This window comes from Pteronotus mesoamericanus, unplaced genomic scaffold, assembly GCF_021234165.1.
Source record: "Pteronotus mesoamericanus isolate MK-2021 breed Mesoamerican mustached bat unplaced genomic scaffold, CSHL_Meso_final contig_182, whole genome shotgun sequence".
Taxonomy (NCBI): domain Eukaryota; kingdom Metazoa; phylum Chordata; class Mammalia; order Chiroptera; family Mormoopidae; genus Pteronotus; species Pteronotus mesoamericanus.
The window spans coordinates 32121663-32259313 of record NW_026555078.1 but is presented as its reverse complement, the minus strand read 5'-3'; the positions used below and the strand labels follow the sequence as shown (position 1 = coordinate 32259313).

The window sequence follows — 137651 nt, the reverse complement described above, 5'->3', positions numbered from 1 at the left end:
TGTCTCTGATGCAGCTTATACAAAATAATTGTTGTCCTGTTAACTGAATACCACTCTGTAATTGCATAAAAAAAAAAAAAAAAGTTGCAGCTGTTTTGTTGACATTCTGAATGCTTCTAAGTAAATACAATTTTTTAAATTAGTATTGTTGTCCTTTTCATAGGTCTGAAATTTTTCTTCTTGAGAGGAGGCTAATCTTGCTTTTGCCCATTTTGGATCATGGTTTATTACAGTGTTTATCTTTTCATATAGTTAGCTGATAAAAAGCTTTTGTCTGCACACCCTGCATACTTGTGATGAGGGTAATAGTTGAACTGAGACAGTTTTCATCCACAACTGAAACTCTAAAATTGTGATCAGTTGGTATCAAATTTCCCATAGCCCAGTTACATTTACAAAGTTAAAAGTAACCACTCTACTCACAGCATGGGATTAGAATCAAACATTTTGAAAGTCTGTCCTTGAAGGACTTATAGAAAAGTATGTCCTAATCTTTACATGAGGGCTCTACATTTTTTTTAACTCCCATTACCATGTAATGGCAGTTATATTTGCAGTTCCCACATTAAAGAAGACCTGAGAATGTATCCCCAAAAGCGTGAGCTTAAAATACAAGACTGCCATGTGAAGTTTTCTTGTTGACATTAGTCCTGGCAAAGCCTCTGGAAAAAAAAAAAAATGCTGGCGCTAAATGTCTTCTATTTAAATATGGATCACTTAGGAAATGAGACTCCATTAAAGGTATTTTTAATTAATTGGGCCAACTTTAAATTGTATGCCACGTTTAAAATCAGGTATATTTCCCAAATTGTACTTTGCCCCTTTGTAAGTCAAACAGATAAGAGGGAAGAGGACACTTAAACTTCGTATCACAGTATGAATTGTCCAACCTATTTGAACTTGGTTTTTCTTTATAATATAAACTCAAAACTCATTAGGGTCATATGTTTATCCACTTAGCCGTTTAGGAAACAATTTGGCGATTTTTGTGGTTTTTGACATCATTCTCTTACAGTGCCAGTGTTTTAAAATAACGTTCTTGTAATTTTACACACTTTTGTGATGGAGTGCTGTTTTGTTATATAATTTTACTTGGACCTTTCATTTGCATTTGTTTATGTAATTTCAGGAAGAATACTGAGCATCTGAGTCCTGGATGATACTAATAAACTAATAATTGCAGAGGTTTTAAAAAAAGTAAAATAAAAAATAAATAAATAAATATAAAACCAGTTTCAAATATTTAATGTAAAAATGCCAAGTATAGCCCTGGCCAGATGGCTCAATTGGTTGGAGTGGCATCCTGTACAACAAAGGTTGCAGGTTCGGTTCCTGGTCAGGGCTCGTATGGGAGGCAACTGATCAATGTTTCTCTCTCATATCAATGCGCGTCAGTATTTCTCTCTCTCTCTCTCTCTGTCTCTTTCTCTCTCTCAAATCAATGAAAAGATATCCTCAGGTGAGGATTAGGGAAAAAAACACTAAGTATAATGCTAATACTAAATAACTTTAAGAATCATTGTCATAGAACAGATCATGAACAGTATTAACCTGGTCAATGTAAGAATAGTAATACAACTATGCAAAACCAAGAATTGGGGAGAGGGAAATGGGCACAATCTTCATCTTTCCTAAAAAGGAGTCAATAATATTTAAACAGAAACATGGTAGTAAAAAAATCAAACCACAACTCAAACCTCTTCATGGTCTTTATAATTGCTTTTTTAACTTTAGTGAGATTGTTAAAAAAAAAAAAAAATACTGGTGGTAAAAAAAAAACACAACAAATTCTTACTGTAATGGTTAATTTTTTGTGTCATTGTGATTGGTCTGAGGAATGACCAGATGGCTGGCAAAACGTTTTTTCTTGGTGTGTCTCTGAGAGTGTTTCTGTAAGAGATTGGCGTTTGAAGTGGTGATCTGAGTAAAGAATAATGCCCTCCCTCCCCAGTCAAGGTGGCCATCACCCAATCCACTGAAGGCCTGAATGGAACAAAAACGTGGAGGAAAGGCACATTCCCTCCTGCTTGAGCTGAGGCATCCATCTTCTCTTGCCCTCTGACATTGGATACCCAGCTCCCGGTTCTCCGGCTTTGTGACTCACATCGGTACTGCCACCGGCAGCCCCGCCCCCCTCCGCACTCCCTTCTCAGGCCTCTGCACTCGGGCTGAATTACACCATGACTTTCTTGGTCTCTAGCTTGGAGGTAGCAGATAGTGGACTTCTCAGCCTCCACATAACCATGTGAGCCAATTTCTGTAATAAATCTACCTTTATGTATCTGTATAGAGTCAGCTCCCTCTATCCACCGGTTCCTCATCTGAGGATTCAACCAACCGCATGTTGAAAATATTCGGGAAAAAAAAAAAGTGTTCATGTTGCTTAAGTGTACTCTGTAGTGAGGCCAAGATGGTTGCATCTATACCAAATGTGTACTGACATTTTTATCTTGTTGTTATTCCCTAAATAATTCAGTATTACAACTAACTGTATAGCATTTAACTTGTTTTAGGTATTATATGTAATCTTGAGCTGATTTAAAGGATATAGGAGGATGTGTATAAGTTATATGCAAATACTTTGCCATTTTATATAAGGCACTTGAGCATCTGTGGATTTTGGTATTTTTGGGGTCCTGGAACCAGCCACCTGAGGATACCAAGGGATGACTGTATATCCTATTGGTTATGTTTCTCTGGAGAACCCCAACTAGTACAGATTTTTCAAAATTGATTCTTCAGATTTGCTTCCAATCCATTTTCTTCAACTAAATTTAAATAAAATGAATGTGTTTCTATTAAAAATAGCATTTCTGGCTATGATGCCATTTGGCAGAGGGTTTCAACCAACCTTTAGCAAAGAACTGGGATTTCATATTAGAAAGCCATTGCATGGTATTCATAGTTACCAATCCAATAAACTGTGTGTGGGTCTCATTCTATAAGGCAGGCTCCATTATAAACCTGATTAAATCTCCAAGTACAGAATAAGCCACTTGGAACCCCAAGTGAAGATTGAATACTGATGACCAGAGTCCACAACTGGGTAAATGCCCCTTGAGGAAGGCTGTGTTAGCAACCCCGGATTGTGGAAGTACAGAATTATACCTCAGATGATCCATTTTGCTGAATAACATTTCCTATTAAATGCCCATGTTTTGTTTTGTTTTTAATTATGGAATCATTTGTTTTCAAAGAATAACCCCAGATACTTAATTCATTATAGCAATTGTCTACCATCAGCAGTCAGGTTTTTTAAATGATCACTAAGTGTTCGGCCAAAGATTATCAATGCTGTGTGAACTGTAAACTTGTTTTGAAGATTTGTGTCCATTTTATAATGATACAATTATGATACAATTTGTTCTGAAGAGTTTTTAAAAGGATAACCTACAGCCGTGACCAGTGTGGCTCAGTTGGCTGGGCCACAAAACAAAGTTGTACCATAAAGCAAAATGTTGCCAGTTTGATTCCTGGTCAGAGTACACGCCTAGGTTCCAGGTTTAGTCCCCAGTCGGGGCATGTACAAGAGGTAACCATTGATGTTTCTCTCACATATCGATGTTTCTTTCTATCTTTATCATGTTTGAGGAATAGGCTTTGCATTCCATCTGCACATTCCCACTACTCATGCCTGCTCCCTGATCCCTGCCACAATTGGTGTGGCAGCTGTTCTGGAGGAAGCCTAGTTTATACAGAGTCCTGTGGAGGATTTGTTTTCTAGCCAGCACATGCTTTCAAGTGATAATTTAACTGTCAATGAAAAATAAATAAAAGGTGTTGGAAATTCTGTAAGATCTTGGCAATTGGTGGAAGCACCATTGTTACTGAATGTATCTCCCTCTCAGTTGCCTGGGGAACTGCATTTTAATGTCACACATGGAGCAGTTCTTTCCTGAATGTAATTGTAGTTTTTCTGATGCTATGGTTAAAGCTGTTTAAATGTTTGGCCTTCTGGCAATATTTCCTAACATCATTCATGACAGTGATGGATCTGAAACCATTTTAATACATTTAAAAATCTCACTAGCTTGTTAAATAACTGGAGAAAGAATCCTATAAAGATGGGAAATATCTTTATTACCAGAAAAGGCATCTAAAATGATACCTGTGAATCTGTGATGATCTGATGTTGCAAGACCATCGTTGGTCCTTTGTGGGATAGCGTCTTAGAGGCCAGCCATGACCTCTCATCAGAGGTGCCATATAGCGAGATGAAGCCCTGTCCTGGAGGGATCATTGATCTCTGGCAGTTGCTGCTACATGCCTACCCAGTATTCTTTCTCCCCATCTTTTTTTTTTTTTAATTGAAAGATCTCCAACTTCAGAGAGGCAACGTTCCTGGACTTGGCCAAAAACACATGTTTCAAGCTCCCTGCAGCTATAACAGTCATGAGACACAGTTCTGTCCAATGAGTGATCAGTTCCTGGGTGGCACTCCTGGGAAAGGTCTATGAAGGAGTGCAGATAGGTGCGCCGCTGATAGGTGCCTTGCGTCCTTCGCTTTCTTTCTTTTGCCAGGAGTGCAGAGACCATGCCAGAAGTGGATTAGCCTTCTTGTGCCCAGGAGGTTACAAGCACAGGCTCAGGATGACTGAACAGAGAGATGAGATCCTGAATCCTTGATGAAAGGCCTCCATTCCAGCCCTGGGCCATCTCCCACCAGGCTTCCCATTACTTGAGAAAAAATGCAGTAACTTATTGAGCCACTAACATTTGAGTCCCTGTCGTTAGCAGCTAAGCTCAATTTCTAACTGATACACAATTTTGTCCCTGAAAAGGAATGCTGCAAGGAAAATGGGAAACTAAGTGTTTAAACAGAGGGCTTTAAATGTCCACCAGTTGGAGCCTGGAAAACTAGCAGCCCCTGTTTTAGAAAGGCAGGGAGGGCATTTGGTCAAAATGTTCTTGGCTGCACCTTGCTTGCTGTACCTCAGTCATCTCTATGATGGCAGAGCAGGACGAGAAATGGAATCTGGGTTGTTGATATTATTGCCGAGTCGTTCTAGAACAGCTTTGCCACCCCAAGAATATTTACTGCGTAAAAGGAATGATCCTTTATATTTTCTTTGACTTTTACATTATAAAATATATTCTATTTTAGGTGCATAAATGAGAGGAATAATTCCAAATATCTTTCATGGCGACTAACATATAGACACTAATAAGAATTTGTTGAATAACTAAAGGTAAAATCTTATCCTATCCTTGTCTCCCTTCAGAATGTACATAAATAAACATCCTGTTTTGTTGAATTTATATTACTTGTCTACCAATTTATTAGGCCTTGTTCCAAGAAAGTAAACACTTTACAGATTGATTAAATAATTATGTTGGACTTTCTTTTTTAATTAAATCATTTTTATTGTTATTCTATTACAGCTGTCCAAATTTTTCCCCCTTTGCCCTCCTCTGACCATCTCACCCCCAGCTCCCACAGTCAGTTCCCGCTCTGTTGTCCATGTCCATGGGTCATTCATGCATGTTCTTTGTCTAGTCCCCTCCCTTCTTTCCACTATTATCCTACTTCCCCCTCTGGTCACTTTCAGTCTGTTCCACATTTCCATGCCTGTGGTTCTATTTTTTCATTAGTTTATTTTGTTCATTAGATTCCTCTTATAGGTGAGATCATATGGTGTCAGTCTTCCACCAACTGGCTTATTTCACTTGGCATAATAGTCTCCAGCTATCCACACTATCGCAAAAGGTAGGAGTTCTTTCTTTCTGCTGCATAGTATTCCATTGTGTAAATGTACCACAGTTTTTTGAGCCACTCATTTACTGATGGGCACTTAGGCTGTTTCCAGCACTTGGCTGTTGTGAATAGCACTGCTATGAACATAGAGGTGCATAAGTTCTTTTGAATTGGTGATTCAGGATTCTTAGGGTACAATCCCAGCAGTGGAATTGCTGGATCAAAAGGCAGTACCATTCTTAGTTTTTTAAGGAAACTCCATACTGTTTTCCACAGTGGCTGCACCAGTCTGCATTCCTACCAACAGTGCACTAGGGTTCCCTTTTCCTTGCATCCTTGCCAGCACTTGTTGTTTGTTGATTTATTAATGATGGCCATTCTGACCAGAGTGAGGTGATATCTCATTGTGGTTTTAATTTGCATATCTCTGATGGCTAATGATGTTGAGCATCTTTTCATATGTCTATGGGCCATCTGTATGTCCTCCTTGGAGAAGTGTCTATTCAGATCCGTTTGTCCATTTTTTATTGGATTGTTTGTCTTCCTGGCGTTGAGTCATCTGAGTTCTTTATATATTTGGGAGATCAAACCATTGTCCAATGAATCCTTGGTAAATATGTTTTCCCATACAGTCGGCTCCCTTTTCATTTTGATGATGTTTTCTTTAGCTGTGCAGAAGCTTTTTAGTTTGATGTAGTCCTATTGGTTTATTTTTCCCTTTATTTCTCTTGCCCTAGGAGATATATTGGCAAAAATATTGCTACGTGGGATATCTGAACTTTTCCTGCCTATGTTTTCCTCTAGGACTTTTATGGTGTCATGACTTATATTTAAGTCTTTTAACCATTTTGAGTTTATTCTGGTGTATGGTGTGGGTTGGTGGCCTAGTTTTATTTTTTTGCACATGCCAATCCAGTTCTCCCAACACCATTTATTGAAGAGGCTATCTTTACTCCATTGTATGACCATGCCCTCTTTGTCAAATATTAATTGACTGTAAAGACTTCAGTTTATTTCTGGGTTCTCTATTCTGTTCCATTTATTTATGTGTCTGTTCTTATGCCAGTACCAGACTGTTTTGACTACAGTGGCCTTTTAGTATAGATTGATATTGGGTATTGTAATCCCTCCTACTTTGTTCTTTCTCATAGTTGCTGAGTCTATTCAGGGTCTTTTTTGGTTCCATATAAACTTTTGAAATATTTGTTCTAGATCTGTGAAATATGCCATTGGTATTTTTAATTAGAATTGCATTGAATCTATAGATTGCTTTGGGTAGTAAAGACATTTTAATGATGTTAATTCTTCCAATCAGTGAACATGGTATATGCTTCCATTTACTTGTATCTTCCTTAATTTCTTTCTTCAGTGTTCTACAATTTTCTAAGTACAGGTCTTTTACCTCCTTGGTTAAATTTATTCCTGGGTCCTTTATTTTTCCTGCTGCTATAGTAAATAGGATTTTTCCCCTAGTTTCTCTTTCTGATATTTCACTGTTGTTGTAAAAAAAAATGTACATTTTTATTATTAGGTTGAGTAGGTTTTTTGTTGGAGCCTATAGGGTTTTCTATGTACACTATCATGTCCTCTGAGAATAATGACTGTTTTACTTCCTCCTTTCCAATTTGGATGCCTTTTCTTTCTTTTTCTTGTCTGATCACTGTGGCTAGAAGTTCCAGTACTATATTGAATGAGGTAGTAAGAGCAGGCACCCTTGTCTTGTTCCTGATCTTAAAAGGAAAGCTTTTATTTTTTGCCTGTTGAGTGTTATGTTGTCTGTAGGTTTCTCATATATGGGTCTTATTATGTAGGTTGGACTTTCTGAAAGCTAGCTCTAGACAAAACTGTAAGACAACCATGATACCTAACACTTTTTTTCCCAAGACTTACCAAATTCTTCACTTTTTTTCCTAACACTTCTTGAATGCTCTTAATGTACCAAGCACAGTTCTAAGAACTTTATTGACTGATTTAATCCTCACCAGAGCCCTATACCATAGGACTATTATTGTAATAGTTCTGTAGGTGGGAAACTATTATAATAGTTTTGTAGGTATAGAGAGCACAGATATGCTAGGTAACTTATCCAAGATCACACAATTAGAATTAGTGAGTGGCAGAGCCAGGATTATTCCAAGTATTCTAGCTCTTAACTACCACACTTTAATGTTGCTTTAGTACATTTTCTTCATTCTTCATCATCATCCTCACTCTGAACTGTGGGTTCTGTGGGTTCTGTGATAGTAGCTGTTGCCCAATGAGTTTGGATTTTTAAGTCTTTGCTTTGTCATGCTGTATAGTTCTTCTTCTGACCTGTGAGAAGGTGATTCCTGGATTCAGGCTTCATATCCTATGGAGGCAGGCTCTCTATAGGAATGACAATGATGCTTGATGCTTTTTAAAAACAAAATTATAAGTTTTTTATTATAACAATGAGGCATGACATTTGCTATTACTATATTGACTAGTGTGGCAGAGAATTCTAGATGTTCCTGTATCCCTTTGTCCTATAGTGGGAGACAAAGATTGTTATTCCCATCTTACAGAGGAAGAAACTGGTTTTTACTTACAGAATGTCAGGAATTTGTTCAGCTGGTGAGTAGCCTGAAGCCCTAGCCAGACCAACCCACTATTTAGCCCCCATGGGAAGAAAGGAAAGTCAAGCTATTAGCAATTTCTTTTTTCAAATGTAGCACTTGCTCAGTGGCAATAAGATGGACTGAATTATAAAGACTTTTCTCTGTTTTCCATACCCCGCCCCTCAAGCAGCCCCTCAATCTCCATTCTGCTATAGTCCTCCACCTTGACAAATATGTGCTGAATCAGGTTAAACTTGATTTATAAAAATAATGTGACTCTTGCCTCCAGGACTGTGGGATAAAATTCAAACCCCTTTAACACCTCTGTAACGTGGGTACCATGATCCCCTTATATAGATGAGCTCAGATAGCCTAAGGTCCTCCCCCAAGGTCATATAGCTAGCAAGTGACTCCCAGCTGGCTCCAAACTTGGAAGCCTTGTTATCCCCATTTGCTCCCATTTTGCAATAGGTGTCATGGACACAACAGAGATGTATGTGGTGGTGCCCTCTATATACTTGAAATTTAATGGGACCCAAAATATTTGCCCCTAGTGTGTATTAGGAAAACATCAGAAAAAATGTTTCCCTGGCAAACATACACCCAATTCTAGTCTCACAAACAGAATCTAAAGCTATGTCCAACACCCCACGAAGATGTTTCTAATTGCTTATTTTCATTTTTTTTTTCTGACCACAAAGAAATGATCATTTGGCAGCTATGGTGAAAAAAGTTCCAGCTGAATTTAGACAGGTCTGGGTTCCACATCCTAATTCTACCCTTTACTGTGTGACATTGATGAAATACTTAACCTCTCTGGGATGTCATTTCCTCACTTTCAAAAAGAGAAAAATTCATTTGGAGAATTAAACATAATGTCTGCAAAAGACATTGTAAATGTACCTTAATAAATATTATGATCATAAAAAATAATCATTTCTATTCTTTATTTTCCTCAAAATCTTCCATCAGTTTTAATACAAAATAAGAGCAAACCTTTCATCTTTCTAAGGGGAAAAAAAGCTTAAATGGTGTTTGTGTGGCTGCACCTGTCTATTCATTTAGTGTCACCATTTCCCAGGAATCAATATGATTATTTGCCCTTGGGCATAGTTTCCTGGCAACACATATCTTGAACCAATTCAGGTGAATTTCCTCTGTCATTTATGGTCACCTGGCTCCTGCATCAAGCAGCTCCTTGTAACCTTCCATAAATATTAGGATTATGCTTGTTTAAGGGAAATGACCAAATGTTATGTTTATATACTGTTTTTCTCTCAGGATATTACAATGCTGAGCAAAGAGCCATCTGCTGAGGCCACCACAGTCCCTTCGAAAGCAGCTGGGTGGGTATTTTTATGCTGTGAAAACAGAGCAGAAAAGGTTTATTCACAGGGTTTTCTGCCATGAAAAAAAAGCAGTAATCCCTCAGTGAATCCGTAACAACTATTGTTGGTGATCTGGAAAAGCCCAGGAAAAATCTGATTGATCCTGCACAAGAGTCTACCCTGACATTTTCTTTTCTTTCCACTGGGAGTAGGCTGGCAAGGACCTTTAAGGCAAAACAACAGTCAGGGGTTATTGCCAAACCATTTAGCAAATAGTATATGAATTTTCCATGTTTTAAGTGTAAATATTCTTCACTTTAAATTCCTTTTACCCTTCAAAGTCTGATTTCTCTTAAAAATTTCTTATTTCAATCCCCGCAGGCAAGACATTTACTTCTCAAAAAAAAAAAAAAAAAAAAAGAAGAAGAAGAAGAAGAAGGAGGAGGAGGAGGAGGAGAAATAAATTTACTTTAAGATTCATTACTTAGGTTTTTATGATTACTAATCCAACATATTTTTAATGAAGATATGGTTTTTAGTTGGAAAATGACAATTTTTTATAGAATTAAAATTTCCCATCATCTCACCACCGTGTTATCTGTTTGCTGCATTTTTTTAAAACAGTTTGCCTACGTAGTATTGATGCAAGAGCATCCAAACCCACAGAGAATTTTTATGAGTTTATCTGAGCCCAAACTGGTGATCGCTGCTGGGAAGCAAGATCTCAAATACTTCAGGGAATGACAGTTTTGCAGTTTCTTTTATTTTTTAAAAATTTATTTATTTTTGTTTTGCAGTTTCTTCTATATGTTTGGAATTAAGGCAGGAAAGTAAAGAAGATTACAGGAAAGTGGGAGAGAGCCAGATATGGGATAGTTGGGCTCCCTTGTCGGGTCTGGAAGAAAGAGTTACTTCTGGTGTTTCAATGGTGTGTTTCCATAGATGCACAAGAACGACAGACAGGGCTGGCTTAAAAATGTTTTGCTGAAGAAGGTATCAGCCTATGAAGTGACTACCCACCATGACCTGCCCAATTAGGAATTTATGATTTAATACAGCACCCCTTTTTCATCTACATAATTTACTGCAATAAACAGGAAACCACAGGCCCAAAATGGTATCACTCTTGCTGAAAGCCCATGGCACCAAATGTAATACCTGATTCAGTTGCAGTTTCAACCTTTTCCAGAAACATAATCAATCAGGCTGGGATTAACACGAGTGAGGTAATCTGCCTGGTAAGACCCTCTACCTTCCCCTATGGGAAGGCGCCCTTGCCCGAAATAATCCACTGTTTTAATTTCTTAGTCCCACCCTCTTTCTACCTATAAAAACCTTCCATTTTGCACAACTCATCGGAGCTCCTTTCTAGTTGCTAGATGGGATGCTGCCCAACTCATGAATTCCCTAACTAAAGCCAATTAAATCTTCAAATTGACTATGTTGAATTTTATTTAACTACTGTAAGCTATTTTTCAAAGGTTATAAAATGCCTTGTATGGAAAAAAGGAAGAAAAACTAGTAGACTTTCCTTTTTGTTAAATGTTCAATGATCTCTGAACTTTTTTTTTTTCCATTTATATAAAAGTTTATTATTGAAACAAAGACCTTTATATAACAGCACTCCCTTTTCTCTGAACTTTTTTATTGGTCTCCTGCCCCCAAGGGGCGTCACACTTCTGCTGCCTGAAGCCTCAGAACTTTGGTGTCGTTAACCTCAGGCGTCACTTTGCTGTCCAAAGTCCTGTGGGTGGTGGTCTTTTGGCTGGATTGCGTGGGGCTGCTGTTGCCCAGGGCACCATCATGATCAAAGTCCTTCCCTTGTTTTATCAGGCAGCAGTGATCTCAGCCTCCAGATTGACCTTGACGTTCAGCAGGGCCCTGTATTCCTGGGCCTGGCGCTGCCCCTCTGCCCATGGCTGGGCCAGCTCTGACTCCAGGTGCAGCAGGATCCCGTCAAACTGTTCCGTCTGCGCGTCATGCCTGTCTCCACCTCCCTCAGGCTGTTCTCCAAGCCGGCCTTTAGATTTCTCACTGAGTCCAGGTCAGTCTCCAAGGTCTGGACCATGCATCTCAGCTCTGTGATCGTCATCTCAGCAGCTCCTGTCTCAGCAGTCTGCAAGGTGACCACTGTGGTGCTCTCCTCAGTTTGTGTAGCTCCTCTCCAACTTTCCAAACCAGTTCATCATACTGGGCCCAGATGTCTGCCATGATCTTGTTGAGGTCCTGGGACTTGGGGGCATCCAACTCCACGGTCAACCCAGAGCTGACAATCCAGTTTTGTAGGCCATTTACTTCCTTCCCTTGGTTCTTCATGAAGAGCAGCTCACCTTGAGAAACTCAATCTCTGTCTCTGGCTGCAGCTGAGTGATATTGGTGTCATCATTGACCTTTTGGAGCCTATTGATGTCGCTCTCCACAGACTGGCACACGGCCAGCTCTGTCTCATACTTGACCTGAAGTTATCAGAAGCAAGCCGAGAATTGTCAGTCTGCAAAACGATGTGGGCATTGTCTGCAGAACTTAGAAAGATCTGAACCCTCAGGTCCTCAGTGATCTTGAAATAATGCCCCCAGCCTCTGAGCTGGGGTCCCTTCTTCTCCAGGTGTTTCTGGATTTTGCACTCCAGTATCAAATTATCAGCCTCCAGGCTTCTCACCCTTTCCAGGTAGGAGGCCAGGCGGTCATTCAGGCATTGCAGTCTCCTTCTCGCTCTAGGTACCCCCTATGCCCGCCAGACCTCAGCCATCCCCACAGTCAGGCCCCTGGATCCCCAGCCGCCCTGCGCACTGGTGGAGTGGGATGTGGAGATCTGGGACCCTGAGCCCCCAGCACCTGCATGGATGCTGGCCTTGCTGCTGGCCAGCCGGGCCCGGTGCCTGAGCAGCTGCCCGGATCCCAGGGCCCAATAGTGTGTGGAGAAGCTGGAGTGGGTGCTGAAACTCATGTTGTTCAGGGAGGAAAGTGAGAGGCCAAGACTCAGCTTCAAGCCAAAGTGAGGAAAAAAGCAAATTACTAGATTTTCCAGTGTTGTTGTTTTTTTTTTAAATTTAGATTTAAAGAAAATCTGCAAAAATAGCACAAAGAATTCCCATATACCCTTCTATGGATCCTATAAATGTTAACATTTTCCCACGTTTGCTTTGTCATTCTCTCTCTCACCATTTTAAGTCACTCTATACTGTGTATGGTGAGTTCAACATGTTTTCTTTACAACCACTTCCTTCATGTGAACTTGGATGTTCTCTATGCTACTTATTTCTTATAATTTACAGCTCAGCATATGCTTTAAACACATACATGCATATACATTCATAATTAATCGAAGTGATCCACACAAATGGTCAAAAAATCAAACAGAAAAGATGATCTTATTACAATGGAAAGCCACAGTCCCGCCCTCAGCTCTGCTCCTCAGGGGCAACATCTTTTAAACAATCTTTTTTGCTTTGAGTTCTTCTCAAACCTACACATCTCTAAATAATCTGTTTCTACTGCTGTTTCTTACCAATCAAGTTTGGACATTTAGTTTTCATTTTCTACTGTGAAAGGCGAGAATTTAGCCCATTGACCCCTTCCCTGCCATAGGGGCACCACTATTCTTGGTTCTCCCACTGGTCCCCTCTGTATCTTCAATCAACGTACTCAAGTCTCAGCTTTTGTTCCAGCAACCGTAGAAAGGGAAGTGAGCTCCTGCTTTGTAAGCAGAGGATAGCAGCACTCTAATTCCTTACCGTCTTCCCCTCATCCAGAGGCTGTTCCTGTCACAGTGTCAATTTACAACATTTTCATTCTGTTCTATAATCACCATTCTAATGTCCATAACTTGTCTGTGAGTTCATTCTACAAGATGGGAAACTAATAGGAATTGAATTTCCATGACGGTGTGACGATGGCTCACGGCAGAGCAAGCAGCGTGCTAGATGTCCTCCACCGGGCCAGGACAACTTGTCACTTAGTGGAGAATGTTCCCCCTGCCAAATAGAAATGGGGGTTCTACCTTCTATCTCCACCTAATCCCTTAGTCAAATCTGTATGTTCTCCCGACTTCTCGCTGCTACCTGATCGTTGTCCTGGTGCCCGCATTTTGTCTCTGGCTTACCCCTTCCTCTCGGGCCTTGTCAGCGTGCAGGACCCCCTGAAGTGCCACAATGTGCCGCTCTGGTTCTCCCTCGAAAGTTTGCTCACTTTCTTTAGAGCAGCCTTCCATTTTCATTAGTTGCCAAGAATGAAACAAATTCAGGAGAGTTCACATAAATTCTACATTTTTGTCTTCTAATTGAAAAACTGAGATGCAGTAACTCTGGACTGGAGTTGTGCAGCAATGAGTGGGCTATGGTGCGACAGTACTAGCTCTCTTCCTTTTACCTGTGTATGAATCTTCAACACTTGAAATCATCTTGCACTTAATCTCTTAGGCTCCAGCTCCACGTCTCACCTCCGCCCTAAAGCCTCTGTCAGGTTCCACAGGGCAGACGGGGCCTCTCCTGGGCCGTAGCCCTTCCTCACGTATTCTCCCTTCTACTCACTCAATGTGTGGCCCAGACCAGAACAGCTTCAGTGGCATCACCTGGGAGCTTGTTAGAGCGATGCAGAACCTCATGCCTACACTGGACCTACTGAATCATATTATGCAGTTTAATGAGATTTCTTGGTGATTCGAAGGCCAATTAAGAAAAGAACTGGTCTAGACTATAGTTTCCCTGCCTTGCTTCATTGACATATTTTTTTTCTGGTCTTTCTAAATTTATTGCATTCTCTTGTGCATGGATGTCCCTCACCTCTTTCACTTCACTGTCGATTTTGTGAATTTATTTACTTTTTATTTTCATTTCTTTTCCATTATTTAATGCAACGTCTAGAGGCAAAGGCAAAACAATTTTGTGTGGTCAGTAATTCAGCAAGCAATTTAACAGCTTTCAGACACAAGTCTTAGAGCACTGGGGCAATACAAATTTTTGCCACGCCCTGGTTTTGTTAGTTTGTTTTACAGCTATCCTCTCAATAATAGCACAGATTTGGAGACTCTAACAGATGTGTATGATCTTGATGAAAGAATTCCTCATGTGGGAGTGTCCTGATGCCCTTGGGTGATTACACCTGAAAAACTCAGACACTGCTACCTGTAAGACGGACAGCCACCATTCCGCCAGAAACAACAGCATTAAACAAGCAAATTGGAAATTACAATTCTGAGGGAGGGAGAAACTTTCCTCTACCCTAAAGGTTCTTTTGGTTGGTTTAAAAATCAAGTAAACATGAAACAGATTAGCGAGAGAAAATAACCAAATTTAATACATGATTATATATGCGAACCCGCACCCGTGAGAAAGTCAGAGACCCCGCATACAGGAGCGGTTCAAAGGCAGAAAGGGAAAACGAGGTGTATGTGACATTGAGCGACAGATGAGGGAAGACACCTTAAGGTTTCAGAAGGGCACTGCAGGGAAAACAAGTGTTCAGAATTTGGAGCTTGCACTGCGCTATAGATAGATTATCTCTGATAACACCCTAGTGTGAGCAAGGCCTGTAATTCACATTCCTCTAGACAGTTAAGTTTCTTTGAAGCCTGCACGGTCTCAGTGGCCTGTAGCTCGAACTAATCTGCGTGTTACTGAGGCACATCCTGGGGTGGCGCTTTCTGAACCCCCACACGATCAAGACAAAGGGAATGCAACATCTTAACAGAGATGCACAAAACCATGTTTCTTTGCTCTTCTGGGTATATTTTTACTTTTAGCGTCACAACTGTTACTGTACATTTGTCCCAGTCAGTCATCCAAGTATTGGTGGAAATTAACTGCAATGTTATGAATGTTTCACAGATGGAAGAACCAAAGCTGATGAGAAAACAAACTGGTTCTGATCTTTTCACCATTTTGGAGATGAGTTTTATCTGGCTGAAAATAAGTATTTTCAATAAGAGACTACTACATACAAAAGTTGGGTTGGTTTGTTGTTGTTTTTTCTGGCCAGAAACTGAATACCTAATTAAAAGTGGTTTGAACTGGTGGTTCTCAAAATTGCCTGTCCATTGGAATCACCTGGGAAACTTGGCTTCTACCTGGTGAGATCTGATTTCATTGGTCTGGGTGTGGCCTAGGCTTTGAGGGTGATTCTCAGATTAAACCGAGGTTGAGAACCACTGGTTTACACAGTGCAGGTACTTCCTGTTCCACTTAACCGGAAGTCTGGTGCTGGTATTGCCGGCAAGGTTTGAGACTCAGTAATGTCATCAAGGACCCAGGCTCTTCAACTTTCTCCTTAGTTATTCTTAGCACGTTGTCAGCATCTCCACTCTCAGACACAGATGGCTGTTGTATCTCCACACATTAAGTGTTAAACACAGCAGGAAAAGTGAAGTCAAAACCACCTCCTCTTCTCACTTCTGTCAGTGAAAAAACTTTCTAGGAATCTCCACACCCCTGCCTGCCCTCACCCCAGAAATTTCTCCTGTATTTCACCTGTATTCCTAGCATACAGCCACCCATAGATCAGTTGCTTGCAAAGAAGAATGGCTTACATCAATGACCATGTGACTGTTACAAAACAATAAACTAAATAAAAAGAGGGGAATGGCTCTTAGGTGGGCAACCAACAGCATCTCTCTCTGTAACCCTGCTATCCAATACAAATTAACAATAACTCATCAGCTTGTGGGAAATCATCAAGCTCCACTGGATCTGATACTAATTTATTTTCTTTTCGGAGCTGTTCTAACTATTTGTAAGGAATATGATTTCATGAGTATAGGTTTCCCAAAGAACATGGAGAAAATTTAATTTAAAAATAGGATAAAATTCATTCTGCCTTGTTAATTAATATATGGGTCCACTGACACTTTTGTAAATCTAAGGTACATTATGGGAGCTTACTGTTCTTATTTTTTCTACTTCATGCTTTGCCATTTCATCATTTAAGGAATTATTTTATCATATTCTTCAATTTTCTCAGCTACATTTAAAAAAGGAATTAAATAATGAAAAAATAAAAATAACAGAATCAGCCCTGGCTGATGTGGCTCAGTGGATTGAGTGTCAGCCTGTGAACAGAAAGGTCCCAGGTTTGATTCCTGGTCAGGGCACATGCTTGGGTTGCAAGCCAGGTCCCTAGTTAGGGGCGTGCAAGAAACAACTGATAGATGTTCTCTTAATGTTTCTCTACCTCTCTTTCTCCCTTCTGCCCTGCTCTCTAAAAATAAATAAATAAAATCTTTTAAAAAAATAATGGAATCACCTAAAAGGATGATGCAATGGTAAAAATATACATATATATTTTTGTCCTTCAGTTTTCTTATTGCACTGTCCAAATTATTGCCTTTTTCAAGAAGGAAGACTTCAGGAACTACTTTTATAGTTTGCCTTGATATTTCATAGAACAAGAATTCAGAATTTTTCATTTTTCATCCATAGTGGCAAAGGAAAGGGAATTGATGAAGGATGATGTTTCAGAACTATCAAAACAATCAGAAGATAAATGCAAAGACGCAGACACCAACACTGTAAACTCTAATAATGATGATGGGATTGAGCATGCAAATGAAACCTGATTATGGGTTTTCAGATGATATTGTAGATGAATTTTCTCAAACTCAAGAATCAGTAAGTGACCTATATATTTCTAAGGACAAAAAAAATGTGGTATTTTTTATCCTGTTAGTCATTCAACAGGAGGCACAACATCATCCCAATATTTATATATATATATATATATATATATATATATATATCTATATATATAGATATATATATAGATATATCTTCACTCAAGGATATATTTATTGATTTGAGAGAGAAAGAGAGAGCGGGTAGTGAAGGAAACATTGATGTAAGAGCGAAGCATCGATTGGTTGCCTCCTGCACACTCTTTGACCAGGGATCAAACCTGCAACCCAGGTGTGTGACCTGACTGGTGATTGAACCCTCAGACTTTTGGTGCAAGGGATGACCCTACAACCAACTGAGCCACCTGGCCAGGGCATCACCCAATATTTTTTGACAAGAACCTGGACCATCTTGTTTTTCTAAAAGGATGTACGATGGCATTCTTAAACCATTCATTGTTTGTGCACCAATATTTATTTGAAGGTTTGTGATATTTAAATTCCTGTTAGCATTTCTAATAAATTTTTTTCTTACTATCCATTTGTTCTTTTGGAAATTCATCATAAAATGACTTCAAAATGGTGATAAGTATTTTTCTTGGTATATTGACAAAGGCCACTCAGATTACCCAGTTGTGGGCTCAGAATCCTTTATGAAAGTGTCAACAAGAGAAACATTGATTAGCTTGTTTAGGAGAGGCACTGTGCCGTGCTCTGAAGATACAAACAAAACAAAACAAATCAAAACAAAAAAAAAAAAAACAGGTCTGCCTTGAAGAGCTTACAGCCTTGTTGGGAGTCAGAAATCTAACTTCTCTCCCATTAGTTACAAATGCCGCCTTAAGAGTTTTTCACTGCCAGTTGTAGGATACCCTCTTTAACTCCCAGCTTTTCCCAGTGTTAACATCTTACACAACTATACTAGAATATCATAACCAAGATATTGACATTCATACGATCCATACAACTTATTCCGATTTTACCAGCACAGACAGATGTGTGTGTGTGTGTGTGTGTGCGCGTGGGGGGGAGGTAACGCTATATAATGTCATCACTTGTAAAGCCTTATGAAACCACCACCCTAATGAAGATACTGAACTGAACCAGCATCACAAGACTTGCTCTTCTCACCTTTCTAGTCATATCAGCTCCCTCTCCATCTTTAACTCTGGCAACCATTAATCTGGTCCCCTTCTCTATATTACTTCATGAATGTTATATAAATGGAATAATGCAGTGGAATAGAATCAAAACATCATTTTGAGATTGGCTTTTTCCACTCAGCGTAACTTCCTTTAGGTTAACCCAAATTGTTGCATGTATCCAGTATTGATGAGTAGTACACCATGGTGTCAATGTGTCATAGTCTTTTTGGGTAGTTTTCAGTCTAGGGCTGTTAAGAATAAAGTTGCCATGAACGGTCATGAACAATTTCCTATGTGAAGTTTTCATTTATCTGGGATAAGTCCATCTGAGTTTTGAAAAAAACTGTCAAACTATTTTCTAGAGGGAGTGTACAATTTTACATTCCCAGCCATGTGAGAGTGATGTGGTTGCTCCGCACCCTCACCTGTATTTGGTGTTATCACTATTTTTCATTTTAGCTGTTATGATAGGTATGTAGCGGTATCTCATTGTAGCTTAATTTGCATTGCTTTAAGGGCTAATGATACTGAACATCTTTTCATGTGTTAATTTGCCATCTGTATAATCCTCTTAGTAAAATGCCTGTTTTTTGCTCATTTTCCAATTGGATTATGTTTTATTTTTTTTAATGCTGAGTTTGAGTTCTTTATATATTCTAAATATACCCAGCTACTATTTTTTAAAAATTATAGTTGACATACTCAGCTATTTTTAATCAGCTGCTATAACATTCAATTTGAGAGTCAAATGATGTCGTGAAGAGCCTCTATCTCTTCGAACCACATTAACACCCCTCCTGCTCTAGCGAAGGCCTCTCTATCGCCTCCAGTCCATCTGCCTTCAGAGAGGAACGCTCTGTGGGGGCCAGGTTCCAGCCGTGGGCCAAACTTTTTTTTTTTTTCCAGAACATTTTATTTGCCATTAATCTGCTCCATACTATTCTTTAAGAATTAGAGTGCCAGCTCTTCATCCTTCTTTCTCTAGGGTTCTTGTTATCAGAGCCATGGAAGCAGCTGAGCTGTTGACAAGACAGTTTTTCTGTTTTTACTCCGCCCCACCCCCCGCCCCGCCCGCACCGCCACTAGATGGGTTTCCTCTTCTCATTCCCCACTACAGCCGCCGCCCTCACCTCTACATGCCTGTGCATGCGGTTCCTCAGATTAACTGATTCTGCATCTGTTGTCCAATTCCACATTCCTGGGAGAGAGGTGGAACCCCTGAATATCGGGGTCAGTTGTGCACTTCTAGTGCAGCTGTGGCCTGGGGAAGCGATGGCAAGGCACATGTGGCTCTCCTTCTAGGGATGTGGCCCATGAGGTTCTCTGAGAAGAAGGTATGAACAACTAATTACTGTCATCTTTATCACAGGAACCATAGGGAACAGAAAGTCAAGGGAGGTGGAGTGGTTCCCAGAGCCACAGCTCCCTGGTAGAGGCAGGATATAAACCCTAAGCCTAGCAAGCTCCAAAGCTTGTATGGCAATCACCCCGCCAGCATGGTTCCTGCCCTCAAAAACCTAGGTTTCTTGGTGAGATCAAGTAGCCATGATTACAAAAGAGACACATAAATTTTCAACAGAAAACCATACCAAGAGAGAACTGAAGACATAGCTCTATTAAATAAAATACAAATTACAATGAAAAGAACAATAGTGCTACTCCTTTGTAACAAGTTTTACATTAGTTTAAATTTATGCTTATATTATCCTCTTCATAAAAATACTTCAGCGTTTATCGGCCCTTGGGTGATATGTTTCAGTGACATACAAAGTTAATTCCATAAAGAGACATGAAAAAAACAGAATAGCACAAATCCCTTTGAACAAGATACCTGCTTTTATGCAAGAGCACTCTAATCTTGTCCTTTAATCAGCATTAACTGACCTTCTAGTGTTAAAGCAACATCATATTCTTAGGATTGAGTCAACGGAGTAACTAAATAGCATCTTTTTTTACACAGTGTTGGATCTGGCCTGCTAAAATTTTTACTTAAGAGTTTTCATCTATGTCCATCAGTGAGACTGGTTAATATTTTTCCTTTTTGAACTAACCTTGTCAGGTTTTGATATCAAGATTATGACAACTGCTGTCCTCAATAATGTGTATAAAATTGGGAGTTTTACTTGACTCCAAATATCTGAGCCCTTTTGATGAGTGGTAAACTATAAAATAACCTCTGCTTTAAGCAAATTTTGATATTAGAGAATAAAATTAAGCACGACAACTTTCTACAGTATGTGGTAAATTCAGAATAGGCAATATTATTGATATCATGATGGTGGTTAATAATTTCCATTTTCATTTTCCTACCATTAAGCCACAATTCTCTAAAACATGTTTTTAAAAAGAGGTTTAACCTTATATAGCAAAGGAATAAGGACAATGTTTCCTGGTTTCCATATTCTAATTTGTAAGTGAAACCCAATCAGTACAAAAACCTCCCTTCAGCCAAATAAGAGGGGATTAATAAAAACCTTTTGCAAATCTTTTGTATTATCAGGTTCCTATGGATCTGAAATAGAATGCTCAAGGATTATATCCTCAAGTATTATACACTATATACAATAAGCAAGTTGAGGGAATAAAAGCAAGATATGTGTCCACAAACATGCTTCCCAAAGCATTATAAACCTTTACTTCAAGAACCTGAAACCAAATTCGTACTCACAAACTGAATGGCAAAGCAAGGTGTAATAGCCAATAGTATTATAATAATAGCTGACATTTTTATTAAACATCACTATGTGCTAGGAACTAAGTTCTGTCTCATTTAATTCTCACAACTGTATGAAGTAGACACTATTATTTATACCCATCTTACAGATAAGTTGACAAATGCAGAAATTACCCAAGGTTATTCAGCTGGTAGGTACTGTAGTAGGTTTTCAAACCTAGGCAGTCTGGTGTCGAGATGTGTACTCTTAACCACTGTGCTATAATGTTTCTCAATACTAGATATTAATTAAAAAATCAGAAATGTATTTTCATGATCTCATTGTGAGATATGGAATATCCTTTAGCTCCTCCTATACATCTAAATTTTCAACCTATTTTTTTCCTTCTAACCTATAAAACTATCCTCAACTTTGAGCCCCCTGGTTTTATTTTACCTCTATCTACCCACCACCACCCCTGTACCTTGCCCTCATTAAGTGGCTGCATTTGTATTAAGCTGTTTAAAATAATAATCAAAAAAGTATGAAATTAGACTTCCAGCCAAGATGGAGGCGTAGGTAGGTACACTGCCTCCTCACACAACCAAAAGGACAAAAAATTCAAAACAAAACAAAATACCAGAAGTGCCAGAAAATCAAACTGTATGGAAGCCCAACACCCAAGGAGCTAGAGAAGAAACATTCATCCAGACCAGTAGGAGGGGTGAAGGACAGCTGAGGAAAGGATGTGCAGCAAGGCAGCGGCTGGAGGACTGGACAGGGGAGGTGGCGGCTGGCGGACTGTATAGTCCCACATTTGCATGTGGGTAAACCGTGAGTAACAGCTGGGGAGACTGACCGCACAACTCAGGGTCCCAGAGGGGGGAAAACCTCAAAACCTCTGGCTGTAAAAACCTGAGGGGGTGTGGGGGTAGGAGAAACTCCCAGCCTCACAGGAGAGTTAACTGAAGAGACCCACAGGGTCCTAGAACACACACAAACCCACCCACCTGGGAATCAGCACTACAAGGGCCCAATTTGCTTGTGGGTAGCAGGGGAAGTGACTGAGAGCCAGCCAGCCGAGAGCCAAGCAACCAGCATTGTTTCCTCTCGGACCCCTTCCCCACATAGTCACAACCCAGCCACCTGGGTTGCCCTGCCCTAGCAAATACCTAAGGCTCCACCTCTCCCAACGTAACAGACACGCTGAGATAAAGAAATATGGGGCAAATGAAAGAACAGAGCAAAGCTCCAAAAACAGAACTAAGTGATGAAGAGATAGCCAAACTATCAGATGCACAGTTCAAAACACTGGTAATCAGGATGCTCACAGAATTGGTTGAGTATGGTAAGGAAAAAGTGAAGGCTATGCAAAGTGAAATAAAGAAAAATTTACAGGGAACCAATGGTACAGAGTAGGAAACTGGGACTCAAATCAGTGATTTGGAGCAGAAGGAAGAGATAAACATTCAACCAGAACAGAATGAAGAAATAAGAATTTAAAATAAATGAGGAGAGTCTTAGGAACCTCTAGGACAACTTTAAATGTTCTAACATCTGAATCATAGGGGTGCCAGAAGAGGAAGAGCAAGAAATTGAAAACTTATTGGAAAAAATAATGGAGAACTTCCCCAATCTGGCAAAGGAAAGAGGCTTCCAGATCCAGGAGGCTCAGAGTCCCAAATAAGTTGGACCCAAGGAAGCACACACGAAGGCACATCGTAATTACATTACCCAAGATTAAAGATAAGGAGAGAATCTTAAAAGCAGCAAGAGAAAAGGAGACAGTTACCTACAAAGGAGTGCCCATAAGACTATGAGCTGATTTCTCCAAAGAAACCTTGCAGGCAAGAAGGGGATGGAAAGTATTCAAAGTTATGAAAGAAAAGGACCTACATCCAAGATGACTCTATCCAGCAAATCTATCATTTAGAATGGAAGGGCAGCTAAAGTGCTTCCCAGATAAGGTAAAGTTGAAGGAGTTTATCATCACCAAGCCTGTATTGTATGATATGTTAAAGGGACTTATCTAAGAAAAAGATGAAGATCAAAAACTATGAACAGTAAAATGATAACAAACTCACAACTATCAACAACTGAACCTAAAATAAAAAATAAACTAAGAAAACAACCAGAACAGAATCACAAAAATGGAGATCAGAGGGGAGGGACAGGAGTGAGAATGAGGGAAAAGGTACAGGGAATAAGAAGCATAAACAGTAGGTACAAAATAGGCAGGGGGGAGGTTAAGTATAGTATAGGAAAACGAGAAGCCAAAGAACTTAAATATATGACCCATGGACATGAACTAAGGGCAGGGGGAATGCTGGTGGGACAGGGGGTACAGGGCAGAGGGGAATAAAGGGGTAGAAAAAAATGGGACAACTGTAATAGCAAAATCAATAAAATATATATTTTAAAAAAGTATGAAATAATTAAATCTTGTTTCTCAAAAAATTTTTTTCCCTAATTCTTTACTTTTTTATCAAGCCTTCAAAGCCTTGCTCAGAGAAGCACTACTAATACTGACAACCAGAGTACCTTACCAGGAGCACATTGTGCCCTGGGCTGCATACTATCAAAATACTATGTTCGATTCTTCTTTTCTGTGTGTATAATGTAGAGCAGGGTGGGGGTGGTGGAGGAAATTATGATAATTAATAAAAAATACATTTTTTAGAAACATTTCCATCCCATGGAAATACAATGTTAAGGCCATATCAAGCTATATATGAAAATGTGAATTTTTTTTAGGTTTTATTTATTTATTTTGAGAGAGGGTAAGGGAGGGAAACTTTGATATACGAGAGAAACATCAATTGGTTGCCTCTTGCAGGCCCTCAATGGCGACCCGGCCCGCAACCCAGGCATGTGCCCTGACCAGAAATCACACCAGAGACCTTTCTTTTCACAGGCCAGCACTCAGTTCCCTGAGCCACACCAGCCAGGGCTGAAAGTTTTATTTATTTTTTAAAAACTAGGCTATGCAGACAATTTAAAGCCATATACGAAGACATTTCCAAAACAAACAAAAGAAAAAGTCTCATCTACAAAATTATTTACATGTTTAGAACCCACATTAAAAAAACACAGCCAATAGGTCCAGTATGGACAGAGAGGACTCTATGGTAACACACTTGGGAAGAGGGCTACTTCCCCGCACATGACGTAAACGAAGAGAGGAAATCCCCACAAGGTATTTAAATGCTCAGAGGTTTTAAGACCTTGTCTTTTAATGGTTTTGAAGGTAAAAAATAAAATCAAACTGGCTTCCACTGGGACATACTAATGGCCTCAAATCAGTGACCACAATCACAAAGCTTCCAAATGGCCCTCCATTTGGGGGACAGAGCAATCTGCAGAAATGATCATTTTTAACGCACTCCCTGCTATCTACACCCGTATAATTACTACAGTATCTTACAAACAACTGTCTTTAAACTCTTTTAAAAATATACAGTTTCCTAAAGATTTCTTTAAAAGTCCAGATTCATCAAAGACTGTAAAAAAAGCCATTATTTCCTAAGGCTACTTCCTTACTCTATTCCTGCTTAAATGCAAAAGCTGACAGTTTCTGATTTGTAGAAAGATCTAAAGGTTTTTGCTTTTTAGGCAAATTCTGATTCTCCGCTGCCTTTTCTTTCTGGTGTTCAGTTTCTTGATTTTCATCAACCACACGTTTTCGCTTCTTTGCTTCAGCTCCATCACTTGCAGTTCCGCCTTTTGCCTTGGTAGCCCATGCCTTTGTCAAAATAGTGGAGAGAAAAAATTTTACTCAATAACAAAGAAATAGTAAGAAAATGATTTAAAAATTTTTTTAGGTAACATTCCTGTATATAAAGTAGCATAATTAGCACTTGAATTGTTAAGCTAATCATTAAGGATTCTCATTGTTAAGAATTTTCTTACTACTTAATTGCAGAGCACATTTAAAAAATGTACATTTTACCTCTATATTTCAATCTAAAATCTGCTTATATTTAACCATATTAAGTTCAAAATACTTTTAAATGTGAAATTTTTTTCATTTTGAGATTGTAGGTTGTAGAAACTAATACAGAAAGATTCCATGTACCCTTTACTCAGTTCCCCCTAATGGTAGAATCTTGCAAAACTGTAGTGCTGTATCACAACAAGGATACTAACATCAAAAATCCCTTTCTAATTCTACTCATTTGAGTGTATGTTTAATTCTATTGTAGGTTCATGTATTTACCATCACACTAAAAAATACAGAACAGTTCCGTCACCACAAGGATGCATAATGTTATGTTGCCCCTACTCCTCATCAAGGTCCCAACTCCTGGCAGTAAGTACTCTGTTATTCATCCCTATGACTTAGTCATTTCAGAGATGTTATATACAATATACATTCTTTTGGGATTGGCCTCTATTCACTAACCAAGTACCTAACAAGCTTCACTCATTTCATCTGTCTCTTAAATATCTTTTAATTTATAATAGTTCCTACTCCTCCTCCTACTTCATATTCTTCCCCATTTATTTATTGTAGAAAAGGAAGATGGAGCTGTAGAATTTCTCACATGAACTGATTGGATGTAAGTAAATGTTTAAGATTTATCTTAAAAATATTGATTACAATTCTAAGTATTCAAAAACAATCACAACTTTTGCCAACTTGCTTCCTTTTACTACACAAGGTCTGATTTATTCAGATGCCATTTTACCTAATTCTTTAGAATTTTTATGCTTTTATAAATACCTATTAAAAATGAGAACCACACAGTTGCTGATGAGATTCTAAATGAAACCAGAGGTGGTTAGACCAGTTTCTTGCTTCCTCATTTTACAATACCTTTACTCATAACACATAGTTTATCATGGCAAGAATCTGTCACCAGGTGCCCATGCTGCACACTGCCATCCCTGGGAAGGTGAAGTCCCAGGGTTTAACTGATACACTACACACATTCCTTCCCAGGGCAACAGAAAGCTGCTCCTCGTCTTCCTTCACCTGGCAGAAATTTACAGGAGGAGCAACAGGTACAAGCCACCTGTTCTCATTTCCATGTAAAAGGCTGGAAACTAACCCCAGCTTTTCTCCCCCAAAGCAGTATTCAGTGTAAATAAATAGCATTTTTAAAAATTCTGCTTACAAGACCCTAAAGTACCAGTCCAAAAAATGTGAATTAACTTCATTTTTATTTATTAAATTTGTTTGTTTTTAATTTGTAAGTAATGGACTTTTTCTTAGGGTAGTCCCCTAACTTAAAATATACAGGAACTTATACAGATGTAAACAATATACCTGCCGCCAAATTAACCATTTGCACTAAGTAATAAATATTATATATTATGTTCCATGCTGACATTTTAGTTATTTAATTTCCTCTCCAAAGTTTATCGGAATGTATTCAATTTTCAAAAACAGAAAAGACATTTTCTGTAAGAATTTTAAAAACCTGTGAATTCAATGAGATCTCAATCTCAGCACAATTATCCTTACCTTCCTTTCTTCAGTGGACAATACTCTAAATCGAAGCATTCCTTCTTTTATTATGTCTGCTTCATCTGAAAAGTCAGGATTGTCAGATAAAATATTACTTCTATTTTCTTCCAGCCACATCTGGAACCCAGTCTTTGGCCTAAAATAGCACAATCATGTGAAAAAAAAGTTATATTTGAAATATAGTTTAAAGTGCTTTATGACTTTTCAGGTTAGTAATTAACCATTACTCTTTGCATAGCTGTGTAAAGTAAGAGGGAAACAATTAATTACACTTGTGAATAACCATATTACATATTACTTAAAACTGCCTGGAAACTGCAGGAATAATGAACTGAAAAATTCTTTGTAAGGTGAGTTCAAAGGGATTACTCACACTTTTGTTTTCCAAGTGCAGCAAACATGAATTTTGCACTGTCAACTCTTTTTCAATGTTGACAGGCTCAAGGTCTCCAATCTCACTTAGCCCCTTTGGCCTAGTAAAATTTTCCATATAGCCTTGGTAGGTTCTTTCTCCATTTCCCAAACCAAGTATTTGAAATCTTCGGGATTTCTGTCAAGCTCTTTAGCCATCCCTTACCCTGACTCTCAAAGGTGACCTGGGAGTGTGGATCCTTTCTTGTGTCATTGTTAGGTAATACATGGACACAGCACACTAGTCAATTTTACTAGATCTCACGTCTGACACAATTGTCTTCAAGTCACAAGAGAGGGCTTAATGCAAACATTGAATATTTACTGAGTATGTTTTGTCTGTATATTCAGTTGATAGTATAAAACACTGAATCTTCTTAAAATTTTCACTAATATCTAAATTGAATTCAGAACAAAACAGAAAAAAACATAGCTATCCCTTCAAATTAAACTGGTTAACAATAATAAGAATAAAATGATGACTTCTTCAATTTAACTGATGCACTTTAAATATATGTAGCATAACAGATCAAGAAATTTGGTAACATATTGCAATGGTGGACAAATAGGATGTGGACAAACAGGGTGTATAAAATGATAACATCAATGCAGAACAATCTGGCAATATCTATCAAACTCAAGTTCACGCTAACTTGAACCATATAGGAATCCATAGGCATATGTCTATGTGAGAAATGACATTCATATAAAGTTACTCTTTACAGCACTATTTGTACTAGCAAAGACCTTTTTCTATCAGTAGAGAACTAAGTAAATTATAGTATATCCATTCAATGTGTATAAAAAGATGAAAGAAACTCTTTGAGCAGTAATCTGAAATGACCTGCAAAAGCTGCTAAGGGGGAAAAAAGCAAGGTACTGAACAATGTGTATGTACATGCATAGATTAACTGTGGAAGGCTATATAAGAAACCTGTTGCAGTGACTACCTGTGAAGAGAGGAACTGGGTAAATAGGAAAGAGATTACCCTTCATCACATCTCTTTTGACTATGTTTCTGCCATGTAACTATATTATCTATTAAAAAAAGAACTAATTATAAAATATAGTGTCCTAATAAAATGTATCTACAATTTAAAACATCCAATTTATCAAAGCATACTTTAACAAGTAATGTAAATAGACATAAATAAGTATTTGTGACTTCTTTAAAATAAGTATTCAGAATGCCCACTGCCAGTGTCAATGAGTGATTTACAATAATAAATAACAGCTGCGTAAGTTTTTTTCTTTTGCTGCTTCTGTATGCCTTTTACTGGGAGACTGTGTCTTGAGAATACTAAATATCTCTGTGTACTGACCTTTGGTTTTCAGTGTTTTGAGGACACATGGCTGGGGTTTCAGATAACGAATTTTCAGGGTTGCCTTCTTTCACTTCGTCGGTCTTATCAGCTTGGGAAGTCCTTTTCTGGAAATAGGAAGCTGCAGATGCCTGTAAAAACAAACATAATGATACTGCAACAAAATCATGTTTTCATATTTTACAAACAAGTTTTGAAAAATGTGGAAGAATATTTATAATTATTTAGAATTCTTATACTAAATGTTAAGCTCTTAAGCTCTCAGAAAATAAGCATGCACACACTCAAAACCCCCCAAAATCATACGTCAAATTCCATGTTTTCTAAATAAATAGAATTAGAAGAAATGGAAAAAGATAAACAATAGATCTATTTCACTCATGACAAATATGGGATGAAATCTGGGAAGTAAAACCAGAACACAGAACAAGGAAGGATTAGAGCTAGGCACTGCAGCAGCTGTCATTACAGAGACACATGCATCAGGACCATCTGGAAAATTTAAAAACAAAAAAAGACCAAAAAACCCCCAGATTGATGCCCAAGTCCCCAGGGTCTAGGTATACATATTTTTAAAAAGTGATTCTGAAGCAAATTCATAATTGAGAACCTCTACCCTCGCTAGATAATCAATTGTAACAACTGGAGCCTCCTGTCTCACACCTGAAACAGGGAACAGAACTAGAGTTAAGACAAAGGGATCGTCTGATGCTTATTGCAGATGTGGGTAGTTGAAACAGTACCTGCTTAGACTTTGGCTTTGGAACTAGAGGCTTTATTACTGGAGACTTTTCATTATTTGTAGCTCGATTAAGTACAGTAGATTTCTTGTATGATTTGTTCATATTGTCTAAAATGTTAGCAGAACGTCCTGAATTCACGGAAATGGCTGGCTCTTTGGGGCTGGCTGATACCTAAAAAACAAACTTGTGTTAACATTTTATGTTTGAAGAAGAAAAAGAATCCCAGTAAGTTTATTTTTCTGTAAAATTTCAGTTAAGTTTGTATTGTAGTCTCATTTTTGAAACTGAATAATCTGGTACAACCCAAATTAAGACTGATCCACATATTCCCAAATACCACATCCCCAAGAAAAACAGGTACTTAAAAGATAAGTAGAAAAGGTAACTTGTGAACCCGCGCTGCTTTTGTCTTTGTTTTCACAAAGACCTGCTGCAGTCTTTAATACCTCCAATCTGGGGAGGGTCATAACGTGGTTTGAAAAGACAGGGTCTGGCAGAAGTTAACGCCTTTGAGTGCGGTTGGTAGGGTACATGAATGTGCGGCATGAGATGGCCAGCAATCTGAACATTTCACCTAGCATGTCATGTGGTGTGCTTGAGTGTGATACTGTTATGTTATAGGATACATGCTTATGATTTTGTAATAAATGATGTTTATATAATAAGATAGGGGCGTTCCTTGTGCCAGACATTGTATTTCTCTGTATGGAAATGTATTTAAATAGAAAATATCACTGGAAAGAGTTTACCTTGAAGGGGTTTACTCGTCCTTGGCTGCCAGAGATAACTGCACCTTTCATAAGAAAGAAACCTTCACTTAATAGTGGTAAAACACAGAGGACCTCTGACTTCTGTAATATTAGATGGAATATTTTAATCTGTATTATATAAAAAGAACCTTACTTTGTAACTTTAAAACTATGAACTACATATGACCTCCTTCCTATTTCCAAGACAAAATAAAAACTATCAGATGGGCACTATTACAACTTGCCCCTATAAAATGCAGCAACCCAATACATACAGATCTATTCTTTTCCTCCTGTCTCCATGCAAGAATGCTGTCCTATTTTAGCTAAGGTTAGTAATTCCTTCCCTTGTGCTCTCCACCTCACCCCTCCTGCTTTGTCAAGACACTTGTCCCATCAATGGCTACATCATCTTTGACTTTTCCCTCGTTATTGGCTGTTCAAGTTTCCTAACTTAAACAAGCAAAAACCAAACAAATCCTCCCTATCCTACATACACCCCCTCCAGCCACCATTTTCTCTCAGCTCTCCACATACAGCCAAATTTCTCCAGAGCTGCCTACAAGCTATTCCCCTTTCCTCACTACTCTCATGTTTCAACATCCACCATAACATGGCTTCCAGCCATACTATCCTACAGAATCTGCCCTTGCAAAGAACTCAATAAAACTCTATGTAGCCAAATCTGGTGGATACTTTTCAGTCATCATCTTATGTTCCCCCTCGACAGCACTCTGCATAGCTGAGAGTTCCTTTCTCCCCGACACTGTCTCGTTCCTTGACTTCTCAGACACTGCATTTACCCCTTGCTTACCTCCTTCTTCCCTGGTCTTACTCTATGTCGATGGTTCACTCTCCTCCTCTCCCTCTACCTTATTTGTAAATGTTGGGATTCCCTAGGCCTGAGCTCATTTTCCTCCTCACTTTATACCCTCCCCAAGGCTCCCTTACCCATGCCCATGGTTTAAATTGCCATACTTATGCCAACGATTTTCACTTACATCTCCATCCCAGAGATACTATTTTCCTGAGCTCCTGACCCAATATCCAATAGTAATTCATCATCTTCCTATCAACGGCTGTGTTTCCCTTGTGCTTCCTGACTCAGTACACGGCACCATCATTCACTCAAGTACAGAAGCCGAGAAACTGAGTCATTTTTCACACCTGGACTTCTACACTCTCTACGTCATCTTCTGAACTACCTCCTCAGTTCTTCCCATTCTTTCTACCATCACCACCACCCTAGTCGAGGCTTCTTTTCGATCTCCCTTGGACTGCCTCCGTAGTCTCTTAATATGCCTTCCTCCTCTGCCGTGTGGCCTGCTATGCATTCTATGCCCCTGCCTAAACCTATGGCCTCCCAGCAACCTTAGCTTAAAGATCAAAGCTGTTACTGCGGACTACGTGAATCTGCCGGATCTGGCTCCCGCCCATTGCTCCCAAACCGCTCAGCACCACTTCCTCTTTGCTCTCTGTGCTCTTCGTGTCACTCTCACAAGTCGTCACACATGTTCTCTCTCTGCTTCCACCCACGTTTGCCTACCGTACTCGTATCAGTCGGGTGTCTGCTAAAAACACTCCATGAGGCCTTACTGGGAGCCCCAACCTGCCTCCCACCACAGAATAAATTACAGCCACCTGTTATATGCTCTTTCAATACTCTGCACACATTTTTAAAGATAATTTTTTAAATCACAGTAATATGTACATAGTTTAAAAAGCCAATCAGTTATATAAGCTTTAGACAGGGATCAACCATGCATACCTGCTTGACTTCTGTACCCCTTCATCTAGTCAAATACCTGACACACAATAGGCATTTAATATTTGTTAAGCAACCATGGTTTCACAAACATCACTGAAAAACAACCCCTCCCCCAACAAACAAACAAAAAACCCCAGGCCCTAAAGGGTAAAGTGTAGTTGAGTAGATGTATCACTTTAAAGACTACTTACAAAATTTTCTTGATGTTACAAAATTACAAATATTTCTTACCTGACTTAATGGGCAGCACATCAGAGGAATTTGTGCTTTTGGAAAATGGGTTCTGTCCTAAATATAATGGGAAGATAAAGTTATCCTCTAAAATCATCAGATAGATAGCTTGAAAAAGTGAGTACAGCAGCCTCCCCGTCATCCCTGAGGGATATGTTCCAAGACCCCTAGTAGATGCCTGAAACCAAGAATAGTACTGAACCCTCTATGTACTATATTCTTTTCCTATACATACAAGGTGGGGCAAAAGTAGGTTTACAGTTGTGAGTATGCGAAAGTTTATTCGTGTATGATTATTTAATTATTGTATTATTTCTCATATGAACTGTAAACCTACTTTTGTCCCATCCTTCACATACCTACGATAAAATTTCATTTCTAAATTAGGCACAGTAAAAAATAAGCAATGATAATAAAATAGAACAATTATAACAATCTACTGTACTAAAAGTTATGTGAATGTGGTCACTCATTTCAGGGGATTTTTGCTGAAGTCTTCTAAAGGCTCAATGCATTCTGGGGCAACAGGCTGCCATCAGCCAGAACACATTTTCTGTTCATGTCTTCCACCCACATCTTAACAAGGCATTTACCACACACTGTGGCCATAACTTTTGCACTTTGAGGTGTGACTGAAAAACCAGCATAAATTTCTTTTTTCTTGGTCGCGATTTCACAGATAGAAAATTCATTCTTACCATAGATCTCAGCAACCTCAGCATACAATTTTTTCTTTCCCTATGAAGTCAAGAGCTTTCACCTTTTCACGTAAAAGAAGGACGTTATAGCTTCTCCTTAACATATCTGAATTGCCAGCATCACGACTCTCGTGCTTTGGGACCATTAAGTGAAATGACAGCTACTTGAACACAGGCACTGTGATACCACAGTTGACGTGATATGTGAGTGACCAAATGACTAATGGGTGAGTGATATATACAGTGTAAATACGCTGGACAAAGGAATAATTCACATCCCTGGTGGGATGGATCAGAGGGTGCAAGATTTCATCATGCTACTTGGAATGACACAATTTAAAACTTATGAATTATGTATTTCGAGAACTTTCCATTGAATATTTGGGATCGCAGTTGACTGTGGGTAACTGAAACCGTGAAAAGCAAAACCATGGATAAGTAGGACTACTATATTCAATTTTCCTAGCTCAGTAAATTAGGGAAAGCCCCACACATAACATTTCTCATCTTTAAAATGCCTTAAAAATGTACTTTACCCTGCTTAGGTATTTCTGATTTTTCTTCTATATCATCAGCTTCCATAGTATCATCAGCTTCTCCAGTGTCTTCTGCAGCTTCTTCAGCTTCATTTCTGAGCCTTGGCTGACTCCACTCTGTAGGAGTATTACTATAACTAAAAAAATAATATTATTCAACTATGCAGCAGAAAGAAAGAAAGAACTCCTACCCTTCACGACAGCATGGATGGAACTGGAGAGCATTATGCTAAGTGAAATAAGCCAGGGGGTGAAAGACAAATACCATATGATCTCATCTATAAGTGGAACCTAATCAACAGAACAAAACAAGCAAGAAAAATAGAGCCAGAGACATGGAAATAAAGAACAAAGTGACAGTGACCAGAGAGGGGAAGGGGGAAGAGGATAACAGGGGAAAGAAGGGGAAGGGCCAAGTCAAGGAACATGTATAAAGGACCCCTGGACAAAGGCAAAGGTGGGGGGCGGGGGGGACAGGGAGTTGGTGGGGAGGATTGACAGTGGAAGGTGGGGGATGAGTAGGGCAGGGGAGAGTAATGGGGGAAAATGGGGACAACTGTACTTGAACAATAAAAAAATTAAAAAATAAGATAATACTCAATAAAGAGCTATATGCAAAGACAAAGTTAATATTCAGAATGGTAAAGAAAAATTCAAACAACTGAGTATTTCTTACCCAGCATTCAGCTTTTTCCTGAAATCTTCTTCTTCCTCTTCCTCCTGGGTTGCTGCCAATTCTGCTGCCTTCTCTACAGCCAGTTCACTAAGTCTTTGGGCCAATATTAATCTCCGAGAACGAGAAGCATATTTAATGGCTAAATTCACAACATTTTGAGTCATGAGATCTGCAAGTTCCACACAACGAAATTCCCGCTCCAGTTTACAGGAGAGCTAGCCCAAAAAGGAAAACAAAACGAAACAAAAATCAAATCACATTAAGTTGAACTTTTTCAAAATTAAGGAATGAAACTACTAGCAAAATTGAGAAAACAGCTTTCTAGCTACTGCATCTCACTGATTCTAAGGTGCACATTTTTACAGTTTAACATCTCTGAAATTGGGGAAGCATGTTACAATCCATGGTAGATCACAGTTTAATTGGCAGCATTTTTTTTTTTGTCTCAGTGGCTTAAATGAATAAAATAATGGTGCATTTTACAATCAACAATAGCTTAGACTCAATGGACTATGACATATCATTTTAAGCTACTCATTGCAAGGAAAGTAAGAGATTCATTTAAAATTCAGATGTGGTTCTCCTAAATTTGTTTTCCCACCCTCACCAAATAGGGTAGCAAATTCAAAAAAGGAATAAAATTGTAAATGATTTATTTGTTATTACTTTGCCCAAAATTGGCACACAAACACTACTGTGCAAATTTGGGTGGGGACAAGCAGATTTATCCAATAGTTTTAAAGTGTGACGGTGGCCCTGACCAGTGAAGCTCAGCTGGCTGGCGTGCCAGCCCATAAGCTGGAAGGTTGCGGATTTGATTCCCAGTCAGGACACACGCCTATTTTGCTGGTTTGGTCCCTGGTCGGCACACATATGGGAGACAACTGATCGATGATTCGCTCACATCAATGTCTCTCTTCTCCCCTCACCCCCGTCTTTCCTCTGGAGTGAGTAGATATATCCTCAGGCGAGGATTTAAAAAAAAAAAAAAGTGTGACTGTCCATGATCTTCAACTACCAGAATCAGTTATACAACTTCCAAATTAACAAGCAACTTCCTTTTTCTTGCTCTATTTTTCATACCTAATAATATAAAACAAAGGGCATTCATTTAACATCTCTTAGAAAACACGGACTAGTTTTCTTCCAGTATTAATTATGACAACTCAAAGTGAGGCAACGCAAGTACAATGTGAGAAAAATTAATACTTGCAAGACTACTAAGGATCTCATAATTCATAGGGTAAAAGGACTACATAATTTGTTACTTGGACATCCCATGTCTCATTCATCAGACAGACTTTAGATATTCACCTCTATGTCCTTCTCAAGTTTTCTAGTATCACTTATCTGTAAGCAGTACTTCTCAATCAGGGTTGGTACTCTGCCTCAGGGGGCATTTGGAAATAAAAGGGAGTACAGTAAGTCCTCATTTAACATGATTGATGGGTTCCTAGAAACTGCGGCTTTAGGCTAAAGGGCATATAAACCAATTTTAACACAGGCTAATTGATATACACAGAGTTAACTTCCTACAGCGTATTTCTAATCACAAAAACATCACCAAACTTCTAAATAAAGACCCCAAACAGTTCTAATAGTAAACACTGAAATAAATGTGATATATATATATATATATAACAAAGATTGATAAAAATGAGTGAGATAATTATTTTCCAACCTGTTATTCCACTTCAGGGTCATGGGTGGCCAGAGCCTATCCCAGTAGCTCAGGGCACAAAAAGGGATCCCACTCTTGAAAGAATGCCCTTCCTTTGCAGGACACATTCACCCACACACCCACACTGACTCACTCTGAGACAATGTAGACACATAATTCACCTAATGTGCACATCTTCGCGATGTGGGAGGGAACTGGGGTACCTGAGGGATACCCACCCAGACATGGGGGAAACATGTAAACTCCACATAGACAGCAGTCCCTGCCAGGATTTGATTTCCCCCACCTTATCATTATTGACATTGAATGAAATGATGTTATTCAAGGACCCGCTGATTCTCACAGTAACTGGGTTGAACAGGCATTTGCCAGGGGGCCAGAACTGCTAAAGACCAGTCCCCAAAGTTACTAGGATCCCCTGAGAAATGTGCTCCAGAGGAAAAACTCCTGTAAGACTAAATGGTAAACAAATAAATATGTTTTCTTAAATGTTTTATAGGAAGTAAAAAGGTTAGTAGTTTCTAGACCATAAATGACACTTTATAAAAGGAACAAAATTACTCTACAATAAACTAAATTCCTTTAGTACTAAACTCAAGGCTATGTTGCATAGAGATGACAGTAGTAAATACCATCTTTTGGCGATTGTAGTTACAATTGGCTCTGTGGTCTTAGATACTACTTTCCCCTCAGAATTCTTTCCCTCAACTTTAAAATGAAAAGTCTGTAAAAAAAAATCAACAAAATAGTGCTGGCAAGGCTGTGGAGAAAAGGGAACTCTAGTATACTGTTGGTGCAAATGCAGACTGGTGCAGCCACTGTGGAAAACAATTTGAAATTTCCTCAAAAAGCTAAAAATGGAACTGTCTTTTGACCCAGTGATTCCACTGCCGGGATTATACCCTAAGAATCCTGAATCGACAATTCAAAAGAACCTATGCACCCCAATGTTCATAGCAGCACAATTTACAATAGCCAAGTGCCGGAAGCAACCTAAGTGCCCATCAATAAATGAGTGGATCAAAAAACTATGGTACATTTACACAATGGAATACTACGCAGCAGAAAGAAAGAAAGAGGTACTACCCTTTGCAACAGCATGGATGAAACTAGAGAGCATCATGCTAAGTGAAATAAGCCAGGGGGGTGAAAGACAAATAATGTATGATCTCATCTCTAAGTGGAACCTAATCAAGAAACCAAACCAATATAACCAGCAACAATGAAAGAAAAAAGAAACCGACAGTAACGAGAGGGAAGGAGGAAGGAGAGTAATGGGGAAAAGACAGGGGAAGGGTCAGATCAAGGGATATGTATAAAGGACCCATGGACAAAGCCAAAGTGGGGAAGGATTGAGGGAGGGAGGTAGGAGCAGGTGGAGCAGGGGAAAGTGTGGATGGAAAAATGGAGACAAATGTATTTGAAAAATAAAAAACAAATTTTTTTTAAAGTTAAAAAAAAGAAAAAAGAAAAGTCTGGATCATTCACTCTCTCAAAAAATACTGAGGTCTACTGTGTATTAGACAGCACTGAGTATCTGGCAAGGCCACTGCCCTCGAGGTACTTATAGCCTAGAGCAAGATGAGCAGAGAAGGAATCATATTATACTTCTCTCCATAAACCAATCTGGAGTGAGGACATGAGTGCAAACCTTATGTTTCAAAAAGTTCATTTACTTCCAAAAATAAAAGTACTTAAATATACCAGGCACCAAACATGGTCACTGGCTAAAGACAAACTTTTACCATCACAGTCACCTAAGAGGATAAGAAAAAAATAGGCATATCTAAAAGCCTTATGACAGTTCTTAAGACTGCCCACCCTTGGAGGTTTAGGAACTCTGTTGCACAGGATAAGAGCAAGAGCTGGAGCTCCTGGGTCTCAAACTTTATTAGATATCAAAATTGCTTGGAGGATCTGTTAAAACAGTGCAGTGGGCAAAAGCAAAAACAGAGGTGGTACCAGAACAGTTTATTACTGTCTATGATCTTAGATACAAGAGAACGTTTTAAATATTTTAAATGCAGTGTCAACTAGAAAGCAGAACTTTTTTTAAGAGAGAAAAACACCACTGGATGCAACTTAAGAATTCTAGGCTATGGAGCTCAGTGCTAACTCACATACCTTTAAGAGATTCAAAGTTAGAAAAGTATTTAATTTCAATTTTTTCAGTATGTTTATTTTACTTACTGCAAGCATTTTCAATAAAAGTTCCTGTTGTTCTTTTATTGCTTGATTTTTATTGCTCTCTTCATATTCATAACCATTTTTAGCTAAATACTCAAGGTGGTTGTGAAACATAACTGAACGCCAAAACTGTTCCTGCAAAAGTAGAAAAAAACGGCTTAGAGTCAACTCTCAATCACTTAGTACCAGGCCAATGTTAAATATTGATCTCATGCCAGTTTCTGAATAACATATCATCTGAAATACTCATCTCTATAGCATCAAATTCTAATTAATGGGATACTATGGCTTGACTTTATGTCGCATCCTTAAAAGGGGAGAGAGGAAGGGTGAGAAATATAGTGTTTTAAGCAGTTTCCTAGCTATTAGAGATAATGCTCAGAGAACTTGGTAAACTAGATTTTTAGAAGCCAATTTGCTTCTTGTTTAGAATAACTAATTGCAAGATTTCAAATGACTTTAGATGACGCAGGGCTAGGGCTAGGGTGAATCACAACTCACGGCACAAAAACCTTACGGAGGCAACACCCTCTCAAGACCGGCCCTGCCCTGACAGTGAGCGCTTACACTAGTGAGGCACTCGGGACACTACCCATTTCCTCATAGGCAAAGCCCTCGGGGGCAGTGATGGCAATCAGGTGCCTTGGTGATCATAAGCAGTCTCCCACTCTCTCTGCTACTTCTATCTATTTAATTATAAAGTAATGAATACTCAATACTGGTCACCAGGACAATTTTTAAACAGTTGTGTCACAGGCAGCACATTATCAAATTTAGAGTGTTAATGCAAGATTTCCACATACCTCCATCTGTCCTTTCTCTGTTGCAATCTGACAGTAAGGAAGCTTAAAGGATAATATAGCTACAGCAGGGCGTGGAAGGGTAGGAGGAAATCGAGAGCCTTTACAAGGAATGCACCTGTCATTAAAGAAAAAGTCTCACAATAAAAATGTATATTTGTAATATTAAATTAAATATATCTTTTCAAGATGACATTTACTAACAAAATGAATCATCTTACTTGAATAAATATAAAATGGAATAGTAAAAATCCTTGTAGGTTCATTTGTAATATTAAATATATCTTTTCAAGATAATGACATTTGTTAACAAAATGAATCATCTTACTTAAATAAATATTAGATAGAACAGTAAAAATCCTTATAGGTTCAAAATTTACTGGTAACCTCTTATGATAAAAATGTGAATTCTTTCATTTGAATTACTAAATAACTTGACTCTTGAGAATAACATGCAAAAAATTCCTGAGAACAACCTATACCCTAAGAACTGTTAAAAACAGTTAATATACTCCATTTCAAAAATATCCATATGGTGTATTTGGAGATTCTGAAAAGTTAAAACAGGAGTATTAACCAGCAATTCCTCTACAGTTCTCCACTAAGTCTGACTTTGCATTTTCTACGATCCTGTTTTCTCAAACAGCCCACACTGCCAACCACTGCCTTTAAAAATACCCTCAATATTGCTCCAACAATCTGCCAGCACAGCAGAAGCCATCAGACAGGAATTCCTGTCAACTACCCTTCAACTACCAAACGTATCTGCAATTGCCTACCTTCTTCCCTCTCACAACTGATAAAATGTCTTACCTTCCTATTTTAGACATATGGTCTAAAATCTATGATCTTTCTTTTTTTTACAGGATTTTATTCCTTCGATTGTCTCCTTTTCTTACACTGTCAGTCTCACCCTCTTCGCTAAATTTATTGCCAAGAGATTACAAAAGTGCTCTAGAATCACCCAAACTAAATAATCCTTTCTTTAACAGCCTTCTTTAGATGCCACCCTCATCTCTTCCTCTTGACAGCTGAACTTCTTGAAAAGAGTTATCTACATATCATGCATTTTTAAAAAATCCTCACCCAAGGATATGTTTCTTGATTTTAGAGATAGAAGAAGGGAGAATGAGAGAGGAACATTTATGTGAGAGAGATAACATTGATCAGTTGCCTCCCATACAAGACCCAACCGGAGACTGAACCCACAATCTAAGTTTGTGCACTGACCAGGAATGGAACCTGCAACCTATGTGTCCTGACTGGGAATCAAACCTGCAACCTTTTGGTGCACTGGATAGCCTTCCAACCAACTAAGCCATGCAGCCAGGGCTGCCTATTTTTTAACTGGGTCTTTTTGAGTTGTAAGAGTTCTGCTTATATTCTGGATACATGTCACTCATCACATACATGATTTGCTTCACCCTTTTTAAAAAACTACATAGTACTCTAGTATATAAATAATTGTACAGAATTTAGTTATCTATTTTTCTAATGGAAATTTAGGTTTCCAATCTTTTGCTAATATTAACAATCCTTCCATGTAAGTTATCTTTTACATGTTTCATTTCCCACATTTGCTAGCAGCAGTATTTCTTAAATTTTAACGCGCACACAAATCAACTAAAGATCTTGTTAAAATGCAGGTTTGCATTCAGGTCTGATGTGATGCCTGAGATTCAGCACTTCTAATAGTCTCCCTGGTGATGCTGATGCTGTCTGTGTATCGTACATTAAATAGCAAGTACTAATATATCTGCAGGACAAATCCTAAAAGCGGAATTATTGGGTCAAAGGACATATGCACTTCTAATTCTGGTAGTTCTTGACAAATTGCCTTCCGTAGGGATTTTAACCAATGTGTACTCTCATCAGCAACATAAATATGATTATTTTACCGTAGCCTCACCAAGATATTTTTTCCAATAGGTAAAAAGAGAATTTTTAGTTTTAATATTTATCTTAGTTTTTGTGACATCAATCATCTTTTCAAATACCTGAGAACCATTTTTATTTCCCTTTCTCACTAATGCCTCTTGAAATAGTCTCCACTCAGAGAGTCTGTTACATGATCCTCTTCAGATAATTCTTCTCTTACTTGCCTAGCTAATTCTCTTTTTTTCTCATGCAAAAGTTTGTACTCTACTACCTGACCTCTAAATGTTGGAATTTCTTAGGGCTGGGTCCTGAGACCATTTTGCCTCTTTCTTTCTTCTTGCTAAGTCATCTGATGTTGTTACTATGACTTTAAATACCTTCTATATTCTGGTGAATCCCAAATTTATATCTCCAGCCAAAATTTCTCCTCTGAATTTGAATTATATATCCAGTATCTTCTTGATAGCTCCATTTGGATATTTTGCATTTCATATTTAATACATCCAAGAGAGAATTCATTTTAATCTCCCTTATTTCTTTAAATGGTTCAAGTATCCACCTAGCTGCTTTTAGCAGAAATATGGATGTCATTGATTCTTCTTTCTCACTCCCAATCCCCAAACTAATAGCAAATCCTACTCTTTCTATCGCGAATCTGCTTCTCTTCATTTCCACTGCCTCCACACTACTTCCAGCCAGTTCTAGTTCAGCTAAGTGACTACAAAATCTTCCTCAGTGTTTCTCCATGACAGCACTGAAAGCATTTCAGATAATCTGTAGTTGAGAAGGACTGTTCTACACACTATGAGATGTTTAACAACCCTGGTTCCAGCTCTCTAAATGCCAGGGTAACCTCTATCATTGCCAGAGCTAAAAACAATACCCCACTTTTCCAAACATCCCCAGAAGAAATAAAGCCACTCACTGGTCTTCCTACTTCTAGTCTTAGTTCTGCCAATCCATTTACTGTCATATTTTTCTTTTTATGTAAACCAGATCACCACATTCCCCTGAATAAAAACCTTGAATGGCTTCCTGATACACTTCAAATAAAATCCAAACTTCTCTATCATGGACTATAATGCAACGTACGTCTAACTTTCTGATGTCATCTTCAACCTATGCACCCCCAATCGCCTCCTGATTCTTATATGCTAGCCACATTTAGATACTTTCAATTTCTCAAATACATCAAATTCTTTCTGACCTCAGCGCCTTTGTGCATGCTGTTTACTCTACAGGGATTACTTTTCACCCCGTTCTTCCATAACAGATTCCTTGGCATCCAGGTCTCACATTAAACACTACCTCCATTAAGAGTCCTCTGTGATCACTCCACCTAAAACATGCCCTTCTTTTATTCTCTATCAGGATTCTGGCTCAGATTAATTAATGGCTTTTATCCTAAGTAGTAATTAATATTTAGTTGTTTCTGTTATCGCTCTCCCTAGACTATGAGCTACATGAAAAGAGAGACCTCTCTGCTCACCAAGTACTTATATGTCATTGACAATCTCTTAGACCAAGAAAATACCAGGTGTCAAAAAAGAAGGAAATCTTCAACACGGTATTGAATAGAGATTATATGGACTGAGAATTCTACACTTGCAATATACCATTACATTTCTCTCCTCTATTATGATAATTAAGCTAAAAATCTCAAAAAGTGCCCTGGCTGGTGCGGCTCAGTAGATTGAGTGCCAGCCTGTGAACCGAAAGGAATCCCAGTCAGGGCACATCCCTGGGCTGTGGACCAGGTCCGCAGTTAGGAGCATACAAGAAGCAATTTAATTAATGTATCTTTCATGCATGGATGTTTCTCTCCCTCTCTTCCTTCTAAAAATAAATAAAATCTTTTTAAAAAGGCAATAGAGATGCATGCATCAATACTGAACTTGTACCTCACTGTTACTTAATATCCAAAGTTTAAAAAGAAATGAAAAAAAAAACCGAACTCAAAAAGCAGCTGAATTATAGACATTCAATTCTAAATTATAGTTTAAAATAAGAGGTTGCCCGGGCTGGTGTGGCTTAGTTAACTGGAGCGTCATCCCATAACCAAAAGGTTGAGGGTTCAATTCCCAGTTAGGGCACATGCCTCGGTTTGAGCCTCAATCCCTGGCCCCAGCATTTGGGAGGCAACTGAGCTCTCACAATGTTTCTCTTTCTCCCTTCCTCTCTCTGTAAAAGCAATGAAAAAATAAAATGCCCTCAGGTGAGGAAAAATAAGTAAGAGGCTGTATAAAAAGATGAAATGCCATGTCTAACCAGAACTGACCCCACCGACAGGCGGAAATGATGTTATAGCCACACTAATAAACTTAATTCCTATTTTGTTCTCAGTTCTAAGTCAAGCAACTGGTTGAAAGCTTCACAGTGAATATAAACAAATTCCTAATTTAGTAAATATAGAAAGCAAGTAAATGAACTAAGGTAAAAGATAAATAAATATATACTTTAAAAAGCATTTTCTAATATCCCACCTCAGTTGCTGGGGATTTTCATGGACACCAACCACCCAGTAGTGATCGGATTTTCCTTTGCAGTGTTCTCTTGTATTACATACAGGAGTCCACATATTACCAAGTCCTCTGTTTAGCATTCGAACAATGCCTTCTGAATCCACGAAACAGGGGGTACCTATAACATCAACAGAAAAACAAATCACTTGGAGACATAGCTACATATTAATAAATACTTTTTTAAAAATATATACCAATGGTTCAACTTGTAATTCAAAAATAAACAGCAAAAAACAAAAAAAGGCAAATAACTCAAGTTCATTTTCTCACAAAATTTCATTAACCACATAGACTAAAGGAAAAAAAAAAAAACGCTTAAGATATGACTGAAATTTACTCAAATAAAGAGAAGAAACTAATAGTTTCAGTGAAAACTATGCCATCTGCTGGAACATAGCAATATTTTCAAAAGCCTACTTCAGTGGAAAAAATTAAACTTAAATCGGAAGCCTTCCTGGTTAAGGGAAACTGGGAAAAATACCAAAACCTGATACAAGGTGAGGATGTAAAGGATCGGTCTTTTAGTACTCCTCTCCCCGCTGCTTCTCCTTTCTTGGGCTTATTATACTATTCTGTCCCCCAACTCCAAGGTAAGCAATTCTTCCCAGGAAACAAGTAAGCAACCTGGTTTGCCCCCTATCTGCTCCCCTCTCAGGGAGTGCACAGCAAATTCCCTAATTACCCCCCTTTCTTATCTCTGACTTCACAGCCCTCTCACTCTGCAAACAGTTTTTTTAGAGTCTGATTTGTAATTGGAAAAAAAAAGTTACATGAATGGAAGTTATTCATGGTCACATTATTAAAACATAAATGACTAATATCCCAACAGAAGCCACATCTAGAAATGGTTGATGTTTTATGGATAAAACTGGAGTTTCTAATGATAATTGAAGGGTACAAATCTCTAATAATAGAAATAGTTAAGCCGAGACAGGGTTAACAGGCTCCTTAAAAAAGGTAATTCTCAGTATCCTTCACATCATCTATGAGTTTACAACAGCACTATCCAACAGAAATACGTGAGCCACAAATGTAATTTTTAATTTCCTAGTGTCACATAAGAAAAGGGGGGAAAGTGAAGTTAATTCTAATTTATATTTTATTAAATCCAATATACCCAAAATATAATCATTTTAACAAATGTTAAAATAATTTTTAATGACATTATTTTACATTCTCTTTTCATACTAAATCTTCAAAATCTGGAGAGTATTTTATATTCACAGCACATCTTAATTCAGATTTACCACTCTTCAAGTGTTCAGTAGACACATGTGGCTAGTGGTCACTGTAGTAGACAGTATAGTAACAGAAAATTCCTGATTTTTGTGTAGAATCTGCTAGAATAGCCCCTTTACCATTGATTTGTATCTCCTTGTTATCTTAATAAGCTTACAGAAAAATATAAGATCTGTCCAGAAGGTATCCACCGGGCAATATGAAAATAAGAGACATTTACTGAAGAAGATACAAGAAACCTTGTACATAAGACAATGATACCTCAGTCCCCTTCAAAGTAAGCACCTTGGGACCTCACACAGATTTCCCAATTGCCAATTCCTGAATCTTGATGGTCTGAAACCTCTTCCCTTACAAAGGTATTAGTTTTGGGAAAAGCCAGAAGTCACAGGATGCCAAATTGGGATGTAGGGGTGCTGAGTCACCTGGGTGATTTGATGTTCCTCAAAAAAACTGCACGAGATGTGATACACGATTGGGCAACTGTGAAGCTGCCAATCACCAGCTGCCCATAGCTGCAGCCTTCTGAATCATCCAAATAGTTTCCATGGAGGAATGTTCCAGCTTAACACAAAATCTGATGCAGATTTGTTGCTCTACTCACCCATTTTGAATGCAACAGCCACACAGTACACATGCTCACTCAATGGTGTCTACCATTCCCACTGACAAGTACAGCGAGGTAGTCCTTGTTCACACATGTGCATTCAAGTCCACTCGCATTGGCTACCAAGTTACAGTGATGTCACACAAACCATCCTTGTTGTATTAACAATGGCTGGATTTTTTTCTGGACAGACCTCATATATTTCTTCTTCATAAGTTTCCTAATCAGAATTCTCATGAAAAACAGACCTTGTACATAAAACAATGACTACCTTGCCTAACAATTCATTTCCAGTTTTGCCAACATATTAAAACAAAGAAATTTAAACAATTTATCTATATAGAAATTAGGAAAAAAACAATGAAACAATTTTCTTCCTGAAAAATGTCTTTAATATAAATAAATTAATTTGTCTTGCCTTCAGCTGAAAATCCAACCCATACAAGGTAGGATTTCCTTGTAAGAGGAAGAGGATCACCATGCAAAATTTGTTTTTTCTTTTTCCCCATCTCTAGCAGATAAACTCCAAGGCACTGATCCCCATCAAATCCTGTTCCTAGTAAAAAATATAAACATAAATAAGGTGTCAAAGGTTATTTAGATATAAAGCAGTCTAAATTGTATCCTGTGAATTGAACTGATTTTGTTTCTTAGATGAACTAGCACTACTTTTTATGGATAACCTACCTAACTGGGGCACCATTCAGGTATAAAAGGCAGAACACTATATGTCACCTGGACTAAAAGTGGTCATAAGGATAAATCATTCACTCGAGAAATATTTAAATACAGCTTACTATGTGCCAGGCACTGGGACTACAATGGTAAACAAGAATTCATATTCAGGTAGGAGAATACAAGCAAATGAATTAAAAAACAAACTAAATAACAAAAAATACTAAGTGCTATCAAAGAGTTAAAATAATAATGTGATACAGAGTGCTAGACTGAGTGGTTACTTTAGATTAGCTAGTCAGAGGTGCCCTCTTTGAGAAAGCGAAATTTAAGCTGAGACATGAACTGCAAGTTGGAGCCAGTCATCCAAAAGTTAGGAAGAGGAGCACTATAGTAGACAGAGAGGACACACCTAATGAACGGTCCAAAGGTGGTAACAAGCTTGGTGAGTTTGAAGAATGCAAAGAAGCCTGTATGGCCAGAATTAGTATCAAGAGAAAAAGTGGCAAGAGATGAGGTTGAAGGGGTAGGCAAAGATTGGATCATGTAGGACCCTGTCAGCTGTGAAAAGAAGTTTGATTTTTATTCTAAAAGCTGAGGCCCTGGCTCAGGGGATTGAGTGCCAGCCTGAGAACCAAAAGGTCACTGGTTTGATTCCCAATCAAGGCACATGCCTGGGTTGCAGGCCAGGTCCCCAGTAGGGGGCATGTGAAGGCAACCACACATTGATGTTTCTCTCCCTCGTTTCCTCCCTTCCCCTCTCTCTAAAAATAAATAAATAAAATCTTTAAAAAAAAATAAATAAAAGCTCTGGGAAGTCATCAGAGAAATCTAAGTGAAGAGGTGCATGTTTTCAACAGATTACCCAGGCTGCTATGTGGAAATCAATTAGAGAATACAAGAACTGAAGCTGAAAGACTGGTAGAAGGCTGCTGTAAGAGCCCAGGAGATGACATCTGGGCTGGACTGGGGTCTTTAAAGAGACAGATTTGGAATGTGTTATTCCAAAGAACTGAAATGATATGATCTTACTGACAGTGTTTTTTTGGGGGAGGGAGGTCAGGGAAAGAGATGATCAAGGATAACTCTTGCATTCCTGGTTTGAACAGCTAGTTGATAGCATGCTGTTTACCAAGAGGGGGTAACTAAGTAAGAAGCAAGTTTGGAGGCAAAAAGTATATCAAAGGTTTTATTATGACCAAGTTAAGTTTGGGCTGTGTATTAAACCTATATAGAGATTTTATGTGGGCAAGTCTGAAAACACAAGAAGAGAGTAGGGCTGGTGAAATTAATTTAGATGTCATGGACACATTGATGTATTTAAAGACATAAGTCATAATGAGATCCCCAGGACGGTTTCTCAAACTGCATTTTTTGACCTATGAGTCATGAAATCAATTCAGAGTTGCAACCACCGTTTAGAAAAAATTAAATCAAAGAGTAAATATTGTCCATAAGACTTTTATTTCCATTACATTTGCAGGCATGTTCAAAATAGCAATACAGAATGTATTTCTTACTATGGCTAAGCAGTCAAAAGACTGAAAGTTCCTGACCTAGAGAGAACTAGAGAGGAGGTGTGAGCACGGGAGGAGGAGACACCAGAAGAGCTGAAGGAACTACCAGTGAGATAAAAAAGAAAATCAAGAGAGTGATGTCACAGAAGTCAAGACAAGAAAGTATTTCTGACAGAATTATTCTACAATAAAAATAAGCATAAAGAAACCATTGGTAACCTTAATAAAACCAGTCTGAATACAGTGGTAGGGACTGAAGAGAGAATATAAGGTGAGGAAAACATGGCAACTTTTTAAAAAGGCACTTCAAAGCTGTTTTGGTTCTTCAGACTAGAGTTAGTTTAGTTTTTGAGGCATTTAAACTCTGAAAAATCATTTAATATATAGCCATGGAAGTAATTAACCAAACTCTACCTTGAAATTCTTTCTCTAATGTAGTTTTTTTAAAAAAGATTTTATCTATTTATTTTTCAGAGAGAGGGGAAGGGAGTGAGAAAGAGAGGGAAAGAAACATCGTTGTGAAGAGAAACATCAGCTGTCTGCTCCTCGCACACTCCCAGTTGGGGACCTGGCCCACAACCCAGGCATGTGCCCTGCCTGGGAATAGAACCAGTGACCTTTCAGTTCACAGGCCACCACTCAATCCACTCAGCCACACCTGCCAGGGCAATATAGTTCTTCTATAAACAAAATATTTTCATTCTCATTGTTATCAATGAATACAATAAAATTCTATACATTTAAAAATTACACTAAAAAATTACAGATTCAAATGCTAAGAAAAATGCAAAAGGAGGTATATAATCCAAAACAAGGAGAGAAAGGGGGAAAAAAGCTAAGTAATTTCCATTTACTTTAGGTTATGGTAAAATTATAAAAGACCGGAAAAAATCTACCTCTATGATAAACAATGAAAAGCTGTTCTCCATGTCCTGCCATTGACACCACAGGCCCAGGAAGACTGAAGATCTCTTTCTGAACACCTCCAATAGAAAATAATCGAAGGAGCAAGGTACTAGTGGCAGCAGCAGCCCATCCCTGACCAAGACAGATGGCTTCAATATCCTCATTCTGAGGCAGGTCGACTATCCATTCTTTGCTTGAATCCCAAGAACTAAAGTGTAGGCAGTGAAGCTTGCTAAAAATTAAAACAAGATAGAAACAATCAAACTTTCATATTTGATATTTTACATATATAACTATTCATGACACCCAGTAACAGAACCAAATAGTTTATTTTTCTGTTACACACAAATAGTACGAGAAATGTCTTTAAGACAGTATTATGAAATATATTTAAAATGAACTATCTTAAACTATTACCAGTCATGTTATTGAAGAATAGTTAAACATACAGGAAAATAGTCACAACACAATGTTAAATGAAAAAAAAAAAATGAAGGCTAAAATCTGCAGACTATGATCTTAAGTTTTAAATGGGTACAAAAATCACAACCAGATTTTTAAAAAGCAAGCTTCAAAATGTTAGGCAACAGTTATCTCAATGCCTAATAATAATAATTAAAAAAACTAAAAGAGAAAGGGGAAAAAAATCACATGTAATCCCACTAGCGAGATGTTTTCAGTCTTTCTTCCTCTTTGCCTATATATGCATAAAATTTACATGTATGTGTATGTATTTATGTATATATGTGTGGGTGTATGTATACACACATATACATGTAAATAATTATTAAACTTAGCCTTTGGAATGCATATACCATTGTATTGTTAATCTGAGGCAGTAATGACTTTCTGAACAAAATTTAAAATTTCAATTTTAAAATGAAAAGGTAATATTATACACGGCTATGAAAAATTTATCTAGTAAAACAAAAAAAGTATCTGAAATCAAAATTGCACCTGCAAATAAAAGTTCTAATTATGTAAGATATTCTGAGTTAGAGACACAAAGTCAAGAGTGATTTATTTTAATAAACTAATTTAATTCAATAATGAAGTACTGAATTGATTTTGAGTCAATTAAAAAAACCAGTTGAAATGTTAAAATGACCTAATATACACCTGAAACTAATACTGTATGTCAACTGTAATTGAAAAAAAATTTTTATTTATTTTTTAAATTATTTTTAGAAATGACCTAATACAGTGTGTTTCAGACTTTGACACATCCTCAGTCACCTAAAGATCTTGTTAAAATACAGATGTGATTCAGGTCTGGGATGGGGTCTGAGATTCTGTGTTTCCAACAACCTCTTAGGTGACCTGTACCCCTTAGTTTGTCAACCACACTTGGAGCAGCGAGGAGCTAATATATCTAATCAGAAGACTTTTAATTTCAACTCACCTGGGAGTCAGTAAAATCTGTAATAAAGTATATAAAGATTATAATCAGCTGAAGAAAAAAAAATCAGTAAAGTGCAAACTGGCTGGAATAAGAAAAGGTTAATGAAGTATATATTCTTCTTAAAAAAAAAAAAACCAAAAGAGAACTCTGCCTCTGCTGTTTTTTCATCATAACTTTTTGTCTGTCTACCTACCTACCTACCTACCTACCTATTGAAATATCTAAGAAGTCCAAAATATACTAAGTTAAAAAAAATCAAACAGATAGCCCTGGCTAGTATAGCTCAGTTGGTTGGAGCGTCGTCCTATAGGGCGAAAGGTAGCAGATTCAATTCCCAATTGGGGGCACATACCCAAATTGTAGGTTTGATCCCCAGTCAGGATGTATACAAAAAGCTCGCGCGTGCTCGCTCGCTCTCTCTCCCCACCCCTTCCTCTCTCCCTAAAAGCAATAAAAAAATGTTCTTGGATGAGAATAAAAAAATTTTTTTAAATCAAACAAATAGTAGTAGTAACACTTTTTTGGTGTGTACGTGTGTGTTTTTAAGATTTTATTTATTTTAGAGAGAAGAGAAAGGAGGAAGAAAGAGAAGAAGAGAAACATCAGTGGGTTGCCTCTCATGTATGCACCTGACTAGGGACCAAACCCACAATCTAGGCATGTGCCCTCCCTGGGAATCGGACCAATGACTTTTTGCTTCAAGGAATGATGCCCAACCAACTGAGTCACACTAGTCAGGGTGTGTTTTTCTTTTTTAAAGAAAAGTTTCAAATCTAATCTATGCTGACAACAACAACAAAAACCCAGATCAGTAATTTTCCAAGGCTAGGACTGGGTATACTGCAAAGAAATATGAGGGAACGTTTTTAGGTGATAAAAACTATTTTGATTGTGATAATGGTTATCTTAGTACATACACATTTATCAAACTTACCAAACAATCTAAAATCAGAGCAGTTTACTGTATATAAATTATACCTCAATACGTAAATTTATAAGGGCAGTTCATACAAAAAGAAATCTGGAAGGACATATATATTTTTAACAGTAGATCTATCTAATTTGAATTCTGGAGGAAACTTTCATTTCCTAAAAATTCTGTACTTAAGTTTGTTTATAATATGTATTATTCTTATACTAATAAAAAACAACAACATGTAAAAAGTAGTCCAATTTGTCTTGCATTACAAATCATGTCATGCCATTTAGACACGTAGTTAGAAAATATACCGAGGAGACAATTAGGCCAACACCGACATGTTCTGGGGTATTACGGGTGAGCTGGTATTTCTACTAAATTCTTCATTCTGAAATTCCACACTATAAAAGATATAATTTGGTTTTACTAACTTCTTGTACTGAATTTGAACACTCATATCTAACAGTTCAACAGTTACAAATTCTTCCTAATAATCTCAAATTTACCTTGCTAGTTCATCAGTGCTTTCACATGCCAACAAAATAGCTTCATGGGAAAGATCTGCTATTGTGTAATTCAAAGTGTTTGATAAGTGTGTTGCATGGTGTATGGAGGTATCATGGAACTCCACATCTATGGCATTGTCTTGCTCATCGTTATAGCAGCGAATGATTCCAACAGAGTTCCACACCTACAAACATGTAAGGTTAAATACAAGTCTGAGAAAAACCAAAACTCTGAGAATCAGTAGCCTAAAATGGTACAAATTAGCAAATATTATAATTCAGTCTGTATCAAGGTTTAAGTTATAGGAACAACCACAGCTCATCTACCTCTAAATAGTTTCAGGTAACAGTAGTAACATCAGAGCTACAATAACTAATTATTCTTCTCCCCATGAGAAGAAGTGACATATAACAAAAATTTATTAGGAAGTGGAGTATTTCATTTATCATTTTTAATTACATTTCTGTTATTAAAAAAAAAACTTTATAACTGACCTTTGAACAACCAAACCATTATATTCCTCAAAAGAAGACATTTCAAAAATTTATTTACTTAAAAAGTATGATTTCAAATGACAGCATATTTTTCTGTTCCAAATAACTGGTTTATATTATACAAATAAATATATACATTTTAAGGCAAAATAAATCAATATTACTTTGGAAAACTTATCTTCCCCTGATTATACCATAGGCTCACAAGAGGCCCTAGTGTTTCCTTTCTTCTGCCATAAATGTAACTTTATATAAATAAAATAGTTAACAATAATCAAAGATTAAGATTTATTACTAGATGGTGGTTACTGACGTAAAGCTTTATTAAAATAAAATACAATCTTTAATATTTACATACAAATTTCTGCCAGGCATATACCTTTCAAAAAGGACAACAAGCAAAGTCCTCAGTGGAAAACCTCAAATAATGAACAAACTGAAATATTAAACTTTTTTAGCTCTAGAACTTAAAACAAAAAACTAATATTCACTCATTCATTCAGGAAATATATATTTAAGGCCTACTGTGCATACCTTGTTCTAAGTGCTATCAGCAAACAAAACAGAAAAATCTTTATCCCTGGGGAACTTACATTCCAGTGGGGTAGAGTGGGGAAAAGGGGCAGATAGTTCTTTTTCATAGATGTATCACCTAATATACTATAAGGGTTGTCTTCTAAAAAACTACCTTTTAAGTAGTATTTTGGGATTAGTATAATCTCCTATATAAAAACTAATATGAGAAATAATGTTTAGAAGTATATTCTGTCACATTTACTTAGGTTCATTATATATCATTTTGCAGAGCAAATTTTATAACACAATTTCCATTAATAAAGTTGAAATAAGACTAAGGCTGTGAGTTAACCATAAATCAACCACAAAATTAAAGTCAATCAAAGTGCTCCAGGACAGTTTTTTAGAAATATTTTTACCAAACTAATTAGCTATAGTGAGAGAAAATGATTATATGTGTGATAAAACTATCTAGAAGTGCAGATCCAAGGCTTACCATGAACCTGTGCATGAGATGCAAGGGTGTAGAACCCGACTGAAATGGTTTTTGCCGGGGAGTTGGCATAGGCCCATCATAAAATGGCCTCTGGGATGTTGCAAGTGGTAAATTGTAAATGCTGTCTGCTTGATCCTCTTCCTCTTTCTCTTTGAGACTAGAACCTGTTTTTAGCATTGTAATATCTAAAATACAAAGGATTACAATTAGAGAGTCATAAATACCAATGATCTGGAAAAAGAAAAACATTATGAAATCTAATAATCTTTTCACTCATACTTAGTAATACTAACATGTTATTTGCTTCTTCACTGTGTTCATATTTGCAGTAATGATGCAATAGCAATGGAGGGAAAAACTACTGGTGCCTTAGCATTAATCAAGTCAGGGGTACCAGCCTGCTCAATGCATTAACCACCACTCAATTGCAGTAAAACATAATTTTATTAAATCTTTATCCTGCACAGATTTTTAAAAATGTTTTCTGTGCTAAAATGGGAACATGAAGTATGACAGTTGTCTTAAAAAAAAAAAAGAAAAAAAGCATTTTAGCAATTGAGTTGTAAGCTGAACTGTTTTTTTCATGAAATACCATTTTTACTTGAAATAATGCCAAATAAACTATGATTACACAGACTTGGGTATTTGGCAAACATTCTCTTAAAAATGAGTAACTGACAGAATTTGCTGCCAATGATAAAATTGGAGCTTACAAACAAAAATCAGAATATTGTATCCACCACCAGAAGCTTCTTTGCTTCCCTATATTTAAAAACTTCTGAGTAGATTGGTGATACTAACAAATATATTTTGGAAAATGCACACATTTTAGGAAGGTCCACAAACCTCAGTAAACCAGTATTTACCAAATTACCAATGCATATGTTATAAAATCAAACATGGTAAAAGAGTCATTCAAAGTTCATGTTAGACCAATGGACTTTAATGTAATAGAGTTGAAAAGTTCATTGAAAAGTTTTCAGATTCCACATTGCAAGTGATATTTAATTTTAGTATATGTGCTGCCAAAGCGAGCATGCAAGTAATATTTAAGAAGCTTCAAAGTGTTGAGTTTTGTGTGCAGTATCAAAGAAGAATGTCCACAATTATTTGAACAGACTCTTAAAATACTTCTTCCTTTTCAAACTATACATTTGTATGGGACTGATTTTTAGTCCTATACTTCCAGCAAAAACAATATATAGCAGTATAATGAGCTCTTGAGACTAAATCATTAAACATTACTGTTGTATAAACCAAATATGATTTAAATGTAGCACAATTTACTGCCATACATTGGCATTTTACTTGTTAACATTCAAATGTGTTACTTTAGTTGTTGCAATAGGCACTCTGATATTAACAGCAGTGCTGTCTTACAGAAACATAATGTGGGCTACATACATAATTTAAAATTTCCTAGTATCCATATTTTAAAAAGTAAAAACAGGATAATTAATTTTAATAATATATTACATTTAAAATACACTTTCAGCATGTACTCAATGTAAAAAATGACTAGATGTTTTACATTCTTTTTTTCGTACTATTCTTGAAAATTTGGTTGCATCATACACTTAACATCCTTTCTTAGGCACATTTCAAGTGTTCAATGACCACACGTGGCTAGTGGCTACCATAGTGAACAGTGTAGATAGATCTCTAGGATCTATGGTGATGACCCATTTTCCATTACTTTTATCAGTCATTTGTGTTTTGTCTGTCTTTCTTGATCAGTTAGGATAGTGATTTATCCATTTAATTGATCTTTTCAAAGAAATAACTTTTCATTTCATTGACTTTTTAAATACTTATTGTAATCAATTTCACTGAATTCTGCTTTTTATTATTTCCTTTTTTCTTCTTGCTTGGGGTTAATTTCTTTTTCTAGTTTGCTAAAGAAAAAACTTAGCTCATTGATCTGAAACCTTTCTTAATGTAAGTATTTAATGTTACAAATGTCCCTCTACCTACTGTTTTAACTACATTCAACAAAATCAATAATGACTTTAAATACTAGTTGTAATAAAAAATTGAATAATCAACAGGATGTATCGTCACATCCACAAGTCAATTCATACCAACTGAGTTTTCATCATCTTCTAGGAAGTGACTTTGCTGCCTAGGACGACCTGAAGCCAGCATGATGTCATCATCCTCATCATCATTTATAACTCCTTTTGAAAAAGAGGAGGTTTCAATTGCACTGTCATTTGGAAGATCACCAGCATTACTTGCATCATCTCCATCAAAAAGATCATTGTAATCCTTTTCCACTCTGCTATATACCTTAAATAAATTAATTCAAATTAGAAAGTATTAGTGAACCATTTTGATAAACTCAATTACTCAAAAGGCAATCTTTTTTTTTTTTACTTTCCCCTTCCCTTCCTTTACTCAAAAGGCAATCTTTTAATATGCACCTATAAACTCTACTAAGCAAATGTCCTGATAAGAATAATTAATAAGTGTATATATGAGGATTATATTTATGTAAGAGTTAGTCCTTACTTTAAATGCCTGACAGGTTACAAAGGGCAAGAGTGTAGGACAGACAAGTAAAGAAATACTGTATATATACCCAAATATAAAACAAGATTTTACTCCCTACAAGTCATTTACTGAAAAAGAAATCACCTACAAGTCCCTAATTTTAAGTTATTCTCTCATTTCCTTTTATTATGAACAAAATTCTACTTAGGTAAGATATATTTGCTTTAAATGATCTCAGTTAAAGCTAGTTTTCATTTCTTTGATGCTTACAGAAGTAAACAGAACAGAACCAACAGAAAAACAAAGGAGGCAAAGATATTCAACAGAATTAATCACTGATCCCTAGGAATACAAACATACCATTGCATGCATTGAATGTCACTATGAAGAGTTTCTGCAATCACTTTAAAAAGCAAAATAATAAGCAGATATATTGTAGAGATCACAAATTCCTCCTACAGGATGAATGAAAACTGTACGAATGTTAAGCCAATATAAACTTATAGTTTGGTACAAAATTCTATGAGAACATCCTTAATAAATTCAAAAGAAACTATCATAAACCTTTTAGACGGAAGTACGTATGATTGAGTTCTGGAAAACTGTTGTTTAATAAAATGAGAGAACAAAAAAAAATACTTCTAAATTCATATATTTAAACACAGGATTTGATATGAGTAATTAAATAACTACATGCTGTAAGATGATATATAACTATTTCATTTATACTCCTAAGAGGTTATGTACTCAAGTTGGTCAAAAAGTTTTTTGGGGTCACAATCCACAAGGTGGGTTTTCCCAAAGCTGCCAGATGGCAGCATGGGTAAACACGGCTCACCTTCTTGCACAAAAACATCAAAATTACAACTAAATTACAGAATAATCATCACCCAGAACTGTAAGAAATCAAGTTAATGAAAGCCTGACAACTACAGAATTAAAGAAACCACATCCATCCAGCCGTGTGGGGGGTGGGGGGTGGAGATGCAGAAGGGGCTGGTCCCACACCCATGTGCAGTGGATAAAAACGGGAGGGATATCTCGGGAGCAAGGAGTGCCAGCCCCACACCATAAATCAACCACGAAATTAAAATCAATCAAAGTGCTCCAGGCCAGTTTTTAAAAAATATTTTTACCAAACTAATTGGAGCTGCTACCCTCACATTCTTCATCTTCATCACCACTGCTGAAGTCTGAGGAGCTACTGCCTTTTACCTTTTACACATCTTCCTAATTTTCTTCTGCTCCCCGTGAGTCATGAGAATGGCCTCCAGAGTCTCTGAAGATTCTGTCTCTAGAACCTGCAGCCCCGACTCCTGTCCAAGCCCTTCTTGCAGAGCCCTTGCTGATGGAGGAGGCTACACAACAGTCCTGAAGATCTTAGCATCCTGGCCTGCTTCATGTTCATGTTCTTCACTTAGTGTAAGGTCTCTCTCAGTAAGCAGCTATTCTTCAGGAGATAAACTCTTGAGCCAATAATCCCCAGTCTACCTTGCACTGTTTGCAGCTCGTCAGCCTGCTTCTCAAAGATACTTCTGGCTCTGCAGGATGTGCTGCCAGCGTCTGCCAGTCTCCACCATTCACCCCCTCAGGGCCAGGTCTCGCAACTCCCTACTCGACTACAAATCCTGGTAAAACTTCCGGTATTTGTTCACTGGGAGCTTCTTGGTCTCTCCATGGAATTATTATTATTTTTTAATCCTCACCCAAGGACATGTTTTTATTGATTTGAGAGAGAGGAAGCGGGAGAAATAAAGGATATATGTATGTATGTATGTATGTATGTATGTATGTGTGGAGAGGTGTGGGAGAAAAACATCAATTGGTTGCTTCCTGTATGTGCCCTGACCAGGTATCAAACCCACAACCTTTCAGTGTACGGGACAACACTCCAACCAGCAGAGCCACCCAGCCAGGGCTCTCCATGGAATTTTATCTTCTCCTAAAAACAGTTTTCTGGGGGAGCTTCACCTTCACATTTTTCTGAAACTTCTTTTGGGCTTTGGTTGGGATTTTTGGGGACAAACGATTTCTTGGAGTTCTGGACTGTATCAGGGTGGTCCTTCCTAAATTAAGACAGTTTCATCTCAAACTCCTGTTTCTCCTTCTAGAAATCTTGAATATATTTCAGCTTCATCTGCTCTGGGAGATCCTTATATTTCTCAGACAGGACCTTGGTCAGCTCCTGGTTCCTGAGTTGGGGGTGCATTTGGGAGAACAGGAGCCACTTCTCCTTGAAGAAGCAGAGGTAACCAGTCATGGGCTTCTTGGACAAGTTGGGATGTTTCTTGCATTTTTTGCTTTTTAGGAATTTTTAACATATTCTTTAGCTTCCACGACTAATTCTTTGAAAGAGCACATCTATCTCAAGTTACAAAAAATTTTTAATCATTTGAGTGTGTACCTTTCTCCAGAAAAATCTTTAAAAGCTACTTTTTCCCAGTCCGACTGTGTCTTCTTTACACCAATGCTACCTTTAGGTCTTTGGACCACTTACACGGTCCTAGCAGTTTATATACCTCAGCAGGATCTCAAACTCCTTCACTGTCAACACTCACCTGGTGAATTATTTCTGGATGTCTTGTAGGGTGTGTGATTCTAAGTTTCTGGTGTTTGAAGAATGATGTTATTATAAATGTATTGAGGAAGGATATCAGATTAATCAGATCTTTTACTGAGGCAATGTCTCCTGCATTCCATTAAAGAGCTTCCGAGGACCACTCTAGCTCTCTAGGAACTGCCTTGATCTTCCAACCACAAGGGTGCAAAATTCACATGAATTTTTCCTTATCACTCTTTTTTGATCTCTAATTCTTTATACATAATTTATTTAATCCTTAAAATAACTCTAGGTGCTGGCATTATTCCTATTCTCATTTACAGACATAGTGTATTATTTTATGATGTTTCCTTTCTTTTACAACTATTTGTCTTTCCTGCAGTTAAGAATCCTTTCTCTCTTTAGACCTTTTTTCCCCTGAACAAATTCCCCTAAGATGATTCTTCCAATCTCCTGCCTGAAAAGCATATAAGACTGGCTGACAATGCTTTGGAAGCTAAGTACAAAAAGTAAACTGGGTATTTCAACACTTAAGCATATACAGTTTTATTTAATCATTTTCAGCACAGTATTCTTCCTTCACCTAATGCCAGTAAACTATAAAGCGTGTCTGGACCAAAGATCTTCTCTATTGTACCTTTACTAAAGAATAAATCTCCAGCATCCTATCAGAATGCGTATGGGGGTGAGGAAGGGGAGTTACCTAGCTGTGCACACTGATGTTGAGACTGGAGGGATCTACTTGCTTATTAAAACAACCCTCCTGTTTTCAGCCCACTTTCAGAAGTACCTAGTGCTATCAAATTCTGAATCTTTGGGGTGTCAGCCATGCAAACTGAATTGTACCTCAGTTTCACTGCTGAGTTCTTAGGGTTCAATTTTTTGAAAAGATAAAGTCAGTTTCCAATCATCCTATCTTCCAGCCTCCAAAATATTATCATTATCACTTCAACTGTCTTCCTTGGCCTTATGGGATTGTGCATTTTTAAAAAATTCCTTTAACCCTAACCAGTGTGGCTCAGTTCGTTGGGCATCATTTTGCAAAGCAGAAGGGTCACAGGTTGGATTCCCTGTCAGGTCACATGCCTGGGTTGTGGGTTCAGTCCCTGGTTTGGGCACATGAGACAGTGAATTGATTGATGTTTCTCTCCCTTTCTTCCTCCCTCCCTTCTCCTTTCTCTAAAAATAAATAAATAAAATTTAAAAATTTTAAAAATAAATTAAAATTCCTTTAGCATAGTTTTAGTCGGGGGTTTCAGTTATCAGGTACCTGAGCAGAAACAAAAGCATGTATAAAGTCTGCAATCTTTAACTGGAAGTTTAAACCAAGACTTGAAATATGAATGGGCATATCTGCCAGATAGGGAGAATAATAAGCAAAAACAAAGAGGTATAAAACAAGGTGGAATGTTTTTTCTTTCTTTTTTTACTTTTTTCTTGAGTCGACTGTTTAAAGCAAGCCTTTAGTAAGGCTACATGGCTAAGCCTAAGAGATATATGGGTAGCTCTAAGAGTTAAGGCTAATTCAAAGCAGAAAAAGTTTATCAGCCAATACTAAGTTACAATTAACTTTAATTTTTAGCTATAAAACATTTATAGACATACTTCATTTTATTGTGCTTCACAGGATATATATTTTTTACAAATTGAAGGTAAAGACCCTCCATCAGCAAAAACACTACAACACACTGAAGGCTCAGAAGATGGTTAACATTTTTTAGCAATAAAGTATTTTTAAGTGAGGTATGTACTTTTTTTTAAGACATAATGCTATTGCACACTTAACAAACTACAGTATAGTGTATACATAATTTTAACATGCACTGGGGAACCAAAAAATTTGTGACTCACTTTATATGCTATCTGCTTTATTGCAGTGGCCTGGAACTGAACCCACTGTATGTCTGAGGCATGCCTGTATTTAACTAACAATCCCCAGAAAAACAGGACAGGAAAACAGTATTTCACATAGGTATTCCTTGGAAAGTCAAAGAATATTAATAGGCATTATATGGAGGGAAAACAGTTCCTTAGTTTATATTTGGGAAACATTAGGTTAAACAAGATTAACCAATTTTCTTTACTATAGGATCATTACTGAACATAGTCACATAAATTGCCATTTTCCAAGAAAATAATGTAGTTTGTGGTGCTTTCAAAATCCACATAACCACAGGAAGACTCTGAAGAAACTGTTCTACCATATTACTTATTACCTTACTGCTTGGTATCTTTCCATTGGGGTTACAAACATTCTCCAGGAGTCCTAGATTTCCTTCTGCATCAGTATAAGCTATTTGACCACAAGTAGGATGCCAGGCCAGGCCACAAATTGCATAACCTTTCTCATGTTTCACCCTAAAAATTTAAAAAGTAAGTTCTTAAAACACTGTCAAGAAACATGTATAAACTATACATATTTTAGATAAATTTTAGGTAGAAAAGATTAAAAGATAATAAATACATATGGTGCCAGATGGGTACTTGAATTATCAGGGGATCACTTCATAAATTACATAGTTGACCACTAGGGTATAAACCTGAAACTAATATAAAATAATACTCAATGTCAACTGTAATTAAAAATAAAATTTAAAAAGAAAACCAAAATGGTCAAATAATCAATAAAAGGTTACATGACTTTTGGCAGACTAATAGGTTTTTGTTTACATTTCAACAATCTAATAATTACAAATTTGAAATGTTTCATAAAACAAAAACCTACTTGAAATAAGTAAGAAAGAGACAAAAAAATATATCATATCATACCTTTCCAAGCAATCTTTAGTTTCCATGTTCCAAACTATAATCAAACCATTAATACTCCCTGCAGCTAAATATTGCCCACAAGGAGACCAGGTTACTACATTGAGGGTCTATAAAGAAAAACAATAAATAACAATTTTGTATAATTTGAAACTAAACACTCGCCTTACCAAATTCAAATTTTTATAACCCTTATTCAATGTATTACATGTAATTTCTAATTAGATCTGATACACAAATGGCAAGACAAAGTTTGCCTCTTTCTTTTTCAATAATTTTCAACTATCACTAGCAGCTATGAATTTATCATGAGGAAATTATACTGGCACAAGTTTAAGAGCAAAATTTAAAAATATTATCCTGGGAAGAGAGATAAACACAAGATATCCTCTAAGCAGTCACCATCAAGAAAAAGAACTAATAAGCGAAGTGAGCCTTAGAAAACTATTGCTCACCTATTGAGCCCCTGTTTCCTTAACTGCAAAATAGGTGTATGAGAAAGGGAGAAAAAGAGGGCGGGGCGGGGGGGGAGAGGACAGACCAACAACCTTCCCTGCTCTAAAATTCCAGAGTCTATGACTGTAAGTCTCAGTAAAACTCATTTAAAAAATAAAGATCAATTACAGAAAATGTGAGAATAACTTGTTCTAATACTATGCTAGGGTTAAATCTGACTTCTTATAAATTAAAAGATTTTATCAAATTTCACAAAGAAGAAAGGTCAAACAGGACCTAGCAAAGTCCTACCTGTTGTCCGGTTATTGGCTAAGTGAAGAAAGGCTGAGATGCAGAAGGTGGACACATGCATAACCATCTAGAGTTGTTCTCCATTTCTAACAATGTTTAACTGCAATTGTATTTAGACAAAATATGCATTATATATTCCCATTAGCCTACTGAAAGTGTCACTTACAAAACCTACCTGAGAGATGAAGTTATCTGAAAGATCAAATTGATTACTCCAAGTTTCTCTTCTATATAGCTTAACAGATTTTTCCACAGGAACTGCTAGTAACTATTAGAAAAGATAAAGTGTGGTTTAAAGAAAAGTTTATGTTATATTTGAAGGGAAAAAAAGGCATAAAATTCATCCAAAAAAGCTTTCAGAACATAAGAGCAAATTTATATTTTAACTGGCAACTAACAAAACTCAGAAAATTACTTAAAATTTTGATAAGCAGTAAACAGGAGATGGTGTCTCTATTGCTTGCATTGAAAAACAGAGTACCTGTAGTTACTAGTATTTTTAATACTACCTTTTTAAGGTATCTAAGCTTTTTGAATCTAAAAATTCATCTCATTTAATGGAAGAAAAGAAGTAGAGCCAGGATACTTTGAAAATCCTAAGGAAATTTATCTTCCTATGTATTCTTCCAAAGAAATAGACTAGTAGAAAAATTAAAATAATATACTTTTTCCATGTTTTTTTTTTAAAGTATTATGTCCAAACAAGAAAACTATGTTAATTTTATTAATTTTTAAATTAACCAGATTAATCAGCCCTGGCCAGTGTGGCTCAGTTAACTGGAGCATTATCCCATAAACCAAAAGGTCATGGATTAAATTTCCAGTCAGGGCACATACTCAGGTTGTGGGTTCAATCCACAGTCAGAGCATCTATGAGAAGATAACTGATTGATGTTTCTCACATCAATGTTTGTTTCTCTCTCTCTCCTCTCTCCAAAAGCAATGAAAAAAATGTCCTCGAATAAGGACTGAAAATAAAAAACATTTAAAAAAAAAATGAATCAGGTTAATCAATGTTTTGTAAGAAAAGAAAAAATGCATACTAGATTCTCCCAATTATTTATTACCTTAATGCAGAATGTACTCTCTTCTTAGAAGTTCACATGACACAAAGGGAAATATATTGAAAAGCAAGTCTCTTTCCCATACCTAAATTCTGTTTCTACTTCCCAAAGGCAAATATAAGCATAGGCTATATAAGTATGTATATGTACATATATACAAGTATACACACACACAATAAACAGTAGCATTATTCTATACCTGTTATTCTATAGCGTGATGTTTTTTACTTAATTTCTTTGAAGATTATTCCATGTGAGAGTATACAGATATATCACATTCTAACGGTTGTAGAGTATTCTACTTCCAGGAATACCACAATTTATTTAACTAATTCCCTATTAATGAAGATTTTGGATACTTCCAATCTTTTGCTACTATAAACAATGGTGCAACATTTTTGTTATAAGTACCCTGTAGTACATATGCATAAATATGCTTATAAAACATGAGCCGAGATATAGTACTGTAGGTCTTTAATTCTGACAAAAACTAGCCCTCTTCCACATAGCATATAATCAAACTTTTGATCTTTGACCATTTGATTAATGAAAAATAGACTCACTATAGCTTCAATTTGTATCTTTTAGTATGAAAGGCTGAACGTATTTTCACATGCTAAAAGCCATCTGTATTATCTTTTTCTATATATATTCTGCTCATGTCCAATATTTCCCTTTTTTTGAAGACTTAATTAGCTTTATTAAGTAATTCATAAATCTCATGGGGTGTTCCCCTCATCTTTCTATTTGGATCTTACTGATTTGTAAGAATTCTGTATATTATTGAAATTAGTTTTGTCACATTGTTTCAAACTTGTCCTTTGACTCTGAAATATCTTTTAATCATATAAAAATATTTACTTTTTATAATATTAAATTTATTAATCTTCACTTTCACACACACATAAAAGCTGAAAGAATACAGCCAATTCACCATGTGGTAGGAAGCCTCCAAGAAAGTCCTCAATGATTCTCACTTCCTGGTATTCATGCCTTTGCCAATACAGTTACTAAATCTCCTTTACTCCACCTTTACCATATGCTGAATTCCCATATATATTCACTCCATTTCTTTAATAGGTTATCTACCTATTCATGAATCAGCAATAATCTTTTAATTCCCATAGCATCATAGTATATCTCACTGAGCTAGACTCTGTATCACTTTTCTTTTTTAAGACTTTAGTTTCCCATATGGACTCTAGAATCAGCATTATCTGATTCCCCCAAAAATCTTACTGATATTTCATATTTGAATGTTTTCTGAACTATAGAATAATTTAGGAAAGAACTAAATCTTTATTTATATCAAAAATTTCCTTTCTAAAAATGGGATATATTTTTCTATTTAACAAGTCTTTAACTCCTCTTGCTAGAATGTTAAAGTTCTTTTTATAAATATCTTTCATGTTTCTTACTAAGTTATCCCTAGTTATTTTATCCTACTGTATTTTCTAAATGGCTATTGTTTGTATATAAGATTGTCATAGTTTTGAATATTAATTTTGCTTACAGCTACCTTACTCAACTTTCTTATTAATATTTCCCCTCATTTCATTTTCTTGAAATTTCCTTAAACACAAGCATTTCACTTTCTCCTTCCTCCATCCAAACCTCTCATGCCTTTCTAGGGTCTAACTCTACCTGCTAGTACACCTCCAAAATGTTAAATACTGGTGGTAAAAGTGAACACAAAAAGACTGTTTCCAGAGTCATTCCATTAAACATGAATTTAAAGAAGAATATAAAACTCATTCATGCAAAATGTCCTCTTTTAAAAAGATTCTTTAAAAAGCTGAAATGTTTCTTAAAGCATTTCAATATTAATTAGTTGGCCTGGGGCTCAAAAATTTATAATCCAAATAAAACAGTTACAATTTAAAAACTATTCTTACATTCAAACTTGGTAAGAATTGAAACAATAATTTTTTAAAAGGTTCAAAGATAAGTCACTTACCTTCCCACTTTTTGGCTGCCAGGCAAGTCTGCAGATTGATTTTGCGTTTACCACATCATTGAATTTTTGTAACAGTGGCCAACTAATAGCACAAGTCTGATTAAAAAAAAAAATTATTTCCCTTCAAAAAAATTCTTCCCAAAAGATATACAGAACTGAATATATTTAATAGGTGGATTACTTAAATTCATATATACCTCAGAGAAAGGCAACTTAATTCACTTTAGTTATAATAACATTTGATTTATCTAAATTAAGTCCTTCAGAGGTATAAAGAGCATAAGTTTAATAAATAAATTTATTAAATTTAAATAAATTTAAAAAAATAAATTTAAATAAATTTAAATATAAACTTAAATAAATTAAAAAAAAATTTCCTCTGTAGAGTAAGTAAACACTATACTCATGGTACAAACATACATACACACACACAAAAAAACCCCAATATATTAAAATCTTGAAGTCTCTACGAAAACAAACTTTAGAGATCTACTATATAATGTTATGGCGTCAAAGTCAGCCCTACTAAATAGTTCAAGAATGAGGGGAAGAAAGTGTGGCTATGGAAGCATCACTGTGGGGAATAGTTTTCTCATCAGCCACATCTCTACAAATGCCAAGGCCTCTCTGATTGCCTGAAGAAGAGTCAATTATATCCTCTGCCAATCTGGAGGGCACTTTCTTCATACCTCCTTTAAAACCTTCATAGAAAACAAAACAAACCAACCAAACAAACAAAAACCCACAAGCAATGATTTAAAACAAAAAGAAAAAAACTTATATTGGGCTGGGTTGGAACAGTTGTTTTGTGACTCTCCAAATCAAGTGTGGCCCAAGCTTTATTTTTTATTTTTGTATCCCCAACATCTAGGGCCCAAGTGATGGCAATCAGTTTGTAAATACAATGACTGAATTTTCCCCACTGATTTATAAAACCTAAAAATGAAATATAAATCTGTCATTTCTCTTGTGATCGTGTACAGAAGCAGTTAGTCTTCAACATATTTACTTTTGCACTACATTACTATGGAATTTGATCACAAAAACAGTTTTTAATGCTACTCAAAAGAAACAAACCAAAAAGAAAAAGAATTACAAATTTGACTAAACAACACAATATGTAACACTCAATATATTATGGAAATGAGCAAAACGTCTTACATTCAAATTAATGAGTTTACCTGATCTGAAATTTGCCACACTCTGACAGATCCATCACAACTAGCTGATGCCTGCAGGAATAAAACAATAGATTTCTCTACAGTTACAGCCGTAATACTACATGGAAACTGGTTCAATTAATAAATCAAAGTGTCCTCTTAGCAACTGTGAAATTTTCTAATTCTCTTACAATTTTAAACATTACAATTTTAAACATAATCAAGAAAAATGCAAAAAGAGAAGGGGAAAAATTATTACCAGAAAGATATCCTTAGGATCAAAGGAAAGACTTAAAACAGGGGCTTCATGTCCTCGAAATGTTTTCTGCTGGCTGCAATCCATCACATCTACAACTTTAACTAGAAAGTCACTATGAACAATAAGAGTGATGTACATGAATAAATGCCAATGCAAAAGACTCTCCTAAAAACTGACTCAAATATTTCAAAACTACAAGAATGCCATAATTTCTCTACAGCAATTTGTGAAATTTGACAGCCAAATTTAATGACTGATCTTTTAGTTTTGCTCTATAAAGATGATAAGAACACAAGTCAAGATTTTCAATTATGTTAAAATATAAATACTTCCTAAGAGGCTTTCATAGTTACATTTTAGCCTTCTGTTATTTGCTAATCAAATTACAGTCACACCAATTTTAAAAAAGCTATACCTTTTATTCCACCTCAGCAGCTCACCAATTACATTTTTTTCTATGACAAATAAACATCAAGAGAAAGCATAAAAATTCTGACTGTACAGGCCCAGTTCTACCTAAAATAGTTTTTTAAAATTTTGTACCAAACTATCACCTTCCCCAATCTTTTTCATCATTTACTAAATAGATGATCTACAAAGCAATATACACATCTCCATTCACAAGAAGCACAAGTGTGTCCTCAAAAACCTTTACTACTTAAAAAGATTTTAATATAAAAATTAAGTGAACAATAAAGAAGAGAGTCCTGAAAAATGTTACCCTGAAAGCAATGAATGAGTACGCCATTCTGATCTAACATTATTTCCTTTTCTGGTATCAAAGAGCCTTACCCAGATCCAGCAGCGATTTTTGTACCATCACTATTAAAGACCACATGGTTTGCATTTGTGGTGAAGCGAGTCAATATACCATCTGGATCTCCTTCAGGAAATGTATGGACTTGAATAGTATTGTTAGATACTGCAGTGACCAGTTTTCCACTCTAAAAGGAAAATACAGGTAAGAAATTTTGGCAAAACAAAGCTAAATTGATTGGGAATCTCTCCATAGTTAAAAATCCTTAAAAATAAACAAACAAACAAAAAACCTTACAAATATAATTCATGCCAAGAGAAAAATTACCAATGTACAACTTTCCTGAGATGTATACTACCAATAAAATTTTATTTGCTACCTTTAGAAAAGTTCATTCCCCCTTCATCAGCCAAACATTTAGCTTCTAATTTTTCTTTCACTTCTGGTTAACAAAAATATTTAATTAGTATTTTTATGAATTTACCAGTGTCATTTAGAGACATAGGAGAGCTTCCAGATAAAACACAGCTAGTCTCAGTGAGGGACGAGCACATCAGAGAGCATGGCCACCATGGCCACACATGAGTTTCCACAGTATTACCTGTCTTTCTGGAATAGGATAAAATCTAAATGCAGAATCCACAGCGCCTTTTTAAAAACACTAAATAAACAGAAAGTTTCAAGGTCTAAAAATGATCAGCAGATATCACTGCTGTGCAGAGCTTTTAGCTAAGAATCATAAAAGATCAAAGATCTAGCCCAGTACTTTAATTTTATTACTTTTCCAAAAGAGATTAAGTCCCAACATACTAAATCACAGCCTACCAAACACACAGAAGCTTTGATAAATCCTATGGTCAATTTATTCATTTAGATTAAATGATAATCTCCAAGAGAAACAAATAATTCAAGTTTATCAGTAAATATATTCTATCATATAGCAATAGGTCTCAGTCCTATTTGCACAATTTTGCACATTTAGGACCCTTAGTCTGCCTATAGCACCTGCTGCTGCTCCAGTGGATAGAGAACATGATGATAATGACATATTACCAAACAGCAAAATTTGGGAGAATGCATGCATCTGTCTGAGTAACAGTACAGATGATTCTCATTTGAACTGTAATATACATTTATCAAGTTTAATTACTGGAAGACTGGCAATAAGTACTATTTATGTCTACACTGTAACTACTCTAAGTAGTTAAACAATCCACAATAAACTAAATTCATAAGGTTGAAGCAAAGCTAACAATAATTCAAATGTAAAAACAAGGAGAGAATCAACAAAAAACTATAACCAATTCAAGACAACCCTGATGATGCTAAGTGTTCCTTGGCAAAACTGCAGATACACCAACTATTTACATGTGTACATCTACAGGAATTTTGTAACCTGGCTGTGATTTTCTGGTGGATTTCTAGTAGAATACTGATTAAACATCCTTAGCTCTAATACAGAATTTGGTAATTCTTTAGTAGCATATTAATTAGCCTCTCTATTCACATTAAGGTATATAACTGTACTCATTCACCTGGAAGACCAGAATTAAAAAAAACTTGCTTTGAAGTCATTTTCCAATAAATCTACTGGGAAACCAAGCACTATCAGTACTTTGCCAACTAATAAAAGTTAAAAAAAAAAATAAGCCATCCAAAGGATCAGGGCTCTGGTCAGGATTTGGTCAGACCACTCTTCTCCCTGGTGGGTTGGGAGGAATGGAACTCTGCACAGGACGACCTCAGCTCGAGCCCATTGTGTTCCTAAGTCATTTCACCTTCATCTGAGCTTTGGTTTTCCCAAGATTAAAATGAAGACAATTCCATATACCTCTCCGTATCTCTGTTAAAAGGCCTGACACTGTCTCAAATACTATGCAAGCATTAAGTATTACTATCCACAAACATATTGATTCATCCCAGTTTCACTATTTTGGAGGGTGATATTTTCCCCACTTTGTTCTCAAATAAAGCATCTAACTGTACTTTCCTGTGTCATTGAATCCAAAAACAGAAAGTATGTGTTTATAAGCAATTACGTTTTAAATAAAATACATTGTAAAACTGTCAACTTTGCATGGCTATTTGATAATGTCATTTCAATGAAGTCCCATAAACTCTATTCCTAAAGCCAAAGAAAACATTTTTAGCACTGACTACGGTGCTTATAGTGGGCTGAATAATGGCCCCCAAAAGACATCTCTAAGTCCTGAGCCCAGGTACCTCAGAATGACCTTATTTAGAAATAGGGTCTTTCCAGATTTAATAAGGATTGATATCTTTTTAAGAAAAATGAGATTTGAGTCACAAAGACATGGAGAAGACAATGTGTGCATTCTAATGCTGATATGTAGTAGCGACATACTCTAAACATTCTAGCAACTGTGTATAATACTGCAAAATATAGGAAACATATATTGATCTCTGCTCCCAATTTTTGGAACAGAGCTCCTAAAACCCTTTTAATTTTCTAAGTGATAAGAACACAGGAAATATTTTTTGTTCTAATGTTTGGTCTTTGACTCAAAGTCCTGACACAGAGCTCCTAAATCCCTTGGCATTTCCTGGGTAACAGGAGTGTCTTTTGTTCCAATGAGGCACTCTTGCTGGGCTCCTGGATAGCTTCAGGATAATGGCTAGTCACTAGAAAGATAAAACCAAACCATGACTGGAAGCTTGGAATGTCCAGACCTACCCCCTACCCTAGGAGAAGGGGAAAAGAAGCTGGAAATGGAGTTAATCAATCATCTCATGTGATAAAGCCTCCATAAAAATCCCAGTATAATGGGGATGAGGAGCTTCCAGGTTGGTGAACACATCCGTATACTCTGAGGCTGATGCACATCAACTCCACAGGGACAAACACTCCTGCACCCAGGACTCTCCCAGACATTGCCCTATATACCTCTTTATCTGGTTTGCTCATCTGTATCCTTCATTATATCTTTAATTATATGATAAACTGATAAACATGCTTCCATAAGTTCTATGAACTGCTGTAGCAAATGACAGAACCCAAGGAGGGGGTCACGGGAACCTGTAATTTATAGCCAAGTTAAACAGAAGTTGAGGGTAATCTGGGGACCTACTACTTGTGATTGATATCTGAAGTGGGGGACAAATTCGTGTGACTGAACCCTTACCCTGTGGAGTCTGCACGAACTGAACTGAACTGAATTATAGGACACCCAACTGGTATTGCAGAGAATTGCTTGGTGTGGGAAAAAATCAACACATCTAGTGTCAGAGGTGTTCAGAGTACAGTAGTAGTGTGAGTTAAAAAACAAAACAAAACATACACACACAAATACTCCAAGCCCTCATTATCACTGGGATTAATAGTATTTTTTGTTTTTGCCAATTTATTGGGGAAAAAATCCAACTGTTTAATTTGTACTTCTTTGCTTATTAGTGAGATTTAGCTTCAATCTAATGCATGTTAGTCATTTATACTTCTGGGAATGTATTTTCCATTATATATGACCATTTAAAAAAGAATACCTGAAGTATCTAAAGACCATCTCATCTACCTGAATGAGCCTGAGTTTTAAAAAAATATTAATTCTGTGGAAAGATTTTTTTCCCTACCCAATATAATATACCCAAATTAAAGTTCTTTTTTTAACTTTAACTTTTTATTATTTTTTAGTTGTTTATGTAATAATCTGCATCATTTTTAAAGCAAACTGAAAAGTCAGTTGTTGAAGAAGTAGCATTTAATAAATTAAATAATACAGTACTGTGCAGGAATCTGTAATTGATGTACATTTGATTGAAAAAAATAAACTGTTAGGTAACCATGCAGGTTTATACATGAAAAGCAGAAAAACACAAAAAAGTACCCCTTCCTTGATCAGAAGACAACTAAGTATCTTTAGAAGCTAAAGCTATTAAGTTTACAGCACCAAAACACTAAACAAAAACTTATTTTAATAAAAAGGTATGTTTTCTCATTTTCTGTTCTTGGCATAAATTTTAATTCCTTCCAGTGGAACCAAAACCTCCTGAACCCCTTTCAGTGTCATCCAAACCTTGAACTTCCTCTATTTCTAGATAAAAAATCCGTTCACAGATGAGCTATGCAATTCAGCCACATTTTTTGACTTCAAATTTTCTTTGCCAAAATTAAACAGTACAACACCAATATTTCCTTTATAATCTTCGTCTATGACACCAGCTCCTACATCTATGAAGTGTTTTGCCCCCAAGCCAGAACGTGGAGCTACTCTTCCATAGCAACCAGCAGGCAGAGCAATCTGAATGTTGGTATTCACAAGCGCTTTCTCCATAGGTGGCACGGTGTGATCATAGGCACTGTACAGATCATTACCAGTGGCCTGCAAAGACCCCATGGTCGGGGCAGTGGCCTGCTCTGAGAGACGCATGAAGCAGAGGTGGAGCTGAGGCTTGCTTTGGGGAGCTGTTGTGAATCTCTTCAGAGCACAGCATGGCGGAGCAGAACGCGGGCACAAGTCAGAGCAGAGGAAGAGGAACGCATGAATACCCAACTTAAAATTCTTCACAAACAAAAAGCTTAGTGGTTTTTAGATTTTAGTTTACAAAGTCCTTCTGAAAACATATCTTCATTCTTCAAGTAACCTATATCTCAAAACGTGAAAATGCTACTGAGTCGTGCCACAAAGAAACTAAAAGAAACATTTAAACCTTTCTTCAAAAACAAAGAAAGAAAACACCAACAAAAAACGGTACATCTTGCATATACTTTAATTGGTTCACCATTAATATCCATTATTCACCTTGAATAAACCGTTCAGATTTTACCTGTAAAAATTCCGGGCAAGTTATGGCATTATTATATTTTTAAGTATTACTTCATAGGAGAAATAAACAAAAAGCTATTACCAATTCAACTTTTCATTTAAGCATAAAAAATAAGCACACGGCAGTGCAATTTCATATCAATTACTGTAATTGTTTTTAATACCTTCAAAGCACATGAATATGCCTTTTCTCCAACATTTATGGATTTAGGATCATCATCATCCAAATCTTCCCAAATCCTCACATCACCATCACTTCCACAAGTCACAATACAACTATAAAGGAAACACACTCATTAAAAAGTCACCCTGTTTTCAGGCCTATTTTCTTAAACGGTACTTAGTTTTTTTAAAAATAAAATCAAAGTATACTTTCCCATTTTACATTCATAAACCTCAGTAACAAAGACCGGTAACCTCCTACGCTATAAAACAAAAGGTGAGTTTCGTGTTCTCTTCAGTTCCTGTCTGGCAAAAAGGTCTTTATTTATTTGTAACAAGGTAAGGAAGATGAGTGTGTAATCTCTGTAACAGCAGGGACCAGGTCTCCCTTGCTTACCATTGTGTCTCTAACACAAACCGGTCTCCATTATAGAGAAACCTTGGTAAGTGTTTGTTGAATGAATAATAAATGGATGCAAGAACTCAATTATCCAAAGCTGATTATGCAAATGGTTACCTACAGCTCTCAAATCTTATTTTACACCTGTCTTTCAAGTGCTTTTATTCATCTGGTATGTATCCTATCTAGACACATAGAAAAGCAAATGAAATATACAAGTAACATGAATAATGGCAAAGAGATGCCATAAAAAGAATTGTGGATGTTCAGAAGAAAAATAATCCCACTTGGAAAATCAGAAGAGTGGTTATTTACAATGGGGAATCGAAGGACAACAGGGATACACTGACACTGATAAAGACAGCAGTTTCAAACAGACAAAACACATGAACCAAAATATAAAGTGAGTGAAGCTTGGGAGAGTTTACCTAGAGCAGACAGAACAGGAAATTGAGAAAGAACGTAGATTAGGATCGTTTTGCTTAGGATAACCCTAATGCCAGAGTGAGGATCTTTGACTCCCTTCTATAGGAAATAAATAGAACCATAAATACCGCTTTGACCAGGACATTCCTGTTTCCTATATCCAATCAGTTCAGCATTTATTCTCAATTGGTATTAGTTGCATCAAAATTGGATGGGGCAGGTTTGACAGATCTCTTCTTTGCATTTCCAGCTTCTGTCATAATCTCGTTCAGTAGTGTAACAAGCGCAATGAATAGAGTTCTCACTTTAACACATAAGTAAATCTGAAAGACAACTAGTGATAACTCATCTCTCCCTTCCCATTCTTTTCCTGATGCAACATAACACCTCCTCTCAAGGATAGCAGGTGTTAACTGATAAAAACCAAAGTGAAGTCAAATATAGGTCCTTAGAGAAAGTGATTTCTTTCAGTATCCAGTGGAGATGGAAGAGGTGTTTCATACTGCTGCCCCTACCAACTATTTGGTGCATCCACCAAAGGAGGTAAACAGAGTTGCAGATTCCAGTCAGTGGGGCCGGTGGGAAATAATAGTGAAATACAGTGGAATTAATGAGAAAAATATGCAGAAAATAGTTAAGTTATCCTTTGAACAGCTTTTAGAGTAGTCTGAACATTCTTCCAACAGTGCTTTTGTCATTTACTGTAAGAATAAAATTACTTACTAATTTTATTATTGGCTATGCTTTTTAAGTTTGCAAAAACAAAAACCTTTCAGTAGCAATGAACTGGAGAAAAATACATGAAGTACCTGTTTAATAAAAAATTAAATACTAAATTTCTGCTTCTCAAGCACTTGGTAATGAAAGTGTAATGTGAACAATTCTTAGTTGACGTTTGCCATGGGGGCTACAGTGACAACCACAGGAAACTCAGATATACACAACTCCTGAAGAAGCATCAGCATCTACTTCACAATTCTGTAGTTATCTTGAGACTACCTGAAAACCATGCTCCTGCAGCTGCAGAGTGAATGTGCATCTTGTCAATGATGATTTTGCTGTCCAATAGAACTTTCTAAGATGATGTAATGGCCTGCATGTGGCTACTGAGCAACTGAAATGTGGCTAGTGGGACTGAGGAACTGAATTTTTAATTCAGTTAATTTTAATTAATTTAAAGCTAAATAGCTATGAGTGGCTAGTAACTACTGTTTTGGACAGTGTGGCATTAAAACAAATGAGAGTTGTTCTAAATTAATTTTGTTCATTTTTCATTCTAAATTTTCTAGTGCAAGTAAGAAAAGTAAAGTGATAGCTGTTAATGTGCTGTTTCCATTAGTAAAAGAGCTTTTGAAACAGTTAAATGATGCTGGTTTTATATCAATGCCATCAAAAGTTTAAAACAAAGTCAGTCAGATTAATTCCAATAATGGTTTAGTTTTCCCTTCAGTTCATGGAAACAAAGTACAGCTTCTGTAACTTCATTCTGTTGAAAGTGAAATGTCTGACATCATTGAGAATTCTAACTTCAATGCTAAAGGTAAAAATTCTTAATTTTTACAGTAATAATATACATTCTCATAGAGCACAACACTTGTAAAAACAATGCTCTTACTAATCTATAAAACACAAATGTACTCAGAATTGGAATTATAATTCATAACTGTGCCCAAATGAGCTGTGATAATATACCAGTCAAAACAGAATCCATACTTGTCAAATTTTTAGATAATTTTTATTTTATTTATAACCAGAATAAACAAAAATTTTATAACAAACTGATATTAAATATACAAAAATACTTCAACACTGCAGATGCTTTCTCTGCCACCTATCATCAATTACATCTTTAATATATTTGAGCCTTTGAAAAGTGATTTCCTGTGTCATATAATGATATTATTATTGGAAACAAGTCATTTAAATCTTAGTTGCATTTTGTTCAAAATCAGGAATCTTTAATCAGATCATTGAACTTAAGCCTTTGAAGCTTTTAGTAAAATGTCATTAATGAAAACAAAACTATGAACAGGAAGACACTGAAATTTATCCCTACAAAAGCAAATAAGAATTGAACAAATTGTGCATTAAAAGCTGACACAATGAATGACTTAATAATGAAATTATGTAATTGCACTTTGGAATATGTTGACTTGTGGGAAGAATCTTTTGATGGAACTCCTTTTTAAAAAAATTTTTTTTTTAAATTTATTTATTTTTTAGAAGGGAAGGAAGGGAGAAAAAAAGGGAGACATCAATGTGTGGCTGCCTCTCCTGTGGCCCTACTGGAGACCTGGCCAACAACCCAGGCATGTGCCCTAACTGGGAATCAAACCAGTGACCCTTTGGTTCCCAGGCCAGCACTCAATCCACTGAGCCACACCAGTCAGGGCGGAACTCCTTTCTAACAATGTAAATTTATGTTCTACAGCAGAGTGAAATAAAATTAAGTAGGCTTAAAATTTGTGAATATTCAAAGAAATCATAAATAGAGAAAACTTACTGGATGAATTTTGTCTTTAAAAATACCAAACATCTGCCCTGGCACGTTTGGCTCAGTGGATTGAGCGTCGGCCTGCAAACCAAAGGGTAACTGGTTCAATTTCCAGTCAGGGCACATGCCTGGGTTGCCAGCCAGGTCCCCTGTTGGGGGCATGTGAGAGGCAACCACACATTGATGTTTCTGTCCCTCTCTTTCTCTTTCCCTTCCCCTCTGTCTAAAAATAAGTAAATAAAATCTTAAAAAAATACTGAAGACCTTATTATTGAAAATGCATACTCTCCAAGCAGGTAAAAAGATAGAACCTAAAAAGCTGAAATATTTATACATTTCAATTAAAATAAATTTTTAAAAATTGACTCTCTCTCCCATTTAGTAGAATTTTGCTCTGAGTTGACTAGGTACATGAGAACCTAAACAGAGTATTTTATTATTGAAAAATACTATGATCTAAGGAAAAGAATTAACTGAAGGTCTCACTTCAAATTTATTAACCATAAAATGTAACGCTGAAGATGATTGTAGCCAATTTTTTAAGAAAAATAAAAATGAGACCATATTGAAAAAATACATATTTTTAAAAAATCAGCAACACTATTTTAATAGAAAGGCTAAAAAAAAACTGATTAAAGTACATGAATATGTACTAAGAATGACTAGTCTATTTATGTTAGTGTTTATATGTTATGTTTAGACAATCACTGTAAAAAGATTTTTTTAATGTTACAAATGTTTTTTAGGAAAAAGTGTTTTGAAATAGTTTTTTAATAGAAATGTTATAGACCTATCAAAACAGAATAATTTGCCAATCAATAAATAATTAAAATATTATAATTTTAATTGTAATTTTCTGGCAATCCTTTTCCTTCTCCAAGTCATCCTAGTTTAGATGATAAAGAAATCCACTGTGTTTTTGAACAGAACTAATTCTATTAATGCCTTTATCTTCTTTAGTACGTAACTACAAAAAGCCAGTGATTAGGAAGGCATTTCTCACCATCTGGATTCTCTTATTCTCACAGAGCCATGTTCTTCCCTCATCCCTTCAACTGGGCCTCAGGAAATTCATGGTCAGGCACCAGGAAAATTTCTGTACCATCGGCTCTTTTTCTGAACACTGCTGCCTCTTAAGTCCTCTTAAGTGGTAGCTGATTTCTTTTCTACAACTCTCTGGGACCTAGAGGTGGGCCTTCCTGCATTTCATTCATTACCACTTGCATTCTATCGCTACACCCTCTCTCTAAAAACACAAAAACAAACAACCAAACAAAAAAACCAAGACACTGCCATCAGACCACCTATCTATTCTTAAAGAGAAATCCCTGTAGTTCCCTAAGGATTTTTAGCTCTTGGTTCATTGTTGTTTTCTCTCTAACACTATTCCTGTCACAGTTCTTACTGTTTCCAATATCCATATAGGTGAAACCTTCTGATACTCAGTCTTGTCCTCTGCCTCATTTCAGACTCCCATAGTCAGGGCCTAGGTTTTGTCTTCACGAATACAGCAAAAGCTTCATAATCTCAACTTCAATCATCCTAATCACTTATCTTTTCACCTGACACCCTTAATATCCTAACTCCAACAATATTTAAATTCTATTAAGATCTACAATCTACTGAAACTATCTCTTCACTATCTATCCCTTCAAATTCTCACATCCCTCCTAATCTGGCTCAGATTTCACAGTCTGTTACTAAGATCACTCCTCTGCATCATCCTCAAACTCCTTGGCCCTCTCTGATTTGTCATACTAACCAGACAAAATCCCAGCCCTGGTTAAATCCAACTCTCTGACCATTAATAAATTTGCACGAGCAGAACTAAATACAACTGGAGAAAAACATATAACTGGGTAATATGTCTCACTTTAAAATCATGATCACTAACCTGAAGTAGGTCTTTAATGCTGCCAAGCAATCCAACTATATTCCCTGGTTCATTCAATTTTCCCTCCCTTCTATCTATCTCATATCTACTCCTCTTTTTTCATACCTCCACCTCCTCCCCACTGTCAACTAATGACTTTATATCCTATTCACCAAGAAAAGAGAAGCAATCTATAGATATTGTCCACAGTTCTCCCCGTCCCATCTAGGTGCATGCTCCTTCCCTCCACATATAAATTTGACCATGCTCCTCCTACCTTTGGCCAATCTCTCCCTCTTGTGCACAATGTTAGCCCCTCACACCTAATCAGGACATCACTCCAGCGATGCTCCTCCTTTGTGCTATAAAATCAACTTATCCCTCTCTATCGGATCATCTCCATGCATATATATGATGTAATCTCTCTCACCTTGAAACAAAACAGAAATCTTCTCTGACTCCACATTTCTATCCAACTACCCTCATTCTTTGAGTGTCGTACTCACTAACTCCAGTTCCTCACTTTCATTCTCTTGAATCCACTACAACAAAGTTTTCATTCTTTTTTTTTTAATTGATTTGAGGGAGAGGGGAAGGTAGAGGGGAGGGAGAGAAGGAGCGGAGAGAGGGAGGGAGAGAAAGAGAGAGAGAGAGAGAGAGAGAGAGAGAGAGGAGGAGAGGAGGAGAGAAAGAGAGCGAAACATCAATTTTGTTGTTCCACGTATTTAAGCATTCATTGGCTGCTGCTTGCATGTGCCCTGACTGGGTGTACAGGACGATGCTCTAACCAACTGAGCAACTTAGCCAGGTCAAGGTTTTCATTCTTACCATTCCATTAAAAAAAAAAACACCTCAGGATCATCCATGGTCTCCCCATCAATAAAGATAATGGTGAATTCTTAGTCCTCAATTTGACCCCCTAGTAGCATTTGACCTAGTTTATTATTTCCTCCACAAAATGCTTACTTCATTTGGCTTCTAAACATCATATATCTTGTTCTTCTATTTTTCTAGCCATCCCTTCCTATTTTCCTTAACTGGACCCTCCTCTTCTAACTTGACCTTTAAATATTTTGCATTGTTCCAGGGCTTAACCCTTGAATCTTTTTTAACTACATTCATTCTCTCCCTAGGTAATTTCATCTAAATTTATAGCATTAAATATCATTTCTATATTAACAACTCCCACATTTAGATTTCCAAGCAAGACCTCAATCCTGAATTTCAGGAGGCATCAGCTAAGGATACAGATTTCCATCTCTAGTTCACATTTCTTCTGTGCTTTAAACTCATTTATTCCGCTATGTCTCTAGCTGAATATTTCAAAGAAATCCTACACTAACCATGTCCAAAAGCAAACACATAATGTCCACCTCCATTCTACTTCTGAAATATGCTCCTAAGCTTTTTGAACATCTGTGAATGACACTATCACCTCTTCAAATATAACATCCAGAATGACAGATGTTATCCTAGATACCTCCCTGTCCTTCATCCCTACTATCTGATCCTGTCAGTTTTACCTTTTAAATGTTCCCTGAATGTATTTTCTTTTCTGCATACCCATGTCAACTCTAGTCTGAGCTTCAATCAACCAGACTAATACAGATACCTTCTAAGAGTCTCTCTGCAACCACTCCTGCTCCTTTTCCTCCATGAATCTTCTCAGAGTCAGATTATATCTCCTCTCTGCTTCAAATCTTTAATTACCTCCTACTACTTTTATTATGAAATCAAGATTCCCTAATGAAGCTCAAAAGGCCTTGGATAGGATGTCTACTGCCTACCTTCACAAAGTTATCTCTTGTCAATCTGCACCACTGCCTACATTTTAGATCACTGGCCTTCTTTCAGTTCCTTGAGCTTACCACAGTCCCTACTCCCACTGGGCCCTTGCACATGCTGTTCCCTCTTTTTGAATGCCAATACCATCACCCCACTGCGACCACCTATCTCTTTATACTTCTTAATGACTACTCAGTCTTCAGATCTCATCTCGAAAAAGCCTTCCTCAGAAAAGCCTTCCCTGCCTTTTCAAACTAGAGCAACTTCTCCTCACGTAGGTTCATCATTTAATATTTCTAAGTGCAATTTTAAATGTACATTTATTTTTGTAACTAATTTTGTGATTAATTTGTGCCCAATGTTAAACTAAAAAGACCTTAAAGGAAGGAAAAGACTGTACTTTGTTTACACGATTGTATCTCTAGCCCTCAGTGGAACAGACATGCAAATATTTTTTTCAATGAAAAAAATCAACACAGAAGTGACATGGGAAGCCACACAATTGGACAGTCCTACATAGGAACGGGGGATTAGAAAGATAAGAGACCTGAATAACCCTAGGAAAATATCACCATAGAAACAAGCAGGGGAAATAAATTAGGGGAAAGAAGCCATCTGAAAGTTAAAAATAACAAAAGAAAAAGGACCACGAAACTCAAGGGAGGATAAAATATGAAAAAGGCAGGAAGGGACACTGAATGTGACAAATAGGCACCTAGCAATCTGAAAATAACTAATAATGTGAGATGCAGCGAGGAAGTGAACAAAGGTAAAATATAGGGGAAAGTGCACATCTTTCCAACTCCCCTGGAAGATTTCTGCACTCGTTAGCTTTTTTGATTTCCTTAAACTACCGTAACAGTTCCTATATAAGAATAAATGTAAGGAAAATATATGTGCCATTTTATATTTCAACCTTATTTCTCTATGTTTCTACAAGTTGTTTTAGGCTTACAGAACATAAGAATAAATGTTCTAATATTTACACCTGAAACTTTTTTTTTTTTTTTGCTTCTCAAGGTACTTTACCTCCCAGAATCATCAAAACAGACATCTGTGTGTCCCTCTGTATGTCCGTATCTCATCGGCTTCTGTGTCGCAGGCATCTTTTCCTTCACCTACCTGAAAATGTTTTATAAAAGCATTAGTTTCCCCCCTTTCTTCATAGTATTAAATATCTCCCCCGGGCATGCTCTCGACAGCCTCTTTCCCCCACCCAAGCGGCACAGGCAGAAAAAAAATGGAGGGGCTGTTAGATAATAAGCCGGGAAGAGGAAACTCCTCTCCGGCACGGCTACCGAGAGAGAAGACTCACCGAGATGCCTGAGCCTCCGCAACTGGAGAAAGGACAGGCAAGCGCCAGCGCTGGGACGATTCCCGCGCTCAATCGCGCTCGCCACACTGCGCTTGCGCCAGCCCGCCCACGCCCAGCGCTGGTCCGAGCCCAGGTCGCGGGATGGTGACGTCACTGCTCGCCGAACGCTAGGGAAAAAAGCCGGTTGCTGAGGGAGTGAGGAAAGAAAGGGAGGGATCCGAGCACGGAAGTGGTGGTAGCGTCTGGGGAGCAAGTGGAGGCGGTGACCGCGACGTCTCACAAGGGAACTCTGCGCCGAGCGGTGGGAACTTGCAGAAAGGCAAGCGCCTTATAGGACCTACATGAGGTGCAGGAGTGGCTGGGCCTCACTCCTCCACCTCAGCGAGCACCCAGACTGATGGCGATAGTGATGGCGGCAGTTACTTGGACAGCGCCAGTTAAACTGCGCTCGGAGAGGTGAGTGGGGGAAGGGTAGTTGCTGCTTGCCTACCAGTAGGGGTCCGCTCCTTACCTTTCAGGTTCTCTTCATATACTACAGTATCCGCGACCCTGAACGGGTCCAGCACCTTCTTGGCGCCTGGCTGGAGAATGTGATCGTTGGGCACCTTCTCTAGGGAAGAGAAAAGCGAGACCCTTTTCGAGCCTTTAATCTCGGCATCCTTCACGCCCTCACCTTGTCATTTTTATAGAAATAAAAAGGAAGGAAGACTTAATCTTAGTTTGCGATCCCTGGAGTTATGGCATGTACATTAACACGTAATCTTGGAGACTCTACATATATCCTTTAAGAAGAAAGTAACTTTGGAAGTTTCTGTTCAGACCCCACTTCAAGTTCACTGAAGTGCATATTTGGATTTAAAAGACGAGTTAGAACTAAAGTGTATTGTTGAATACTTCGTTCGGTCCATGCAATATGTGCTTAGGTCTTGGCCATTAAGTTTATGTTTTGCTTTTGTCTTAACGCTCTCCTTGTTCGGAAATCTGTCTCTGACGAAAACCTTCACAAAGATTGTGTGTGTGTGTGTGTGTTACCCACCACTTAGTCTCAGTCATACCTTGTTTATGGCATAAATGAGACGTTTTTCTGTTGTAGAGATTGCCCGCATTGTTTTTCAATCTCGTTCCATTTCGAAAGGTTGCAAACACACGGCACATAGTTAAGACAAGTCGTGGTATTGTTCTTACCGTGGTGGCATAGTGTAAAGGGTGGTTTTGAGTACTGGGCTCAAATAGGCTTGCTAGACACTGAGGTTTGGTATATGAATGAAGAGGAAGAGTGATTGGCTGGAAAAGAATTTGGGATTTGTGGGAAAATTACCAATCTATTGTTGAATTCCCTCTAGAGGGAAAGATACCTGAGACAGTTCTTGAGTGACAATGTTATTTGGCGATCTCGTTTCTTCGATAGACTGATCTGTGAATTTTTTATCCAAGTAAATATCATTGGTTAGACTGTAGGGTTCAAGCTGAACTCTGACATTGTTCATCTCTATAATGAATAAATCTTGATGAGATTTCAGTGTGTTACTATTCAGAACTCAGCATAAGAATTTGCAGATTGGAACAAGAGTTATAGCTATAAAATGCCCTAACTATAATATCTATAATACCATTTGACTTTAAAATTATGAAGGGTGCTCACACATCTGTACTTTCACTTTGCTTAGGTTAAGGAAAATTTTCCTTTACAAATTTCACATGTCTGGAAAGAGCCTTTAGAGTCAAACAGCCCTTTTAACTCTGACAGTTACTCGTTGTGTGACCCTCAATATGCTCATCTACTTTTTCAGAATGTCAGATTCCTCATCTCTAAAATGTAGATGATACCTACATCCATTGAATTGCTAAAGTATAGTCTATGGCCATACCACCTTGAACGCGCCCAATCTCGTCTGAGTTGCTAAAGTATATAGGAGATATTCATGGATGTATAAAACTAATTAATGTCTCGTGTTATTAACAGGGTGCTTTGGGTGGACATTTAGTGGTTTCATTTAAAATGAAGTCAGTTTAAATCATTATCCAGTGAATTTTCAAATATTAAAAGATGGAATCTTTTTGCTACCATGTTTTCACAATTTCATTTGTTTCAAATACTTGCAAATTTTAACATCTTCAGTGAATTTATGGTCGTCTTGAGGAAAACAGACATTCAGATAAAATGTACACAGTGATAGTGCAACAATAAAATATGTGTAATTTACATGTTAGCAAAAACTGCTTAAATGTTAAAGATCACATAGCTCTTTAAAAAGAAACCCATGACAGTCACTGATGTGATTGTCAAAATTTTCCACATGGGCAGACAGTGCTTGTTGTAAGGAAGTCAGAAGTCGGTAGCTGACTGAATTCACTGAAAATAATGCTAAGGTCACAGATTCAATTGCAGTGAAGTAAGTTAGCTTTGCGCTGTTGTGGCCACTTAGAGTATCCTTCGGCTCACAAATACTGTTGATTTCAAGAGCAGTAGGGTGAGAAAACATGAATATGTTAACCATTCCACTGGTATTAAATGTACATAAAAAATAATTTCATATAATGTTAGAGAGTCAGTTTATCCAAGAGGCATATCAGTGTTGCCTTATAGAAGGAGTTTTAAAAATACCTTTTCAATAAAATGTATTTTATATAAAAATTGTTAATCCTGTGAAAGATAACACTGGACGAGAGTGTAACAATAACAGGAGAACACAGTATGGAATAATAACATTGAAGTTTAGAAATTTGAAGATTTTTGTATGTCTAAAAAGTATCCTGAAACTCATCCACCTTTTAAATTTATTTTTGGAGTAAATAGTATTTGCACCTGTATAAACCTCCCAGGGTGTAAAAGGGAACAGTCTTGTGTTATATTAACACTGGATCCAACATAGATATAGCAACTATTTTATAGGTGAAAAAAACTGAGACTCAGAAAGGTTGTAATTTGTCCAAGGTCACAGTCCTACCAAATGTCAGAGCTACAAATAGAACCCAGGTCTTTTACCTTCTAATCAAAAGTAGTCTTACCACACTGTCTCTCCAATTTATAACTGTTGCTTTAAAAGTTAGAAGTTAGTGAAACGTATCCAGATATTATGGCAATTTTATTTAAGTCTAGAGTTACCTTATACTAGTTTGTAGGTAAAACTTGTCCCCAAGCTTAAACGTAAGCATATGTAATTATTAGAAAGCAATGAAAAGAATAATCTATAATCAGTTTTAAAAAATTATTTGCCTACTATTTCTGTTGAAATTATTTATTTACTTAGAGAGCTTGCAAAAACTACAAAACTTTTATAACTAAAGTTTGGTTATATACATCCATATTATTTTCAAAGAATTTAAAATGTTAAGACTTTTTTAAAACAGCATGTTCAATATCAGGAGTAATTTAAAGTGCTTTATGACATTCCAGAAATACTAAAGCCTCCTAGCCTCAGTTTTATGGGTATGTTTTTGTGCAGATTTTCTAGCCTTATGTGTAAGTAGACTTTGTTTCATCTCTTTCCTTTTAAATCTTAATTTTACTACTTTACCACCTTTCATTTTTAGAAATTAGCTTCTACATGAAAAGTTGAGTAATACTAGAAAGCAACCTGTACGCATTTTCATTAAGCTCAATGTATGCTTTCTTTTGTACATTGTAATCCTGGCAGTAAAAACATGAGACAGCTGGCATTATCCAGATATTACAAAGGGAATACTGAAGCTAAAGATTTTTAAAATTAGTTGACTAGTAAGTGACAGAGTCTTAATCTTAGCCCATGTTTGATGATTTAGCTACTCACGCTATTTCACCTGTACCATGCTTCCTTTGAAATATGGTAGAGTGAAAAACTGTAGATTATTATTTTTATGGAGCTTTAAAACTTTAAAATTTTCTCTTTAGGCTAAATTGCTCTTACAGGGAAAAAAAAGACTGCAAGGAAACAAGCCACAATGTCTAAATTGACTGCTTAATTGAATTACAGTCGACCTTTTAACAACTCTGGAGTTAGGGGCCATGATCCCCTGCCCCCACATGCAGTTGAAAATCTGAATATGACTTTTAACTTCTCCAAAACTTAACTAATAGCCTGCTGTTGACTGTAAGCCTCGCTATTAACACATATTATATTACTAAAATTCAGCAGCACACCAAAAAATATTTTTGTTTTGCTGGTCTGAGAAAAAATAGGTATAATTTTGATTCACTCACACTAGATGGCTATTGTATTGGATGTTGTCGTTTTTTTAATTTGACAATCTAAGGGAAAAGAGATCAATACCCCTGACTAAATAGTCAGGTATTGCATGTTTTAAATACTCTTGCAGCACATCAGTTGAAAATCACTGCTCTATATTAACTTCCTTCAGTTTCAGGTTACTAGACATTGCTCTTTGTCTTTAGTTAGCATGCTCAGGAAATGTACACTCATTTTAATATTAGCCCATGTTAATGTTTCCCAAAAACTTATTCTCAAAAAAAGATTTGTCATAAGTTAAATATTGGAAACTATGGCTTAAGCAGATTTCTTAGCTAAAGCACCTCTTGGAACCTTTTGCTAGATATGCAGTGTAATCTTTCAAAGGAAAAGCATTTCCCAAACTTGTTTGATAAAGAAACTCTTATTTCTCTAGAAAATGTATTGACATCTTTTAGTACTAGTATCTACAAGACTACACATTGGGAAGTAGTGACATAAGCAAATTATTATTAGGAAAGTAAGTGGAGAAAGTGGGATAAGAAGGTATAATAGTACTAATCAATTACTCCTTTTTTTTTCCTTTTTCTTTTTTTTTTAAATCTAGTTAAGTCCCAGGCTTGGTAGCATGAAAAAAGGAGAAACAGTTCACCCTTGTACAACATGGGTTTGAACTGCATGGGTCCACATACATAGATTTTTTTTCAATAAATATATTGGAAAAATTTTTGGAGATTTGTAACAGTTTGAAAAAACATGAACCATGTAGGCTAGAAAAATCAAAAAATTAAGGAAAAGTTAGGGATGTTATAAATGCATAAAATATATGTAGATACTTAGTCTATTTTAACATTTACTACCGTAAAATATACACAAATCAATTATAAAAAGTTAAAACTAATTAAAACTTACACATTTATAGAGCATACATATTGCCATTCACAGTGGAGAAAAATGTAAACAAAGATGCAATATAAGCCGTAACTGCATAAAATTAACTATAGTACATACTGTACTACTGTAACAATTTCATGGTCACTTCCTGTTGCTATGAGCTCAAGAATTGAGCTGCAGTGAGCCCAATTATTGTGAATATCTGCTTAAAAGGCTGTGTGACGTTCATCATCTCTTTGTGAGCAGTTTGTCTCCCCAGTAAATTGAATTATCACAGTAAAAAGTAATCTCTCATGATTCTCACGTATTTTTCATCATATTTAGTGCAATACCATAAACCTTGAATAACAACATTGGGACCCATATAAAGTGCCACTAGTGATCCTGGAAGTGCTCTAGTGCTCCCAAGAAGCAGAGAAAAGTCATGACGTTATGAGAAAAAGTTGAATTGCTTGATATGTATCATAGATTGACGTCTGCAGCTGTGGTTGCCCACCGTTTCAAGATAAATGAATATAGTGTATGGACCATTGAAAAAAAAGAAAAAGAAATTCGTGAAGCTGTTGCTGCTGCTGTGCCAGAGGGCCTGAAAACCTTGCTCTTTTTACGAAATACTGTTTTATCTTGTATTGAAAATGAAGCTTTTATGTGGGTGCAGGATTGCCATAAGAAAGGCATACTTACAGACCCGTAATATGATTCAAGAAAAAAAGCGAAGTCATCATAAGACAACTTAAAGCAAAAGGATGGTGCAGACTCTAAAGTTAGAGAAATACATGCCAGCAAAGGATTGTTGGATAATTCTAGAAAGAGATTGATTTAAAAAAATGTCAAGATGACAAGAAGAGACAGCTTCTGCCAACCAAGAGACAGCAGGGAAGTTCCCAGACGCCATTAAGAAAACCATTGAAGAGAAAGAATATCTGCCTGAACAGTGTTTTTTTTAAGTATATTTTATTGATTATGCTATTACAGTTTTCCCAATATTTTTCCCCCTTTCCCTCCCTCCACCCAGTACCCCACCTTCCCTCCAACAAACCCCACTCCCCACCCTCATGTCCATGGGTCATGCATATAAGTTCTTTGGCTTCTCCAGTTCCTATACTATCCTTAACATCCCCCTGTCTATTTTGTACCTACCATTTTTGCTTCTTCATCCCTGTACCTTTTCCCCCATTCTCCCCTTCCCCCTCCCCACCGATAACCCTTCATGAGATCTCCATTTCTATAATTCTGTTTCTGTTCCGGTTGTTTGGTTAGTTTTTGTTCTTTTAGATTCAGTTGTTGATAGTTGTGAGTTTGTTGTCATTTTACTGTTCATAGATTTGATCTCCGTTTTCTTAAATAAGTCCCTTTAACATTTCATGTAATAAGGGCTTGGTGATGATGAACTCCTTTAGCTTTACCTTGTCTGGTAAGCATTTTATCTGCCCTTCAATTTTCAAATGATAGTTTTGCTGGATAGAGTGATCTTGGTTGTGGGTCCTTTCTTTTCATCACTTTGAATACATTTTGCCAGTCCCTTCTTACCTGCAAAGTTTCTTTTAAGGAATCATTTGATGCCCTGATTGGTGTGGCTCAGTGGATTCAGTGCTGGCCTGAGAACCAAAGGATCGCTGGTTCAATTCCCAGTCAGGGTACATGGCCTGGCTTGCAGGCCAGGTCCCCAGTTAGGGGTGCTTGAGAGGCAACCAACGCATTGATGTTTCTCTCTTCTCTTTCTTCCTCCTCCATCTCTAAAAATAAAAATTAAGTTCATTAAAAAATTAAGTTTCTTTTTTTTTAAAAAAGGAAAATCAGTTGATAGTCTTACGGTTACTCCTTTGTAGGTAATTTTTCTTTTCTCTTGCTGCTTTTAACACATTGCGTACCACTCCCGGGTTTTCTTGTATTTCACGTGCCATCTGTTAAGGACCGCTCACGAGTTTTCTCGTTTTTCATGAGCCATCTGTTATGAACTTTAGATGTCAACACACTGTCTTGTCCATATCGAATGAAGCAATCTCATTGGTGGAAACCGTGCGTCAATCCACAAAAAACTATATAATTGCACGAACCCATAAAGCATTGCAGTTACATTGTATTTTGGTCATTCGACCGTGGCGTATGTCTTAGAGATTTCTATGCAGTACGCAATATATTAAGATTCTCTCTTCATCTTTAACCTTTGGCGTTTTAATTATGATGTGTCTTTGTGTGGTCTTCTTTGGGTCCAACTTGTTTAGGACTCCCTGTGCTTCCTGGACTTGTATGTCTACTTTGTTTGCCAAATTAGGGAAGTTTTCTTTCATTATTTTTTCAAATAAGTTTTCAATTTCTTGCTCTTCCCCTTCTCCTCCTGGCATACCTATGATTCATTTGGCACATTTGGAGATATCCCAGAGACTTCTTATTCTTTCTTCATTATTTGAATTTTTGTTTCTTCATTCTGTACTAGTTAACTGTTTATTTCTTCCTTATGTTCCAGATCATTGATTTGAATCCCAGCTTCCTTCCCTTCACTACTGGTTCCCTGTGGATTTTTCTTTACTTCACTTAGTGTAGCCTTCCTTTCTTCCCTTATGTGTTTGCCATACTCAGTGAGATCTTAAACATCCTTATCACCAGTGTTCTGAACTCTGCATTTGATTGATGGCTATCTCTGTTTTGCTTAGTTCTTTTTCTGGAGTTTTGATCTGTTCTTTCATTTGGGCCATATATCTTTGCCTCCTCAATTTGGCAGCCACCCTGTGGTTGCTTCTGTGTATTGGGCAGAGCTGCTTTTGACTCTCTCTTGGTGCACCTGTTATGTTGCAGGGGGCAGAGCCTCAGATATTTACCACAGTGGGGCAACCTGCTTTGCTGCTTTGTGGTGCTTTATGTGAGGAAGGGTCTGAGAGGGAACAATGCCTCTTGCTCGGCTCTTGCCCTGTTTCCAGTCACTTCCCCTTCCTCCTCCATGTGCCTGGTGCCTTTTAGCTGCTGCCCTAGAGCTGAATCCCAGAGTGGATGGGTTTGCTTATGTCCTAGGGCCCTGTGGGTACTCTACACAGATTCTCCTGAGAGACTGGCAGTTTCTTCACTGCCCCAACCCCCACTGGTTTTTATGAGGCTTTATTTTCCTGGTGCTGGAACCCTGGGTTGCATGATCTGGTCTGGGGCTGGGATGGCTCACTTCCCAGGTGTCCCTCCTGGTTTTTACCTGCCACAGATGAATGTGGGACCACGGCCGCCACACCATGTCCTTTCCGCCTGGCTCCCCGTCTCTGCCCCTCCTACCCATCTGGCTGAATATTTCTTTAAGTCCTTGGTTGTCAGACTTCCATACAATTCAATTCTCTGGCAGTTCTGGTTGTATTTTATTTTGAGATTAGTTGCAATCCTTCTTATGGTTGTGTGAGGAGGTGAAGAATGTCTACCTACACCTCCATCTTGGCCGGAAGTGGCTCTCTGAACAGGTTCTTAATGAAGAGGTAATAAACACCACACCAGAGAAATTAATAGAGCCTGACTTGGTGGAGATGAATGTTTCCAATCCAGAGCCAGATGATGAGGGAGAAGACGTAGAAGAAACAGCACCAGGAAACAAACTGACATCAGACAATCCAGCAGAAGGGTTTCGATTATTCAAGGTGGCTTTTGACTTCTTTCATGATATGGACTTTTCTGTGATACAGGCACTGAAACTAAAGCAAATGGTAGAAGAAAGGGTGGTGCCTTATAGAAATATTTTTAGAGAAATGAGAAAACAAAAATATCAGACAGAACTTACAATGTATTTTCATAAATTTAACACCAAATGTGCCTGCCTGTCTTGCCTCCCTTTCCACCCCCTCTACCACTTCTGCCTCTGCCAGCCCTGAGACAGCAAAAACAACCTTCCTTTTTTTACCTCCTCAGCCTACTTAACCTAAAGACAAGGATAATGAATAGTAAATAATCATTATGTCATATTTAATAAACTTATCTGTGTGTACATATGTGTCTTCATGTGAAAATCTGTTGTATGGCAAGAACTATATGAGATGTTTTTGTGTAATCATCATTGCCTCAATATTCACATGTGCAAAACTTGTATTGTGAAATGGACAGACTACCTTCAAGTATCAAGTGAGTGATACTTGATGTATAATTAATAATGTGTTACTTTTCTTACTGTTTTATAATTTTGCTTCCTAAGAATTATGTTACATCATGCTTCTCATAATTGGAGAAACTGCTTATCAGCCTGTCATCACAAGTAAGTGGTTTTAAATATGTTTCTAATGCTGTATTGTGAATATGACTGTAATACTGTATACCATAAAAATTTTATGACCATTCATTAATATATAGGCTAGGGTACTATGAAGCAGTGGTATCAATTACAGGAGACTACCATAAAGTAGTCGTATTGCTACTTCTTCATTATCAGTGTATGAATTGTTAAAGATAAATAAATGTGAATTTTTTTATACATTTCATTTTTGATGTCTAGTGTTAGTAATATATGTAACATCTACAGTGTTTTTTAATATATAAGACTATTAATGTAGCTACTGACAGACGGTTCATTTTGTAAATAGGTGACGTAAACATAATGCTATCCATAAATATACCATGGTACTGTAAATGTATTTTCTCTTCCTTATGACTTCTTTTTCTTTTACGGATTCTAGAGAGACGGTAAGGCAGGGAACAAGAGGGAGAGAAATATCTACATGAGAGAAAAACCATCAATCTTTTGCCTCTCGCACATACCCTGACCAGGGACTGAACCCGCAACCCAGGCATGTGCCCAAAGTGGGAATTGAACTTGCAACCTTTTGGTTTGCAGGACAACACCCAACCAACTGATCCACATGGGCCAGGGCCTTTTGTGTTGATTGATTGTTATCCATAAGACTGCTATCAACAATAGGCTATTAGTAGTTAAATTTTTGGAGAGCCAAAAGTTTCAACTGCATGGGGAGTTGTTCCCCCTACCCCCGCATTGTTCAAGGGTCAACTGCACTTTAAAATATATACTGAAAATAAACCTGTATTGCTTTTATAGTGAGAAAGATTTTGGGGGGTTCAGAGGTTTTTCTCATATGAACAAACCCGTTTTTCATATCTTTTTTCTTTATCATTCCAAGGAATTCATTTATTGTCAACTACACGTTATGTTCCATTTGTGATACTTAAATATTTCCACCGAAATCCTACACAAATATCAGATTTTAATCAACTATCAACAACTATGACTCACAGGATATAGTTCAGGTATCATGGACTGTGATCAGAATGCTTTCAAGGAGTTTGGGGGTACATAAGGGCAGGAAAGCTTTGGAATCATGGATTTGGCAAGGAATTTCCTGGGCTACATTATTATTAGAATAGTAATTTATTCATGAATTTTTTTCTGCAATAAAGTGTTCTTTATAGGATCAAATTTATGCCCTGTCTATGTGGCTCAGTTGGTTGGCTCATTGTACCTACACCAAAAGGTTTAGAGTTCGAGCCATGAGCAGGGCGCATACTTAGGTTGTGTGTTTGAGCCCTGATGAGGGCCCATATGGGATGCAGCTGATGGGGGGGGGGTGTGGGCTTGGGCGTGGGTGTATGTTTCTTTCTATCCTCCCCTTTCTGAAGTCAATAAAAACATCCGCAGGTGAGGATTAAAAATATTTAAATAGGGTCAAATTTATTTTAATTTAGTGTTCACATGAAATTTGGCCTTAAATGTACATTACCATTGTATATCCAGTAATTGTTCAATGAATATATATAATAGTGATCCCTCATCCAACATCATAGAGAATATAAATGAATTTTCCAGATAAATGAAATTTATCCTTTTAATTGTAGGCTTTTTAACAGTTTCTATAGAAATCTTGATCTTAAAACACCTTCTAGGCCTCAATAGAACTAAATGTTATTTAAATCTTTTATTAGAGTGCAGTGGCCGTGTCAGGTATTCATTCTATTTTCACTGTCATTGCAGTTGGTGGTAGAACCAGGGACCAAATGGCTACTGAATTTGGGAACTTCCTTTTTCAAAAAAAGGTTTTTATATAAACCTGATTCTTAGACATTTGCCTCTGGCTCATTGAGAAATAATATTTTTTAAAAATGATGTCACTGTTTTCTCTGAAGAGAAATGTAACTTAGCTGCCTTCATAAAAAATTAATTATTAAATCAAAAGCCAAAACAACCTTCTCCCAAGTGATTCTTTCACCCTCTTTTTTTTAAAAAGAAAGAAAAGAAAAGCTCTTTGCAGCTACCAGCAAAGATCTTTGATTCGTCAGCACCTTTCAAAGTATCTTTGATTTCCCTACTACATAAAAATGGTAGTAAAGCCATGTTCTTAATATTTTAAAACTTTTTTGAAAGATTTTATTTACTTATTTATAGACAGAGGGGAAGGGAGGGAGAGACAGAGGGACAGAAACATCAATATGTGGTTGCCTCTCGCACTCTCCTTACTGGAGACCTGGCCCACAACCCAGGCATGTGCCCTGACTGGGAATTGCAATGGCAAGCCCTTGGTTCACAGGCTGGCGCTCAGTCCACTGAGCCACACCAGCCAAGGCTTCTTAACATTTTTTGTCTTCTGCTTTACACAAAGTTTGTATAAAATTCTGAGAATACCTGAAACTTAACAATGTTGTATGTCAGTTATACCTCAGTTTAAGAAAAAATAAGAATGAACATAGGCTATTTTTCAAAGGACTCATTCAGATTTAGAGCCCTAAACTTTGTTTACATTCAGATTTTACATGTCTAGGCAAAACACCAATGCACTTTTTTTGAACTTAACTTTAGCCTTTAAAAATATGACAATAGCCCTGGCTGGTGTGGCTCAGTGGATTGAGCACTGACCTGTGAACCGAGAGGTCTCGGGTTTGATTCCCAGCCAGAGAACATGCCTGGGTTGCAGTCCAGGTCCCTGGTTGGGGGCATGTGAGAAGCAGCCAACTGATGTTTCTTCTCACATTGATGCTTTTCTCCCTCTCTTACTCCCTCCCTTTCCCCCTCTCTGAAAATAAATAAAATATTTAAATAAATAAAAATATGAAAATATAAGTTTTCACTAAAAATTGTTATTTTTATTTCAAGTATGTGATTGAATTTTTTTATTTTTAATAATTTTGGTTTAATGAAATTTCTGGAAGAGATTTAAATTTTTTCCATGTATTTAAATATGAAGATGTGACATTTTTATATGTCTATCCTCTTTTATAAAATTATGAAATAGTAAATAAAATTCTAAATATCTTTTTTCCTAAAATGATGTCTCTCCATAGCATAAGCTTTTTAAAGTTAATATTTCAGTAATTGTAAGATGTTTCCTATACCATGAAGGGATCAGTTTTGTTCTGTTTTGCCTTTCTCTCTCTCTCCGTCCCTCCTTCCTTCCATCCTTTCTTCCTTCCTTTCTTTCTCTCTTAGTTTTGTTTTTTGTTTTTGCCGGGGTGGGGGGGTGTTTGTTTTGTTTTGTTTTGTTTTTTGAAAAACACTTGTGAGCATTTAGTGAATTTCCCTCCATGTGGCTTCAAACTAACAGGACTCAGGGTTCCTTTCCTACACCTGCTCTCAACACCTTTAATATTCTTTTCGGCTCATCCGCTGAGGAATTTGGACCTCAGGATAATAGGCTGCTTTGGGAGCTTTCCCTTCCCCAGAACTTTGTAGTAGCCCTGTCACACCACATCAAGGATAGGAGCAGTTCCAGTCTTATTTTTGACAGCATTTACCTGTGGCTGCTCACTGACCACGGTCCACAGTGTATCAAGGTTGACAGTGGGGCAGAAGCTTTGGTTCCTCTTTATGGGAATGCCTCATTCCAACTTTCCCAAAGTAACTCGGGTGGTATTTGTCAAAGTTGATCCTGTGATGATGCAAGCCACTAGCATTACCTTGGCCTCCCCGGTGCTTCCTATGTGGCCAAGACCATGGCTCACGTGGCCTGGAAGTTTCTGAGACTTCCTCATTGTGGATGACTGTCAGTGGCTGAGAGGCAAGAGGGAGGCCTCCATGAATCTTTCTTAATATATCTGCTAAGTAGCCCTTAAGAGTCACCTCTTATCCCAGTCAGGTTAATCAAATTTAGAACACTTGTCGTTTTGTAAAAGAAAAATGCATAACTCATCTTAAAAGTTCAAAACTTATTTAAATATTTTGCCCTGAGATAATTAGCAAACCTTGTGTGTTACAAAATTTCGGTGATCATATCTATTTACAAAGTATTGTAAAGATTCTCTTATTTAAGATGATGTATTCCATGGTTCTATTCCAGCGACATGCAAGCAGTGTGGTGCACTGAAAGTGAACAAAGAAATGGAGAGGGCACAATTGAGTCTTCAGCTTTTCGGAACCCCAGCTCTTCCCCCAGGGACAGTACACCTTCAGACAAGTAACCCATCTGACAGTGGATGATTGGAACATTGTCAACCATATAGCCAATATTAATAAATTTTAATTTTTCTAACTTTTAGACAAATATAAGTGGAAATAAATATTATTTCTACTTTGAAAACTACAATATTGACATTCTGGCTAATATATTAATATGCTTTGTTTTACCAAATCACATTTTGCCATAGCAGTTTTAAAAAGTAGGACTTCTGAAGCATGAACTCAGTTTTTCTAGCAAAAGAATACCTATGTAAAATTTACGTAAAACTATAATTCTTAGATTCAAAAAGATAATCAGAAGATTTTCTGTGTATTAACTCTTTTTTTAAAGATTTTATTTATTTATTTTTAGACAGAGGGGAAGGGAGGGAAAAAAAGAGGGGGAGAAACATTAATGTGTGGTTCTCTCTCACACGCCCCCCGCCCCCCCAACTGGCAGCTTGGCCCACAACCCAGGTGTGTGTCCTAACTGGGAACCAGACTGCAACTTCTGGTTCACAGGCTCGCACTCAATCCACTGAGCCACACCAGCCAGGGCCTGCATTAACTCTTTAAGTACAGCTAAATGTTTATGGAAAATTTATCTAAGGTAATGGTATTTTTTCACTTTATTTTACGGACACGTGCAGCATTAGCATATGTAAGAATGGTTAGTTAACCTAACATCCATAGATACTTGATCTATTGGTACCTACTGTATATATAAGTTGGTAAACCTGTTACTACATGTGCTAACGCATGTAAACTTGTATAGAGGAAGACTGGAAGTTACTTCTATAGGGGGAAATGTCAAATTGTTTTGTAGCTTTCTGGTCTGTTGAGTTTGAGCTCTATCTGGCATATTGATCCTTTTTTACTTTGAAGTATTAGCTATCCTCCTGAAAATTGTATTTGCTCATCAGCTGGTTTGCATTGGGCTAGAGACAGGTGTTCTATGATTTCTTCATTATGAGCTAGTTGTCTAAAACTAGCTTAGGTGCTTTAATAAAACAACATATCTAATGTGCGTGTTTTTTTCCAAAAAGAAAAAATATGTTAACATTAATTGAGTACATATATTTAGAATCTGAGCTGAGTACTTCACATTATTTCATTTAATCCCCAACAGCCCAATGAGATAGATAGCATCACTACCTCTGCTTTACAGATAAAGAAATAGGTTTCAAGGTCATATAGCTCGTATAAAATAAACTGGACTCAAACCATATTTCCAATGCTTGCTGTCACTGCTGTGAAACTACATTCTTGCCATATACATGTATAGAGATGACGAAAATGTTAAAAATGGTTACTGGGTGGTAGGATTATGGATAGTTTTTACATTTTTCTTTACAACGTTGTCTACTTTGAATTTTTCACAGTGAGTATAAATTACTTTTTTAAACTTATATTCATCAAAATTATATATGCACCTAGGTTAAAAATTAAGCTGAGAAGCTTAGATAAGCTAAAAAACACGGCACTGCCTGCCCATCCCAAAGGCATCTACTTCCAATTTTTTTAACTGTTTTTCTAATAATTACCTCCATATTTCTGAATAATATGTTTATACTTTGCTTTCTTGATTCATTAATTATTAGATTAGATATCAGTTCTTAAGATAGGATTTACCTCTCAGTTTCATTCTCTTACCATTCTTTTATTGTAATTATATGACAATTTTGGTAAATACTGTTCACTGCTGAGCCACATGTTATATTTCATAATTCCATTTTCTTTCTTGTATAATGTTTGAATTTTTCTATAATCAGTAATTACCTAATTCTTTTTCCATTCCTTTCTTATATTGTCAATTGTATTTTCTAAAAGTCAGTTCTGTTTTTTTTTTTCCCCCTTAAAATCTGCCACCATGGAGCCTTATGTCCTTGTGTGATTATATGAATGACTTGCTCTCCAGCAGGTCCAGAGACCTCGCTTCATCATCTCAAGAATTCACTTTTCATTTTCTCCTATGTTAAATATCTTGTTTCCTGTTTTGCTTCTTCTGTTTTGGCTTTACACCCTAATTTTAGAAGAGAACATTATCCAGTATGAGGTAAAATTGTTGCTACTTTGCCCATCTGAAAATTTATTTTATCCTCATATTTGATTCATGGTTTGGTTGGTTATCTCCTCAAGGTTGGAAACTAGCTTCTAACTTCTAGTGGTACTCTTGAGAAACCAAATGCCATTTTATTTAGTCCTTTGATTAGGATTTTTCTCCCTCTTGAAGACTTTATTTTTGGGGGGGGGCTTTTATTTAGTTATTATTTTATTTTTTCATAGTAAGAACACTTAACATGAGATTTATCCTCTTTACAAACTTTTAAGCATACAGTACAGTATTGTTGCCTATAATGTAGGAAGACTTTAGTATCTCCTTATCTCAAGGGTTCTAACATTTTAGAATAAAGTAACTTTATCTGTATTTGTTCCCTGCATTGCTGGGTGCTCAGTGGGCTCTTTCAATACAGCTTTTTTGATAATTCTTCCCCTCCATTTTATTAGAGATTTTCTGTGAAATGTCTGTATTGATTCTCTAATTTTCTTAGCTTTTCTGTCTAGTTAACCATTTTTTCCTATTTTTTGTTATTTCCTCAGCTCATTTTCTGACTTTCTTACTGAATATTTTATTTCTGCAGTTGTATTTTTAATTTCCAAAACTCTCTTATCCTCTAATTGTCCCTACATCCTCTTCTCATTCATAGGTGTAATATCTTCTCTTAATTTGGAAGAAATCAATTTTATTTTCTGCTCCTTTTATAGTCACTGTTTTCTCCAAGTTTGTTATATTTTAATCTCTGTCATTTGTGTTAGAAATTCATATTCTAGAGTGAATGAAGCACAACAATGCTGCCTGAAAGCTTCAGGTGAACAAGGTGGGCTTATAGACTGGTGAGCTTCACTGCATGTTTGTGTGCCCTTCTAGCTTTTTATTGGAGTATTCCCAGAGAGCAGCATCTGTAAGTCTCTTTTTCTTTGGCCATTCTGTTTCTCCAACAAAGTATCTTCCAGGCTTTCATTAGGAGATATTTTCCTGGCTGTTAAGAGAGCAGGAAACTTTCATTCTATTTTTAATCTGAAGTCTCCCCTCCACCCTGGCTGTGTCTGATATCCAAAGCCCTGTGCCTCTCTGGTTCAATTTCTTCAAATAATAAAAAAAAACTCATCTACTCTAAGTGTGGGAATAAGAACCAGAAGCATCAAACTGTTTTCGTGAAGATTTTCAGCCTACCTCCATATTCCACCCTGTTCTCCATCTACACTTTCTGTAGCACCTGGTGCTTCTGGGTCCTGGACTTTGCCTGCTGTCGTGGCTTGCTTCTCATCCATGTTGCCTCTGTGCCTGGTGTCACCTGCATCTCCACTGCAGTCAGTTATTGCTCCTCCGTTCATTTTCTGTGCTTGTAATTTGTGACTCAGGTTATAGCTATCTTCCAGTTTCACTGAAGATGAGATTTGTGTTTTATTTCTCTTTTTTTCTTTTTCTTGTTCTGGGATGACTTCTGAGAAAAGGATGGAGCAGAAAGATTTCACTTAGGCCATTTTCAAATCAGATAATTACTTATTTTATAATCAGAAGAAAACAGCTGTTTTCATTTCCAGGGGAAATCAAGTTATAGTACTCATTAAGAAATTTAATATGTCCAGAGAGGAGAGGAGGGGAGGATAATGGGCAGGGGGTGGGGGGGAAGGGTCAAGTCAAGGAACAGGGACAGAGGACCCCCATGGACAAAAATAACAGGGAAAGGAGGATTGAATGTGGGAGGTTGGGGGGTGGGTAGGGCAGGGGAGTGTAATGGGGAAAAATGGAGACAACTGTAATTGAACAACAATTAAAAGAAAGTATGGGAAGTAGCAGTTTTAACTAAAAGAAGCGTTAGAATCACTAAAAGATTTTCAAGGAGACTTGGTTATGTTTGAAGGCAGAAATTGAGAGAAAAATTGAAGTAGGCCCTGGTAAAGGTGAGAAATGTTATCAATAATAGAGGTAGAGAGCTTAGCTGTGATATAGAAATAAAGAGAGAAATGACACAATTTAGAGGTAATAAGGAGGCAAGATGGAGCTCACACCCGTTGGAATAAAGTTGGTCATATATCAACTAAACTGCTATTTTAGTAATTTTTTATTAAGTAAAAGCACCAGGTATTTCAAACCTTACGTGATGATTTTCACATTATTGTACTGAGTAAAAAATATGAAATTACATAGTAGTAACAAAAAATATCTGCTTGGGACTTCTTTATTATTTTTTATCTTGAAAAATATATTAAAGTGTAAGCTCTTCAGCAGTAACAAGTGTCTCTTTTAATCAGTATCTTCATTTTCTTTCGCTTCTGCTTATTTATTTTTGTTCAGTTGAATTTAGTCAGTTAACAACTAACGGATACTGTTGAGTACAATTTTGGTATACTTTCTTTCAAAATTAGATTTTAAAATATTTTTCCCATGAACTTGAATGATTGTATGTCCATAAGCTCACTAAATCAAAATAAGTATAATCACTACATGCTATTCAGTGTTCCAAAATGGAATACTTTATATGGCAGGTCTGTGTCATTAGTTCACACTTTTAAGCACATGACATCATATTTGCCACTGCAGATACTTGTTTCAAACACTACCGCTTTAAAAGGATTCAAGTGACTCTAAACATTTACTTGACTCTTGGGATTGTTATGTTCCTCTAACATAATCAGAAAACCATAATCAGAATGTTGAGTGTAATTGATTTTCTTACACACAAAATTCAACTTGAATTTCAAAACATTTGAAATTATACAACCCTTTCCCCCAATTCTGGACTTAAAATCTTTTTCCACCTAAGAATAGTTAAGTAAATTACACCTATGACCAATCATTAGTATTAGTCTTAATAAAAGTCAGTATTTTCCATTGTAAATTTTAGTATATCTAACCAATTTCATGGCAAAGGCATTGCCCTATGGTAACATATCTGCTTGTTTGTCAAAATTATCAAGAAGAATACAAGAATGTGTGTATATATGTGGGAAAATACCAAGTTTTTGTCCAATTCTGTATTTTCCAAAAACTACCTAGATTGATGGTGAAGTTGACCAGTTATTGAAATGAGTTGACAAAACTGCATTGGGGTTCTCTGAATTTTGTCAACTGTTAAAGTCTTAATTGAACATTAAACATGAATCATATCTAAATCATGGATGTATATAGAACATTGCCCATTTCCATAGGTACCTTAAGAGTCATAGATTGCCGAAATGGTGCTTTTTTTTTTTATTAGGTGGCTTACAGTACTTCATAGTTCTTAATAGATTGTCATCAATCCATTTATACTATGTGCCAACCTCCCTTAGTGATATTGGACCAAAAAGTGATATAGAATCCCTGACTTCATGCAGATTACAACCTCATCAAGGTTATTCATTTTGCCTCAAATTGGCCTGATGCCTTGTCCATGAAAGCCTGTGGCACCAAAATGTGGGTAGATGCTAAAATTCACCTGATGCCAAATCCTACCACTCCAGCTCCAAAAATTTCATCATTGACCAAGAACTTGTTCTTAGGAGTTTGCCTCAGCTAGGTTTCTTCAATATATATTGAATCCTTCCCCAACCCAAGGACAGATAAGAAGCTCTACAAAAGGAAACATGCCTGTCCTACTTTGAAAAAGAAAATAACTGTCTTTCTCTGAGAAGATAGACTCCTCAGGCTAAAATTGGTGTTTCTTAAAACCAAGGCCTCTGAATCCTAAGGGAACTGGGAAGTCATAATGGGACTCAGACTTCTTCCTCCTCTTCCTTTCTACCTCTTCTAGTTTCTTCCTTTCTCTCTTTCTTCCTTCTCTCCCTCCTTCTCACCCTACCTCCCTTCCTTCTTTATTGCTTGTAATTTTCAGCACTTTAAAACTTCAGTGGGCATTTTACATTTCCCCATGGAAAGGATAGCTAAAAAAAATATTTTGGAGTTGGTGCTAGAATTTGATAACCTGGTTATCTTAGAGTGATCTAAAACATATGATGGCTCTTATTTGTGTCTTTTGTAAGTAAAAATTGGGAACTCTACTCCTCCAAAAAAAAACCCTACATTGGGAATGCTTCTGTGGCATTTGTACTGTTCAGTGGTGATTATTTAATAAATTCTTAATAGCTTTATAACTTAAAACTGTTAATATTTTCAATCAATAGGAATAAAAAATAAGAGGAGGGACGTGAAGGAACTATTTATGGTAGTGACCTTTAAACACCAGTTTATAGATTTCTCACTGTCTCTTACAGTGAATCACTGGTCTGCTGTGAAATAAAAAAAGAAAAAAGGGGGAAAAGATATTGGCTTAAGATGTACCTCAACACGAAATTATTCACATTTTGAGCATATACTTTGGCTAATAGAGGAAGCTTGGTTGTTTAAGTACTCCATCTTTTTCATGTACTAATTACAGTTTTTCATCTTGTGTCTAATTGAGGCTCAATATGTAAACTATATGATGTGAATAACAAATGATTAAGGATTTTTTTTTCTTCCTTAGGTACATGAAAGTGCCCAGAAGAAACTTCCTTCCAGAAAAACTGAAAAAGCAGTATTTATAACACTAGAATTTTTGGATAATTTATTAAAATGGCAGAAAATAGTGAAAGTAATAGTAAAAATTTAGATGTCAGACCCAAAACTAGTCGGAGTAGAAGTGCTGACAGAAAGGACGGTTATGTGTGGAGTGGAAAGAAATTATCTTGGTCAAAAAAGAGTGAAAGTTGTTCAGATGCTGAAACAGTAAATGCTCTAGAAAAAACTGAAGTTCCTTTACGGAGCCAAGAAAGAAAGCACAGCTGTTCGTCCATCGAGTTGGATTTAGATCATTCCTGTGGGCATAGATTTTTAGGCCGATCTCTTAAACAGAAACTGCAAGATGCTGTGGGGCAGTGTTTTCCAATAAAGAACTGTAGTAGTCGGCACTCTTCAGGGCTTCCATCTAAAAGAAAAATTCATATCAGTGAACTCATGTTAGATAAGTGTCCTTTCCCACCTCGATCAGATTTAGCCTTTAGGTGGCATTTTATTAAACGACACACTGCTCCTATTAATCCCAAATCAGATGAATTGGTAAGCACAGACTTGTCTCAGAGTGAAATGAGGGATGGTCAGCTACAACAAAGGAGAGACATGGAAGAACAGGTGAACTGTTTTTCACATCCCGATGTTCAGCCCTGTGTCATCACCACCAACAATGCTTCATGTAGAGGTGGTCTTATGACTGACTCTGTGATGAACCTGATTTCAAACAACAGTATAGAAGATAGCGATATGGATTCAGATGATGAAATTATAACACTTTGCACAAGTTCCAGAAAAAGAAACAAACCCAAATGGGAGATGGATGAAGAAATCCTGCAATTGGAAACAACTCCTAAGTACCACACCCAGATTGACTATGTCCACTGTCTTGTACCAGACCTTCTTCAGATCAATAACAATCCATGTTACTGGGGAGTTATGGATAAATATGCAGCTGAAGCTCTACTAGAAGGAAAACCAGAGGGTACTTTTTTACTTCGAGACTCTGCACAGGAAGACTATTTATTTTCTGTTAGTTTTAGGCGTTACAGTCGTTCTCTTCATGCTAGAATTGAACAGTGGAATCACAACTTTAGTTTTGATGCACATGATCCTTGTGTCTTCCAGTCTCCTGACATTACTGGGCTCCTAGAACATTATAAGGACCCAAGTGCCTGTATGTTCTTTGAACCACTTTTATCCACTCCTTTAATTCGGACTTTCCCCTTTTCCCTGCAGCATATATGCAGAACAGTTATTTGTAACTGTACAACTTACGATGGCATTGATGCCCTTCCAATTCCTTCTTCTATGAAATTATATCTGAAGGAATATCACTATAAATCAAAAGTTAGAGTACTCAGGATTGGTGCATCAGAACAACAATGTTAGGTAAAGAGTAGGAACATGGGAATTTAAATATTTTATTTTTCTTAATGCTACTTTGAATTTTTCTACAAGGGCAGTTAGAATCCAGAATAAACCTCTGCCCTAAATTTTGCTTCCAGATCAGTTTATTTTTCTTATGATACACTAATTGTTAAAGGTTACACACTAAGGTTTACTGGATATTTTTTGACCAGGTGTTTGGTTTTTGTTTTTATCATACAGAGTGTATACTTAATTTTTTTTCTTTTCATTATAATTTGCATATGATCCAGAGATATTTGAAATTTTGTAGGCATTGTAAAGACAGTTAAAAATCTGTACTTCATGATTTCCTTTAAAAATAATCCTGTGTCCTTTCCTACATGTAAAATGCTTTGTTAACCTATGCTTTTGGCATTGCTATACATAAAATACGGTTTCCTCATCCCCCTTTTCAGAGTTGTTTTAAAATTCTTCAGTAAAGCTAAGTATTGTAATTCACAATCCATATTAATGTAATTGACTTCAGTAATTTACTAATAGGGATGTTAAAGTTAACAAAAAGGCTTAAAATCAAATTTGATATGTTTTTATATAAAATATTAACTATAAAGCAGGATTACTAAATTTGATCAGTAACAACTAAATGAGAACATGATGTTTTTGGAGGTGAATTTATTATTCTACAGTATGGCATGGTCTTTTGTTATGAATAGAACTCTTGAAACCTGGAAGAGTTACCATCTTCAGAACCTAAATATCGTTCCTTTCTCACTGGGAGCTTTAAAAATAATGATAATACTGTTAGCAATTAGTAGTTACTAAAGCAATTGTGCGGTTTTTCTGTATTTACTAATGAACTGTTGCTCCTACTTAGCTCTTGTATAGAAACTGTAAGCCTGTTATTTGAGGAAATGCCGCATTTCATAAGTAGCCACAAATTTTCATTGATCCCTATGTAGTTTTTCATCATTTTAAATTGAGTTTGAGTAAATCTTCAAAAGTAAACATAGAGCTTGATATTTAGAAAGCTTAATATTGTTTTTAACCTTCAGGTTTCAAGTGATATTTCTTATTTTCAGAGTTAACATGTCTTTATGGTGGCTTCAAAAAGAGGAAAACATTTTGAGAGCTACATGACTTATGCCATACTGAACAGTACTGGGCAACAGGTTTAATATTTTAAATTTACTATCCCAAGAACACGAAAGCATTTTTAGAAACATAATTATTTCAGTATAAGATAAATGGAGTGATATTCTATTCATCCCCTTTCTAAAAGAATGAATAATGAATTTACTAAATAGTTGTTTCCTCTGATGAGCTGTTAACCACTTTGCAAATTATCATTTTTAATATCATAGTAATTAATTTCTTGATGCTAGTTTAGCTCTAGTGGGAAACTGATTCTACCTGGGTTGAAAGAAATTTGACTCAAAATTCCAAGTTAGAACAGACATTTCTCAAGTATCATTGCTTTTATGTTGAAGTGTAGCATTTATTTCTCTTTAGGGCAGGTCTGCTGCTAATATAAAGATGCCATTTTTTTCAATAATAGTGTTAAAATAAATTTTTAGCAATTATCACAAAATTAAACCAAGAAAATCTGTTCCCATTATCTTCTAGCATTTTTTTTTCTCAGTGATCTCAAGGTTGTCTTGGTTCCAATGAAAGGTAGCTCCTAGAATAGTACCTCTCTTAGCAGTGATGAGGCTTGGAATCTCAAAACCAATGTCAGGATAAATATCTCTTCTAAAGATATTTCCCTTTTACAAAAGAAAAGTCTACTACTACCTCATCTTTATTTAAGGCACTTTTGTAGATCACTGAGAAGCTTATCTTACTTACCAATATAACACTTCCTAAATACTCATCTTTGATGAAAGAAAATTAATAGTATGGTAAGACTACCCATGGTTATACTTTTTTTATCAGAATTTGATAATGAGACTTTCTGTTTCTATGAAACAATTATTTTAAATATTTTTCTTTAAAAATAACTTTTTATTGGTACAGAAAAACCTAAGGGATGACAAACTAACAATATTCTGTTAAAAGGTAATTTTATAAAGAAAAATGAAGCATAATTATGTTGTCTTTTATAATGGTAAAAATTGGTATTTATATAAAAATCAAGATCTAAGTAGCTTTTCATATAGTCAAACTGGTTGTGGTATATTTTCTCTGGCTTTCTTATTTTCTCAACCTCAAGGTATTAATAGCTGTTAACATTTTCAAAATACTGCCACATATATAGCCTTGAAGTAGATGATCTAATAAATGAGAGCAGGAATAGAATCATTTAGTCTGAAATGGTTTGTATTTTTCCTTTGGTATTTGCTATAATAAAAAGAAATCTGGAAAGTAGAAATATAAAGACTTGAGAGGGAAGTTGTTTATCATGAAGGAAAAAGAAAAGTAACATTTTTTTTAAAGCATTAAGATCAAAATTTAGAGAAGTTAATCCCTTTCTTGGTCACTTTGTGAGGACATATTTGGAAGAACATCCAATATTCAGAAACTAATTGATTTATTTAAAATATAATTATGGAATATATGAATAAAATGAGTAAGTTTTGAGAGGGACAATGTGGGAAGATACCAATATATCTAAATATAAAACTTTGTAACTCTTAAGACATTATGATAATTTGAAAAGTAAATTTTGGAGTTGAGAAAGCATTCAGCATGGTAGAACTGCATAGAGCTTGTTGGTAAGAGGATGAGTCTGAAAGAAACAAGATAAAATATTAAAATTAAGGATTTAGGCTTTACCTCAGGGAAAAGCCTTGACAGTGAAAGGGAACTACTTAATCGCTAATAGCCTAGTCTGGACCAGACATTTAACTGTGCTTTGGGAATCATCCTGCACTAAACAGGAAGTAAACTTGACTTTTCTATTTCTCTTGAAGCTTTTCAGGACATTAACTCCCCCCTGCCCCCATTTTTATAAGCTACAGCATCTTGGTTCATCCTGTAATTCCTAAAATATGCTGATAGACTTTTTTTAGGTTTCTTGAGCATTTTTGTATAAAGAATCATGTATGATCTTTCTATAATCATGCCATTCACTTAAATAATTCATAAAGGGAATGGTTTAATTTAAAGGAAGACCTAATAGGAAGAAGATTAAAGGAAGCTTTTAGTCAGCCTCTGACTAGATTTATTGATTTGGTGATCAGACCTGTGTTCTTTCCTGAATTTCAGCTGATGGCAAATTGTGGTCAAAGAATGGCTTTCAGTTAGTTTCAACTTCTTTTATAAATAATAATACAAAGAATATCTTAGAGATTAGAAATCCTTTAAAAAGTAGAGCAAATGTGGCAATTAGGACTCATCGTTATACAAATTTCATTTCTTTTTATGAGAAAAACACAAACCATTATCATTTATTCATGAGCCAAGTCCATTAAGAAGATAAATCAAGTTATCAGCTTCCTGTCTCTGAAGTTTGGATCATTTTATAGATCCACATAATAGAGAGCTTCCTTCCTATGAAACAAAAAACCTTGAGACCTAACTCATGAATATATGCTTTGTTTTCATTTAAAACACTTTTTGTCACTTTTAGCTATAATTAGTCAAATCAGTTACGTATTGATTTTGGTAGAGCAAATTGCATAGGAAAGTACACTTAGCAATAGTTGTAAGATGCCTGGAGACAACACAAGGGAAACAATGCTGAAATTTAAAATATCCTGTGTTTTAGGCAATTTAATGCTCAAATCAATATATAATTTTAAGTCAAGCAGATTGTTTCTAGTTTGGAAAAAAATCTTTACAGTTTCGGTTTTAATCCGTTTTACATTCATTTTTAATTTCTAAAGAACAGAAAGCACAAAGCTTTTTCTTTTTTAATGGCCTACTAGAAATGAGCAACACTGCAAGATTGTCTTTACTATTCTAATACACTATGTTGAACACAAAATGGAAGTAACTTTTTGAAATGCATTAATTTCTAAGAAATGTAGACCAATGAATATAACCCACTGGAAAGGTATTTGGGCCATGTGAATCTTATTTCAAATAAAGCCAGAGTCTTTTATTTACTTTTTAATTTTAAATAGGTTACTCAATCCTAAATCTTTGCCTTAACTTCCTTGCATATAAAATGTAGATAATAATAGTTGTCACTTGACTTCTGAAGGTTAATTCTTCAGTTAAGAGGTCACCCTTGGAACATACTTGAAAATAATTTCTGTACAACGGTTTAGTGCTAATGTGATAATAGGTTTTCAAGGTATCCCCTTTGTGGACCCTCCAGATTCACATTCACTTCTTTTAGTCTGTAAAATACAACAGTAGAGATAACTACAACCTGAATTTATGGTTTAGACTTTGCAATTAGATGAGTTGTGATTTCCTGCTCTTAATAAGGTTTATGTGAAATTGATGTTCGTCTAAGTTATTTTAAAAGTTGATTACATTTGCAGGAAGTAAAGATACAGGCATACTCCATTTTATTGTGCTTCACTTTATTACACTTCACAGATAGGTGGTGTTTTTTTTTCATTAAAGGTTTGTGGCAGTCCTATGCCATGCTAGTCTATTGGCGCCTTTTTTCTAATAGCATTTGCTTACTTCGTGTCTCTGCATCACATCTTGGTAATTCAATATTTCAAACTTTCATTATTATATTTGTTATGATCTGTGATCAGTGACCTTTGTCAAGGTTCAGCTGATGGTTAGCATTTTTTAGCAATAAAATATTTTTTAATTAAGGTATATACTTTTTAGACCTAATGCTACTGCACAGTTAATACGGTATAGCGTAAATATAACTTAAATGACTGGGAACCCCAAAAATTCCTGTGACTTGACTTATTTCGATATTTATTTTAGTGGTCTGGAGTTGAACTTACAATATTGCCAAGGTATGCCTGTAATCATTTTGCAGTGGTTATAATCAAATCTTAGCTTTCAAACTGGAGAGGGTGTAAAACTCAAGGAAGTTTACTTAAATTATGCTAATTTTGCTAGAATTGGATAAATTCTGTATGAACTAAGTGTGAACTTGATGTGTACTTCAATATACAGAGTTTAAGTAGTAAATTCAGAAAGCTAATAGTACCCTTGTCAATCAGGCTTCTACTATCCACCCCTTACCCAAAAAAGAAGACAATTGCCATTTTTATTTCCGATCCTGAAGTCGATAGTTTGTTCTTGGATGTGAGTTCAAATAAATTGATCTGAATAAATTTTCGTTTCTTCTTAATTAAAACTTCATATGTAAAATCCAAAGCCTTTGTATTTTGTTTTAAAAAACGTATGTCCTTAACTCACACATTAAACTTACAATCTGAAAGAAAATTTTAAATCTATATTCTTACACATTTTCTAATTTATAATACATTCCTTTTAGTTTTTAGTGTATCAGTTTGGGTCTTCCAGAAATGGATGTCAAGATGTGATTACATGTGCAAGAGATTTATTGGAGTGCGGGGAATATCTATGCCAGATAGCCAGATAAAGGTGAAGGTAGCAGAAGGTGAAGTTTGCATACCATAGTGCAGGTCTGACATTTGGGAAAGAAAGGGAAGGATTGGATTGTGTGGGCTTCAGACTTCAGTGCAGTTCTGAAAAAGCTAGAGGGCAGTTTTGTTTCCAAAGGTTTCCTGTAAGGGCCCACGTGGGACAGGAATGCCCTAGGGCTGGAATTCCCATCATGCTCAGTTACTGGCTGAGAGCATGGGAGAAGCTGGAAGGGGGAAGCTGTCGGTAACAACCAGGATCAGGATTAGGGTGATGTGAGGCACACACGATGGGCACAAAGTTGATTTTTGACCAAAAAATTCAATAATGAAAGTATTTTGGTGCAACATTTTAAAGTCAAAGTGCAAAAAAAGTAATTTTAAATAATGATAACGCTTTGACTGTATTACTGACTCAGGCTTCCTATGGCTCCACAAGACACTGCTGGACCACTGGCTCCTGTGAAGGCACGTTAAATAATTCACACTAGTGGTATCATTTTTCATAGACAACTGTCATCCAAAAATCTGCCTTCTCCAAACTTAGGTATTTGAGGTTCCTCTATTTTTTACTTTTTCATTTTTAATTTTTCGTTATGGGAAATAATGTGCCATGAGTCGCATACTAAGAGTTTTCGTATAAGTTTATAACGTTCATTGACCTAATAGCTAACACAAGCAGAATGTTACAAGAATATTGCATGCTTTTACATATAAAATATATACCTATTTGTATATATTTTGCACACCATATAATTATGGTATATTACTAGCTAGGAGGTTCCTTGATGTCTGGGGCCACGTGTCAATCTTTCAGGCCTAACTCGGTAAGTACTTAAAGGTGTATTAAAAAATGAATGTAGGGAAGGAGGTATTGATCAGGATAAATCTTCAAAGACAACCGTTTCTTTAGTTAACTTCCATGTCAAGCCATTCGCAAATGTCTTCCCCTTTAGCTCTCCCCGTTTTTTGTCCCGAGGGTTCAAGACTCCCCCAGTTGGACCACATCCAGAGCGCGCTTTGAGGCCTGAGCTGTCTAGAACCCGCCCTCGAGCCATTCCAGGAAATAGTTAAGCAATTTCCACCAGGCTGCCCAGAACGTCACTAGCTATAGGCGTTTCCTCTGCCTGCTGAGAACTCCGGAAAACTGGGAGCTTTCCTGTTGCCCACGAGAGAGCCGCTGGGAGACGTGGGGCGGGGCCCTGGGGCCAGGAGTAGCCACTCTGGAGAGGTCGGGCGGGCTGCAGTGCCTCTGAGGGCCTGCTGGGGGCGCGCGCGGGCCGACCGAGGGGAGGGAGGAGCGCCTGCAGGGGCGGTCGCTCGGGCTGCTGCTTCCTGTTCCGGCGCCAGGAGGAGCCGCGCGCTGTTGGTGCTGGTGCTGGTGCTGCTGCTTCCACTGCTGGTGCCGTCGTCGCCGCTGCTGTCAGTCAGGCTGCGCTTGGTTCTTCAGCCCTCGGTTTCCTTCGGTCCATCACTGCTTCTAAGCTTGCTGCGGGCTCGGATCTTGCCGGGTGAGGCTGCTTCGGCGCTAATAGGGGTCTCGAGGGGAGCAAGGGAACGCGCCCAAGCGGGAGGCGAGCGCGGTAACGGAGGTGTCTCGAGTTGCTCCTCGGGGGCTGAGCGATTTTTTCCGTACTCTTTCTCAGGGCTGCGAACTGTCCTCCCACCGCCTCCCCCATCCGTGTCGGAGGCGGGTGAGGTCGCCCCAGACGGGTTTCTCGGCGCTTGACGTCAGGCCTGGCTGGGGGGGGGCGGGGCTGGGAGCGGGATTGGCCCTTCCCCCACCCGTTGCCGGGCAGGCACGACCCGCTCCGAGGCCGGTTCGCTCCGGTTGATCCCGGCTCCCTTTGTTCATGTGGCCCTAAAGGGCCGCGAGCCGCGCGCCCCTTGGCCCCGACTTTCCTCATTCATTAAATTCTACTACCAGAGAAGAGCTAGGCCTGAATAGAGCTACTTCGAGGAATCTTTGCCTCTTGTTTTAAGATTACGCGCAGTGTGACAACATTCCGGTCATTCCTCCCTTCAGGAGTTGCTAGAAAACACGTTAGATGAATACCCATTAGAAATCACTGAGTTCTGTAATATTTCATTTTGGGGAGGGGCGGTTAGGAGCGCATATTATGAAAGATAGCTTATAAATAGATGAACCGTCGTCCTCCTTGAAAACCGAGAGTAGTGCTTGTACTATGTAAAGAGTCTAATGTTGATGCATCAAATCAAACCAGACCGAAGACATTTTTATAGCATTTCTACTAAAGAAATACTCGTACATCTGGTGATTTTAAAGGCCTGTTCTGAAAACGAACCTTCATTACAAGTGAAGGTGGTCGTCAGAAATCTTTCAGAAGTTCTTTATTCGGTAGTGTTCATTGGGCAAGAAAAACGGAAATTTTTCTTGCAGCTGGCATCCCTAGTTTGTCTCAGAAACTTGAGTTGGGCTGCGAATATTGGCGTGTTCTCTTCCTTCCTCCAGAGATCCTTAACCGAAATCCAGGGGCCCAGTGTGTTTTGGAATTCAGAAATCTCTGAATTTTATCTTTAGGTTTTTAGAAAGACGATTAAGTGCATAGACATGGCACCTCCAGCAGTGTTGGAGCAGCACCCCATACCTAATCCAGCAATTAATATTTGTGCAGCAATAGGTGTGAATTAATGGAAACTATAAATAGCCTCAGGTCAAGTTTTGCCATCCAAGAAGTTTTATGCCAAGTTGAGAACTGTTTCTCTTTCAGCAGTTTCTGAGTTGATAACTGCAGGTAAAGGTTTATGAGTCTATCATAGCCACTGTGAAAGCTAACGTGTGGAGTTTTTGCTATATGCCAGGCAGTGCCCAAGAGATTTGTTTGTAAATCTATGAGGTGGATACTATTCCTTTCTACTTCTACCTCTGAGGTTTGGAGACTTCACCTTGCCCAGAGCCAGCCAGTGAAGGGGTGTGGTTTTATCTAAGTCGGTCGTACTTTGGGCATTCACTCCTTTAACTACATGCTGTACACCTGTATACACGAGGGAAGACAGAACACTGTATCCGTAGCCCACCACTGTTTCCTAGCACTCTTGTTACAGACACTTGATTTATGAGTCCCTAAACTTAGTCTCTCAGTTACTAGCTGGTTCTTTATAGTTGAAGAAACGGAGGTTCATTCAGGAGCGCTGACACTGACTGAGGCCTTCCAACCGTGGTCTAAGGCCTTATGCTAAGACTTTTCACATCCCGCCCCTTTCTTTATTCCAACTCACCTGACCTGCCAACACTACACACAAACCCTTTTTGCCTCCCTTTTCAGTTTTGTACGAACTGCTCTCCTTTCCCTCTGGCCTGTCCCACCATCTCCTATCCATTGTACTTCCGGGCCCTGACCCTTCCTTAATTCCTGAAGGAGCTCTTTGAAGTACTTCCTTAGTGCCACCCGACTGTGAACTCCTGAAACATTCCATGCAGTGCTATTCCTTTCCCCAAAGCCCAACACACTGCCTAGCACATAATGTAGCTGAATAAATGCAGACAATATGGCTGACAAGAGGTGATTGAAAAAGTAATTTCTTTAAATTACATTTTGAAGAAATTTAAAATTTTCAAACACTTTCAAACCCCCAGTTTCTTGAGTTTCCTAAATGAAGGGTAGGTAAGAGAGCCAGTACTAAAAACTGTCATATATTTTAATTGAAATTTATATTTTCAATACAATTTCTTACCATCATCTCCCCCATACTAAACAAATCAAAGCAAAAATCCTCATTTATCTTACTACTGCTTACATGTCTGTAGTACTTCGTAGACTATTAAATATTTCTTTTAATTATCTGTGAAGTAGTAGGAGTTGTTAAACTGTTGGCAAATGAAAACATGGTCTGTGGTCAAGTTTGACTTTGTCAAGCCTCAGTTAAAAGGATTGATGTCCAGCTTTCATGGACAAAAACCTAGACTGTTTATTATTCTACCACAACGTGGTGGCCTTTGGAAACATTTCTTGTCCAGGTCAACTTTTGTAAACTTTTCTGTAATTGAATTACCATTTTTTACTCTTAAAAGTTTTGTACTCTCTTTTAAGATTACTGTTTTTGCTGCTTATAAAAATAAAGTGATTATTTTTCAGATAATGCATTGATCTTGCTATAAAGTGGTAATGAAAATTTTGGAAGGAATGGCTTTAGTTTTTTTCAGGAAGAAAAAATGAAAATCTTTCTTGATTACAAACCTTTTTTTGTTTGTTTGCCAGTTCAAGTATACATTGGCCTCACCTTACTAATTAGCATAACCCAAATGTTTTGTAATAGTTGTTCCGAAAATTTAACATTCTGCAACTCTTCTCATATTGAGACACTGATGTCTTGTGCAATTTTTTACCTTTTTATGATGAAAGTATCCCCCAAAATGTAAATTGGAATGTTTCCAATTAACATGGACACTGTTCATTCTAGGTATGAGGGGCAGGTCACTTTACTGAGCAGTGATGTACAACAGGAAGTGACCTATTTCCAATTCTTCCAGTCAGGGCTTCACTGTTTTAATAATAAGATTCTAGTATTCCTCTATATTCCAGGGTTTGTTGTTGAATTTAAAATTTTTAAATACAGAATCGTGAATCTGTTTAATAATATTAACTTATATGGCATGACTTATATTTTGATGTAATTCAATAATTAATTTTATGCACATGTGGTTTTCAAAGACTAAGAGGGAAAAGAATAATTCTGAAACAGCAAGACCATATGACATTGATTTGGTTGCTTTGTTCTCTGCTTCAGAATTAATGTGAACTTTGTTATAGAACCATTTTCTGTTTCAGAAAGGCTCACTCTGTTTGAAAAGCATGTTAGTCTTGTGTGAACTTTAACCTTTCAGTCACTGATAAAGATTCTTCAGGTGTTAGTCTTAAGAATTTATGGTTGTATGAATGACATTTTAATATAAAACAAATCTTAGCTTGGAAATGAATGGATAAGTGTATTTGTTACACATTCAAGATGTGTTTTTTCATATTCTGAATAAAAAGCAAGGTTATGGCAGTTGTGAATTAGCAGGCTTCATATTTTGTTTCTTATCATTTCTTATGATTCATAATTCATACTTAATAAAACTCTTAAGAATGCAAGGATAGTTCAATATTAAGCAATCTATGTGTAAAATTAACTAATGATGGGGTTGAAGGAGAAAAACTTAACTAGATGCCAAAAGATCTTTTTAGTGCCTTCTGTATTTTTGAACTAGTAAAATAAGAATAAATAAATATAGCAATATAGACATAAATAGAAACATCTTGAATATAATTTTTAACTAAAAAATGATTTAAACTAAAATCATTAAAATATAATTTTAACCAAAAATTTTTTTAACTAAAAAGATTCTCAAACTAAAAATGAAAATTAACTTAAACATTAGAAACATTCCCAGGAGAGTTGGGAACAAGACTTCTGTGCTTACTCTCACCATTTAACATTTCTTTGTTGTTTACGTCCTACTTGCAAAAGAGAAAAGAGGTATATATGGAAAAGAGAAGATAAAAGTACATTTTTTAAATGCCATAGTTCTCTACCTGGAAATCTCAGGGAATTAACTGAGAAACTTTCAAGAATAAAATAATTTAGTAATTCACTGCTTACAAAAGTAATATGCTAAAAATTTTAAAAACCTTTCCCATATTTGGACAACCAGTTGGAAAATACTGGGAAGTCCAAAAACTCCGTATGGTTTTTTCCATAAAATAAGATACATTTTTTTCATTTTCACCAACAACTTTCTTAATTTGGATTTTTTTTTTAATTTGGATATTTTGAATATGTTGGCTCTCGTGAGGTATAACATTGACTGTGCTCAATTAATGTCTCGATTTGATCGTTATTAACTTTAAATGGTCTGCCTGACCATGAAGCATAATCCAAGCAAGAAATCTCCAGCTTGAAACTTCGCTAACTACTTTTAACACGTTCAGTCAGTCACAGCACCTTCTCCATATACTCCACAAATCTTCTTGCGTTTCAGTTGCATTTTTACCTTTCTTGAAATAATAAAGCATAATAGTCTGAAAATGTTGCATATTTTCTTTTATCTTCATTATTAAAATGGCTACACAAAAATCCATTCATTTGGATGTTTTGAGTTTTTTTTTTAATGCACACTGATAAGACAGTATAATCTAACAAAATTGTTTCGAATGAAGTTAAAGACAACTAAACTGAAGTTAAAGACAACTAAGCGCTACTAGAGCCATCTTACAGAAAAAAACAAATGAACTTTTTTGCCAGCCCAGTACAATGAAAAAAAAGCCAATTTTATAACCACAAGAAAAAGTTACCAGTTAGAAATCTGTCTCACAAGAAATGTGTAGGAGACATGATTTTTTAAAACTACTGAGTGATAATAAGTGACACTTACAGGAACTAGGAAGACATACTTTGTTCTTGAATGAGAAGACTTAATATTTTAAATATATAATACTCATATGTCCCCTAAATTAAGCTGTAAATTTAATGCAGTTACAACCAGAACACTAACAGATCTTTTTAGAATTTTTTTTTTCTTTAACAAAATGAACTAGAAAGGGTAAGCATGAGAATATTCAGGAAAATCTGAAAAAAAGAGCAGTGATGTGGCCCTGGCCACATAGCTCAGTTAGTTAGAGCATCGTTCAGTACGCCAAGGTTGTGGGTTTGACCTCTGGTTGGTGCACATATAAGAGCCAACCAGTGAATACGTAAATAAGTGGAACAACAAATTGATGTTATTTTCTTTCCCTCTCTCTCTAAAATCAGTCAGTAAACATTTTTTAAAAAGAACAGTAATAGAAGGGCAGCTCATTAAAATTTATTAAAAGTTAAAGCTGCCATAATTAAGGTAGAATTTTATGGTGGGGATCAGTAGGAAAAAAGTCCACAGTGCCATTTGGGAGTGATGGTGGCCTGATGGTAAAGAGGCTTGGCTCTGAAATCAGACTGCACCTGGGTTTGAATCCCTTCTCTCCTGGTCACTAGCTATGTGACCTTAAGCAGGTCAGCTTGGTAAGCCTCCTTTTCTTCAGCTGTAGGCTAGGGATGGTAATAAAATTTACATTTGTAGGGCTCGGGACTGTTAAATGAGATAATGCACTTAGCATCTTGCCTGTTCCATGGGTGTTCAATAAACAGTTGTTAATAGCAGTAGAATGTATTAAAGGTAGCTTGTTAAATCATTTGTGAAAAGGTAGATTATCCAGTAATAAATATTTGGAAGAACAAAAAGTTTAAACAAGTTAATCTATAAAAATCCTATACGAAAGCATAGGTAAATTTTTTTAAACTTGGAGTAGTAGGCAAGGCCTTTGTAAAACAGAAGCTACATGTAGTTTGGAAAGATTGTTAAGTTTGACTACACAAAACTATAAAACCATTTATAGTGCCTAAAAATACCTTTTACAGGATCTAGATATAAAAGGAACTTGGGGGAAATTTTTTTAGTCTTAAATATATGACAGAGCTAGCTAATGTCCTTACTATCTTACAAAGCTTTTTTTTCCCAAAAGATGTGTGCTACTAAGTAGTAAAATTATCAAAAGCAAAGGAGTACATATTGTCTTCTATTTATAAGAAGTCAAAGAACAAGCAAAAAACTAAGAAAGTGATTGCTGGGTGGGAGGGGGAGTTGATTAGAAAGGAGCATAAGTAAACCTGGAGTAAGGGAACTGTTCTGTATCTTGACACATACAGTTGTCAGAGCTTGTTGGCCTAACGCTTATGATCCATCATTTTATTAAGTGTTAATTTACTTTAACTGAAAAAATTGATAAAAGTGGCCCAAAGACATGAACAAATTTACAGAGAAATATAAATGAGGTATTACATTTAAAAGGTACTCTACTTAAATCTAAGTTAAAGAAAGATGCCAATTTTTCATTGCTTCTCAGCCTTTTGGCTAAGATCAAGTGCAAAACAAGAGGCCAATTTTTAATCTACCATAATTAAATACGATTTATAAATTTAATAATACCCAGTAGTGAAGAGGAGTTAGAAGGAAAAGATAGGCAGTGGAAATTGGCAAGGGACTTTTAAATTGGCGTGGACTTTTGAGATGGAATTTAAATAACTACCTGTTGACTGAGAATTTTACTTCTAGTATTTTTCCCTGGTAATAGACTCATGAGTGAGCAAAGATGTGTTCAGATATGTTCGCCCTATTGTTGTTTCAAACAACGCAAAAGGCAAACAGATATAAACTGCCACCAAAATTAGCATGTAAACCTAAATTATGAATCACTTTTGTATATTGTGCAGCCAGCAAAAAGGGATGAAGTTGATAGAGCTATCTGAACTGTTATGGAAATGTTTCCTATATAAAGAAAAACACTTTACATAAATGATTAAGATTCCATTTAAGTAAAAAATAAAGAATATGTAAGAAATAGTAAACACTGGTTTTGAAATATTACTTCTTCCTTTCTTCCTTTCTTTCTGTTTTTGTTTTTAGGAAAATGTCTGATGAATTTTCGGTAAGTCAATGCATTTATTCTTTATAAGTTTTTTTATCTGTTAAGAAAACAACATAGTTTTAACAGTGGGCCATAGTCTTTCAATTTGAAAGAGATGCTTTCTGTGATTCTTGGGCTTTGGTGGGGGCGGCATGTGATTTTGGTAGGTTATTTGCCTTAATTTACTTACACAAATAATTTGAAAATATATTTTGAAGTATTACTTCTGTTGTTTCAACCTCATATATTTAATAATAGTCAATGTTCATCGAAAATTAAATATCAGGCACTGTGCTAACTGCATTACATAAATTATTTAAGCCTCAAGTTAACCCTAAAACTGTTTTCTGAAAATGAGGAAGCTAAAGCTCAGAGAAAATACGTAACTTGTTTGAGGTAAAGCCAGGATTCAGACTCACGATATGTTAATTAGTCGCATTTAGAAAACTTCAGCTTCTCTGAGGAATTTGCATTGTAAGGTTGATATTCAAGGTAACCCCTCAGGTTTTGTATTAAATGAATTGTTTTTACACTGAATGGCTTGGCTTCGGAAGATGTTATAGAGGTTTATAATCCTGTTTGGCGTGACTTATTCCTTAATAAGATTGGTGAGACATGCCTTTTTTGTATTCCAGTTGGCAGATGCGCTACCTGACCACTCCCCTGCCAAAACCTCCGCTGTGAGCAATACAAAGCCTGGCCAACCTCCTCAAGGCTGGCCAGGTTCCAGCCCTTGGAATAACCCAAGTGCTCCACCTTCTGTGCCATCTGGACTCCCACCAAGTGCAACACCCTCCACTGTGCCTTTCGGACCAGCACCAACAGGAATGTATCCCTCTGTGCCTCCCACTGGACCGCCTCCAGGACCCCCGGCACCCTTTCCTCCTTCTGGACCATCATGCCCCCCACCTGGTGGTCCTTACCCAGCCCCAACTGTGCCAGGCCCTGGCCCCACGGGGCCATATCCTACACCAAATATGCCCTTTCCAGAGCTTCCACGACCATATGGTGCACCCACTGATCCAGGTGCAGCTGGTCCGTTAGGTCCATGGGGATCCATGTCTTCTGGACCTTGGGCACCGGGAATGGGAGGGCAGTATCCTACCCCTAATATGCCATATCCATCTCCAGGGCCATATCCTGCACCTCCCCCTCCCCAAGCACCAGGAGCAGCACCACCTGTTCCATGGGGCACTGTTCCACCAGGAGCCTGGGGACCACCAGCACCATATCCTGCCCCTGCAGGATCCTATCCCACACCAGGACTCTACCCCACTCCCAATAATCCTTTTCAAGTGCCTTCAGGACCTTCTGGTGCTCCACCAATGCCTGGTGGTCCCCATGTGAGTGTTTAATTTGTTACTTAACATGCACTAATAGTCACATAAGCACAACTAAAAGAGTATTTGTATCCAGTTTGGGATAGTAGATTAGAAAGCTTTTAAAGTTTTCTAAAAGAAGGTGTATGTGTGTGTGCATGTGTGTGTGTGGAGAGTAAATTTGAAATTTCCGGTAAAACATTTAAGAGGATGAAGACCCCAAGTTACATACTCCCAGTATTAAAAATAGAAAGAATTTCCCAAAGATCCCCAAAGACTTTGTAATGTTGTAAGGAATGTCCTCAACAGCATCCTTGAGGTAAATGCAGAGGTGCATTACACTGAACTTTTTAAAAGCATTTCTGAATAATGTTTTATAGCATCACACGAAAACACAGTAGTGTTAATCTCTGCCTGTCTGGCTTGATAATAGAGGTCTTCCCCCCCTCCCCCGCCCCGCCCCGTTACAGTTGAAATTCACTATTTATTTCAGGCATACTCATTTTTTGTACTGTAATTTATTAACAAAAACTTGAAAATGAGTCGTTTCACATTTTTTTAGGAAGCTGTAGGTGATTAATCAGTGATGTGTTACAGTTTATTTTTGTATAACATTGATACACAAATTTTATTCTAACAGAGACCAAAGAGATGGTTACTAGAGATAGATTTTTAGAGCATCCAGAGCAGTGAACAGTAACACTGCCTGTCTTTCATGCAGTGCTCCATAGTGGTTTTTTAGCCGAGATTTTGTTAGATTCTCAGCAGCATTCAGCTCAGTAGTCTACCGCTGTTCTAAATTATCGGTTACGTGTAATGCTTTATGCTTTATGCTTTACCGTCTGTCAGCCGAACTGGAATAGGGCTGACATCTTAGTTGAAGACCCTGTCTTGGGCAAATGACCAAATAGAAAAGTGCCCCACTTCTCCCATGACGTAAGCCGAGAAAGTATTCAAATGCAGTCACAATTCCCCTTGAGAGAAAAAATATCTATCTACTCTCAACAAAATAACTAATCAGATCTCCAACTAGATTAACCAAACATCCACCTCAAAAGTAAAGGAAGAAAATCTTAATGAAATGCCCCAAAGTATCCTTTCATTAGTGTAACTTCTTGCTCTATATACATTGTTTTTTAAAATTGTTTTTGTAAATTGTATGCCAAAATAGGTGAGATGACTTGCTGTTTAGATTTATTAAGCAATAAGTTTAAACCACAGCCAGGAGTTAATAAACTCCATTTACAAAATCTAGAAGTTTACTTTTTTTTTTTCTATTGCAGTCTTACCATTAAGTTAATGGATGAAGAGATGACGCTTTGCTTTTTGAAGTACATATATATGCACATGAATGCATATATAAAAATTGCTGGTTTCACTATTAGAGGGCATTCATGAAAGAACAACTCTTGCACCTCTCAGAAGATATCTGCCTCTTGTACTTGGATGTATAATATATCAGATGGATACAATCAGATAAAAATGTAAAAGTAAATCATTAAAATGTGATTTTTATTCAGCTTTTATGGAAAGTTAAAATAAGTATATTGAATAGCTCTTTGATATAATTTGTTTAAAACAAATTTTGGATTTGTTTAAATTATGTAACTACACTCTTAAAAATCTAGGATGTTGTGGATTATTGATAGAATCTGCAACCTCATTGGCAAATCATTTCAAGTATTTTTCTATAATCACTTTTTCCCTGAATAAACACACTTTGAAGATACTCACAATGTCATAATTTAAACAAATGATGCTTCTCAACATCTTGAGCTGCTCTATCTATAGAATAAATAAACCTAGTCCTCTTGAGGTTATGTTTTGAATATACATTTTTAAACTGGCAGTAATTATTGTCAGATGTTGAGTTTATTAGGCAGTGTTCATTTTTATCCTTGAGAATTTAGTAAGAACTTGCATTTTGAGTTCCACCTGATTTGTTTTACTTTTAGCCAAATGGGTCAAACGGCTCCAAAATCTGCCATTTATGGAAACTTTTCTTCTTAATGCAGGTCAACATATATGTAAATTATGCTCTTAGAGAATTGGTGATCTCTGTATTGCTTTAGAATAGATGAGATGTCCATATTGCTTTGGGAAGAGCTCAAGGAAGGAAATAATTCTCTCCTTTGTCTTGAACCTCAGACTAGAGGGAACCTTGGGAGTTGCTTTGCAGTGACAAGTAATTTGCCTTCCCACAAAACACTCTTCCACCCAGACCTTTCCTTGTAGCCTCTTCTCCTTCAGTTCTTTAGGAGCACATCCCTTAATTCCTCCCTGATACGGAAAACTGGCACACTCTAGGGGTCTGTCATAAACACATATAGCAGTTAATGCTTAGAGAACCTTAGTCACACAGGCATGACTGTTCTCTTTGTGCAAGTGTGATGAAAATAATGTATCTGTCTTTCAGAGTCTGGTTAAGCTATGTCATTGTCTCTTGCATAGTTTCCTGGATTTGTTTGTAGAGTGCTTATGGCTGACAGTTCAGTTCTGTAGTTGTTGACAGGTAAATAGGTAGAATTAGTGCCATCCTTAAAAATTATCCTCTAACACTGAAAATAATAAAGTGTAGATCTCTGCAATTGAGTTTAAAGAAGTGTGATTGTATTACTTAAATAAGTGTTGTTTGTAGCCACCAAAATAGTCCGAGTAGTTTTTTGGCACCTTATCTTTAAATCAGATTCTTAATTTTGGGATAGAACTGACTGTGTTATTTGTGGAATAACATTTTGAAACTTTTAATATATCCATTGGGTTACTAAAATGTATTGTGAATTTCTTTACCAGTATAGGACAGATTTATGCTAGAGCTGTTGTTTTTGCTTAGAATTAAAGTATTTAGTAGTTTATTTCTCCTATAGTTGAAATGTCAAGAATGCCAAATGCTGCCAATGTAATGGTTTGATAGCTACCTCCTTTTAAGAAAGCAAGATGATTACCTTTGGGAAGAACATTCAGTGTTTCAGCCTCCCTTTTAAGTAGGTGATAGAGTCAAGCTTCCAGAATTGAATTTGTTTAGATATTTTCAGACTGGTGAATGTTGTTAGACAGTTCTTACATAGTGGCACAAGTAGTCTTCTTATCTTTCACTTACTTGCAAGTCCAAGTGGCAGCTATGTACAACACTTTTGATATCTGTTGTCAAAGTAGCCTTCGATTTACAAGGCAGGTAGCCATAGAAGGCAGTATCCTAAATCGTCAGTATCATGTCAGCTAACTTTGGAGGCATAAGATGATAGGAAGAGTGAGATGGCAGCAAAGATATCTCCGTATAGCTATTGTGATTGTCCTGCATTAGGATAAGTTAACACCTCCTGCCTTAGCTGTATGTGATATTTAATGTAACACTAGAAAGGATAATGTTTGACTAAAGGAGGAAGAGGTAGCAAGTTTGGGAGTCTGTAATTGAGGAGCCCATTTATTATCAGAGAAAATCTTTTGCTAAAGGATTTGAAGGACCATGAACACGAGATTTGAAATTACTATTCCCAATAAGTGTATTAACTTTGCTAGTGACTCATATTGCTTGGTGTGCCCTAGACAATACTGCTGTTTTAACCTTAGCTTTTCAAGGACTTTCCAAAATATATTTGGGATTTTTCTTTTTTTAACAGAAGAGTAGAAATCAAAGGGAACAGAATTTGCATTTATATTTGCAATTCTTTAGAATATCATTTCTCAAAGCAGGGGAGAGGTGTCTCAATTCTTGAGAATACTCTGGGCAAAAAGTGTTTTTAGGTTCAGGATGGAGTTAAGAAAATAAGTCTCAGTGGAGGAATAATGGAATGGGAGAAGCATCTAAGGAACATTTCTTTTCTCTTTACAAGGGAATAATTTGCTTCCAAAATAAGTCATGCTAGGCTAAGATGCATTTATGGAGACTGTGCTTGTTACCAGGTATGTTTGGTCTTAAAGGAATATAAAGTATGGAATAAGCTGGTATTTGGACTTAAGAGCAAGAGTTTTAAAATAAATTCAATGGAGATAGTTGAGATATGTTGAGGAATAGTATCTTTGGCATTTGAATGGTAGACTTTGAAATGTTGAGCCTAAAAATGACAAACGCAAATTTAAAATGTAGATCTTACATTCACACACTCGGTTCTCAAGAATCAAGGTTCTTTAAAGGAATTTATAAAGTACCTTGGCTTGTCTTTACTGGGCGCAGCCTGACACCTTTCCATGTTTGAGAATGGCTGTTTACAGCTCTGACTCCATAGCCCTGTTTTGTTTAAGGTTATATATTGATTATTCAGGAACAGACAAGACTTTTTAAAAATTACCAAAGGCCTCCTTCTTTCCTTGTCCATTTTACTGTTCATTGTTTTCAGTAGGATAGTAATAGGGCAGAGAAGAAAAGGGGTGAATTTTTGGCCTTGGTCTATCACACCACTACAATGGAATATTGGAATATTTTCTAGGAAAAAAAAATATGCCCATGATATTTTACCTCATAAATAATTAGTGCTACCTGTTGTACTCAGATGTACAGCTTTTGAAACTGTAAATGGACATAGCTCTACTCAAAGTTTCAATAAAAATACTGTGCCTAGTTTGCATATCAATCAGTTGCCTACATCTTTAAATGATTAGTGCCATGTCTTCCTCACCCTGAGTAATCTAGTGCTAGCTTTATTAAAATGCCATGGTTATAAACCCTGGGACTTAAACCTAAGCACAGACCTTCCAGTGTTAACGTTTTTGAAAAGCAGAAGGCTAAATTCAGATGAATCACACTGATACACTGTGCTATGCATAGAAAGTGGTGGGTGGCTTTCAGGGAGGACTATAATTTAATCCTAATAGAGCAATATTTAGTATGAAGACACTGTTCTTTTTATTTTCAGAATTCTGCCAAGTAAAACAAAAATTGCCAATAAAATAATCAGTATTAAAGAAATGCCATGCAAGTTCTGACTGTAGAATATTTCTGAGAACTGCATTCATTCAACAGACACCTAAATGTCTGTGATCCAGGTGCTTTGCCAGATGCAAGAGATACAGAGATGAAAGAGAATGCCTGTCCTTGAGAGGTTTATAGTCTAGGGATGGCATTACAGAATTCATTAGTGTACCCATTATTAGTTTAACCTAGATAAACATTTTGGTATTCCTGCTGGTGGACATTATAGACCAGCCTTCTGGCATTTAAAGAGCAAAGTATGCTATAACTTTTTATTTTAAGTAATAAATTATGTTTTCTAAGGTTATAGTCTTGTCAGTGTGGCTTTTCAAGCATGCAGAGCAATGGGATGTTTTTCCTCTTCTCCCCTGGATAAAGGCACTTTCACTGCCGGTCACTGATAGCGGATACTGATTTGTTGCCATTAAGTAAACTTGACTTCTTTGTGCTCTATAAAGGTTTTTTGTATTTTTTCTTGATACTGTTACTTTTTCATTGACTTAATGACAAATTTAATGTATGTAATTGTCTATGCATTTTAAGTTAAACTGCCTAAAATGTGATTTGAGACATATACATTTGTTTGTATTATGAACTATAAACAATCTGTTTGAGACTTTAGGTTTTATCACCTGCTGCTGTATTTGTAAACAAAGACAAATGTCGCTTTAAGAAGTAATTATAATTAGGAATAGTCTATGGGTGTGAAACTTGATATTTTTTAAGATAAACTTGTTTGCTTTTGTGTATTATACCTGAAAACTTTTCTTAAAATGTATTTTCATGGTTTCACAGTTTTTCCACATATTTTATTCTTTAAGCCCAGTTCTGGGCTTCCCTGAACAAATCCATAGCCTAATTAACGCAAATTTGTGGACATAAAGAAAAAGACAAGGACCTGAGACACCCTCTATTGTGTGTGACCTGCATTCACTGAGGCATTTCTATAGGCTGTCTGGGAACAAACCAGATTCTACACACCTTCTTTCAGCCACATGTTGTGCCCAATGTGAGGATTTCCTCCTCTCCCTTCAGGGCTAAGCTATTTTTTTGTAACCAGGTTATCAGTATGTTATACAAAGTTAGGGAGCCTTTCCTATCTGCCTCTGCTGCCACCACTCCTGCTGGAAGACAGTTCTGCTCTTGCCATAATTGTTACGCCATTAATGAGGACCACATTGTTAAATTTGGTAGTTGGCCGTTTTCTTTCCATAGTGGGGTTACTAGCCTTTCTTAACCCCAGTGTGAAGGGGGCTGTGAATGAATAATTTGTAGCACATTCTACTTTGGGAAGGGAGTTCTGCTTTTTACCTTATAATTGAACAGAGTGCAACTATAAATTTTTAAATTGCATTTGGTGTCTTACTTCCTATGTACTAGAAGTACCCCCTAAAACAGAGCTGTTAAAAATAAGACCATTCTGGAGCAGGGCAGCTTCCCCATCCCCGTGGGAAATGACATTACCTTAACAAATATGCCCTTTCCTGGTTAAGTTGACCCAAGCAGATTCTTTTTTTACCACCATAGTAAAACTTAGCGCCAATCCTTTTGCAACATATCTCTAATGCAATATAGAATCCTGACTATTAGCTAACTTATTTTAAAGATGACAGTGCAGTAGAGTTAATAGAAGAGAATTTAGGCTATCCCACAGTTTATTTCTATAGCATTTTAACGTTATTCTCATTTGACCAGGTTTTTATGTTGTTGCATTAGACAATGTTTTGTGCTGTGGAGGCAAGGTAGAGCTTCCTCTCTGCTTCATGCTTCCACTACAGCAATTCCATCCTTCCACCTGATGTATTTTACCTACTGTATTAGTTAACTCGGGCTGCCATAACAAACTATCAGACTGGGTGGCTTAAGAGCATTTGATTTCTCAGTTGCAGAGGCTGAGAAGTCCGAGGCACTGACCAACTTGGTCCCCCTGTGAGGGCGCTTCCTGGTGTGCAGGTGGCCATCTTCTCTTGGTGTCCTTACCTGGTGAAAAGAGCCGGCCCTCTGGTGCCTCTTAAGGGCACTAATCCCATCAGGAAGGCCCTGCCCTCATGACCTTTTCTAACCTAATTGCCTCCCAAAGGCCCCATCTCCCAGTCCCATCACATTGTGGGTTAGGGCTTCAATACATGTATTTGATGGAGGTACACAATTTGCTACATAGACCTTGAAGATAACTTGTCTGGAGGGACAAAAAAGCTTTGTTGATTTAAAAACTTAATAGATGACCAAGTCTCCTAATGGAGATTTGCTGAAATCATAACCACAGACTCAAGGAGAATGGAATCTCAGGCCATCTAGAATTCTAAGCAACACTTAAGGTGTTGGTGTCACATATGAAATGAGAAAATTTAGCATTACGTTTTTGCTGTGGTCATGTTTTATGTTGGACATCTTTAAATGGTCATTTAGACTAGCATTCTTTAAAGCATACACTAAAAAGATACTCTCTTTTTTTCCTAAAAGAAAAGAGGAAAACTTTAAAGACGTTGAGTAAATTCCCATGGCCATACTACATAAATGATGGCACCAGCTTTTTAGTCATAAATATTTAGGGTTTTTCCACTAGATTATGTTTTGTCCAAGCATCCAATATCCTTTTTATGCAGTTCCTTGACTACCAGTCTAGACCCTTCTGTCTTCCCCAAGACATCCGACTTGTTCTTTTCCTTTTAAGATGCCACTGAGTCAGTTCCAAAGCTATGGGAAAGCTTTCCTAAGATAACACTCAACTAGTTAAATTCTGAAAGAGACCAAGTTAAATGGAGCTTCATGTATTTTCCTAATTCTTACACAGCTTCCCTTCCTGGCAGCTAATGAGAGCTCTTAGGTACACTTTACATAATCTCAATTCTCAACACACCAGCCTTTGAGGTGCAATCTAGGAGGAAACAGGAATAAGTCTAGTTGACACTACTTAAGAAGAGAGTCTCAGTTAAGCCTCCCAACAAAGCTCTAAGACAAGGACAGTTCTTACCCCCATTTAATAGATGAAGCTAAGGCTAAGAAGTCTGACCACACCTGGGTTAGATGTGGAACAGAATCCTAGGTGAACTGGTATTAAAGCTTTTACTTTGAACCACTACACTATAGAATGGTACTCTGAGAACAGGTTCTCCATGTTGCAAGTGTCTGCCATGGTGCTGTAGTTATGCTTCCAGAATTGGACACCTTGAAGGTCAAATACATCTAGCATTTATTGAATGTTTTGTAGCACATTTTCACACGTTTTGTCACTGAATGGATTTCATTGGATATTCACTTTAAATAGTGTTTATGTTTGAAATACGTATCCTTACTGTTTAGTGAATCAGCAATTCTTAAACTGCTAAGAACTTAGGTATATCTTCATAAAGGCAAATAATGTTTAAAGTGGTAGCAGTTAAGAGTAGATTTAAGATGGATGCGAGAATTGTTGCAAAAGCTGCTGAATGATCAGACCACTAGTTCCTGTCCTACCATTCACTGAAGACATGATGAGTATGCAGCTGCCCCACAGTGGAAAGGGCTCCGAAAGGCTGTTGGAGTGGCTGAGACAGAAGAGGTCTCTGTTAAGCAGTGGATGAGCAGCCAAGATGTACATGAACTGTGCAGAGGGTGGGAGAGTCCGAGGGAGTTTCTGCCAAGTATGGCCTGACAGTTCCTTTTTAAACGTTCCAATGCAGGACATGCTAAATTAAAACATCTCAACTGTTGCTTAGTTACTGCAACATGAAAATCCTAAGTACTATACTTAATGAATACCTGGATCCCTTGAATATCCAAAGATATCTTTACAAAAAAAGACCAAAGTACATGACTAATAATCAGAACTCATACTTTGGCTTTTTACAGAAGCGATATGAAGACTATACAACAGTAATATGAACTAGGAAGAACCTCTATACAAACCTCATGAGATTTCTTATCTGAAAAGTGAATCCGTAATAGAAAAACGATTCTAGAAGGCAGCTCGTCATGGTTCAGGGAATAAACACAATTGCTGGGAATCTAGGGGGCAGAGGTTTCTTTAAATTTATTGAGTTTATTGGGGTGATACTGGTTAATAAAATTACATAGACTTCAGGTGTACACTTCCATAATACATCATCACTGTGTTGTATTGTGTGTGTACCACCTAGGGGGAAAAGCTTTTAGCCTTGAGCTTAGCTCTGCCACACGATTTAGTGCAATTGACTAGATTCCTGTCCTCATTTACCTTATGGGTAAAACATACTATTGCTCAAAGCACGGGGGGTGGGGGTGGCAGGGAGGCGGGAATGGAACATTCTCACTAGACAAAGAGATCTATTTGATGTATTAGCATAACTAAAAGAATGCACATGTAATTATATCTATATGAACGTCCCTTTTCGGGTTGTCAAGTTTGAGGGCTAAGAGTTACATGGTGATGATGCATTAACATTTATTGAACACCAAGGTTGCACTGTAAATGGTCATTTTCCATTTTGCCTGAAACAATTCTCGTTTATGTTGTCCAGGAGTAATTACTACTAGTGCGCCCCATGCATTCTTAACGGTGTCCTGGTTGGATAAATTACAAGGTTATAACTATAACAGAAAAAGAATACAAATTAAGATCTGTGCCTTATTTCCTGAGATAAGAATCTAATCCTAAAATCACGTTTTAGCGTAGAAGTTAACCTTTGATCCACACATATTATTTAGGGTGCTACTTACACTGCATCTTCTGAAGGTGAAGAAAAGTATCCAAGTCAGTTAATTGCAGCCACATCGACTTCAGCAAATCCCAAAAGCAAGAAGGGACCACATTCCATTCATAGGACAGGAAGCCAAACTTGTTAGAGACGCTAGACAGAGAAAGAGAGATGGGAATAAGGTTTCCTAGTTTTCTGGGCATCTCTCCAACAGTTTCTGCCTCATGGCCTGTCCTTCCCCCCCCCCCCCCCGCCCCCACCATTGTGAAAGCAATTTCCCTTCTAAGTTCCAAGTTATTTCCTAATTTAATCCTCATAAACTGAGTAGCACTAAAATGATGTCCAGGTTTGTTTTGGGGAGGATCTTTTAACTGCTGCATGCAAACATCACCAAATCTGTCATAGAATTGCATTTCATTTCCTCCAGACCTGGGCTGACATGAGGTTCTAAATCACAGTAACGAGGGTCAGGAGAAGACAGTGAAATTATTTCATAGGGTACGTTAGTGGCAGGGAGTAAGTGATGAAAACTTGTTAAACCGCTTCAGAAATATCTACTGGCTGAAATAATAGTTCTGCATTTTTTGGTGTTTAGGACACATTTTTTAATACTAGAACCTGTAGCTCTCCAGGTAAGCATTAAGTGCTTCACGAGTTAGCACGCTGGTACTCATCAGGTTGTTTAAGTAGAATGCCCACAGCCATGACCAAGTTCTTGCATGTTCAGGAAACACTTTTTCTTTGGTGCTGGCTTAATGGGCTACTCCCCCTTCCCTCCTGCAGGTTAATCCTGCTCTTCGCCATCTGTAGCACCCCCTCAGCTTGACATTCTGACAGCCATTGCATAAAAGTACATCCCCGACTGGTGAAAATTAGTTTTGCACATTGACCACAATTTCGTGACACATCTGTTCTCAGCACACTATTACACTGCAGTGACAGTGAAGTTAGGATTGGAAACGGCTCACTGAAAATATCCGTTGGAATAGAAAGTGAAACCTCAAAATGCCTCAAGTGTGAGTGTCATCTGCTGTTAGCACCTTTCATAACAAAGGACACTGGAATCACATCTGACTTATTCATCAGAAAATCATCACTCTCGGACATCTCATACTCTTGTATAATGAAAAGCACATTGGCATTACAGGATGGGGGCTGAGAGAGGGATGCAATTGATGAGGGAGACGTGAAGAACTTGATAGAGTCTGATAGTATTCTGTCAAGGCGGGTGATGGCTATGCATGAGTATTCCTTGTATTTATTTAGCTCCAAAGATATGTAATACTCGTATGTGTAATTTACATATTTCTTAAAGCATATGGAATCTGAGCACCGAATACTGAAAAAAAAAAAACCAGCCAGTTTTTTTTTTCAGAGTTTCAGCCAGACTCTGAGAATAGACGGACTACTTCAATAGTGACTGATTCCCAAGACATGTAACCGTAGTGTGAGGTCATGCCTAGGGCTAGCGTGTCCCCTTTATGCTAAAACTGAAGCTCTCACCCTGACTCATGTGGTTCAGTGGGCTGGGCGTTGTCCTGCAAACTGAAATGTCACAGGTTCAATTCCCAGTCAGGGCACTTGCCTGATTTGTGAGCAAGGTCCCCAGCTCGGGGCATGTGAGAGGCAATCAATGTTTCTCACACATCGATGTTTCTCTTCTCCCTCCCATTCTCTCTAAAAATAAATAAAATTTTAAAAAATAAATAAAACTGAAGCTCTCAATTGCTTTTGGAAATAGATGGTTGTCATTAAGAGCACACAAGCATAAAGGGTCTGCGCAGTGGACCGCTGAGTCTAATGTGGAGTCTGACAGCGGCACCAAGAGACTTTTTGTGAAAGAGTTGCAGCACAAACCCAGCGTGCCAAACCCAGCGTGCCAAACCCAGCACTAGGCCAATGCAGAGGGGACCGTAAAGCTGTCCCTTGTGTAAGACATTGTGTTGGACCAGCACAGAGGGAGTCAGGATACATTGAGCCCCACAAACACAGGAGGCAACAATAGGGATGATGCATTTCGTGGTGATATTAAGAAAGAGTGAGGTTCAAGTGAGGTTTGAGGTGGAGTTGTACAGTGGTAAAGAGCACAGGTTCCAGAACCCGACCAGCTACGCTTACCACTCACTAGATGCAGGTGGAACAAAAGTAGGTTTACAGTTCCGATGGAAAATAATACAATAATTAATAATAATAAAAGAATAAACTCTTTCACATACAACTGAAAACCTACCTTTGGTGAGTCACTTAACCTTTTCATGCCTTCATTTATTCCTCTGTAAAATGTGGATAACAGTAATTCCTAACTTCATACGGTTTTGAGAATTAAATGAAATACTCCATGTAAAGTGCTCAGTGTTTGACACTATAAGCACTCAACAGAAGTGAGCTATGGGACCTGTAAGGCATCCTGCGAGGTGTTGGAGCTACAAGCGTATTTGTTGGTCTAGCACAGGACAGAGAAGAGTGAGCAGGCCACAACTGCTCCTACTCAATCTTAGTGGCTGATGCTGTGTAAACCATGCAGAATCTACATCACAAGAGATGCAAACTGCACAGAGGAGGATCCTCTCCCCAACCAGAGGGTAAATAGCTTCAGTCACCTTACTCAGGAAAATAGATAGCAGGAATCCAATTAGTACCTCGTGCCAACCACACTCAAGGACAGATGAAGTTGGAATAAATCTCGTTTAGGCACAACAGCATGAAGCTGATGGATATCCTATTGAGAGCCTCTTCGAAGACCTCCCTAAACTGCCAGCCTTTAAAAGCCTCAAGAGGAAGGACCCCAGGGCGCTCTCCCTCCTGGGAGCACACCCGCACCTTTCCTCCCCCTTCTTTCTCAGGCATGCTTTTTTTTTCTCCTAAATACTAATGGTCGCCCCGAGACTTGCAATCAGGGAGCAAAGGGCAGCGATGGCTCATCGCAGGCTCAACCCCTGAACCTGTCTCCAAGGCCCCCTTTTGTCTCACTTCTCAGTGAGTTGACCACAGTCTGTTACCTGGTCTCTCTCCTGCTGCTCCTAAGCCCTTCCCCATTTCACTGTCTCCAGTTTCAATAAACATACTCTCAAAATTAAAGAGAGAATAAAATGAGCAGGCCACTTTCATCCGGGGTGATGTTTCTGATGCAGAAGGCACCGGTTACTCTGAGAACACCCAAGGAGCACCAGGTAGTTAAACAACTACCATGTTTTGAGCGCTAGCAATGACCATGCAGTGTCCTAAGGGGTTTAAACACATTATCTCATTGGGTCCTTGCAACAGTTTCAAGCCATGGGTAAAACTCAAAGGCAGAGCCCGTTCTTTCTCCTTTACTTCTATGCAGGTCTCTGTTGGTGCTTCAAAGTACCTTGCCCTTCAGAAAAGGTCCTGTCTTGCAGAGTGTGCAAGAGGGAGACTGTCCTCATCTCCAGCTACTTTGACCCGAGCCATAGTTTCCTGCATCCGTACCTTGTTTGAAAGCAATTGACTTTGGAGGTGGGCTAAGGACATCTCAGACCCCAGGCATGGGTATGTGAATGAGTTTGGGGGAAGAGGTGAGAGGCAGGCAAGTGCTCTGGGAAGGAACTGATTGAAGCAGTTGAGTGCGACTATTGTACCTCTGAGCAGCCACGTTCCCAGCATTCCAGAGAACAGCCGCACACTGACAGCTTTCCGTGCGTCGTCCCAGTGACGCCAGCAGCACATACCTGCAAGCATAACTTGCCTCATGGCTGCCCGCAGCTGCACCATTCCTTCTTACTGGGTTTTGGGAGTACACATGAGCTATTCATTATAGAGTCTCAGACCCACTAAGAAGTCTGAAAACCTCATTTTTCTTAAATTAAGTTTTATTGAAGTAACTTGTTAGTAACACCATATAAATTTCAGGTGTACAACATTGTAATTTGGTATCTGTATACTCTATTGCATGCTCACCATCTGAGGTCTAGTTTCCATGTATTTGACCCCCGTTTATCCACTTTGCCCTCCCGCATGCCCCCGAACACCTCGTATTTAAAAGGAGAGCACTGCTTTTCCTGGGCTCCTTTGCTCCGTGACATGAGAAACTTTAGCCTATATACAGTGATGTCAACTATTCTGATCAGGGAATAGATAACAAAGGTATTTCTTGGAATGAGTTTGGGAGGATCGGAATGTTGGACAAAGGGAAATCAGAAAACTTAAATGTAGGACAAAGAAAGGACAGCTCTATATTAAATGAGCAAAAATATATCAACCTCTAGATTTTTCAATCATTCAGCAGGTACTTACTGACCGCTGACTCTGTGCCATGTGCTGGTAATTAAGTAGTAAACTTGTTAAATAGTTTCTGCCTTCATGCAGCTCACAAGCTAGTGGAAGAGACAAACATTAAATAATATTGATTACACTTATGATTAGTGATGGGGGAAAAGTACAATATAACCTAGTATCTAGGAGACAAGTAAAGCTCATCAGAGAAATGACATTTGAGCCGCAGTCTCAAGGATGAGGCAGGATTTAGGCAGGAGACAAATTGGGGGGAAGGTGCCTGGAAGAAGATATGAGAGGAGCAAGAAAAAGGCCTCCCTAGCGTGTGGGAAGAAATGGGCCAGGAGTGCAGGCACCTGCCTACATGTTGATGGTGCTGAGACAGAAGAGGTGAAATGGAATGCAGTAGGGTAGGAAACCTATGATCAGCTCTACTTCTTTTCCTTTGTTTTGTCTACTAGAGTAAGTTAGCTGCTCTCCCTTCAGCAAATGCAGAGGGCTCCAAAAACTCACGTGCAAGTCTTTAGACTCCCTTGACCCTCCCCATATCAGGGAGCTCCTTTGCACAGCCACCTGGGCTCCTTGAGGTCTCATTAGGCATATTTTTCCAGCCTGGTAGAAGAGAAAGCCCTCTTTTTATAATCTTAATATCTCTGAAAGCTCCTGATTATGCAGCAATCTATAAGCCATTTGTGGAAAAATGTCAGCTCTGTGCTGATTGGGAGATGGGGTATCATCCCTGGGTTTATTCCAAAAGAGAAATTAGAGAAACCCTTGATTGAATAATCTGTTCAGTTCATACCCTGAATAACTTCAGTTTCCAAACCTGGCTTCTTGTCATAGGTTTCTTTCTAACCCAGGAAAGCAGAATGTTTATTACTTAAAAGGTACACAAGGGGATTTCATATCAACCACTTAGTCTCCAGCTACTATAGCAACATCTACATTGCTTTACCCTTGCACAGAGCAACCCCCAAGACAGCATTTCCCAAGATGTATTCAGTTGAACACTAATTGCTAGAGAAGCACCTAAAATAAAGGGTTTCATGGGCCATTTGGAGGGGACTGTGTATGACATCCATGGGTGGAAATGTACCACCACATTAGTGCATTAAGTCATTAACAAGTCCTACTGTGAAGAAACCCAATATTTCCCTCATGTTTTTAACTACAGGAACTCTTTGTCCGAATAACTACGTTTCTATGTTAAGACTACCTGAGAGTATGCCAGTTGTAGAGGATATAGAACATCTAGACTTCTCATATACAATTGGTGGGAATGCAAAATACTACAGACACTTGGAAAGCAAGTTGGCAGTTTTTAAAAATTTAAGCAGCTACATACTTGTTACCTACCCATGTACTCCCAGGAGAAATATAAGTCTGTATAAAGACTTGTACACATATCTTCATAGAATTTTTATTTCTAATATCTCAAAACCAGAAACAACCCAAATGCCTGTTAGTAAGTGACTGGATAAAAAAAATTGTGGTATGTCCATTGAGCAATCGATACACTCAGTAACATGCATGAATTTCAAAATAATGCTGAGTGAAAGAAGCCAATAAAAGAGTGCATACTATATGGTTCCATTCATATAATATTCTAGAAGGTGTAAGCCAATGTGTAGAGGCAGTAAATAGTGGTTGCCTGGGGACAGGGAGAGGGATTACAAAAGCATATAAGGGAGCTTTTGGGGTTATGGATATGTTCATTAACTTGATTATAGTGATGGTTTCACAGGTATGTACATGTCAAAACTTATAACAATGTATAGTTTAAACATACAGTGTATATTTAGTACATCAATTACCTCAATGAAACTGTTAAAAAGATCAGAGAATGGAGTTTTCCCAAATAAACAGAGTACGTATTTTAAAAATAATAGCTAATATTTATTGAACACTTATATGCCAAACTCTACTCTAGTTAAGAACTATTACTTCCGCCCTGGCTGGTGTGGCTCAGTGGATTGAGTGCCGGTCTGTGAACCAATGGATCACCAGTTTGATTCCCAGTCAGGGCACATGCCTGAATTGTGGGCCAGATCCCCAATGGAGGGGGGTGCGCACAAGTGGCAACCACACATTGATGTTTCCTTCTCTTTCTCCCTCCTTACCCCTCTCTAAAAATAAATAAAATCTTTACAAAAAAAAAGAACTATTACTTCCTTTCATACTCTCAATTACCTTGTGACAGAGTTACTATTATTTCTGTTAATTCAAAACACACTAGCCAGTGAGATGCTAAGCCAGAATTCAAACCCAGGATCATTTCATTTCACTACTCACAATCGTACCCACTGTATAACCTGGTTCCAGGAGGCCTTTGAGGAATTAGCAGTCAAGTGGGGAGACAGATACCACTCCACCACTTACAAGGGAGTCAGTTAAGGGGAGAGAAGGAAAAATTTTAGTGAAGATGAAACTAATCTATTGTGAGGTTCCAGACTGGACCATTTACCCAACAGCATGGGCAATGCTAGACAGAGTCCTGGGGACAGATGGGAAGCCTGTAACCAAGGCTAGAGGAAATGGGCCATGCGCACTTGATTCAGGCAGCTCCCCACTCAGGGCTTCTGTAGTTTCAGCCCCAGAAAAGACAACCAGAGGAAGCAACTCAGCAAACATTGCCTTATTCCATTTTAGGAGTTCTGAGAGAAATTTTAAATAGAAAACACTTAATATTTAGAACCTTCAGAGTCCTTTCACTGCTCAGTATTCCCACTTCCTCATCTCTAAGTTGGGGAAGCTAACTAGGTGTTGCTGTGGTTCCTCCTCCGTGGCACATGCTCTGTCCTGGCCTGTTTTTATGGTTTTCCATAAAAGGCTCTGTGGGCATCAATGGAAAGTCTGGTAGGGTGGCTTTCCTTCTCTCAGCAGCTCTGCTGACTACAGAGAAATGCCCTGAGATCACAAAGGAGCATCACTAAATTACTAAAAAAGAAAACCATTAACTTTGGGAGAATTAAGATGGCAGAGGAGTGGAAGTCACACTGACCTCCTCCCAGGATCAATCTGGAATTACAACTAAATCATGGAGAAATCACCTGGAACAAACAACTGAACAATAGTGAGAGAGGAGCCTTGTAACCTTGGACAGACAGAAGAATCAGCTTTAGTGCAACCTAACTGGTAAGAAGTGCAGTAGAGACTTGAGAAGGTGGGTGGGGCATCCATAGGTGGTAGCATCAGAAGGATATTGAAATGGCCAGTCGGATCCCCCTGACAAGAGTGGGGCCTAAATCATAAGCAGGGATCTTGAGCCTACAGCACCAGAGCCCAAAAAGTACACAGATAACAGCCAGCTGCGAAAAGCGACAGGGTGCTCTCTGCCAGAGACAGGCAGCTGGAGACACAAAGAGCCGTTTAAAGGGCCAAAGCATAAATTTTTATTTGCAGCTACTTACCCTGGTCTCCAGCAAAGACGGGGCAGAGTGGGCTAGAGACGCCTGAGGAGAGACTGGGGAAGGAGGCTTTGGGGAGAGAACGGAGAGAGTAGCCAGCAGGATCCCAGTGCTGATTCATCGTCCATACAACAGCAGCCATCTTGCTCAGGCAGACCACTTCCCTGAGCGGCAGCAGCGTAAGAGGACCCAATAACCCCGCCCCCAGGAAGGACTCTGCCCTGGCCCAGTAGTGCTAAAGCCTGACTTCTAGGTACACAATGGCAGCCACAGAGTAGATCCCTAGCTAAAGGGGGTGCAGAGTGGTCTAGAGATCCTTGAGGAAAAACTGGAGATGGACGCTTTGGGGAGAGAATGGAGAGAGTAGCTGGGGGGATCCCAGTGCTTAGTCCTGCCCCAAAAGGCACCAGCCATCTGGCTCAGGCAGACCACCCCACTGAGCGGCAGCAGCATGAGAGGACACACTAACCCCGCCCCTGCCCAGGAGGGACTCTGCCCAACCATGTGGTGTCTAAACTGGCCTACAGAGTGAAGAGCGACTAGATTAACAGCTGAAGGAGACAGCCACAGACAGTAGATTCCTGGAAGTCTCGAACAGACTGCCTAAGGTCAAACAGAGTCAACATCTGACATAATCAGAGGCAGATCCACAAAGAAAAAACAGTGGTCTCCTACCATAGAAGCTCACACCACAAAGTCAGGAAATCAAGACAGGTCAATTTAAGAATTAGAAGCAAAAAAGAAGAGTCTCACAAATAATGGGAAGACAAAGAAACACTCACCAGTCAAAAGGAAAGGAGGAATCCACAAAAAGAACTAAATGAAATAGAGGTAAGTAAACTCTCAGAGAGTTCAAAATAGTGGTTCTAAGGAAGCTCAATGAGCTCAGTGAGCTCAGAGAGAATTACCAAAAACTACAGGGAAACTACAAGGAACTTACTGCAAACTATATCAGCATGAAAAAGAACATAGAAACTATAGGGACAATACGAGACAAGAGGAAATGAAAAATACAGTTTCTGAATTGAAGAACACAGTAGAAGGACTCAAAAGCAGTCTAGATGAAGCAGAGGACTGAATCAGCAAGCTGGAGGATAAAGTAGAAAAAAAGCTCCCAGAAAGAGCAAGAAACTGAAAAAGGACTCAAAAAGAATGAAGAGTCATTTAGGGAAATGCAGAACACCCTGAAACATAATAATATCCGTATAATAGGGATACTAGAAGGAGAAGAAGAGGAGCAAGGGCTAGAGAACCTGTTTGAAAAAGTCATGATGGAAAACTTCCCTAATTGGAGGAGAGAAAAAGTCACACAAGTCCAGGAAGCCCAGAGGGGCCCATTCAAGAGGAACCCAATGAGGCCCACTCCAAGACACATCATGATTAAAATGGCAAATGTCAAAGACAAACAGAGAATCCTAAAGGCAGCAAGGGAGAAACAGGTAGTAACATAGAAGGGAGCCCCGATACGGCTAGCAGCTGACTTCTCAACAGAAACACTACAAGCCAGAAAGGAATAGCAAGAAATATTCCAAATCATGAAAAGCAAAGGCCTGCCACCAAGACTGCTCTACCCAGCAAAGCTCTCAGTTAAAATGGAAGGTGAAGTAGGGAGTTTCCCAGACAAAAGAAGGCTAAAAGAATACACCTCCACCAAATCAGCATTGCAAGATATGTGAAAGGGACTGCTTTAAGATGAAGCAAAAGGATCTATGAATACCCAGTTCCTTTCACAGTCACCAATACTTGATATTACCAGTAGTTTTAATACTTATTAATCTGATTGTAACAATGACGTTATTTTAATTCTTACTTTATTATTTGTTGAAACTTAACCTGTTTTTGTATATTGCTTGCCTATTTCTATTATTTTTAAAAAGCTTTAAATAACTTTTAGGTGTTTTTTATCCATTTTTTTATTAAATGTTTGTAGAATTTTTTCCCTAAAAAAACCAAAAAACTATTAACCCTTTTTTAGATGTGTTGCAAATACTTTCCTATTCTATTGCTTGTCCTTTAACTTTTTTTGTATGTATATTACTGAATAGTCTTAAATGTTTAATATAGTCATATTGTCAATATTTTATTCGATAGCTTCTGGGTTTGAATATTTTATTTCAGGATAAGAAAAATATTATTTTGTATTTTCTCCTAAGACTCCTTAGATTCTACATATTAATTTTTAACTCACCTGAATATTTCTCGTATAATGTGTGAAATAGGGCTCTCCATTTGTTTTATATCAAGAATTAATGGTCCATGCACCTTATTTGTTGAATAAGCCCTATTTTCCTCATTGACTTGAAATATCAATTTATTCATATATTACATTGTTAGACGGATATATATGTTTGTTTCTAGAATGCTTATTTTATTTCATTGATCTACTTGATTATTTCTGTGCTTGTGTCATGTTGTCTTAATAGCTGAGACTTTATAATGGATTTAAATTTTTAAATATTTTATAATGGATTTTAACATTAAAAATAAATAAATAAATAAATAAAACCTGCATTGGAAGGAAGGAAGGAAGGAAGGAAGGAAGGAAGGAAGGAAGGAAGGAAGGAAGGAAGGAAGGAAGGAAGGGAGAAAGTCCTACCTTTTGCGACAACGTGGATGAAACTGGAGAATATTATGCTGAGTGACATAAGCCAGTCGGTGAAAGACAAATACCATATGATCTCACCTATAAGTGGAATCTATTCAACAAAATAAACCAAAGAACAAAATAAACCACAGGCATGGAAACACGGAGCAGACTGAAAGTGACCAGAGTGGATGGGGAAGGAGGACAACAGTGGAAAGAAAGAGAAGGGACTAGACAAAGAACATGCATGAATGACCCATGGACATGGACAACAGAGTGGGAACTGACTGTGGGAGGGGGGGCGGGGTGGGGTGGGTGGAGGAGGGCAAAGGGGGAAAAACTGAGACAACTGTAAAAGAATAAACATGATTTAAAAATAAAAAATTTTTTTAAAAAGAAAACCATTAACTTTGGAGGCCTTTATATTAATAGTTATTTTTCTGATTATGAAAGTAATACAGGTTAATTATAAGCATTTTAGAAAAATGCAGACTGTGAGGAAAGAGTTAACACAGTAGATCTGGCTGCTTACTCCTTACATATCTCTGAGGGACCCATGATTAGCCCTTGGCCAACTGCTGGGAATGTGGTCTCTAGAGTGTTCTTTATGCTAGTGATTAATGGGTTGGTTATACATGCTTGGAGCAATGGACATGCCTGCTTGTCAGGTTGCTTTGCACAAACATCAAGATTGACAGTGTGCACCTGGTTTCATTGTTAGCGTCCTGAGTTTTGGGTTTTGGTGTTTTTATTTACTTTTTGCCATAGCCAGTTGCATACAAAATATACCTACATGACCAGCTCCCCATAAAAGCCTTGGTCTCTGAGATTGAAATAGGCTTCCATGGCAAATATATTTCACACAGGACCCCATAGTTAACAGGGAGAGAAAAGGGTACCCTGTGTGGCCTCAGGCAAAGAATGACATTGGAAGCCTGTGTTGAACTCTCTGGACCACATTAATACATATCTTTTCCTACTGTTTTTGCTATGTATTCTTTGCTACAGTAAGCTCAGTGAGTATATAACCTGTTGTTGACTCTTGTGGGTCCTTCTAGGGAATTGCATAATGAAACACATATTTTTTTAAAAAGAAAAGGAAGAAAGTATAAATTAACCTAAATCCCTCCACCCAGAGATTTTTGGCTAGCTTTAGAAACAGGTTTTGAGCCCTGAGTGGTATTGCTCAGTGGGTTGGGCACTGTATCGCAAACCAAAAAGTTGCTAGTTCGATTGCCGGTCCGGTCACATGCCTGGGTTGTGGGCCAGGTCCTGGTTTGGGGGCTCTTGAAAGGCAACTGATTGATGTTTCTCTCCCACATCGATGTTTCTCTCCCTCTCCCTAAAAATAAGTAAATAAAAATCCTTAATAAAAATAAATAAATTAAAACAGGTTTTGACCAACCAAATCATCTTGTAAAAGTCCTTCTAAATTGTGAGAAGCAAACAAAACTTCTAATTAAAGTAACTCCTTGTATAGGGAAGAAAAGATTACATTGTATAGAGGCTCATGGTAAGTGTTAAAGGAATAATTTTGCTATATTCAATGATTCCCAAGAGTTACTGAACTTGGCTTTTGCGCCATAATCATGGTTTCTTTTATGACTTAGTCCTTAATTTGGAATCTAGCTTTTAATATTTGATTGGATTCCTATGGGAAGAGATACAACACTGCGCAAGAAATTGCTTTAAAATGTCCCCAGGAACAGGTGGTGAGAAGCAGAGACTGCCTTTGCCTGAGAGCTTTGGGAGACAAGGGGCGGGGGAGTGGGCAAGACTAACACCCTTCCACCCTTCCATGTGCCCCTCACTCTTCTCTGACAGCTTCTCTCAGTACACCTAGCAATAACAACCACGACTAACATTTATCAAATGCCTCATTTTGCTGTGTATAATGTACCCCCATGTTTTTGGCCCAAATTTTCAGGGGAAAAATCTTTCATTTTAATTTTTTAATTCAATTATTTATTTATTTATATTTAGGTGCTTGTCTTCTGTATTATAAAAGAATTTCAATATTTATTTTTTAACATATTATGGTACAAGAAATTTTATGTGACAAATAATTGCAAAACACAAGAATAGATACAAGGTATTTCAGGTACAGTATGACCCATGTATAATGTGTACCCTTATTTTTCCCTAAAAAATTTGGGCAAAATATGGTACTTACTCCAACCCAGACACTATTTGAAACTCATGTCTTCTCTTATTTCAGCATTATAACAACCTATTCAGTGAATATATTACTACTGTATTTTTTATACAAATGAAGAAACCAAGGCTAAGTGTGATTAAGTAACTAGGTTGGACTAGGATTGCTATACTTCATGTCTCTATGTTCATTCGAACTAGATGTCCAAGATGTGAAAAGGGCTTTG

At 37.2% G+C, this 137651-nt stretch overlaps 3 protein-coding genes and 1 pseudogene across 3 annotated transcripts; 2 read left to right on the top strand and 2 right to left on the bottom strand.

Moving 5' to 3' along the window:
* Positions 1-11273: 11273 nt before the first annotated feature.
* On the bottom strand, positions 11274-12549 carry LOC129065682 (keratin, type I cytoskeletal 18-like; annotated as a pseudogene).
* An 11856-nt stretch (positions 12550-24405) lies between these two features.
* On the bottom strand, positions 24406-65780 carry WDHD1 (WD repeat and HMG-box DNA binding protein 1). The gene is made up of 23 exons (XM_054567540.1): positions 65753-65780; positions 64961-65072; positions 64723-64773; positions 63542-63637; positions 60696-60788; positions 59777-59883; positions 59224-59365; positions 54036-54243; positions 51955-52139; positions 50448-50632; positions 47611-47852; positions 44941-45078; positions 42638-42794; positions 38280-38394; positions 37480-37611; positions 33609-33823; positions 32933-33069; positions 31699-31755; positions 29700-29743; positions 28951-29121; positions 28208-28338; positions 26472-26610; positions 24406-24746 (listed from the first exon to the last, which is right to left on the bottom strand). Exons 2-23 carry the CDS (start codon positions 65042-65044, stop codon positions 24546-24548), a joined length of 3030 nt encoding a protein of 1009 aa, XP_054423515.1. The 5' UTR covers positions 65045-65072; positions 65753-65780; the 3' UTR covers positions 24406-24545.
* Positions 65781-79159: 13379 nt separating this feature from the next.
* On the top strand, positions 79160-101495 carry SOCS4 (suppressor of cytokine signaling 4). Its single transcript, XM_054567539.1, has 2 exons — positions 79160-79409; positions 98861-101495. Exon 2 carries the CDS (start codon positions 98950-98952, stop codon positions 100273-100275), a length of 1326 nt encoding a protein of 441 aa, XP_054423514.1. The 5' UTR covers positions 79160-79409; positions 98861-98949; the 3' UTR covers positions 100276-101495.
* Positions 101496-107055: 5560 nt separating this feature from the next.
* MAPK1IP1L (mitogen-activated protein kinase 1 interacting protein 1 like) lies at positions 107056-121604 on the top strand. Its single transcript, XM_054567537.1, has 4 exons — positions 107056-107233; positions 114163-114184; positions 114799-115506; positions 116766-121604. Exons 2-4 carry the CDS (start codon positions 114167-114169, stop codon positions 116775-116777), a joined length of 738 nt encoding a protein of 245 aa, XP_054423512.1. The 5' UTR covers positions 107056-107233; positions 114163-114166; the 3' UTR covers positions 116778-121604.
* The last annotated feature ends 16047 nt before the right edge of the window (positions 121605-137651 follow it).

Bases quoted from the DNA above. Each gene is read 5' to 3' on its own strand.
- WDHD1 (XM_054567540.1), bottom strand. From the start codon at position 65,044: ATGGATTGCAGCCAGCAGAAAACATTTCGAGGACATGAAGCCCCTGTT. The intron at 59,366-59,776 runs GTATGATATGAT...TTAAATTTTTAG, and splicing joins ACTAAAGATTGCTTGGAAAG to GGTGAAACATGAGAAAGGTT. The intron at 52,140-54,035 runs GTATGAATTGAC...TTTGTATTTTAG, and splicing joins AGATGATGAAAACTCAGTTG to ATATTACAATGCTAAAAACA.
- SOCS4 (XM_054567539.1), top strand. From the start codon at position 98,950: ATGGCAGAAAATAGTGAAAGTAATAGTAAAAATTTAGATGTCAGACCC.